The following is a 144179-nucleotide window of genomic DNA, read 5'->3' as shown; positions in this document are numbered from 1 at the left end:
ACAGTTACAAGGAGTACATTGTTGATCATACTAGGAGTACAGTACCAAGCATACCAGGGATACATCGTCGTTTATCAGACATTTCTTTCATTTGACCAAAACTATGTTCAGTATAGAGTCCATTGTATTTTTTCGTCATGAATTGGCGTGGTTCTCACCATACTGAGATCATATGTTTCTATCGCCTCGATCGGCAAGTTCTCGAAACTTTCATCATTCGTATTGAAAGTCTGACCTGAATCAAAAATTTTATCTTTCGCATTCTAAACCCCCGAAGTACTCGTGCGAAGAGTACTTTGTCCTCCGAAGCCTAATCGTCAGATGTCCACAGTCCGTCATGAAATACCACTCGTCCAGCAGACCATGTTCGAGCACAGAGGCTATGGACGAATACAGCCCACCTAATATTATTTAGTATATACGCGAGGGTGGTATATGATTATGATTACACAGATTTAGTATGTGTGTTTTTGCCCTATCTCCTGTCCTCGTTGGGTTGTGGACCTGGGGCAGAGTCGCACATCCGACCGTCTTACTAACCCTAATTATATACGACTTGTATACACTAGGTAATGATAGATGGACCAAGTATGAATCCTATCAGGAACATTAGGGCAAAGTTGCCAGGTCTACGAGTGAGTATTCTACAAAGCAGAAGAGCTCAACCCCAGTAGTAATGTTAAGAATGCTAATTTCGGGACGAAATTCATTCTAACGGGGGGATGATGTGCCAACCCAAAAATTTCCATTCTGTACAACCATTCACTTCAACAGAAGTCAAAACTGTGTCGGCTAACTTTCAAGCTTTTTGGAATAAGTTTGAGTGTTTTAAAGTTAGTGCTTCAGAAGATATAAGGAGAAAACATACCCTAAGGTTTATTATGTAGCAATAAGTGCCCAAAACTTCAAGAGTTTGGAGTTTACGGTCCAAGATGGTATTGGGACCGTAAACCCTCAAGACTATCTAAGTAAGACTTAGCCATTTTGGTTCATTTCTTCCATTTCAACTAGAGAAAACCCGATTTCTCTCCCAAGGATCTTCAACCGTTCATCCCAAATTATAAGTACTTCAACCCTAGAGTGTATTAAAATGTATTACATGCCTAGATAACATGGAAATCATCAAAATATCCCAAGGAAAAGGTGTTCACGGCCCAAGATCCTCTTGGACCGTGAACACTAAAAATGAGGCCAAAGTATGCCCTATGTCCCTATAGACCTTGGAACCAAACATAGAAACTACCATTGACATGTTTAGACCTTAGGAGCATCAAGAAAACACCCAAAGATCACAAAGAACAAAGTGTTTATGGCCCAAGAATCGTCTTGGACCGTAAACCCTAAAAAAGGTGCTAAAGTGTCCCTATTCTCTTGCCAAACCTCGGAAACAAACCTAGAACCTTCCTTTGATGTGTTTAGCACATGAAAACCACCAAAATACCACATGTATATGTCTTTACGGTTTGGGAAACCTCCCAAAACTGTAAACACCTCAAATGCATGTTTTGATGCCCCAAACTCTTTCCTTAAGCCTAGAAACTAGCCTAGACCTTTACCTCGAAGTGTTTAAGACTTGAGAACATCATTTGACCATAAACCATTTGGGTTTACGACCGTAAACCCAAAGAGAAATGGTCCAAAAACCTTAAAACCCATAAAGGGGTGATATGTTTCTCTAATCACTTCCTAAGGCTAAGACTTGAAGTTAGGATGCTTCAAAATGACTTCTAGGACTTTAAATCACAAAATGGTCAAAGTACCATGAGGTTACGACCGTAAACTCATGGGTTTACAACCGTAAACTCAAGTGGAGTTGGTTACAAAACCGTAAACACCCTTAGATTCCATTTCACTTCCCTTTGTTGAATCACATGTGATTCCAACACTTAACCAAGGCGTTTCCTAGTCCCGGAAGGTGTTTCCTTTCATATAGTTGTTTATAAACACTATATTGATGTCAATATGTGTCCTTATATGTCATTTAGGACTTGTTGTGTCTCAGGACTTCATTCGTGGAACTTCTCATCCGTACGCGCATACCCGTTTGAATCACCCACATCAGGTGAGTTAATACCCCATAATGAATCTTTTAACTATTTTAACTTTTTTAAGAGGGAGGTACAAGTTGAACACAATGATAATTGTGTAAATTTTTGTTATAAACATCTTTCAAAATGTTACTTATGTTATTTATAAGTTGTCAAAACATTTCAAAACTCTTTTAAAGGTTATGTTACTTTATAGTTGTACAAAACTCCATTTTTAAAGTACATGCATAACTTAGTAGAGAATCGAGTCTTTTCAGTAACAGTCCAAGTAGAGCATTAGTAAAATATTATAGTTATAGTTTAGGAGAATGCTATTCATTACTTCTAGTACAATGAAGCACACAAAGAGTCAGTCTAGTTCAAGAGTCTATACTAACGCAATACGTTTACAATGATACCCTTACATGATTACGCTTACATAGATACGATATCAATATACGATAACAGAACAGAACATAGTAAGGTGCTATAGCATGGAACATTTTCAGGATCTAACTATACCAATGAATCACAACGCATTGTGATAGTTATATTGGGTATACATGATCATAGTAATGTGGATGTTCGCGGCTTGCACTCATGCAGGGGTCACGTGTAGTTCCTAGAATCTCTTGACAAGGGAGCATTTAGCATAGGATCTAGCCATCACATTATGCCTTAACCCTCAATTAAGGCAAAATGGTACTAAAAGTAGTCACTTATTACAAATACTACAGTACTTAAACTCTCAATACGACAATTACAGAAGGATATAAAATTCCAGTGTCAATGTTATTAATAGTCGTACAGTCGGGTCTTGGTAGAACGCTACTTTCAAAACAGTCGAGTCTTGGTAGAAGGCTACTTTTAAAAGTTAGGACCATAATGCTAATCTTATGATTCCTTTATGTATACACTATAGGATACATATATACTAATAGATTCTGACAGCTAATAGGATGTGTGCTCATCGCTTCATTTCCTATTCTCATTGGATTGTGGGCCTGGAACGAGTTCACCCAATCTATTATCTACTCGAATCTATATATTTCTATGCTTAGTATACATTAAGTCATCATAAGGGTACCAGGTATGGATCAGGTTATAGGACACAGAACAAACACACAACTTTTCTAGTACAAAGCATACTTTTCAAAGTCAGTACTTTTGGTATACAAAACTAGAAATTTCCTGAATAAGGGCTTAACCCATTTTATTAAGCCAGTATACACTTAAAGACTTTAGGTTATTAACTCTATAACACGTTAGTTTATACACCATGTTTATATATAAAACTAATACCCAATAGATATTTAAATGTGTGTTTTCTGCCTTACTTCCTGTCCTCGTTGGGTTGTGGGTTTAGGGCAGATTCACCCAGTTAACTATTCTATCCGATATCTGATTATATATAGCAGTATAAAAAAAGCTATTATAAAAGTAGTCACTGTCGTCAATATTTTACTATAAGAAATATAGGTTTTCTTAAAAGGACATTTTGTTAGATATAAAGGAACCATTACAAATAACTCCATGAGTAACAAGTGGTTACGTCAGGGTTATATATGACAACGATCTAACAACCAATAGAATGTGTGCTATCCGCCTTACTTTCTGTTACCCGTTGGGTTGTGAGCTTAGGGCAGATGCGCACAATCGATTGTTTGTTTACTCTGAGTATATATGGCTTGTACTCACTTAGTACCTATAGAAGGGCTTGTAGTGTCATTTTACTTAACTTTCATTCAAGTAGGAAATATAGGATTTTCTATAGGAACAGGTGATCCTTTCAAAACAGAACTTACAGCTTACATCACTTTTACATATACATTTTCCACAAACGCTTTATAGCTTACTCACATCACTTAAATCTTATGAACTCACCAGCTTAATCGCTGATAAACTCTTTCAAATAACTTGTATTCTCAGGAGACTATTAGACAGGTGCTCGTGCTGGGGATTCAGAAGATGGAGCATTATAGCTTCAAGTTTTGTTTTGTTATTTGTTTATGACTTCTATGTTTTGTGAACACATAAATTGTAAACACTTTCTTTCTAAATGAAATGGTTGTTCATTACTTGCTTACCATATACATATCTCGTGATACTAAACATGACATGCTCCGCCCCAAACGTTTCCGCCGTTCCGATTTTGAGGTGTGACATATATTCATTAAAGAAAGCTTCAAGTAATCATCATAGTTCACTACAAGTAAGTTTTCACTTTTTAGATACAATCAACATTTCCAATTTTAATTAGGCTTCTAAGTTGTATTTATTTATCCAAGCTACTTCTTTGGTCATATATCCAAGGGAAATTGGAGATTAACACTCTAAAAAGGAGCTACAAGAATTGTATTGGCTTCATGAAGCAACTCTTGCTGAACTTGAGTTAGTGAAAACACAACATAAAAGTTTATTATTAGGGAAGGTAAAAAAAATGTGAAAAAAATGATGCATGTTTACAACAAAAATTACTCACCATTTTATTGATTTGGCATCTTAACTATTCTATTTTCAGGGTTACCCCGTTTTGTAAAATGACAAAAATGTAGAACGAGACAATATATTTTCACTATTTTATCGATTAGCCACATAATTATTGATACTTTATCATTGAAATTATTGTTCGATAGCTAAATCGATGAAAAATAGTAGTACTATAATGGTGATAATACTTTATAATTTTCTATATTTTGCTCTTGTATGGTCAAACCAATTTTTTTCAACAATAAAAAAGTATGTTGGCTTAATTAGTAAGAAATTTAGTCCCTCTATCAATTTAAAAAATAAATGGACCAGGACTTGCTACTGAGTTAATTTATAATCTACCATGTTATAAGAACTTCTTAGCAAGTTTGTATCGGAGGAAACATTGCATACAATCGAAAATAGAAAGATTTGATTTCCTTTTTTGGTAAGGAGGGAGTGTTTAGTATACTTATGGAAAGAATATTGTTTGAGTTTCTTTATTTTATAATATTTATCATGTTTCTTGCAAAAATGATTGTCATGAAGCAAGTTGTGAGTAGCACAAAACATAAGATTGACAATGGTGATAAGGAGGAAAACACTATGAAAGAACAACACAACTCCTCACAATAGAAAAAGTTTTAATTTTTTGATGATCGATTAATTTTTAGATAAAGTTTGTGTTGGAATATGAACTCTGGTGTATGTTTGTAGGGTTAAGTGTTTATTTATGCAAAAAAAATTTATTTTTTCAGTTTATGTGATAAATCTTATTTTTAGACGAAATAAGCAATCACGTGTCATTCTAGGACCAAACTTTGCAAAAGTTTACATGTAATCGATTTGTCAGCTTGAAACATGATTGCATTATTAGTGTAAATTGCATAAATTTCTAAAAAAAGTGAGGCTTTGTTGCATAAATGGTAAAAAGGAGAAACATTATTGCTGCTACAACTATGTCATTGTTTGAATGGAGTTCTTAATAGATGTTAAGAATTTTGAAGACAAAGAACATGGATAACTTTCTAGATGATGAGGAAAAAGTAGAGGTGGCTGGAATTTTCTTCACAGCTATGAAGAGGAATACTATGGGACTAAGGATATTGGAGAGTGTATATGTATGTTTGTATTTGTGTATCTATCACTCTGAAAAATCGAAAATACCATAAAAAACAATAACTCACAATGTTTATTTCATTTTTAAGCATCGTACTTCACATTCAACCAATTATAGCATCCTACTTTCGGGACCCACCAAACATCAACAAAAGAAAACCTGACCCGTGCAACGCACAGGCTTTGTCACTATATATATATATATATATATATATATATATATATATATATATATATATATATATATATATATATATATATATATATATATATATAATGTGCTATAAAACTATTTTCATTTAATAAGTCGTGTTTTAAAAACATTTTATAATTCAGTAAATATTATTAGTTGATATTCATATTTAAATAATTAAAAAGTCTTATGATACAATAATTCAAAAAGAAATATATTATGCGACTAATATTATAAAAATCATAAATTTTTAATACTTAATTAGAAAAAGCCCTAATATTTTTTTTTCTTATTGTTATGGTCACAACTTTCTCACATAATTATTGTTTTAACCTACTTAACGAGTTTCTTGGTTAACTTGGTTAATTTTTTTGCTAAATCAGTCTTAAAAAGTTCAAATTTAGTCCGTAAGGTTTGCAAAAAATTACACCACATGGTTTTTAAACATTAATTTTCGTTTTTTGTATATTTTATTTATTTTCGGATTTTTTTATAAATATATATACATTTTTTATTTTCTTTTTTATTTATATTTTATTTATTTTTATTTTTTAACTTTATTTCTCAACAATTTGACCATTTTTTTTTTTGTTTTTACCTTTTTACATTTTGTTTTCTATATATATTTTTTCTATTTTAGTTTATTATATTTTTTCTAATGTTTTTATTTATTTAGATTCAAGAACTTGAATTCAATTTAAATTACTATAACAATTTTTTTATAGAGACCGATTATTATTATATTTTTTGTTCTTTCTTTTAGTGTATTATCAAAGTGAAAAATATTATCTTCAATTTAAACTGTTGATATCACATATAAAAATATGATTTAATTTGCAAGTTATATAACACATTGCAACACTAATTCTTTTTAACAATCTTTTTTTTTTTTAATTTTCATTTTGTCGTAACATAAATATAATAGCACTAAAGAAAAAAAGAATAAAAAGAAAAGAAGTTTGAATGAAATTACAAATATAAACATAACTATTTTATTTACTTGAAAAAAATAAAGAATTACAAAAACTATAAATTATCAAAATTCTAATATACTAATATATTTTACATTTTTTGTAAAAATTCAATAAAAACCTAAAAATACAAAAAACTAAAAATAAATAATTGAAATACAAATAAGAAAAAAAAAATAAATAAAAAATAGAACGGCTAAAAATATAATATGAAAAAAAAACTATAAAAAAGAAAAAAACTCTAATATACTCTATATATACACTAAAAAAAGGAAAAAAAATAAAATTGTTGAAAAATAAAGTTAAAAAAATGAAAATAAATAAAATATATATAAAAAAGAAAATAAAAAATGTATATATATTTTCAATAAAATCCGAAAATATACAAAAAATGAAAAATAATGTTAAAAAACTATGTGATGTAATTTTTTGCAAACCTCAGGGATAAAATTTGAACTTTTTAGGACTGATTTTGCAAAACAATTTAACCAAGTTAACCATTAAACTCGTTAAGTGGGTTACAACAATAATTTTGAAAGAAAGTTGTGGCCATAGCAATAATAAAAAATATTAAACATTTTTCCAGTAATGCGTTAAAAATTTAGGGTTTTTATAATATTAGTCCATATATTATGTTATATTTATAAAAATAAAAATAAAAAATATTGAAAATATTTGATAATCATTTTGAAAGTTATCTTATATGTGAAATGTCATTAAATATTAATAATTAATTAGTAAATAAAGTATTACATTAAAATATTATTAATAAGATAGTATAAAATATGATTAAAACACAAAGGTTTAATTAAATACAGAAAACATAAAAAGTATATATTAACCAATTAATATATATTAACTGGTTAATAATATATATATATATATATATATATATATATATATATATATATATATATATATATATATATATATATATATATGAATGAGTTCTATGGAAAACAAATAACTAGGACAATATCTACCGGAACTAATAATCAAATGACACGTGTCCATTTTTTTCTTCACAAGTAATGTATTGTGGAAGTTATTATGGAAGTGATGTGTTGTCGTGTTTTTATTGGTTCAAATATGTGTTGCCATAATCATTCATTTTCCATTTAACTCTTCTCTCTCTCTCTCTCTCTCTCTATATATATATATATATATATATATATATATATATATATAATATATATATATATATATATATATATATATATATATATATCTATATATATATATATATATATATATATATATATATATATAATATATATATATATATATATATATATATATATATCTATATATATATATATATATATATATATATATATATATATATATATATATATATATAATGCCACTAAATGATCAATAAATAAAATAACCAACAATAAAAATAACCTTTTCACTTTCACCTTCTTTTTTTTTTTTTTTTTTTTTTTTTTTTTTTTTTTTTGTAATATTTAAACACAAATGATAATTACTGAGTTTAAAAAACATTGAACTCATTAAATTTAGATAAATATACCAATAAGATATATATATATATATATATATATATATATATATATATATATATATATATATATATATATATATATCATTAATTTAAATTAAAAATCTAAAAATTAGAATATAATAATAACAATAATTACATCGATAAAAAGTAAAAACAATTTATTTTTATTTTTAACTTTATAGTCGCTAAAAATCCAACTCTACAGTCAATAAAAGGATGAGTTGGTTTAGATAATTGGTATTCATCGTTAAGATTTTAAAATCTTCAACCTCGCATGCTTGATTTTGTGCGCATATGTTTCCGTTCTTGCGTTTTATTTTTGTACGACCTTTGTCCAACTTATCCACTAATCGATCTATTTTTTCATCCATATTGGGGCCTTGAGAATGAACTCTTTTTCCCTTCATCGCTCTCAAACTGTCTTCAAAGTTCTTCCGGCTCAATTGCATCATCCTAAGTTATTGTGATTCCATTGTAGGTGATTTTGTAAATATCTAGAATCGTGTACTAATAAGAGTCAAATATATAAATATTCTGAAAATATGCTGTCTTAAATGAGTATTTATATGGCTTAAATATATTAAATTTCCAATATTTTTAACTCCAACGGTAAAAAATAAATGAGGCAATAAAAAGGGGAGCAAGGATGCACTCTGGTGGATCTCCCATGTGCGTGGACGCTAAAGCGGACATGGTGTTCCCAATAGGTCCATATGTGCCATGTTGGACCCTATTTACGGCGAGAAAGGTATAACGAAACAAGCTTAAACATATTGACATTTACAAGTAGTTCATAGTTTATTCATAAGCTATCAAACGGATTGACACCACATTCGATGACATCAAAGATTTGAAATTGTAACATCTGGAGAATTCAGGTATTTCTAAATTCATCTATTTGTTTTTAATATATGTTATTTTGACATTTGCATTAGACGGAAGTAGTTATGGGAAGCCTTAGTGGCAAGTTTGTAATGTTGGGGTCAGGAGGAGTACGCTGGGCGTACATGTGGGTACACTAAGCGTACTAGGGCGCGCCCTAGTACGCTGGGCATACTCGTGTCTGAAGGAAACCCTAAGTTTTAGGTTTTGTGGGGGTATTTAAGCATCCTTATGGCTCATTTCTCCCCACCTTTTTAGCCTCCGAAGTCTTAGAGTCGTTATTGCAAAATCCTAGCCTCCGAGAGTGAGATTGAGAGCCCTAAAGTGTATTATTGGTGTTTTAGAGGAAGGAGAATGGCATCAAGAAGCTTAGAAACCTGAAGCAAGGATTGGATGTGGAAGTTTAGCTCTAAATGTATAGAGTTCATACATTTATGGTTTATTTGATAGATCTCATATTTAGGTCTTTTTATGTTTCTTTTTGGTCCCAAATGCTCCATCTTGGGCGTGGCATTTCCTTGATGTTTTGAGTCATCCTTTCAGACACTTGGAGGGGTCCTTAGTCATAAAAATGAGGTCCCAATAGCTAGAATTGTCCCATGCATTTGGAAAAGGGGTCTTAATGGATTAAGACCTTGTATTAAGAACTTTTGGACGTGTAAAGTCATAAAGTTGGAGACTTTAGGACTCTTTGGTGCATTTGGACTACGAATCTATAGTTTGGGTTTAAGTGCTTAAGCCATTAAGCACATAATGAGACTTTTGGATCTACGAGGGTACGCCCCGCGTAAGGGGGGGGGGTATGTACTAGGTAAGCTACCTCGATGTGGGTCAATGCGAGGCTCAATGTACACCCCACGTACCGTAGGAGTACGCACCTCGTACGACTGTTTGTTGGATTTTGGAAATTAGGCTTCAAGTTTTGGGCCACCTTTTGGGCTTGAATACTTGGGCCCTTCTTGGACTATCTGAGTATGAGTGTGTGGGCCAAGTGAAGGGTTGGACCTTAGGATAAGGCCAAAAAAGAGTTTGGGCCGAATTTGGAAAATTGGCCCAATTATGGGTCTTGAATAATTTTGGGCTTATTGGATCAAGCATTGGGCCTAGGTCTTGGTCCAATTAGGGAAAGAGTAAAGTGGCCATTTACCCTAAGTATAGGTTATTATTCAAGGATAGTGATCCATTTATTAACTGGATGCTTATTTGTTATGATAGTTCTGGGATTTTAGTGAGCTAGCAGCCAGAGGATTTAGTGTGATTCGTCAGTGTTAGGTGAGTTGTCCTCACTATACTCTCGGGTCGAAGACACCAATGTCGGTCCTTTGGATTGTTATCCTGGTTTATTGTATGCTTGCTATGTTATAGTGATCTATTTGATCGGCATCCTGGTAGATAGGGTGTGATATGCTATAGTGATCCACTAGACCTGTGTGACAACCTTTATATGCTAGCTATGTTTTATTAGGTTATATATAGATATGTGATGGTTAGTTGGGTTGAGGCGTTCTTGCTATGTGCAGAAGGCCAACAGACCCAGGGAGGCTCGGATAAAGTGAAGGCCTGTGAGGCGGACCAGTCAGGCCGAAGGCCCGGAGAACGGTCCAAACAGGTTGAAGGCCCAGTGCGGCGGTCCAGACATGCTGAAGGTTCTGTATGCATGATGTTGCTGTGATAGATATGATTATGTGTTGTGGTGGTATTTTGGGGAAACTCACTAAGCATTGGGCTTACAGTTTTGGGTTACGTTTCAGGTACCTCAAATGATCGCGGGAAGGCAAAGGCTTGATCGTGAACCTCCTGATTTTTTGTTTCATGATTTTGGGATTACTTTGATATTAAACCTATTTGAAAACTATTTGTAACAATTATGATTTTTGGAGTGTTTTAAAAAGTTTAAATTTTTCATGAATTTTATGGATGTTACAAGTTGGTATCAAAGCCTTGGTTTGAGTAAATTGAAGGAACACTCGTGCGAATCCAGTCTCAAACTATGGAAAAGGATTTTTTTAAATAATTTTCAAATGGTTTTTAAAATAATAGAGGAGGATGCAAAGTGAACGATCATCTAGAGCTAGTAAGTGACCCTAAATTACTACACAAGTTATTTGAGATTATGTTATGTTATGAATAGAACAACATGCTAGTGACAGGAGAGGGATCCTCAGGAATCGTATGATAGAATTGCCTAATATTTGATACCTTATGCCTTATAGAGTACCCTGTTGATTGTTGTATGACTCTTTCGTGTGTGAACTAACTATGGAATGAATGCACTAAGTCGCATACTACATGGGTTAAATGGTCTTGGGTAGGGGAATTGGTCCTGTTGTGTAGCTCTTGTTTGAGTCCAACAATTGTGGGATTGAATCGTTTAGCCTAAGCTTGTTTAAGTCATGTAGTATGTGATAGTATTCATGCTGATAAGTTAATGACTAACTTGAAGATCGATTAGATCTATAAAACAGGTGAATTAACAAACGAGTAAACAGCAAGAACACAAGAATGGATCAAAGATGTCGAATGATTAATAAACAGTCCTCAGAAGAGCTCGATAAAGAACTTCTACTGTAGAGGATTTAGGGTTTACAAGAACGATGAAGGAAATCTGTAAAGCTATCAATCGTTACTCTATCAATCGATTACCTAATATGCATGCAAGCACATTAATATATACTAAACCCTATCAGCTCACAGTTGGACAGGCCCAAAACCGGAGTACAAAACATGGACTATTAACCGAGCCCAATAGACGCAATATACAATAATGCTATGCTACCCAACAATCTCCCCCTTTGCGTCAATTGGAGCGAGATCACTTTGTCTTCTTACTTGGGCCAGCGGCAGCAGGAACCTTCTTCTTTACAGTCTCAAACAGACGAGAGATGAGTGCGAGGATTGTCTGTCTGAATCGGATATACAATTGTATCATATCATCAAAATATTTGATATCATCCGCTGTATTTTCTTTGCACCTGTGGATGATCCCCAGCACATGCTCAAGACAAGCAGTGGTATAAAGATGTTTATCAGCTAAGGCAAAGAGACATTTCTGTCCTTCACTCCTAGTGAACATGACCGAGTTTCGCCTTGGGTCAATTTTTCCCATCTTCATCTGGTTCAGATCACTGGCCGAGCCAACAGGAGAGATCTTCGGTTTCTTCTTGAAGATAGTTGCAATCTCCTGATCCATCAGGGCTACCTCCATGATATAGCACACCAACATCCTTTTGAGATGGTCAATGATCGGACCATATTCAGCTTCATTAGTCAATAGGATGTTGTGCAGAACGATCCAGTCATGGGGGTTGAGGTTCGGTAGATCTGCTAAAGATATGGCATGTTTGGTTTTTGCAGACCCTCTGAGCACTTTGAACCGAACGTTGATAAATCTCCCTTCGGTGTATGGCTTCAGAACCCGAACGTTTATGATCTTCTGAGCGCTCCAGGTTTGGTACTGGGGTTGAGCAGCCTTCAGATAGAACTCGATCAATTCCCGATCAACCTCCGGATGAGGATGAGGGAACTCAGCAACGTTGGCGAAGGCGTAAAAGATGAACGCCTTTCGGGTTAAGGGCATGTCGAACTGAGAGTCGACGGAGTTGAAGCAGTCAAAGGAGATTACCGGTTCAAGCCATAAGATGCTCGGAGTATCGATTCCCTCCTTTATCATCCTCTCGAGAGTCCAAGCAGGGAAAAGAGTCTTCCTGCTCTCGAGAAGGTCGTGGGCTTCTTTCTGCTTGCGTTCAGCTTCTTTAGCTTCTCTCGCCACACGAACATTATCATCTTCAACATTGCGACGACTTTTGCGTTTCAGCAAGTCAGCAATGGTTTCTTGATCATCTTCCTCTTCATCCTCTGCAAGTTTCTTGCCTTTTTCCTTCACACCCGAACCAGAGGCTTGGCCTGTAGGAGGAGGTTCGGTTGTGTGATTTGCCTTCGAGGAATGAGGTGGTTGCGATCCGGACTCCTTTTCTCCCCCTTGTTTCAGATTGGACACGAAACTAGGTAGCCCTTCAATTTTACTAAGCAGATCCAGGGCAGGAGCGAGTTTCTCTGCAAGGGTACGCCTCACAGAGTGGTTCAGGATCGGATCGTGCGCTTCGAGGATGTTGGATATAGCGGAGTGTACATCCGAAACACACGTCTTGATGACCTCCCGTTCGGATCACAGAGCGTCAATTTGTTGTTGAGAATTGAAAAGTTGAGCACTCTTGACCTTTAGGGCGGTGGTCTTGCTTGCAAGAACGTCCATCAACGAGTTCTCAGTGGCCAGATCCTCTTGGAGTTTAGAGAGGCGCTCGTCAATAGATGCACGGAAGGCAGAGTTGTCGTCAGTCAGAGATTGACGAAGGGTGGCAAATGACTTCAACTCTATAGAGACGAACGTGGCCAACTGTTGAACAATTGGTTCCAACGTTGTCTTGGTAGCAGTGGCACTCTCCTGTAAAGATTGTAACAAGGTAGAGGCGTCAGAGAATAGTTTATCGACTTTTTCGGTCGCAGCCTCACAAGCTTTCGTCGAGGCGTCTATGGCGGCGGTGGCAGAAGCGACTGAATCTTGCTGAGCCCTAGAGAAGGCATCAACAATCTTCGGAAGAGCAGCTTCAGAGAGAGATGCTTGTGAGTTGGAGGAAGAAGTGATGAGCAAGTCGACCTTCTCATGTAGCTCCTTAAGGTGCTTCTTTGTTACCGGAGCATCCTCATCATCGTCGCTTTGCACTTGAAACGGACTGTAATAGACCGAATCAAATGTCATATTTTCCCCGCCAAGGAAAGGGTTATCTCCGTCAGAGGCATGACCGGGAGATGGTGGTGGTGGTGAAGCTGGGGGTGTAGTGGTATGGGTGGGTTCAGGTTGAGTTTGGGTAGAGGTAGGTTCGGTTGTGTGTATGGGTTCGGTTGCTGGTGGTGGTTCGGTTACATCGGTATGAACCCTCGTATTAGATATGTTGGTTGTAACCTTTGCTGTGGATGTTGTGGTTGCATCAGTGAATATGGGTGGTGGCATTGGGAATGAGGTTTTTGGGATGTGGGTAAAAGGGTTTATGGTGGGAATGGAAGTAGGAATTGTTTGAGTAGGAGAGGGAATTGGAGAGGTATGGATTTCCATTTCAGGAGTAGGTGATCTGGGTGGGGTGTTGCCTCTTGGAGGTGTGTTGCCTCTTGGAGAGTCATCCAAATCCGAACTCTCACCTTCCGACTCACTGGAAGAAGAAGTGATAATGAGCTTTCGCTTGGGTTGAATCTTTCGCCTCTTCTGCTGCGGGGACTGAGCAGCTTTTGTTGATTTCCTCTTCTTGGGAGAAGGGCCTTTAGCCCTTTTCGCCACTTATTTGCCTTTATCTACCTTTTTACCTCTCGAAGCAGGCTTATCGGCATCGTGAATGGACTTTAGCATCTCCGGCGTGAGATCCCTCGGACCAGATTTCTTGAACTCCTTGTAGGTCCTGATGATCCTGCTGTCAGCTGGAACATCAGCGCACATGGTCTCCGGAATGGAACCATTGAAAGGGAATTTCGATGCATCGGAGACGATGATCTTCGTGGTATGGAAAGTACCAATCGAAGACATCGGTGCGCCGGCGGCAATGGGAATGCTGTACTTCTCCATAACCCACTTCGTTATGATGGTCCAAAACCTTGCGTACGACACCTCAGAATGTCGTGAAGAAGAAGATAAGCTTTGGATGAGTTGTTGCCAAAGAACCAACCCATAGTCGACGTTGACGCCGTTGTAAACTCTATACAGAATGGACAGGAATAGTCGACTGGAGCCATCTGAACCTGAGCTCCGTTCTGAGAGACCCTTGAAAAGCACAGTGAACATTCCGTTCCACTGTGGCGGTAAACATGATTTTTTTGAACTTTGCGACGGAGGTGAGCGCCTCCATGTACCCCATATTATAGAACATATTGAAGAGATGCCCCATCGGAATAGTCTCTGGATTAACCCTTGAAGGGTCAGCTTCAAACCCCAGCAGTGAGCCAAATCGTTGCTTGGAGATAGAGGCTTTATGATGAGCAACTTCGAAAAAGATCCTGTTGACGACTTTGTCATAATGCGCCGTCACGTAGATCTGTGAGAGGAACTCCATTAGCACCGATTCTGCCCTTGAAAGTGCAGGTGCGATTGGCGAATACTTCAAACATTCGATGACTGGGACCATGTAGGAGTCATATGCGTAAGGGGTTAAGTCAATGATGAGACATTGCTGAGGGCGAATAGGCAGGATATGAGAAGTAGCGTGGACGGAGGATGAATCTGCCATTGTTGAAGAGAGGGAAGAAGATGATGAACAGTTAGGGTTTAGGGAATTCTTTTGCTCTGGGAATTTTGATTGCAGTAAAGAGGTAAATGGTAGATGCTAACGCCTTTTTATACTGGGGTTTAAGGAGAGAGAAGGATCTTCCCAAATCTTCTATCGAAATACCAAGAGTTTTTCGGAGTGACTGATGTGTGACAGTTGTGGAACCGATGATCACGCATGAGAGAGAGTGTCAGATTCCGAAGAACACGCCTCCCATCAAGCGCCGTTTCTGCTAAACCGTTTCAAATTCACACGTGCATTTCTGTGCCAGAGAGAAACTGTTTCAAATTCGCACACGCGTCTGCGACGCCAATTAGAGATTAGACGCTTCAAATTCGCACGCTTTTCCTCTTCCGCCGTTTGAAATCAAATCAATTAATCTCCCGCCTGAGTCAGCAACGCTTCATCTTATCCCTTTAATGTGTAACGACATCTTTTGAATAACACGCCCACATGGATTAATTTTGACCACATCTTAGAATTAATTACCAATCCAAAGAAAAAGCCTGTAACTATTAGTACCAAAATTATTGAAAAATCAACGATTTTCGTGCTAAGGGTGTAAAAAGAAAAGAAATAAAGCAAATCTTTTTAGGAATAATTGTGATGTCAATAAAGACACGAAACAAATGATCCCGGGCACGAATCTCTTCCTTCAAAGTCAAGAGAGACCTTAAAGTGTTAGTGTGGTTTCCCGTTGAATAACGATCAAACACTTATTAAGAAGTGTTGAAAGGCTTCTTTTAATTAGGCTTCTTAGGGTGGCTTTAGCTTTGATTCAATAGTCCTAATCTTGAAATAAGATAGAAAGTGAACAAAGTACTTGTGAGACCGGTGTAGTCTGTTGAACAAGTAGGTAGGAAATAATTTAAAAGAGGCTAGGAAAGTATAAAATCTCAACAAAAATTAAAAACTGGATCCCAAGGGAAGAAATGTTATGGTGTTTAACAATTTCATAGGAATCACACAAAATAAAAATTTGAGATTTCATGAAGATACATTCGTCAATTCATTGGTGAAAGCTTGAGCAAATTAATTGCTCACCGTCAATTCAGATTTGGTATTGAATTTTGGGTTTCACTCAGCACGTAGTGGCACGAAACTAAGATCATAAACACAGTTTTTGAGTAACCATAAACCTCAGTGGTAATTTCTGAGAGTCTCAAGGGTTACGTTGGTGAAACGAATTTAATGGAAAAATGTATTAGAGATGGAGAAAGAAATCAAAGTACCTCTGCTGCGAAAAGTAGGACCAAGCAGAAAACTCTTATCTCATGTGAGAAGGGAGTTAGGTAGCTCACGATTAGAATAAGTGTGGTAGCCTAATTGGGAAGACAAGGTTTGTGTATACCAAGTCATTAAGGCTATTATTCAGAATCTGATGAGGCTTTGGGCACATACAACAACATGCTTCTAGGGACACTTAACTAATTCTACAAATCCCCATAAACGAACGAACACACAAATAAAAATTAATAAAAAATAAATAGAGAACGAGCGTTCGGTTGGTTTCGGTTTTGAAAAATTTTGGAAAACCGAACCCGAGCGTTCGGTTGGTTTCGGTTTTGAAAATTTTTGGAAAACCGAACCCGAGCGTTCGATTGGTTTCAGTTTTGAAAAATTTTGGAAAACCGAACCCGAGCGTTCGGTTGGTTTCGGTTTTGAGAAATTTTGGAAAACCAAACCCGAGAGTTCGGTTGGTTTTGGTTTTGAAAATTTTTGGAAAACCGAACCCGAGCGTTTGGTTGGTTTCGGTTTTGAAAAATTTTGGAAAACCGAACCTGAGCGTTCGGTTGGTTTCGGTTTTGAAAAATTTTGGAAAACCGAACCTGAACGTTCGGTGTATTTCGGATACCGAAGAAATTAGATTTTCAAAAAGGAAATACTTTTGACAAAAAGGAATAAAATAGAAACATTTATACATGAAATTTACAACCAAGAAAACCACCTTTAATTGAGGAGCGAAGTGTAGATTATCCAGCCGAACCGGAGCGTTCGGTTCATTTCGGTACTTGTGAGATTGAGAGGTAGTTTGTGGTACTGATTCTGATTCCATGATACCTAGCCCTTGTAGAATTTTGTTGAATGACGCTTCAGGAAGAGCTTTGGTAAAGACGTCAGCCAAATAATCAGTGGTTCTAACAAAGTGTACTTCAACGTTTCCATCTTCCACATGATCTTTGATGAAGTGATACCTCAGTGCTATGTGCTTGGTCTTTCAGTGTTGCACTGGGTTATGACAGATCCTAATTGCACTTTCAAAGTCACAATATACTGGGATCTTTTTCATATTGAGTCCATAGTCTCGAAGTTGACTCTGAATCCAAATCACTTGAGAGGTGCAGGATGCAGCTGCAATGTATTCTGCTTCAGCTGTAGACAAAGACACACACGTTTGTTTCTTTGATTGCCAGCTAACCAACTTCCCGTCAAGGAATTGGCAGCCACCAGTGGTGCTTTTCCTGTCTAGTCCACATCCTCCAAGGTCTGTATCTGAGTAGGCTTGAACGAAGAAGCCTGAGTTGGATGGATACCATTGACCTAAAGATGTAGTTCGCTTGAGATATCGTAGAATGTTCTTCACTGCAAGCATGTGAGGTTCGCGTGGGTTGGCCTGAAATCTAGCACAATAACAAACGGAGAACATAATGTCAGGCCTGCTAGCAGTAAGATACATCAGAGAACCTATCATTTGGTGATAAAGCGTTATATCAACAGCCGGTTTATCTAGGGATGGAGTGAGCTTCGTGCCAAACGCCATGGGAACTTTGACTTTTGAGTCTCCCATCATGCCAAATTTTGCAAGGAGAGTCTTCGTGTAAGCTTCCTAATTAATAAAGATGCCTTCGGGTCCCTGTCTAATGTTTAAACCAAGGAAAAAGTTAATAGGACCCATTGAGCTCATTTCGAATTTAGTCTCCATCAGCTTTCTGAATTCAGCTGTTAGGCTAGGATTCGTTGAGCCAAAGATGATATCATCGATGTAAATTTGAACAATCATAAGGTGGTTACCTTCCTTCTTACGAAAGAAGGTTGGGTCAACCGAACCTTGTTTGAACTTGGACATCTTTAAAAATTTAGTCAGCGTTTCATACCAGGCTCTCGGAGCTTGTTTCAGTCCATACATGTCTTTATCCAAAATGTAACAATGATTAGGATACTTTTCGTTCATGAATACAGGAGGTTGCTCCACGTACACAGTTTCTTCGAGTTCTTCATTGAGAAATGCACATTTGACGTCCATTTGGTAGACCTCAAAGTTTTTGTGGGCAGCATAGGCTAGAAATATTCTAACTGATTCAAGCCTAGCTACAGGAGCGAAAGTCTCTTCGTAGTCAATGCCTTCCTCCTGACAGTATCCTTTCACTACCAGACGTGCTTTGTTTCGAATCACGTTTCCTTCCTTGTCCATTTTATTCCTGAAGACCCATTTGAGACCAACAACAGAGGCATCTGGAGGAGTTGGTATAAGTCTCCAGACTTTGTTCCTTTCGAATTCATTCAGTTCGTCTTGCATAGCTTGAACCCAATCGGAGTGATCAAGAGCAGTGTTAACTGTCTTTGGTTCAACTTTTGATAAGAATGAGTTAAACATGCATAATTCAACTTTTGAAAACAATGAAGTCTGTTTTGCCTTGAGTTGTGATCGGGTCAGAACTTTTTCAGATACATCACCAACAACCTGAGAGACAGGATGATCTCTGGTCCATTTGGTGAGAGGAGGGTAGTTTGGATCAAAGGTTGGATCTAATTCAGCGTTTATCATTTCTTCTGGTTCGGACTGACTTTCATAGTCGTAAGACATATCGGCTTGCTCCCCCTCGATAGATGATCTTACAGGAATATCTTGAGAATCTTGAGGTACAGACGTTCCTTGTGGTGCTGAGCTTTCGGGCGTTGATGGACCTTCGGATGGTGAGGCACTTTCGGTTGGTGAAGTGCTTTCGGGAGCAGTTTGAGACCTTAGCTCCCCCTCAACTTATGAGCTCGGCTGGGATGATGATGGCGGATTCTACCCCTTGACTGAAGCATTGGGTGATGGAGGGTCGTTAGAGCTTGATCCTCCTTCATTCATTCTCCTTGCAGCGTCTTCAACAATTTGCTTCATATGATCGACCTTATTGTCTGCTGCACTGGCTTCAGAGAGAGTGGCCTTCTCTGGTTCATCAAATAGCTCCATGAACTTCTCGAATAGATTGGCGATCGAGGCTGTGACTTGGCCAGTTTGAGGAAAGATTTCTCCAGCTGTGTCTTCGACGACCTTTAGCTTTTAGACATAGCTATCATCAAAAGTCACGTAGTAAGTTTCTTCTATTTTCCTCGAACGCTTGTTTAATACCCTGTACGCTTTAGAAGTTAGAGAATAGCCCAGAAATATTCCTTCGTCGGCTTTGACATCGAACTTGTTGCGGTGTTCTTTAGAATTAAAGATGAAACACCGTGAACCGAACACATGGAAAAACTTCACATTTGGCTTCCTGTTGTTGAGTATCTCATAAGGAGTGAGAGTGAAGCGCTTGTTGAGATATGAACTGTTCTGTGTAAAACAAGCAGCAGAAATAGCATCAACCCAAAATATAAAGGTAAGGAAGCGAAACTTAGCATGGTTCGGGCTGCTTCATACAAAGATCGGTTTCGTCTTTCGATAATTCCGTTCTGTTGAGGTGTGTAGGGAGCTGAGAAGTTGTGACTAATACCCTTTTCCGCCAGGAATTCTTCGAATTCTCTATTTTTGAACTCCAATCCATTGTCGCTCCTGATGTTGCGAACGACCTTCTTCAGCTGTACTTCAATCTGCCTGATGAACACTTTTAGCTTGTGAGTCGCTTCAGATTTAAGCTTCAAAAAGAACACCCATGTAAAATGGGAAAAGTCATCAACAATAACAAGAATGTACTTGCTACCACCGATGCTTTCGATAGATGATGGACCACACAAATCAATATGAAGTAATTCTAGTGGTTCAACAACTTTAGTGTTTATTATAGATGGATGACTTTGACGACTCTGCTTCCCCATTTCACATGCAGCACACAAATGATCTCTATCGTACTTGAGTAATGGAAGACATGACCTCCAGTTACGAGTTTGTTGATGTCCTTAAAGTTAAGATGAGAGAGCCTTCGGTGCCACAACCAGCTTTCGTCAGATTGTGCTTTGGATAACAGGCAGATAGCTGGGTTTCCTTTGATGGGTTTGAGATTTAAGGGAAACATTTCACCTTTACGCTCGGATTTGAGAATAACTCTTTTCGTCTTCTTCTCAATTATTTCAGAACCCTCATCGTCGAATGAGACTTTAAGACCGGTACCTCCACCAAGCTGAGATACACTGATGAGGTTGTGTTGTAGTACTTCCACGTACGCAACCTTCCTTATCGTGAAATCATCGTTTGTAATCATTCCATATCCCTTGAAGGAATTGTTCCCGAACTTGACGTTTCCACCATTTGAAAGAGACCTGTATTCTCTTAGCTCTTCCTTCCTTCCTGTCATTAGACGCGAGCAGCCACTGTCAATGTATCGTTCTTCGTCAAACTGCTCGTCACTGATGACCTGCAAAAATTAAGCAGATTTAGGAACCCAAAGTTTCTTGGGTCCACGTGAGCCTTTCACAGGAACAGGAATAGTTAGAGAGATGTCAACAAGATATGTTCGTTTTATTAGTGTCGTTTCGTCTTTCTTTTTGATGGTAAAAACTTTAATTTTATTGGGATTCGATGCTTTCGGTTTAGACTCTGGTTTAGCCGCTGAAACCTTCTGTTTTCCATTTTGTTCAGTTGATGTTTGAGATTTTTGACAAGGAACAGAATGGAATTTGGAACGAGGTGGACAAGAATTGGAAGAATTAGAAGAATTAGAGGAGTTAGAATGAGAGGGCTTAGATTGGGATGACTTCTTGGTTGAAGACTCTAGGTGATCCTTTTGCTTTTGATCGTTGGTGGGACCGACCTTAGAGTTTTGATCTCTTTTGTTCTCAGAACCGAACCTTTGCTTTCGGTTGATGTAGTTCTCTGAACCGAACTTCTGCTTTCGGTTGGAGTCATTCTCAGAACCGAACCTTTGCTTTCGGTTGGAATCATTCTCTGAACCGAACCTTTGCTTTCGGTTGATGTTTTTCTCCGAACCGAACCTCTACTTTCGGTAGTTGTTGCTCTCTTGCGATTCAACAGGATTTTTCTCGGACTTTAAGTTCCTGTCTTGATGTGAGAAATAGGCGTTCTGAGATTACCAAAACTGTTTTCTTTCAGAGAGATTCTTCTTGTATCTCTGATTCCTTTTCCGTTTTTGATTTCTCATATGCTTCGGTTGATGATGGATATTAGCTTTCGATTTCTAGTTTTCTTTGGCTGGTTCACTCTGAACTGATGAAGTTTCACTAGAAGGAGTATCTTCTTTTGCAGGAATTCCTTTTTCTTGAGGAATGTCTTTCGTACCGCTAGTACTTGGCACATCAAAGCTATCGGGTTTATTCAAAGGTTCTGGCACATATCTGCCTTTGCTTTTCCATGAGGTCCTTTCAGACAAACCTACCGTTTCATCAGCGTTATCGATTGGAGCTGAACAGAAGAACTCGTCGCAGCCATCAGCATTGTCCTCATTTACAATAGCTGTGAGTTCAGCAGTCTGATGTTCGGTTATGCCTGTGACCTTGTATACTTGATTTGGAGTGGTTCTAACTTTTTGATATACTACTGCCTTCTCTACAAGAATCGGGGACTTTTGTTGGGACATACGAGCGAACTCCATTGAATTTTATGAAATTAGATTCTTGTGGTTTTCAGGTTCGCTCTTGACAAATTCTGGACAGTCAACTGTGTCCTCTACATAAGTTTCACTCATATTGTCGTCCTCATTAAGCTCAGATGAATTTTCAACATCAATTTTATTTTCTGAGCTTAAGTTGGCGTTTAAAGAGTCAAATTTTTGTATGGTTTCGGTTCTCAGTTTCAGTTTATCATTTTCATCCAAAAGGTTTTTAAGCATGTCCTTATGGTCCTTGGACTTAATGAAAGATTCGATTTTGTCTATTCCATACATGTACGTCGGATTCACATCCTCAGATGAGATAACACTTTCACAATTATACGCTTCAGCATCAATTTCATCCTCTTTAAACTCAAGGAAAGGTAGAATCATGCGATGAATCTTTTGTCCTATTTCACAATCCAAATAAAGCTGAGTAATATTAGTGTAAAGACGTTTAGCAATCAGACAAAAAACATTTCGCTGTTTCAAAAGCTTTAAATTTTCTCTTTGTAAATAAATGTTTTCATCTTTTGTTTTGATTAACTCTGACTCCTTCAGTTCTATCCACATGCGCCGTTCCCCACTCTTCGAAGACACCCTGCTTAATTGGTTAGTTAGGTTAGAATTGGTGACTCGAGTTTGAGTTAAACTACTATCTAGATGAGAGATTCTTGAATTAACACTTTTTAATTCTTTTTCATATGAGCATTGTGGGACTTTAAATGAGACAAAAACTGATTGTACCTTATTGATCAGTTCATCAAGCTCGTTGAACTGCACGCTGAGCGGTTTAGCTGTAAAGCACAAGTTCTGCTGCTCCTTCATGTCATCATTCCCACCATCAGTGTTGTATCCCCTCATCTGAGATACGTCGGACACCATCAAGCATCTTCCTCTACTGCTCTCTTCTTTCGCCACATAAGCCTTTCCATGAGAAGGCTTCCTCACTTCATCATCTTCAGAGTCGGTTGACCAGACCTCCACGCCACCGAACTCATCATCATCTACCGAACCCTGCACAATTAACGCATTCATAGAAGGGTTAGCAGTAGATTTCTTCTTCCTGATTTCATCTAGCTTTTTCTGCAACAAAGCTTCTTCATCCTTTTCCTCATCCTTTTCTGCCATCTTTTTGAGGACACAATCCTTTGCATAGTGGTTCTTTCCTCCACAATAATAGCAGCTGACTCCCGAATCTCCTTCAGCCTTCGGTTCCTTCTTTGATTCTTCAGCCTTCGGTTCTTCTTTGACCTTTTCTGAGCTATAACTCCCCTGCCAGTTTCGGTTCTTGTTAGTGGGGAATCACTTCTTGATGAACCTCTTGGGGTTCGACACCACCATAGCAAAGTCCTCAGAAGTGAGGTCATAGTCCTCCATGTTGAGGTCTTCTTCATCCATCACAGCTTTACTTTTGGACAGGAGGGCCAACGAACCTAGGCTTGAAACCACACTTTTCTCCTGTAGCACGATCTTTTCTTGAGATTTTAGGATGCCCACCAGTTTCGCCAAAGAATAGGATTTAAATTGCTCGTGGGCTTTAACTGTGGACACAACTGCTCTCCACTCTGATCTGAGACCGTTCAAAAATGTAACCTTCTGCTCAATAAGCTTCCTTTCGATGTCGTGTTTGATCATCTTGCTAAGAAGATGATTGAAGCAATCGAACGTTTGAGTCACAGTTTCTTCTGCTCCTTGCTTGAATTCACCAAACTCGGACAAGAGTAAGGTTTGAATGGAGTGTTCAAGATCTTCATCTGTAGAGTACAATTCTCGTAACCTGTCCCATATTTCTTTTGCCGTCGTGCATGAACTCACCAGCCTGAAAGTATCGGAATGAAGGGCGAATCTGATCAATCTTAACATTTTGATATTGCACTGAAATTTATCTTTTTCATCTTGCGCAATATCTTTAACATCTTTCAGAAGATCATTATACTCCTTTTGAGTTTTAATAATCCTTGAAGTTGCTGAATGAGAAAAGGGTCCATAAACGATTGCTTCCCAGAAAAGGTATCCATTATCCTAAGATCCTATAACATAATCTTCAAAGTGATGCGCCCAGACTTCATAATCATGGGTGTACAGGATGGGAATCTTCGTTGTTGATCCAATGTTGTTCGAAATATTAATAGGATTGGATTGCGACTCGTCCATAATTGATCGAATAACCTGTTCAAAGATCAGACTTGTAATATATCAAATTAGGGCAAAACAATAAATATCAAGATACGTCAATTATGAGATGACGGCTCAATAAATATCAATAAATGCGGAATAACCCTAATCGAAACCTTTTTCATAGAAAAGAAGTGTATCGATTACACAGCCTCCTGCTCTAATACCAATTGATAAGTTGATGACTAACTTGAAGATCGATTAGATCTATAAAACAGGTGAATTAACAAACGAGTAAACAACAAGAACACAAGAATGGATCAAAGATGTCGAATGATTAATAAACAATCCTCAGAAGAGCTCGATAAAGAACTTCTACTGTAGAGGACTTAGGGTTTACAAGAACGATGAAGGAAATCTGTAAAGCTATCAATCGTTACTCTATCAATCGATTACCTAATATGCATGCAAGCACATTAATATATACTAAACCCTATCAGCTCACGGTTGGACAGGCCCAAAACCGGAGTACAAAACATGTACTATTAACCAAGCCCAATAGACGCAATATACAATAATGCTACGCTACCCAACACATGCAATAGTTATCTTGCACTAATGGAAGGTCGTGTGGCAGTTGGTGGTAGGATGAGTTATGTGGGGGTAATTCGACTAGTTGCGATATGTGTAGCTTTCCTCTAGGAAGTGAGGATAAAGAGCATGAGTATGCTAGAGTGCAGTATATTGTTAGAGTTGTTGTGATGATCATTTGGGACAACTACGGGTAGGTGTGGAAGTTAGTATGGGCCCGTAATACTGTAACAACCTAATTTTACAAAGAAAATTTTTCACTTTTGAGTTAATCAAAACAATCTCGTAAGCCACAAATTCCCAAACATATGTTTTCAAATTAATATTCATTACATCTTTGTTTTCCTTTTTAAAACATCAGAGAGTCCCAAATACATAAAAAAAGAGATAGAGTGCGCGCCACGTCATCACGCCGGGCCCTTGCCCTTGGGCTCAGAAGTACCTGAAACAAATCAACAACCTATAAGCAAAATGCTTAGTGAGTTTCCCATAGCATACCACACACAAACACATACACACATCCTGATAGCTAATCAAAGCTACAAACAAGCCACATAAACCATGCAATACAATCAACAAGAATGTCATAGGCTACCCCACATGGTCTTTACCTAGGACTGCCATGGGCTGCCCCACATGACCTTACATCTAATGCCATGGGCTACCCCACATGGCCTTTACCTAGGAATGCCATGGGCTACCCCATATGGTCTTATATCCAATGCCACAGGCTCTCCCTGGGGTCTTCCATACCAGCATAATATCACCTAACATAACAATTCATAAATGAATAACACACATACAACACGTACACATAATGGGCCGGCCTTAGTGCCGTAGACCCATAGGTATGGTGAGAAGACTCACCTCCGTCCGATGAATACAAATACTGACCTCCTAGTAATTTGCAGCCTCCCGAGCTGAATAGCAACAATCATAATACAATCAATAATAGGGCCTTCAATTACCCAAATAGAGGCCCAAACTTCAAAATCTACCCCGAGGCCCAATTACCCTTTTCTTGCAAATTGGCCCCAAAGTCCAAGTCCAATATCCTTAATGGACCCCTTGGCCCAATAAGGCCCAATCAATAAGTCCATGGCCTAATGAGGTAAAAAGGCATATAACTCACAAAATCCAGTCAAGCCCAACAACCAAATGAAGCCCAAAGGCCCAAAACAACTTAGGGCCCAACTGAGCTACGTACGCCCAACATACCACCCTGATACGCATAGCGTACTGAAGGTTTGGGCACTACGTGCCGCGTACAGCTGGTTATGCCCAACGTACAAACAACTAAAGCACTTTTTCCATTAAGTGCTTAATACTCGAATCCATCACGACCAAAAGTTAGATCTAAGTCTGAAAAGATGTACTAAGGCATAAAGTTGGCAACTTTATGCCCTTGCATGTCTCATACACACCCAACCACTCCATTAAGACCTTTCTAAGGTCTTTTACCCATGCGTAAGGTCAAATCTCTCATCAAGCTTCCATTTCTATGCCCCTAAATGACTAGGGGACCTCAGATCCGACTTTCATATCAAAAGGGAAGGCTTAACTCAACAAAAGAGATCCAAAGTTCATAAAAGGGACAAACCACCAAAACCCTAGCTAGATCTAAAGATTAGAAAGGAAAGATGCAAGCTTTTTACCTCCAAAAGCCTTGCAAGATGCTTTTAATAAAGGATCTTGAAGCACCCACATGATGCAAGATTGCTTGACCACCCCTTGTTCTTGAAATACACACAAAGAGGCCACAAATGCACACTTTAAGGCTGAAGAATGATTACACAAGGTTTCCAGGAGTATATGGACATTCTAAGGCTGTGGAGGCTCTCTAGTGTTTAGTCCAAGGAACATAAGGTTGCTTAAATAGGCCTCAAGTCCAGATAATTAGGGTTTTGCAAACCTGGGGTGTACACGTCGCGTAAGTCAAGGTACGCCCAGTGTACCTTGATTCCTCCGCGACAACATCCATGTAGTACGCTAAGTGTACACTTAAGTAGGTCCAACGCACTTAAGGGACCATTTATGCAAATAATATAATCCTTAGGGTTTTAAGACTTACTAGAATTTTGGATGTTACAACTCTCCCCCACTTGGACTAGACTTCGCGCTCGAAATCCGTGGCTAGAAACAGATCAGGGTAATGCTTCCGCATCTCCTCCTCTTGCTCCCATGGCAATTCAAACCCCCTTTGATGCTGCCATTACACCTTTACGAACTTCACTTCCATATTCCGAAGTCACTTCGTCTTGCTGTCAAGAATGGCAACCGACTTCTCGACATATTTCAGGCCCCCATCCACCTGAATATCATCCAAGGATATAAACGCGGACTCGTCAGCAACACACTTCCGAAGTTGAGACATGTGGAAGGTGTTGTGGATCCAACTAAGCTCCTCTGGAAGCTCTAAATGATAGGCTACCTTGCCCACTCGGGCTATGATCCAAAACGGGCCTATAAATCAAGGCCCTGGCTTGCCTCTCTTACGAAACCTGATAATCCCCTTCCAGGGTGACACTTTCAGTAACACAAAATGCCCCACATGAAACTCAAGATCTGATCGCCTTCGATTAGCATAACTCTTTTGGCGGCTCTGCGCGACCTGCAACCGGTTGCGCACCTGCTGGATCAATCCGGTGGTGTTGAGTACCACCTCTGTGCTCCCCATCACCCGATGTCCAACCTCGTCCCAGCAAACTGGGGTCCTGCACCTCCGACCATACAACATCTCGAATGGAGCTCGCTCGATACTGGAATGATAATTGTTGTGATACGAGAACTCTGCCAGTAGAAGGTACGTATCCCAACTTCCTCCAAAATCCAGCACGCATGCTCGCAGCATGTCCTCTAATGTCTGGATCGTCCTCTCCCTCTGACCGTCAGACTGAGGGTGATATGCTGTATCAAAGTGTAGTTGAGTACCCAGTTCCTCGTGGAACTTTTTCCAAAACCTAGATTTAAACCGAACATCCCTATCTGAAACCACTAACACCGGCACCCTGTGCCTTGCCACCACTTCTCAAACATAGAGGTCTACCAACTTTTCTGCGGATATACTCTCGGAGATCTGAATGAAGTGGGCACTCTTCGTCAGTCTGTCCACAATAAACCATATGTCATCTACTCTCTTCACCGTCCTCGGTAGCTTCATAATGAAGTCCATAGTGATCTCTTCCCACTTCCACGTGGGAATGGGTAACGACTGAACCTTGCCATGAGGTTGCTGGTGCTCGGCCTTGACCTTCCTGCAAGTCAAGCACCGTTCCACAAACTAGGCGATCTCCCGCTTCATGCAGGGCCACCAATAACTCAGTCTCAAGTATAGAAAACTTGGACTTATGCACCTCCTCTAACAATCTCTTCCTCACTCCCCCTGCAAATGGTACCCACACTCGGCCACACTGAGTCAAAAGGTCGTGGCTATCCTTGACAAACAAAGGATACTAACCCCGAATTTTATCTATCTTCCAGTTCTCCTTCTTTACCCCCTCAACCTGAGCCCCCTTGATCATTTCCAATAAAGGCGAAACCACTGTCATCCTCATACAGATGTCCCTAATCGGGGACCCCGTTGCCTTGTGACTCAAAGCATCGGCCACCACATTAGCCTTCCCTGGATGGTATAGGATCTCACGGTCATAATCCTTCTGTACATCCAACCATCTCCTCTGCCGCATGTTGAGGTTCTGCTGATCCATCAAATACTTTAGACTCTTGTGGTCGGTATAAATAATGAACCGCACTCCATACAAATTGTGCGTCCAAATCTTGAGGGTAAACACCACCGCCCTAGCTCCAAGTCATGCGTGGGGTAATTTTCCTTGTGAGGCTTCAACTGCCTTGAGGCGTAAGCAATCACATGACCCCTCTACATCAACACTGCACCCACCCCTGATATCGATGCGTCACAATATACCACTAAATCATCCAGCCCCTTAGGCAGTACCAAGACCAGAGCCTCGCATAACCTCCTCCTCAGGGTCTCAAAAGCCCTCTGCTGATCCTCACCCCACTGGAAAGTCACATTCTTCTTGGTCAAACGGGTCAATGACGCGACAATCTTGGAGAAATCCTGGATAAACCTCCAATAATAACCCGCTAAACCCAAGAAGCTACGAATCTCCAAGGCATTCCTCGGTACCTCCCATCGCATCATAGCCTCCACATTTGGCTGGGTCAACAGAAATACCCTCTTGATTGATGACATGCCCCAAAACCTGCAATTCCTGCAGCCAGAAATCACATTTGGAGAACTTTGCATAAAGCTTCTCCACCCTTAAGGTCTCCAGCACTTCTCTCAAGTGCTGCTCGTGCCGCTCTCTGGTTTTGGAGTAAACCAGGAGATCATCAATAAAAACGATCACTGACTGATCCAACATTGGCCTGCACACCCGGTTCATGAGATCCATGGACGCTGTCGGGGCATTGGTGAGCTCAAATGGCATCACCACAAACTCGTAATGCCCATAACGAGTCATGAAGGCTGTCTTTGGTATATCCTCATCTCTAATCCTCCTCTGATGATACCCAGACCGAAGATATATCTTGGAGAACCAAGATGCATCCTGAAGCTAATCAAATAAATCGTTCATCCGTGGCAAAGGATAACGGTTCTTCACTGTCAGCTTGTTTAGTTCCCTGTAATCAATGCACATCCTGTGCGATCCGTCCTTCTTTTCCACGAAAAGGATCAGTGCTCCCCATGGAGAACTTCTCTTACGGATGAACCCTCGGTCTAGCAGCTCTTGAAGCTACGTAGATAACTCCTGCATCTCAGGTGGTGCCAACCAATACAGTGCCTTGGCTATCAGAGCAGCACCCGATACTAAATCGATGTGAAACTTCACCTGCCTCTCCGGAAGCACCCTAGGAAATTCTTAGGGAAAATGTCCCGAAAGTCCTGCACTATAAACACTCTGCCAATATCCACCACCGCCTCTATCCGCGTATCCAATACATAAGCCAAAAATCCCATCCAACCCTGCTACAAAAGCCCCTGGCCCTCGCGACTGAAAAGAGGGTCAGACCCTACGAGGCCCTCTCGCCCTGAATGACCAACTCTCCCACCTTTGGGGTTCGAACCCGGACCAACTGTCGCTCGCAATCGATCATGGCCCCATTGGCCCCCAGCCAGTCCATACCAATGATTACCTTACATCCTCACAATAGTATGGGAACTAAATCGACGCGAAACCTCTTGCCATGCACATTCCGGACACAGTCCTGATATACGCTCGCAGCACTCACAGTGCGATCATCTGTAATCTCCACCTCGAATGGGGTATCCAAAGTCCCCGGCACGCCTCGGAACTTGTTGCTAAGCGCAAGAGACACGAACGATCAGATAGCACCCGAATCAAACAGAACATGAGTTGACATACCATTGACCAAAAAGATCCCTATGCAAAACATAATACACACATGTAAGCAATTATCAACACAAGATAGAGAAGAATAAAAACATACCAGCCACGACGTCTGGTGCTGCCCGAGCCTCCTCGGTAGTCAGTTGAAAAGAGCAGCTTTTCATCGCTGGAGCCTTCGCCTTGACATGACAGCCGTTAGTAATCCTCATAGTGGCGGGCACGAGTGCCGCCACTGATCCTCCTCCTCCTCCTCCCTGCAACCTCGGACAATCGGTGTTTTTATCGCCTGTCTGTTTGCAATGAAAACATATCATGCCCTTCTTGGGGCAATCCTTACTCATGTGGCCCTGCTAGCCACAAGAGTAACATCCTGATATCCCGACTTTCCGAAAAGCCCCGCAATGAAACCTCCCACACTTGGCACACCGACCCCGACCTTGCTGGCCCTACCCGAAGAATCAGAGGTCTTAGGCTTTTTAGCCTGAGCCCCTGCAGCATGTACCTTCTCAGTCTTCCGCTTCGTGTGGGACTCCAAATCCATCTCCCTCTCACGAGCCTTCTTCACCATCTTGTTCAGATTTTTGCACCCTATAAAGCTCACAAACTCCCGAATATCATCCCTCAACATAGCATGATATCGGGTCCGCCTCATCTCCTCATCCGCAACATACTGAGGAATCAACAAAGCTCGCTCACGAAACTTGGTGGTGATCTCCGCCACCGTCTCAGTGGTCTGCTGCAGCCCATGAATCTCCCTCACCAACTGTTGCACCTCAATAGGTGGTGCAAACTCCGTATCAAAACGTCGAACAAACTCAGCCCACGACATCTCAGCCACACCAGCTGCTCCCACCTGGCTAGTTACCTCACCCCACTAATCTCTGGCCATGTCCCTCAGCATACAGGAAGCAATTCCAACCTTTGCCTCCTCTGGGCAAGAACTCATGCGCTGGGCATTCTCAATGTCCACTATCCAACGTCTGCTCACGATGGGGTCTATGACCCCAGAGAACTTTGGAGCTCCACATGCCTTCAACTCCCTAAACGAGGGAGTTCGGGCTCCGCCCTGACCCATAGATACATCTGCCCTGAATGCCCTAAGTCTCTCCTCCATGATCTCCATCATACCATCCTTGACTGCCCCAAAGATGACTGGGGTAGCGTCAAGGATGCCCTTCGTAACCTTGGCTGCAATCAACTCACGCAACCTCTCATCAATACCATCAGTAGGACCGCCTGACCCAGCCTCGGATCCAGATCCCGATCCTGATCCGCCTGGTCCCAACCGTGTCATCACCATGCTGAACTGAAATATCATAAATTATAAATGATCAGGATTCCCAGATAAGGGATCTTCCCACTCTGGTCCTCCTTGAGGTCATCTGATCTAGCAATGCTTTGGGTACAGGTCCTGTTCTTCCAGTAGTATGGGCCTAAAACTACCTTCCACACCTACCTGTACCTTTCCCCACTGCTCTACCTGATAACTTCAATTCATCCCACAACCTAGCCATACCCCACAATACCGGGTACATAAGCCTCAGGCTGTCCTAAGATTCGCTCTATTCACATCAACTAAACCAATCAGGACAGGCTGCTCTATGCATGCAAACTATACACAGAACGGATCAAATAGACTTTCGAATAATAGATTCTACCTTAAGACTACATCCAACGAGGAAAAGATCATAAGGCCAAATCAATCATTCTGGGGCTATAAGCTCCTAACAATATACAATTTTAAAACATACAGTTAGCAAGTTCCATATAATCAACGAAGCTCAATATTAGTATAACATGGTTATTTCGATTGGGAAACTACTTACTTGGCTCGGCTGATCACGTGCATCGCACTCTCATCCTTTGGGTTTCTTTTAGATTCCTTTTTGGTTACTTTTGAAAACATTTTATCACCTCCTTAGTTTGAGTCCTTTCACACTTGAGGATGTGCCCGGATCCCTCAAGCCAAGGCTCTGATACCAACTTGTAACAACCCAATTTTACAAAGAAAATTTTTCACTTTTGAGTTAATCAAAACAATCTCGTAAACCACAGATTCCCAAACATATATTTTTTTTTTAAAATTAATATTCATTACATCTTTGTTTTCCTTTTTAAAACATCATAGGGTCCCAAATACATAAAAAAAAGAGAGAGAGTGCACGCCACGTCATAACACCGGGCCCTTGCCCTTGGGCTTAGAAGTACCTGAAACAAATCAACACCCTGTAAGCGAAATGCTTAGTGAGTTTCCCAGAGCATACCACACACAAACACATACACATATCTTGATAGCTAATTAAAGCTACAAACATGCCACAGAAACCATGCATTACAATTAGCAAGAACGCCATAGGCTTCCCCACATGGTCTTTCCCTAGGACTACCATGGGCTACCCCACATGGTCTTTACCTAGGAATTCCATGGGCTACCCTACATGGTCTTATATCTAATGCCACGGGCTCCCCCGGGGTCTTCCATACCAGCATAATATCACAAAACATAACAATTCATAAATGAATAACACACATACAACACGTACACATAATGGGCCGGCCTTGGTGCCGTAGACCAATAGGTATGGTGAGAAGACTCACCTCCGTCCGATGAATACGAATACTGCCCTGCTAGTAATTCGCAGCCTCCCGAGCTAAATAACAAAAATCATAATACAATCAATAATAGGGCCTTAAATTACCAAAATAGAAGCCCAATCTTCGAAGTCTCCCCCCAAGGCCCAATTACCATTTTCTTGCAAATGGGCCCCAATGTCCAAGTCCAATATCCTTAAGGGGCCCTTTGGCCCCAAAAGGCCCAATCAATAAGTCCATGGCCCGGTCAGGTAAAAAGGCCTATAACTCATAGAATCCAGTCAAGCCCAACAACCAAATGAGGCCCAATGGGCCAAAGGCCCAAAACAGCTTAGGGCCTAACTGAGCTGCATATGCCCAACATACCACCCTGATACGCGCAGTGTACTGAAGGTTTGGGCACTACGAGCTGCATACAGCTGGTTACGGCTAGCATACAAACAACTTAAGCACTTTTTCCATTAATTTCTTAATACTCGAATCCGTCATGACCAAAAGTTAGATCTATGTCTGAAAAGATGTCCTAAGGCATAAAGTTGGAAAATTTATGCCCTTGCATGTCTCAGACACACCCAATCACTCCATTAAGACCTTTCTAAGGTCTTTTACCCATGCATGAGGTCAAATCTCTCATTAAGCTTCCCTTTTTATGCTCCTAAATGACTAGGGGACCTCAAATCTGACTTTCATATCAAAAGGGAAGGCTTAACTCAACAAAAGAGATCCAAAGTTCATAAAAGGGACAAACCATTAAAACCTTAGGTAGATCTAAATATTAGAAAGGAAAGATGCAAGCTTTTTACCTGTAGAAGCTTTGCATGATGCTTTTAATGAAGGATCTTGAAGCACCCACTTGATCCAAGCTTGCTTGACCACCCCATCTTCTTGAAATACACACAAAATGGCCATAAATGCACATTTTATGGCTTAGGAATGATCTCACAAGGTTTCCAGGAGTATATGGACGTTCTAAGGTTGTGAAGGCTCTCTAGGGTTTAGTCCAAGGAACATAAGGTTCCTTAATTAGGCCTCAAGTCGGGATAATTAGGGTTTTGCAACCTTGGCGCGTACGCCCCGCGTAACTCAAGGTACACCCAGCGTACCTTGATTCCTCCGCGACCACATCCATGCAGTACGCTAAGCGTACACTTAAGTACGCCCAACGTACTTAAGGGAACATTTATGCAAATAATATAATCCTTTAGGGTTATAAGACTTACCAGAATTTTGGATGTTACAAGTACTGAAAGCACAGGACCTGCACGTGTAGCAAGGAAGTCAGAACCCGTACGGATTTGTTGGGAGTTGGTTCCCCGTTTTGATATGCATATTATCTGATATCTCCCTGGTGTATTTTCAGTATGGTGACTACGAGGCGATTTGAGACAGGATCCGGATCGGGATCTAAAGCTGGCAGGCTGATTGGATAAGATGAGTTGGATGCCAAGATTATGGATATTCTCTATGGGGAGGTTGTGTCCATCGTCTGGGATCTGATACCGGAGTTATTTGGGTCTATTAATACCGTGATGATGGAGTTCTTTGATGAAAGATGCGCTGTCATTGCTAAGACTGCTGCTGCTGCAGCCTCCGCAGCTGCAGGTGTTGGACCGGGTTTGGTTTATCAGTAGCAGAACTTCTCGATAATATGAAGCCCCCGACATTCGATGGAGTTTAGGAGCTGATCGTAGATATGAGGTGGCTATCTGATGTTGAGGGATGCTTTTTCACCTGCTCTTGCCCTGCTGACCTGAAGGTCAGGTGCGCTCTAAACTTCTTGAGGTCTGGAGTGAAGGATTGGTGGAGACTTGTTATGGGATCGTATTCTGCTGAGCAGAGGTCTATAGTATCTTGGAAGCAGTTCATGGAGATGTTCTGTACTCGATATGTTCCATGGGTAGAGTGCGAGAGGTTAGCCCAAGAGTTTTTGGATCTAAGGCAAGGTACGGAGTCAGTGACGGAGATCACTAGGATGTTTACTGAGAGGGAAATGTTTTGCCCTGAGTTTTCTTCGGAGTAGACTCAGATGACTCATTACTTGAGCATGCTTAAGACAGATATCAGGTAGTTTGTTTCCACCCAACGGTATTATTCCTTTATGGAGTTGCAGGAGGCCGCCTGTTGGCGTGAGCTTAAGATAAATCTTATGTTGGGAGAGTAGAAACCATCCCCAACACAGTTACAGCCGACACTAAAGCTGTTCAAGGCCGCTGAGTCTAGACCTAGGGGACACTGAGGCATCACTTATGGGAAGTGAAGTATGGTTCATGATGGAGCATGTCGATCTAGTACTTTGCACCACAAGTGTGGTATGTAGGGGCATTACGCGAGGGATTGCCGCCAGTTAGCCCCAGTTTAGAGTATGAGGATTTTCTATCATTGTGATAAGGTTGGCCATGTGAAGGTCAACTACCCCTTGTTCACCACCAAGTTAGTGTAGGCCCTGGTGCCATCCACGTTGAGGATCATTGATGGATGTAAGGGGAGGGTGGAGCCCCTGAGGGCTCAATGTCATTTTTTTAGCTCACTGTCGAGGAGGCTAGAGCAGCACCAGATGTGGTAAATGGTATGTTTCTATCCCTTATCTAGATAATTATGTTTTATATTATGCTTATTTGTGTGCCTTTATTAGGTACGATCCTAGTGAACTCTTTGCCTGCTCTAATGTTGTTTGACTCGATTGCGAGTTAGTCTTTTGTATCTCAATCATTCAGTAGGGAGTTTGACATGCCCATTGGGAATTTAAAGTGTCCGTTGTGAGTCTCTATCACCAACAAACATGACATTTCAGCATCATCAGTATATCAGGGTTGTATTCTGGAGATCTTTGGGGTGCCATATCCGATCGATTTGATCCCTAACCCCATGGGGGATATCTGCGTGATTGTGGGTATGGATTGGCTAAGCCGTTTGGTCGCTATGATTGATTGTGAGGCCAGTGCATGGTAGTTCGAACCCTAAGTGGGGGAGAACTGTTTATCTATGGCGAGGTGTAAAGTCCCGAAAAACAGATCTACCAATGATCAAAGATAATAACAGATGCAAACACGAATTAATAAACGAACATAGAGCAAAAGACCAAGCTTGCATACGCTTCAATGCTATAAAATGTCTGATACAACTTGGGAGTATACGAAAGCATCAACAACCAACAATGACTGACACAACTCGCTATTTATAGACTTGACTAAGGACCGTAAGGTGTTTACGGCCGTAAACCCATGCTGACTGTAAACACATGACAAAACACAAATAATTACATATCTACTGCCATCAACGACTACGCCTAGACCAAACCACTATACAGGGTCTTTCAATCTCCCCCTTGGTTTGGACTAGCTCGACCCCATTCCTTTTTTTACTAGGATGACATCCATTTGGCCCATAGCGCCATTCCACATCTGCTTGCTCAAGATCTCAGCAACCATCCTGGTATACGCCTTGGCTCCCTGCTCATAGACATCTTCAACCACTTTGATCTGAAAATTGCTCAGATAATGAATATCCCACCTCCTGAACTGCAGTAGGTCTCTTCGATCATACAACTGTATACACCCATTCTTGAGCTTAATGACTGCACCACAAGTACTCTCATCGTAAACCCAGCACTCCATAGAACCGAGTGATCCATCTTGATAACCTTGAACAATAGGAAATTGTTTAACTTGAGTCGTGGGTGGCCACATAACCAATTGCAGAGGTTTATCAGAAGAAGCTTCAAACACATCTGGATGTTCTAGAATAACTGACTCAGCAGTTGGCATTGTAGGAAATCCCTTCTTTACTTGCTCATCTAGAAAGAATTTGAACTGCGAAACCTGAGGATTGTTTAATAGATTGATAAAAGGAGCTTGTGATAACTCCGCAAGATCAACCCTTGTCAATGAACTAAAGGCACGAACATCTTTATACAACTCTGAATTACCACTCTTGCGAATAATAATCCAAAGTCGAAGAGGATCGTGAAATCCCCAAGCAGCCACACCCGACCGATCTCCAAAAGTATCTCTGAATCGAACAATTTCAAGATCAGTGACAGTGATCAAGGGTCCTCCTTTAGAAGTACTCTGAGTAACATTTCTCTTGAATAACAACTGCCCCTTTTCAGTATCATCTTCTTGATTTTTCCGAATGATCTCTTGAATATAAGAAGCCATAGGAGGAACAGCTGCAATACGTTCAGCCGAACCAGATGATTGACCAGCTGGCACATCTACTGGATATGCTTGCACATGTAGATTTATTCTTTGCTCTTCTATGCTTGTTTTATACTTCTCACCAAAATCATCCTCTAGTTTCTTTTTCAATTCGAAGTAGCTTGAAGTTAGCAGATTGAAATGTTCTTGAAGGTCAGAAATCTGCTTATTTTTTACTTTCTTATCCCTTTTAACTTCTGCAAGCTGTCCGCCAAGATAAGTTCTATCCGACTGAAGTTTAGACACTTGAGTACGAAGCTCAATGTTCTGAGCACGAAGTTCAGCTACTTGAATGTCAATCTCTATGTTCTTCTTGTTGGATTAATGTCTAAGTCCATAACTATATTTGGTAAGACTTGACCCGACCCGGCATGGTCCATTTGGGTTGCATACCATCATGCACTTGAATGAGAGAAATAAGACACTTATGGTTATTAATATATTATAAGTTCTAGTATATTAATAATAAGAATAATAAGATTATTTAATTAGTATTGATCAAGAATTAATCTAGGATTAATTAAGTGATCAAAAGAAGACTAATTAAATATATGGGTTGATTGTGTAAATCATCCATACTTGTATAGTGGGCTAATGCTCCATGGATAATCAAGTTGGGCTAAAACCCATAGGATGGTCCATGGATGCTCCATGGTGTATTTGTACCCATGGATCCAAGGAAATGGAAAGCCATGACAATTAAGAGTTTACCCTAATTGTGTAACTATATAAGCATCTTATTATTGAGGAAAAATCGGCCACTAGAGATAGTGAAGAGAGGGCTAGCCGATTTCAAGAAGTGTAGAATTCTCTCAAGCTATTCTAAGTGTTCAATTGGACCGGAACTTGGAATCATGCAAGTTGTATAGCATGATGAATGAGAACTTTCAAGTTTTGGAAAATTAAGACTAATTACTTGTTCACATGGATGTGTGAATCAAGTAAAGGACTAAGGGATCGAGTACACAGTCTTGTGCACTGGTCAAGTCCACCACAAAAGTTTGATAAGACTATTCGTCATGATTTACTTAAGTTCAGTAAATATGATTATACTTACAAGCTTAAGTGTAACTCTAAGACATTGGAAAAAGGTTCCAATGTATGGCAGAGCGAATAAGAAGAATCAAAATGGCAGAAGGATAAAAGTTTCTCAAATCTGAAAAGATGGGAGAGTACTTTAGTATCAGTTTTTGTGATCATCTTAATGATTAAGAAACCATAGCACAATTAGTTCTCTAAGGAAATCTTAGTGCATTCTTATGACTAAGAAGAGGGATCTTGAATTGTTGAAGTGGTTAAATCAAGAAGATGAGTCATACTTCGTTCCAATACAAGTCTTAGAGTCATACTCCAAGATTGTAATTTGAGTGACATGTCTCAAAAGAAGGTTAAAACACTTGTCAAATGTAAGAGTAAAAGTTTTTTCTACTCTTGTACATTTGAAATTGGTAAGTTGTGATGTTTTGGATAAAACAAAGACCAACTTAGGCCAATTGTGTGAAGTGTTTGTCTTGATTAGAATCCTCACTATCTCTTGGATATTTGACAAGGGAGTCTTATATGTCAAGAGGACAGTGGGAGTCTTAAAGGTCTTGAAAGTCTCAAGAAATAATCAAGAATAAAACCTGAAGTTCTTCACTAGCACACGACTTGAGGTTTCTAACCTATCGTGTTGACATATCTGTGCCCATTCCAGTTAAAGTTGGCTTTGCATATGAGTTCTTAGAGTTCTCAGTTTGTTGCATAACAACTTGGAAGCAATGGCAGGCCCTTGAGCTGCCAGGTGGCAAGAAGTTAAGATTGAGTTCGGTCCATATGAGTTTGGATTTGTCATTATCTTTGTCTTGTGATTATGGTTTTGACAATTCACATGGATAAGAACACATACACCATTAAATCTAAGTGTCATAAGGTTTCTCTCCGATTCATGAAAATGATGGTGAGGAAACACTTTCACTAAGTAGATTTTAGCTAGATAGCAATTGTGATATTTGCATTCTCAAAGTCGTTAGTGGAGCGCGTGTGGTTAACCGGCACACTAACATGGACTTGTGAGAAGTGGCAAAAAGGTCTAACCATTATGATTACGGCATACCTCTTCATAATTGTTTAGACTCACAAGTGTGCTATCTAAGGGAAGGTGTATGATTTTGATAAAGTCTTATCAAAACAATCTAGCATCAGAAATCTGAACTTTGGTAAGAAAGTCAATGAAGTATTGATTTCTAGAAGTCCAGCTGATTTCTGGGTACATGTCAAAGCTAGTGGGAGCATAAGTGTTATGCTAATAATCATCATGTTAGTGGGAGCATGATAATTAAGATAAGTATTGCAAGCTAGCAATGTTAATTATAGAAAACAAAAGTCTCAATTGGGAAAAGTTGTTTTGCTATAATTAAGGGAGAGGAAATTATACTTCATCTCAAATCTATAAGCTTAGATTGTGAGGTTTTAATCATTTAGTCAAGGATATATATATGAATTTCATGTTGGAATGGCTCAACATAAGGAAATTCTGTATATGGGTCCATTATTTGCGTTCTAAAATTCGATTATGATTACGACATCCCTTTTCATAATCTGAATTATGAGAACTTGGCAAATTGAAATGGAAATGTTATAGCAAAAGACTGGTTTAGTCTTTATGTGAGACATCATGAATCGTGTCCCATATGCTTCGGATATAGGATCGATTACATGTGCTATAATCATCCGTTCTAAAATTTTCCAAATGCCTGGGGCATTAAGAAGGGAAAAGGTTTAGAACTGGATATGACTAAAAGAATTAAACAATTGTCGAGGACAATCTAAGGTTTTCCAAAGATTGGTTACTCAAGGACAATTGGAAGTATAGTGATAATTCTGGAAGGACCATATTGACATAATCTGTAAGGAGGCAACTCTTGTTCAGAAGTGATAGTCAAAATGGAATCTGGAAATGTTTCAAAGTTAGAATTTTCAATCTGTGTAAGATTAAGGAAACTTAATGCAAGAAGGATGTTTCCAAGGAGTTGATCTCCTTTGGAATGCTCTGTAATGTTTGTTGTCAAGTCTTTCTGACTTTGTGCATAATCATTACAAGAAGATCAATGCATATAAGTTTAGAATCTAACAGATTACAGTAAATGGCATGAATTTGGAATTCTTGCATTTGCAGTAAGGGTTTGGGAGTGTGAAAAGAGAATCATTGAGGTAATGTTCAATTGATCTAGTTCACAAAGTAAAGATCATAGACAAACATAGTATGCATACTTGGTGTATGGCATGACTAGTGTTTAGAAAACATAGTGTACATGCTTGGAGCATGGGACAACTATTGTTTCAAATTCAAGAATAAAGTTGATAGCTAAAACAGTATACAATGAATAATGTGTAATCATATGGTGATAAATAAAAGGTGTTTTATTTATATTCATAAGTTCTGAGACCATATTGGATTCAATTATTCTTGTGTTTCATTTTGCATGTTTTGACTTCCCGAATAAACTAGGTTATTCTTTCGGAATGACTAAGTTATTCAAACCATCCACAGTCGGTCATATGTTGGAAGTAGATATGAATTAAGACTGTCATAGGTTGGCTTGTAGAGGTCTAAGGTGTTGGACAAAGGGCTACAACACTCATGAGTGCTCATAAGTTCTGAGTATTGGATTCAACCCGCGCTCATTGGAATCACTTCATGGATTTTATCACGAGTGATCATGAGACGATAATATCTTATATTCTTCAAACCTAGAGATATGAGTTGTTACTATGAGTTGATAGTACATTGATTGCACGAAACCGCATTTGGTAACTCGGTGCTATAAAACGTGCTTTTGTGTATGATTCAACAAGTAGTAGAATAGGCCATATGAGTCGAAGTTTATCCATTCCTTTTACCTTCGGGATAAAAGTGATATCTGTGGGCCCCTCGATGATTTGATGATGACAAATGGAAGTGCTCGGCCGGGCCAGGACTGATTTGATTTGTTCAATTAGTCAGTCGTCATAAATCGGAAATCGAGAAACAACAAATGGACAGAGAGAATGATCATAATCCATGTCTCAGTCCATATGATATCTAGAATGGAGGAATATATGATCCCTTATCTAATGGACAAGTCACTGACAAAGGTCAGAGTTTATCTACAAGGTCAGAGTTCGACAGAAGCTTTTGAGAGCTACGATTGCCGGTTGGTTCCTGAAGTCATACGCAATAATAGTTCTAGACTTATCCAAGTGGGAGACTGTTGGATTAATGTCTAAGTCCATAACTATATTTGGTAAGACTTGACCCGACCCGGCATGGTCCATTTGGGTTGCATACCATCATGCACTTGAATGAGAGAAATAAGACACTTATGGTTATTAATATATTATAAGTTCTAGTATATTAATAATAAGAATAATAAGATTATTTAATTAGTATTGATCAAGAATTAATCTAGGATTAATTAAGTGATCAAAAGAAGACTAATTAAATATATGGGTTGATTGTGTAAATCATCCATACTTGTATAGTGGGCTAATGCTCCATGGATAATCAAGTTGGGCTAAAACCCATAGGATGGTCCATAGATGCTCCATGGTGTATTTGTACCCATGGATCCAAGGAAATGGAAAGCCATGACAATTAAGAGTTTACCCTAATTGTGTAACTATATAAGCATCTTATTATTGAGGAAAAATCGGCCACTAGAGATAGTGAAGAGAGGGGTAGCCGATTTCAAGAAGTGTAGAATTCTCTCAAGCTATTCTAAGTGTTTGATGATTGTGATTCCATTTGAGGTGTCACACTTGGGGCACTAGGCACTCAAGCTTCATGATGACATTCTACACCAAAGAGGTATGTATTCTATCTTGCTATAGTTATTGTTTTGTATGCTAGATTAGGATAATACCTTGGAAGTTCTTATTTGCATGTATAATAGAGAAAACATAGATCCAAGGTATTTAGGGTTGCATGTACACTTAGGAGTGTTAGAATGCTCAAAACCCAACACTTCTGACTTAGCACAGAGATCTCCTTTCGTAAACTATCAAGAGATGGATCATCATCTGGAGCACCCCCTTTGTTCATAGAAATGTTCTTTCCTTGAGGACTAGGCGAACAAAGCTGTTCTTCTGCCATGTGCAAAGCTAGCCTCTCAGAAGCGGCATCTCTATTGAATCTTGGAACAGGAAAACCGGGCGGAGCTGAAGGGCCGCCAACATCAAAAACTGAACTAGGGCCAGTTGCAAACATCTTTGTTGCAGAAAGTCGTGTAGTAGCAGTAGTAATTGGTGGTGTAGGAAGACCACTGACCAAACTAGTAATTAGCTCGGATTGTCTTTCATCAAGTCTTCTCCTCTTTGATTGAGGTTGGACAGCCTGTGGAGGTATTACACTAGCAAATGGTTCAATTTGTAGGAGAAATAGACACGGGAGGGGAACATCCCACAACTACCTCGATTGGAATTGAAGTTGACACCATCTGATCAGAAGTTGGAGTAAGAGTTTCGCTCGAATTCCTCATCTCAGTTGACGGCAAAACACCATCATCGACATTTTGAAAAATTGTGTCAAGAATCTCATTGGACACAACATTGGCACTACTAGCTAAGGAAGCCGCAATATCGTCATTATCAAATCCCGTAAGATCAAGATCTTCAAATGAGTCATGTCCATCATCACCGGTACCTATTTCCCTTTCATCTTGTCTTTCATTCGACTCATGTTCATGACTAGAAGCACTTTGATCTCTCGGAGTTGGTGAATCTTCATCATCTTCAGTCACATCTATCACTATGTTTGCCGGAGTCGAACCCTCAGTAGATGTTTTCTCAGAAGAAGTCGGTTCTGACGATTCGTATGACACTGGCGTCTCGTCTAATTCTATAAACTTTCCAAATTTCTCCAATGGATAACGCCCTCGAAAGACAACTTTTCCTCTTCTGTTTTGCTTAATGAGTCCCACAGTGTGTGGACCCAAACATTTCATATCCAAAGTGTCTCCCGCCTTTCTAACCTCAGGAAACTGCATCTCGACAAACACTTGAATGAAGCGGGGTTATTGGAGAAAGGTATCCCTCGTAGAAGCCCGGATGTTTATTACAAATTCCTCTAGGATGAACTTCGAGAAATTGAAATGAATTCCAGCAGCCAAAGACACCAACGCACCAGTTGTGCGTTGAGAAATTTCATCAGCCCCACTCCTTCTACCCGATATGCAACTTACGAACACATGAGCTAGAAATCTCCAATACGGATGGAGCAACTTTTTCAACGTTGGTGGGTAGGTTCCCTCATAACTCATCCGTCATAGTATTCTCTGAACATCTTCTATGCCAATTTCCGTCGGATAGTTAGGTTGATCATCAATCAGCAACGCGTTTCGAACAAAGCTTTCATTGATTACGATATCTCGTCCTTGCACCTTCGCCGCAACCGTGAAATTTCCATCATCATCCATTTGCGTCCTTGCTGTCTCCCAAAATTCACGAACAATGTTCTAATATATCACCGGATTGACTGTTAATGCTGATGCAACACAACATTCACGCAACCTGTGAACCATTGATAGCATATCGGAATGTACGACAGGCGGATCAGCAAGAACGATTGCCAGATTGTGCATGTCTGCAAACTTGAGATTTGCCATTTTCTGCACTCAAACACAATTGTAAGAAACTGACACCAACAATAAAATTTATTTTGACCAAGAATATGACAATAAAAATATGATCAAAATAAAATCTATTTATTAATGATGTATGTTTACTGCCCTCCATTTAAAAAAAAAAAACAAGACCTTTTGGCAATTTGGTTCTTGGGCCGTAAACTCTAGTTTACGGCCTAAGGAACACCTCTTAAAAAACTTTTTAGTTCACGTTCTAAGCGAAAGAAACACGTAATCGTTACCCAACCAAAAATAGCTTGAATCAACAATTTGTTCTTGGGCCGTAAACTCTAGTTTACGGCCTAGAAATTACTTCGAAAACACGATGCACAGTTATCATTAAAATCTTTTAAACAATCCAGGGCAGTTACACTCGAATTCACGGGCCGTAAATTGGGAGTTTACGGCCTATGAATGTTTACTCCGAAAAGTGGCTAAAAATCGATCTTTCTCTTTGAAATAACAAACGAAAAGCATATATTCGTGAACATAAAGATAAATAGCATCATAATAAAATAACTTCGAATCAAAATCATCAATTTTCAGAGTTTACGGCCTATGCTTACGATCGTAAACTCCTCGACTCGTTTTTTTTAATTTTGAAACACAATGCGATGGAGAACTGTGAAACAAAATATATATTCGAGATCTACACGATGCTACCTTCACGATGATGTAATCGTTTTTCTGAAAATCGAAGATAAAATTTTCGACACTTTGAGAGCTTTTGGGAGTAGTTTGCGGCCGGAAACTGTTGAGTGGGGAGATTCCGGCCGTGAACCCCCCTTTTTTACCCTTTTACCTTTCCACCTTTCTTACCCTCCTGCCTGATAGCTACCCAGTCTTTCCAATTTTTCGCCAATTAATTAAAAAAACTTTTGAGGATAAATTTAATTTAAAAAAAACTTTTAAAATAAAAACTAACACACCATAATTTTAAATGCTAGAAAAATAAAAGTAAAATAAAATTAACATAAAATTTGAAGTTGTAAAAATTAAATAAAAATAAAAATAAAATAGAATAAAAATTAACGTCAAAGAAATTAAGAAACACTTTAACTACCACTTCTTTTGTGATACTTGAATCAAAGTTATTGGACGGCCTTATTCTACTTATCGGTACCCTTATCTTCACATCTTCGTCTAACCGATTGCCAGTATTGTGGTCCACTTAAGCGCGAAGGATTTGTGACATTTTTGGACCTTTTACCAATGACATGATTCGGGCATATACCTAATTGTAAATTTATGGTAATTATGATAACTCCTAAATCTTACGTGAAATTACCTTATGACCATATAATTGACTACAACCAGGGATATTGTTGTCCACCTAAATTGAGCAGCGAGATCTACAGACAATCTGTATGAGTTCAATTTTTAGGTGTACTGGAACATGTTTCCTGCTTCCTGATATGCCCCAACCATCAAGAACTTCCAGAGTACTCCTTACACCGGGTGAGCAGACAATCATTCAGAGAGAGAAGGGATACAAAATTCTATTGCTAACTACTTTAGAGGGGTTGAGAAGAAGAAGGTTGCATATGCTGTGTACCAGGTCGGATTAGAAGTCGCGCAAAGGAGACAACATATGGCTAACATATGAGAAGTTTTTCACACATATATTTCACACACATATATATTTCCTACAGAGAAATGCAGTTGCATATGTTGTGTACCAGGTCGGATTAGAAGTCGCGCAAAGGAGACAACATATGACTAACAGAAAGAAAGAAAGAAAACGATTTTCTACAGACCTAATTTATCGGAATTTACCAGTCGCCCCATCCAACCGAAATTAAGGACAGAATCCGCACATCAAGGAAAAGTTAAGCCACGGTTCCAAGTACGGGTTCAATTAATGTGACGAGTAGATTCTCATGTTTATCTCCCTGCTCAACCTATCCGAGCGTCGTGATGTCAGATTAAACGGATCTAACTAGGTCAAAATTTGTCGAGTCCTTAAATTCATTAGGTTCAACTTTCCTAGTCAAGTCCCTTTTTAAAATCTTTCGCGCCTACCAGCACATCGAGCACAGAGCGTAGACGATTCAACTTAGGTACGTTACGCCGATTCAGGTCGTCCTTTATCAGTTATTAATATCATTTCCCATCACAGTACTTACAACGAAGGCTGTTAACAAATTTTATTTTTTTAAAATGCTAAATTGAAATGACACAATTTTTGGATTTTTGTGTAATTTTTGTTGTTTTTGGATTTTCTTTCTCCCCCTAAATTTGTGCATGGTTGAGAATTTAAACAAGAGAAAAATGCGCAAATTTAAACAAACCTAACAAAAATTGAAAAGAAACTTAGTAAAATTTGAAAGTAGACTAACAACACCAAAAAAATAAAAAAAAATAAAAATAAAAGCAAACAAAGAAAAAGAAAAAAACTTAATCCTCAAAACGTATCATTTTCAGAAGTCCCACAAGCACATCAAAACGAGCTTTGTTAAAAGGCTTTGTGAACAAGTCAGCCACATTGTTATCAGTGTGAACTTGTTCGATTCGAATTAAAGATCGTTCATAACAGTCTCTGATAAAGTGAATTTTAATATCGATGTGCTTGGTTTTAGAGTGTTGGACTGGGTTCTTAGCAATTTGTTTGGCAGCCTCATTATCACAATAGATAGGGGTTTCTGAGTAATTCAAACCGTAGTCCAACAGTTGATGTTGGATCCAAATAACTTGAGAACAACAAGCTGATGCTGCAACATACTCCGCCTCTGCTGTCGAAGTCGAGACAATGTGCTGCTTCTTGCATTGCCATGAAACTAGTCTGTCACCTAGGTATTGACATCCTCCTGAAGTTGATTTCCTGTCAAGCTCACAACCTCCATAATTACTGTCAGTAAAAGCATAAAGATTAAATTCAGAATTCTTCGGATACCAAAGACCCAATTTAGGGCTTCCTTTGATATATCGAAAAATTCTTTTAACAGCAATAAGATGAGAGAGTTTAGGATTAGCCTGATAGCGTGCGCATTGACAAACTGCGAACATAATGTCTGGTCGACTTGCAGTAAGATACATTAGGGATCCGATCATCGATCGATAAAGAGTTTGATCTACGGGTTCGCCTTCTGGATCTGGAGTCAGGAGGGGTCGTTCAGCCATCGGTGTTGAAGCAGATTTAGCATCATGAAGTGCGAACTTCTCAAGAATATCATCCACATACTTGGCCTGATGAAGAAGGATGCCGGTTGAATTCTGTTTAACTTGAAGCCCCAAAAACATGGTCATTTCTCCCAAAGAGCTCATTTCAAATCTTTTCTTCATTACACTTTCGAACTCCTTGCAAAGTTGTTGGCTGGTTGATCCAAAAATTATGTCGTCGACGTATATTTGAACAAGTATCTGGTCCTTGTCGATATGCTTTATAAACAATGTTTGATCGATAGTACCACGTGTATAACCATGTTCGAGCAAATGCTTTGTTAGAGTTGCATACCATGCTCTAGGAGCTTGATGCAGCCCATACAACGCTTTGTCCAACTTGTAAACATGATTAGGAAACTTCGGGTCGACAAACCCTGGAGGTTGATCAACGTAGATTTCTTCCTTCACCTTGCCATACAAGAAGGCAGTCTTTACATCCATTTGAAAAACAGTAAAGTTCATATACGAAGCATACGCTAAGAAGATACGAATAGCCTCCAAGCGAGCTACGGGAGCATAAACCTCAGTGTAGTCAAGACCCTCGACTTGTCGAAACCCGCGAACTACCAGTCTAGCTTTGTTTCGCACAATGACCCCTGAATCGTCCTGCTTGTTACGATAGACCCACCATGTGTCAAGAGACTTTTTGCCCTTTGGTAACTTAACTAACTTCCAAACATCGAGTTTTTCAAATCGATGCAATTCTTCATGCATTGCATCTACCCAGCTAGGTTCATTTAGATCCATTTCTACATTCTTGGGCTCAATTTGAGAGATAAAGCAAGAATACAGACATGTATTCACGTATCCACTTTGACTTCTAGTTTTAACACCACTATCTAGCTGGCCGATAACATTCTCGATCGGATGATCTCGTTGAATCGTAGAGGGTATTTCTTGGCTGATGTCATTGATAGAGACAGGTAGAGTGTGAATGTTAAGACCTCCTTCATTTTCTTGTTGAGTAGAACCAAATAGTTCTACAACATACTCATCTGCAATAAGGTCAGGAAAGAGTAATTCTATCAGGGTTGAAGAGACAGCGGAATCATCATTTGGAATGAACTCTTTCTCTAATGATGTGAATGGTCTTGATTCAGCAGCAGAAGAAGCAGTGTGGTCTGATTGAGGATTGTCATGTTCCAAGAACGACCTCCCCTGAGAGGTAGCAGAGAACTTTTCGGAAGATGTTGCAGAAGACTCCCCCTCAATTTCAGCAGAAGGCTCCCCCTCAGATGAAGCAGAAGGCTCCCCCTCAATTGCAGCAGAAGGCTCCCCTTCGGATGAAGCAGAAGGTTCTCCCTTGTGTGAGTCAGAGGATTTCCATTCGGTTGAAGCTTTAGACTTTCCTTTCAATGAATTAGAAGGTTTATATACAACTTCTTCGTCTTCATCTTCAGAGATACTTTTCCAATGTGAATCAGTTCTTGATACATCATTTGAATACGCGTTTAAGGATTTGAAAAGTGACGTGTAATCAAACAACCAGTCTGGACCCACTCTTGCGTCTGTCTCATTCTCTTCCAACCAACGCATGTCATAGGATTCCACAATCTGTTTGGTTTTCTTGTTATAGACTCTATAGGCGGTGCGTGCAGCATACCCAACAAAATAGCAGTCGTCAGCTTTGGCATTGAACATCGGATTGGCATCTAGGTGAAGAAGGGTGCAAGGACAGCCAAATACTCGAAAATGACTAACAGACGGTTTGTGACCATAGTAAATTTCATATGGAGTTTTCATTTGAGCTTTGTTGATGAGTACTCGATTCTGAACATAACAGGCAGTGTTTATTGCCTCTGCCCAAAAGAAAACAGGAAGCTTGGAGTCACACAACATCGTCCTTGCAGCATCCTTAAGTGTTCTGTTTCGCCTCTCAGCAACACCATTTTGTTGAGGTGTGTGAGCGGAACTAAATTGACGCATGATCCCCTTCTCAAAGCAGAAGTGATTGAGAACATAATTCTTGAATTCCGTTCCATTATCAGTGCGAAGTGCCTTCACTCTTTAATTGGTCTGATTCTCAACAAGTATGATGAACCTCTTGATCAATTCAGCGACGCTGCTTTGTTGGATAGAAAGAAAACCCACGTAAAGCGAGAAAAATCATCAATCACAACTAGACAGTAGGAACTCCTATTGATGCTTAGCACGTTCACTGGACCAAATAAGTCCATGTGAAGAAGTTGTAGAACCTGACTTATTGAGTTAACTCGCTTCGGCAAATATGGCTTACGATGATGCTTTCCTTGAGCACAAGACACACATTTCTCAAACGTGATAAAGTCTTTGACAGGTAATCCACGGACCATCTCATTCTTTGCAAGACGATTGAGATTTTTGGCGTTGGCGTGACCTAATCTTCGGTGCCACAACATTGCAGTTTGCTCAGAGATCTTTGAGAACAAACAAGTAACTTGCTCTGGGAGATTGCTATTCATATCGATAATATAAGCATTTCCATCCCTTTTTGACTTTACGAGAATCCATTCTTCAGGGATGACAAAGCCTGGCTTTAAGATCATGCATTCCTTGTCAGTGAAATGCGTAGAATAGCCCTTGTCACAGATCTGCGAGACACTTAGCAGGCTGTGTTTTAGCTTTGGAGCGAAATTCACATTATCAAAACTCAAAACTCCATTTGATACCGTGCCCTTTTGTGTAATTTTTCCTCCATCTCCACCCGCAAAAGAGACGTATCCCCCATTAAATGATTTAATGTTGTTCAATTGGGTGATGTCTCCTGTCATGTGCCGGGAACAGCCGCAGTCGACGAACCATGGTATGACGACATTTCCCCGCAACTGCCCCTACAAAATGTGCGGGTTTAATTAGATTTGGGCACCCAGGTCATGATCTTCCTGGGTGATCCCGATACCTTTTCATATTTATTGCACATGAACTTCTCTGAGGATACAGATGATATATTGGGAGTAGATTTGGGCTTCCATTTATAATTAGGTTTTTTAAAAAATTCAGTCAACTTTGTCATTTTATGTTTAACAATCTGCTTAAAGCATGTGTTACTTCTACCAGAATTGGTTGAAGATCCACTATTGCTTTGGGATGAGCTTGACCTTGGCGTGGCTATGCTCCTTTTTGGCAGACTGTTCCGGACAAGGTGATTAAAAAACCTTTTATGATTGTGAAAAATACCCCTTTTTCTATTTCTTTTATCTACCCAATAATCATTTCGAGAACGACTTCTAGAGGAATTTCTATTTAAAGATCTTCCTCTGAACTCATTCTCTCCTCTTAGAAGATTATAACTCACATACATTCGATTAAGACAATTTCTAGCAATATGACCCTTAGTACCACAATTAAAACAAATCTTCAAGTGTTTATGGCCGTATACACTTCTTGTGGCTGTGAACCCTTCTGAATATCTTGATATGGCCGTGAACCCTCATTCCTTGGCCGTGGACTCTTCATAGGATCAAGCATGGGGTCGTAAATACTTCATGTGTGGCGGTAAACTCTTTTATGGTCGTAAACACTTATAGTGTGGCCGTGAACACCCTTTTATAGAATCACATGTGATTGTAACAATTCATTTCAAGTGCTTCCTAGACCCTAAGGTTGTTCTGTTACATGATTAATTGTTATATACACTAATTATATACATACATGTGTCATTATATGCTTAATAGGATCTGTATGTGCGTAAGACTTCATTTGGCATACTTAGCATCCTATATCGATCTTTCATTTGAATCACTCGCTACAGGTGAGTTCATACCCCTATAACTACGCTTTTAAATACTTTTAAATGATTTGGTGGGAGGGGGGATACAAGTATAACACAATGTTACTGTGTTAATCATTTACATGTGAAAACATCATTCAAAAGGATTTCTTATACTCTAAAATGTTGAAAACTCTTTTAAAGCTTTTATAAACTTCGTTTATATGAAATCATGTTCATCTATCTATTTACGTATAAGTATGCTTTATTAGACTAGGACTACTGCTAGATACCTTGACTCCTGTTCCTTGTTTGGTTGTGGGCTCGGGGTAGGATCACAAGTCCAAATGTTGGCTAAATGATAGTTATATTTATTGAATAGATTTGTGAATAATAAGCCCATTTTAAGGATTATACTTAACTTAGTTGCTTGGTAAGTAATTGAGTCTTTTCTATACATCAGTAACAGTCAAACAATTATACTAGTAAACTATAATATGTATAGTTTAGTGGATTACTACTTACTATTTCTAGAACAATGAATCTTACAAGAGTCAGTTCATGCATGAGTCAGTTCAAACATACTAATACTAGAACAAGAAGGAACATAGTAATACTAGAACTACTAGGAACATACTATATACTAGAACAGGAAGGAACAAACATACTAATACAAGAACAAGATAACATTAATGTGAGCCACTACTCCATAGCATGACATTTTACTGATGTGTCACGCTTTGTAACCAGAGTCTCCTGGAGGGAGAGCGTGAGTTTGTGTACAGATCTATATGGGATTGACCATCCTACACCTTTTTGCTAGCTACAGTGGGACCTGCAGGTCTATGGGTGACAAATGTCATACGATTTCGATGTCTTTGGAACGTCGTGTTTTATACTACTCAAGCAAGCATGGTTATAACCTCATCACATTTTACCTTAATTAAACAAATTGGTTTTAAGGTAGTTAGCACTCCATTAGTTAATGTAAACTATTTTCTGGTAATGCTAGTCACACTTGGGAAAAAGACTCACTTGTATAAAAGAACAAACATACAACACAGTTGGGTCTGGGTAGAAGACTACTTTTCGTTTTAGTAGAAAATATAGGATTTTCTAGGAAGTATGTAAACATTTTACATCAAAACACTTACAAACTTTCATCAAACTTATACAAAAATTTGACACTAAAATACTTATGAACTCACCAGCATTGGATGATGTTGTTGCTTGTTTTACTATTGTGCGTTGTTATGATACTGAACATGACATCCTCCGCCCCCGAACGTTTCTGCCGTTTTGGTTTGGGGGTGTGACAGATTGGTATAAGAGCTTTGTTTATAGTGAATTGAGTATATCAACCCATAAAAAATATACAACTATAAACACATCGGGATTAAAATACTATGACCAAGAGTTTATACTTTTTAAATAATAAAATATTTAACTAAAGTATACGTACATGCATTCATACTAGGATCAGTGTCAAACTAGAACAGAACACAAGTATTGCAGTTGTTGGACAACACAAGTAGGCTTGGGGACATATGGTCAGATCTAGAACTGATATAGCCTTATCAACTATATCTTTCCAAGAAGGGATTAGTATGTTCCTAGGAATTGTTGTGGTGTTGTAGCAAGTCTAAAAACTTACCAACACTACTACAATGAGCACTTTAGAACAAAACATAAACTTAAAATTCTGTAGGAGTATTTTGTGATACTATAAATACATATTTGAGAAATAAAAGGTCTTTATTAGTAGGTCAATAGTTGTTGAGTGGATACGCTAAGGTTATCTGTGAATAGGGAATCATAGACTTAGAATATGTGATCATTGCTTTACTTTCTGTTCCTTGTTTGGTTGTAGACTTAGAGTTAGGGTAACCTTTTCGAAGGTCTATTCCATCTCGGTTACATATGATTGGTATGCACTACGCAAGTATTGAAGTAACTGGTAAGGATCATCCTATAATTATCTTAAGTAGTAAGTCTATTATATGATTCTTACATCCCTTTTCTCACTTAGATATCATCGCTGGATTCCATCTCCCTGGCGACCCTTACTTTTCCGAGAAAGGAGTCAGTGGATGGCTCGATTCTAAGCTAGAGGAGAATTATTAAATTCCCTTAGACGATGATTTTGCAGAAAATTTTCCAGACGATTCTGACTCTGAGCTAGAAGTCAATGATCTACCCCTGTTGGCTCCAATCCCAAATCCTAACCCTCGTCCGGCTTTTCATGGCCCGACGCCTTTGTGGGCTGAGAACTTAGGTAGGTGGAGCCGTGAGTAAGGACAACCCTTACCTTACCACGGAGACCGAACCTTTTACAACCTAAGCGAGGGAGGCTCAGCAGACAGAATTCTTCCCATCTTGGTTCGCCGAGTGGCTCGAAATGTTGAGCTAGGAATGACAGCCATTCAACAAACCGTGGAGCTTGATGCGGACATGAACGCCAATACGGATCGTATTCACAATATTGAATTTGATCATGGGAGAGATATGAGAGACAATGAGAGACACCTTCTTGAGGTGGAGCATCAACTGGCCGAATTAAGGGTTTATCCAAAGGGTGCCTGTCGCCAGTAGGAGATGCTCTACTCATCCTTTGTTTTGGTTTAAGGAATAGCCTTCTTATATATGCTCTAAGTAGCACTTTTCCCTGTAAATATTCCTGTTTTGCAAGTACTGTTTCGCTAGGTCTTTATGATGTCAAAATTTTATCATTTCTGGTTTGATGTAAGATCTACTTTAAGGTCACTTTTCCCGAACTTGTTACAACATTAATGCCATTGTTATTGACAGACATCTGATATCATGGGAAATATTTATCCAAATGCTTTCATCCTTCTATCGATTAGAATCTCTATTTCAATCATACTCTCATCTAATTGTTGAACTATGGCAAGTTAGCTCATGGATCACTCTCATTATTCTTACTATCATCTTCATCTTTGTAAAATTTTAGTTGAAAGATGCCTCCACGTCGTTCTCCGAGAAATAACCCTCCAATAACTCCAACTCAAGCACCACCTCCTCCACAATACGATCCTGTAGCTCTCCAAGCTGTGGTGACTGCGGCTATTACGACAGCCTTAGCTCAATTCAACGCTAGCGGTACTAGCGGGTGTGGAACAACGGTACATTCTACTCAAGGTGATGCTCCAGTACTCTCTAAAGAGTGTTCATATAACGACTTCACCTACTGAAAACCTAGATCCTTCAATGGCAGCGATAGGATCATTGCTCTCTCGTAATGGTTCGAAAAGACTGAGTCGATCTTTGAGATTTGCTCCTGTCCGGAAGGAATCAAAGTAAAATTTGCTTTCTGCACCTTCTCGGACAGAGCCCTGACATGGTGGAATAGATGTCAAGTCGCTTACCTTGATAGTGGCTAATGCAATGGGATGGGAAGCTTTGAAGGACTTATAATTGAGGAGCACTGCTCGAGGGGCGAGGTTCAGAAACTTGAACAAGAACTCTAGAGCCTAACCATGAAGGGCTCCGATATAGTTTCCTATACCACCAGGTTCAATGATCTGGTGGCTCTATGTCCAGGAATGGTCCCTACTGAAGGAAAGAAGGTCTAGAGGTATATTTGGGGGCTGGTGCCTCCATTCTAAGGGAATGTCTTAGCTTCAAACCCCACTATCTTCGAAAGTGCCAAGCGATTGGCACATCAACTCATCGATCACGGAGTCTGCACACTGACAACAACAACCCTCGCTATCCCAGAACCATCAAAATCCGTTGACAACAAGCGGAATTTCTAGGAAAGAAGAAAGGCAACGCGACGTAGAACTCCGCCAAGAAGAAGCAGGTCGTGGCTGTTCATGCTGCGATAGCACCAATTTCCACTGCGCCGATGAAGCAGTATGCGGGAAGCTTGCCAAAGTGCAAGAAGTGCAGCTTCCACCACAACGGACCCTGTCGGGAAATGCAATGCGCTAACTGCAACAGGAAGGGGCACACTTCCCGTTTCTACAATTTTTCGGCTAGGCCAATCACCCAAGTCCCCGACATTGGAGTAGGCCAGGCTTGCTACAGATGTGGCGAGGTGGGTCAATACAAGAGGAAATGCCCGAAGGCAACGAACACTTGTGGAGTGGGAAGAGGTTTGGCGATAGGCCACGGGGAAGCGGTAGCAGACCCTACAGTGGTCACTGGTACATTTCTCCTCAATAACTCTTATGCATGCATCCTGTTTGATAGTGGAGCGGAGAGGAGTTTCATGAACCCGAAATTTGCACACTTACTTAAACAAATATCACGTACACTGAAAAAACCAATCACTGTAGAAAGGGCTAGCGGAAAGACTGAGAGCACTAGCAGTTTATACATAGGATGTACCCTATCTCTAGATTGCCATTCATTTCCAATCAACCTCATGCCTGTCTCAATTAAAAGTTTCGACGTCATTATCGGCATGGATTGGTTGAGTCTTCATCCTTCTGACATCATGTGTTATGAGAAGGCCGTTCGTCTTAATCTACCATCTAACGAAACCCTAGTTATCTATGGCGACTAACCCGACACGAACCTTCGTATCATCTCAAGTATACAAGCCTATAAGTACTTACGAAAAGAATGCCATGCATTCCTTGCTTATGTAGTTGATATGAGCCAGGAGACGAAAGATATAAATGTTGGATAAGGTGTCTAAGTCCATAACTATTTCTGGTAAATACTTGACCCGACCCGGCATGGTCCATTTGGGTTGCATGGCACCATGCAATTGGATAAACTAAATGAGAGAAATAACACATATGGTTTATTAATATATTATAAGTTCTAATATATTAATAATATTATTTAATTAGTTTTGATCAAGAATTAATTTAGAATTAATTAAGTGATCAAAAGAATAACTAATTAAATATATGGGTAGATTATGTAAATCTTCAATATCTTATATAGTGGGCTAAAAGGCTCCATGGATTGTGAAGTTGGGTTCCACCCATAGGTTGCTCCATGGAGTTAACCCATGGATTGAGAAATGAAGAGTCATGTTACATTAGGGTTTTACCTAATGCACCACACTATATAAGGACCATGTCTCTCCCCAAAATGGGCTACACTAGTGATACACAAGAGAAACAAGAGGGCTTGCCGATTTTGAGTGTGTTAAAGCATTCTCTCAAGTTTATACTTTGAATTTGGTGTTGTGTGAAACATTTGAGGCATCACACTTGAGGTGCTAGGCTCACAAGGTTTCAAGGAACACTTACAACAACAAGGTATGTAGTTCTATCTTTTATACAAAGAAAATTGTACCCCATGTTTGCTAGATAGGTTCATAACCTTGGAAAACAACTTTGCATGATTATTAGACAAACATAGATCCAAGGTTATTAGGGTTTCATGTACACTTAGGAAGTGTTAGAATCGCCCTATCGTGTGGCACCAGCTGTTATGCAGGAGCTATCCGGTCAACTAAATGAACTACTCAGCAAGGGCTTTATTAGACAAAGCTTCTCACCATGGGGAGCACCAGTCTTGTTCGTGAAGAAGAAGGACGGATCATTCCGTATGTGCATCAAATATAGAGAACTAAACAAGCTTATTGTCAAGAATCGATACCCTCTACCTCACATAGATGACTTGTTCGACCAAATGCAAGGGGCAAATTACTTTTTAAAGATTGATATGAGATCCAGCTATCACCAATTACGAGTGTTAGAGGAAGATGTTCCCAAGACAGCCTTCCGAACTCGTTATGGACACTACGAGTTTGTAGTGATGCCATTCAGATTAACTAATGCACCCACAATATTCATGGACTTAATGAATAGGGGGTATCGTCCTTACTTGGATCAGTTCGTCATTGTATTCATCGATGACATACTTATCTACTCTCGTAACAAGGAGGAGCATAGTCAACATCTACGACATGTCTTAGAAACACTACGATCGGAGAAACTCTATGCGAAGTTCTCTAAGTGCAAATTTTGGAATCGAAGAGTTGAATTTTTGGTTCATTTGGTTAGCAAGGAGGGATTTCACGTGGACCCTTCCAAAATCAAGGCCACTGAGAAGTGGTCAGCTCCGAAGATGCCTACATAAATTCGTCAATTTCTAGGTCTCGCTGGCTACTATCGCATGTTTATTCAGAACTTCTCTAGGATTGCGAAACCACTTACTACATTGACCTAGAAAGGCGTGACCTTTGAATGGGAAGAGAAACAAGAGAAGGCGTTCTAAACACTAAACCGAGCCTTATGCAGCGCACCGATACTATCCCTCCCAGAAGGGATAGAAGACTTTGTGGTTTATTCTGATGCATCCAACCAAGAGCTTGGCTGTGTTCTTATGCAACGAGGAAAGGTCCGTGCCTATGCCTCAAGACAGCTAAAGACACACGAAGTCAACTACACCACACATGATCTTGAGTTAGGAGCAATAGTATTTGCTTTGAAGATCTGGAAACACTACATGTATGGTACAAAAAGCACTATCTTTACAGACCACAAAATCCTTCAATATATATTCGACCAGAAGGAGCTCAAAATGAGTCAATGACGGTGGGTCGAGCTACTGAATAACTATGAATTCGAAATTCATTATCATATAAGTAAAGCCAACGTAGTAGCTGACACCCTAAGTTGAAAAGAAAACTATGGTCATAGAGTCAAATCATTGACTATGACTATCCATTCAAATCTGTCCACACAAATTAAGCAGGCTCAGCTAGAAGCCTTGAAGCCTGAAAATGTGGCAGGTGAATCCCTGATAGGGATGGATAAAAACTTGGAAGTCAAGGGTGGTGGAACCTTGTATCTCATGGATCGGATCTGGACACTGAGGCTCGGTGGTTTCAGAGACTTAGTCATGAGCGAAGCACATAATACTCGATATTCCGTCCATCCAGGTTCAGATAAGATGTATCTGGATCTAAAAAATTTATACTGGTGGCTTAACATGAAAGCAGAGATTGCTACCTTCGTGAGTAAGTGTCTTACTTGCGCCAAGGTTAAGGTCAAATGCCAAAAACCCTCAGGATTGCTACAACAACCGTACATACCTGAGTGGAAGTGGGAGCGGATCATAATGGACTTCATAACCAAGCTGCCCAAGACAACGGGTGGCCTCAATACCATATGGGTGATCGTAGACAGGTTAACCAAGTCCGCACACTTCCTGCCTATCAAAGAAACATACAAGATGGAGAAACTAATGAGAACCTGCATTAGGGATAGTGTACGACTAGGTTGGACATGAGTACAACCTATTATCCGCAAACTGATGGACAAAGTGAGAGGAATATTCATACTCTGGAAGATATGTTGCAAGCCAGTTTGATAGGCTTTGTAAAGGCATGGGATACTCATTTACCCCTTGTCGAGTTCTCCTACAATAACAGTTATCACACGAGCATAAAGGCTACTGCATTTGAAGCCCTCTATGGTCGGAAGTGCAGATCCCCTCTGTGTTGGGCTGAAGCGGGTGATACACAGTTAGCTACAACGCAAGCTCCTGACAGCACTCTCACAGGTCCGAAAATCATTCGGGAAATGACAGAGAAGATCGTTCAAATTCTTGAACGATTGAAAGTGTCTAGAGACCGACAGAAGAACTACGCAGACAAGGGAAGGAAACCATTGGAATTCCAGGTGGGTGACCGTGTTCTATTAAAGGTCTCACCCTGGAAGGGCTTGATACGCTTCGGAAAGCGTGGGAAGCTAAATCCAAGGTACATAGGGCCTTTTGAGATTCTTTCTAGAATCAACCCTATCGCTTACAAACTCAAACTACCTCAAGAACTTAGTAACGCACACCCTACTTTCCAAGCTTCGAATCTGAAAAAGTGCCTATCCGATGAGGCTCTTGTTATCCCACTCGATGAAATCGAGATCAATGAGAGCCTAAATTTTGTGGAAGAACCTATAGAGATCATGGACCGTGAGTTCAAGCAAATGAAGCAAAGCCGTATCCCGATAGTGAAGGCTCGCTGGAATGCAAAGCAGGGACCTAAATTCACTTGGGACCGGGAGGATCAAATGAAGCTGAAATATCCTCATCTTTCCCCTTAGTTATCTATATTTGCTTAAACTCTAGTTTCGAGACGAAATTCCCTTTAACAGGGGGATGATGTGGCAACCCGAAATTTCTATCTTGTAAAGTCAATCAAGTCAATCACAAGTCAGACCTGTTTCTGTTACCTTTTAGCCTTGCTAAGGGTTATTTTAGGAGTTTATAAGCCTTGTACACTTAGGATGTAATTCTATAAATTGTGAGTAAGGAATCTATGATTTTCAAATTGAGCCAAGATCATCCATCAAGGGATGTTTACGGCCCAAAGTGGGTTTACGGCCATAAACCCCTTTCTATTAGTATATATTTCCTTCATTATTCTTACTTTCTCACATATTCAAATCAAGAACAATCAAACTCTCTCAAGTATCATCAAGGAAATCATCCCTTCTCTTCTAAAAACGTAAGTGATTCATCCCTTTTTCTAGTTAATCTTCTTGATCATATGAATCACATCAACGAATTCCACCCTTTTGGTTTAGATCTTCAAGATCATCATCCTTTCACCAAGAACACAAGAACACACACTTGTTCTTGGGCCGTAAACTCCCTAAAAGCTTCCAAAACATAAGTATCCTTTCCATATACTTTTTATCCATTTGAAGCTCTGGAATCCCCATGAAAAAAACACCCTTTAAGCATGAATCACGATAAAAAATGTAAGATCTTCAAGTGTTTACGGCCGTATACACTTCTTGTGGCCGTGAACAATTCTGAATATCTTGATATGGTCGTGAACCCTCATTCCTTGGCCGTGGACTCTTCATAGGATCAAGCCTTGGGTCGTAAATACTTCATGTGTGGCTGTAAACTCTTTTATGGTCGTAAACACTTATAGTGTGGTCGTGAACCCCCTTTTATACAATCACATGTGACTGTAGCACTTCATTTCAAGTGCTTCCTAGTCCCTAAGGTTGTTCCCTTACATGATTAGTTTTTATATACACTAATTATGTACATATATGTGTCATTATATGCTTGATTGGATCAATTTGTGCACAATAATTCATTTGGCATAATTAGCATCCTATATCAATCTTTCATTTGAATCACTCACTACAGGTGAGTTCATACCCTTACAAATACGATTTAAAATACTTTTAAATGATATTAGGGGGGAGGATACAAGTTTAACACAATGTTATTGTGTTAATCATTTACATGTGAAAACATCATTCAAAAGGATTTCTTATACTCTAAAATGTTGAGAACTCTTTTAAATCTTTTATAAACTTCTTTTATATCAAATAATATTCATCTATCTATTTATGTATAAGTATGCTTTATTAGACTTAGGACTACTGCTAGATACCTTGACTCCTGTTCCTTGTTTGGTTGTGGGCTCGGGGTAGGATCACAAGTCCAAATGTTGGCTAAATGATAGTTATATTTATTGAATAGATATGTGAATAATAAGCCCATTTTAAGGATTATACTTAACTTAGTTGCTTGGTATGTAATTGAGTCTTTTCTATACATCAGTAACAGTCAAACAATTATACTAGTAAACTATAATATGTATAGTTTAGTGGATTACTACTTACTATTTCTAGAACAATGAATCTTACAAGAGTCAGTTCATGCATGAGTCAGTTCAAACATACTAATACTAGAACAAGAAGGAACATACTAATACTAGAAAAAGAAGGAACATACTATACAGTAGAACAGGAAGGAACAAACATACTAATACAAGAACAAGATAACATTAATATGAGCCACTACTCCATGGCATGACATTTTACTGATGTGTCACGCTTTGTAACCAGAGTCTCCTGGAGAGAGAGCATGATTTTGTGTATAGATCTATATGGGATTGACCATCCTACACCTTGTTGCTAGCTACAGTGGGACCTGCAGGTCTACAGGTGACAAATGTCATACCATTTCGATGTCTTTGGAACGTCGAGTTTTATACTACTCAAGCAAGCATGGTTATAACCTCATCACATTTTACCTTAATTAAACAAATTGGTTTAAGGTAGTTAGCCATTAGTTACTACATATAATATTACTGTACATCTTTATTTTCCCATTACATTCATATAGTGATGTTCTCACATAAAAGGTAATGTAAACTATTTTCTGGTAATGCTAGTCACACTTGGGAAAAAGACTCACTTTTATAAAAGAACAAACATACAGAACAGTTGGGTCTTGGTACAAGACTACTTTCTGTTTTAGTAGAAAATATAGCATTTTCTAGGAAGTATATAAACATTTACATCAAAAAACTTACAAAATTTCATCAAACTTATAAACTCTCCAGCTTAAATGCTGATCTACTCTTTCAAAATAACTTGTATTTTCAGGTCACCTATAGACAGGTACAGATGGCCAGGTTTTGAGATGACAGAGTACTTTCAAGACTCATCTTTTATTTTATATATATATATATATATATATATATATATATATATATATATATATATGTATATATATATATATATAATATTTCGGTGTCTTACAAATATATTCAGAACAAACATGTGTAACTTATACTATTAATGCAATGGATGATGTTGCTTGTTTTACTGTTGTGCATTGTTATGATACTGAACATGATGTCCTCCGCCCCTGAACGTTTCCGCCGTTCTGGTTTGTGGGTGTGACAGAGGGCACCATGATTGGTTCAAGGTTTTGTTCTGCAGCCAAGGCTCGACAATATATTTAGCATGGGTGTGCAGGCTACTTGGATTATGTGGTGGAGACCCATGTTAGGGGTCAGGTTTTACTTATTGATGTCCCGGTTGTCAGGGAGTTTGCAGATGTATTCCTGGAGGTGTTAGCCGGTGTGCCTCCCAAGTGGCACGTCGAGTTGATGATCGTCCTTGTGCCAGGTGCAGCCCTGATCGCCAAGGTGTTGTACCGCTTGGCACTAACTGAGATGCAGGAGCTGTCATCTCAGCTGCAGGAGCTGCTAGGCAAGCAGTTAATGAGACTGAGTAGTTCTTCGTGGAGAGCGCCAATTTTATTCATCAAGAAGAAGGATGGTTCACACTGGATGTGTATTGATTACCGGGAGTTGAACAAGCTAACGGTGAAGATCCATCATCCTACTCCGTAGATTGATGATATCTTTGATTAGTTGGAGGGTGTATCTTGGTTCTCTAAGATATATCTAAGGTCTGGGTATCATCAGGTCAGGGTGAGAGATGAGGACGTGGAGAGGATCGTGTTCCGGACTCGTTATGGACATTATGAGTTTGTGGTGATGCCATTTGGGCTCACCAATGTGCCTGCGGTATTTATGGTTTTGATGAATCAAGTGTGCAGGCCGATGCTTAATCGTTATGTTATCGTATTTATTGATGATATCTTAGTATATTCCAAGACCATAGAGTAACATGAGGGGCATATTCGCGAGCTTCTGAGGGGTTTGAGGCGAAAATGGATTCATGCTAAGTTCTCGAAGTGTGATTTTTGGTTACAAGAGGTTCGGTTCCTTGGAAACCTCGTTAATAAGGTTGGGATATTGGTCGATCCGGCCAAGATCAAGTGTGACATCCCCAATTTCACGGCTAGAAAAGACCGATTTGTTTTATAAATCAGAGTGATCGTTTAAAGAAAATAGTTGCGGAATTCGTTCCCAAAATAAAATATGATAACCATTTATCAAAACATTTCTCGAAAGAATGTATCTTCATTAAATAATAAAACCTCGGGATGTCATGTTCGTTACAGACCAAAAGCATAAACAATATAAAATAGATCTTATAATAGTTATTTATAACTACTGATCTATAATCCCAAAATCTCTCGTCAAGTCCACCAACTTATACCCTTGTGCCATTACCTGTAATGAAAAGAAAACTTAGTGGGTCAGGCTTGGGAGCCTGGTGAGCATATAGGGTTTTCAACCCACAATAATATAATTATTATATTTAATCAGCAAACAATCAACCCAATTACCTATCCCCATTATCTTCTTAGGGTTTTACCCTAAGAACCAAATATCCTTCATTCATTTATTTGTAAGGAATTTGGCACGAATTCCATTGCTGCCAAAGCTTATTTATCAAGTACTGAATCCATAGTTATCTGGCGCTAACTCCATAGTCGCCAAGGTCTACTCAACAAGCGCTAACTCCATAGTCGCCAAGGTTTACTCAATAAGCGCTAACTCCATAGTCGCCAAAGTTTACTCAACATGCGCTAACTCCATAGTCGCCAAGATTCATCAAATAGGCACGAAGTCACATCGTTGCCAAGGTTTATACAATAGGCGCTAACTCCATAGTAACCAACTATTCCATCTACCTATGTTCTACCCAACAATTTTGTAGATATAAATACTTACACAGTTTAAATCATTTAACACCTGTATAAAACTCCAATTTCCATGCCCATCTCAAATAGACAAATAACATATAAACACATAACACGTATTTCATAGCAAATACTTCATATTTATGTGTTAGAAGAAAGTAACTACACACTCACACATATAAACAACAATATACTTAATACACTCAAACCATACTTGTATTATTATCGTGTTTACGAAAGGTAGTATACACTCACCTGATCAGAAGATGATCGGACAGCACTACGACTTGCAGAAGTAGTATTCTTTGGTAGATCTGGAAGATCTCCACAAAAATCGAACTTCTCGCGGGCAGAGCTTCGGCTCGGGAACCGCACTTCTTGGGATCTTCAGGATCTCGGGACTTGCTTCGAGGCTCGAGAATAATACCGGGGCTTCGGGGTATTTCTGGCATGCAAATCGATGCAAAACGAGAGAGAGAAGAGGGAAAATTAACAAAAGAACCGGCTGCCCTCGCATCCTATTTATAGGAGACTGGAGCCTCAGAGTACGCAGGGCGTACAGGCGTACGCAGGGCGTAAGCGTCCGAATTCGTCACTGCGTGCGTCATCCGAAGAACTCAAGTGCGAAGGTCGTCATGCTTCGCTGTACGCGGGGCGTACTTCGGATGAGTCCGATGACTCGCCTTCGGATAATACCGGGATTTAATAATTAAATTTAATTATTAATTAATTAATAAACTTTGAAAATTCATATCTTCTTCATACGAACTCCGTTTTCAACGTTCTTTATATCCACGCGTAGGTGAGACTACGCTCTACGACTTTTGTTTAGACTCCGTCGGCTAATTTTGACTTTTATTTTTATTATTTATTTTTAATAGGTCGGGACAGAAAATTTCATTATAAATTCATAACTTCTTTGTCTGATGTCCGTTCTCACCTAACTTTTTATTGCTTCGATACCAACAACAAGATCCTCGATTCACGTTTAGATTGCTAAGGCTAAATATTGCTCTAACGTAAATTCACTTTTTACGTCGCGCTGTGTCGTGCCGGTTTTGTCGCGAAATTTCGACAGGTCATAACTTCTTTGTTATAACTCGGATTTTGGCGTTCTTTATATGCACGGAAACCTTGTAACATATACTACAACTTAGTTAGGATTATTCATCTTAAATAATCTTCAATCAAAAAGTCATTTTTGACGCTTATTGTCTCTAAATTGACTAACCCTGATCTACGGGCGTTATTATTATCTCCCCCTTAGGATGATTACGTCCCGGAATCATCAACGAAATAGGATTCGTATACTGACTCCATAAGTTAATACTCCATTCTAAGTAATAACCTTGATGCTCAATCCTGCATCTGCTCTTCGTACTACGTTGGACTTTAGATCAACATCTTTAAGTTACAAAATAAATCCTTATGGTGGACTCCTTCTTCTTCTAAGGATAAATACATTCATTTATCTATTGTAACTAACCGATGGGTCGTGTCCCGATGACCTCTCATCGTAGTCGGACTCAATTGATATGACCCTTAGGGTCGGAATAACAACTATCTTACTAGACTGATGAGATTAAAACTTAATCTTGAAGTTCGATTAGATCTTAAACAGGTAAATAAATATTTAAACAGCAAGAACGAAAGCAAAAGTATGAACAACTCAACGATGAATCAAACGAGTCGAATGATTATAAACAAAACCCTCAGAAGAGCTCGATCAAGAACATCAACTGTAGAGGGTTGGAGGTTTACAAGAACGATAAAATAAATAAGCAATCCTATCGTAATCGTTACTTCTCTATCGTTAACCTAATATGCATGCAAGCATATCTTTATATAATGAACTGTGACAACCCGATATTTCGAGACAAAGTAATGTAAAACCAATCAAATTTAGGTCAAAATATAACTTTCCTAAAATCTTATTTGGGTTAATTAAAGTAGTAGGAACCGTATCAAGGTTTTCGTACATATAAAGAACCCTAAAATCCGAGTTATAATGAAGAAGTTATGACCAACCGAAGATTCTCGGAAAAACCGGCATCAGCGATTAATCGTAAAACGCGAAATTTCGATGCAATAGTTTTTAGCCTTAAGTATCTAAATGGAAGTTATAGACAACCTCAATCTATGATCGTGCATAAAAAGAACGTCCAAATCTGACTTCGCATGAGGAAGTTATGATTTTTCAAAGAAATTCCTTAAAAACGATTAGTTATAAAATAAATAATAAAAATAATTTTGGAATTTGCCAACGGAGTCTAAACGAAAGTTGTAGATCGTAGTCTCACCTACGCGTGGATATAAAGACCATCGAAAACGGAGTTCGTATGAAGAAGATATGGATTTTTGAAGTTTATTAAATAAATTAATTAATTATTTAATTCAAAATTCGGATATTATCCGAAGAGGAGTCAGCGTCCTTCTCCGAAGTACGCGCTGCGTGCTCCTGTACGCCCCGCGTAACCGAGAGGATTGGCCTCGGATCGTCCACGTCGCCATATCCGAGGAAGCCGACCCGTCCGACCCGTCCGATCCGACGTCCCATCCGACCCGGCGTCCCATCCGACCCACCTCCCCAGCAACCCGTCCCATCCGACCCGATAACCCAAGAACCCGTCCCATCCGAACCGAGGCAGTCGAGGCTTCGGTCATGCATGACGTACGCGTACGCAGCGCGTACGAGCGTACGCCCCGCGTACCGAGGCAGACTTGCCTTCCTATAAATAGAATGCGAGGGTTTCCAAAGAAAGGGTTCATTTCTCTTCTCTCTCTCTCAGCATTTCCTCGTTTTCCGTGTCCGTTCAAACCCGAAGCTCAGGTCTTTTTGGCTCAAGTCCCGAAGGCCGATTCTACTCCCGAGATTCCCGAGAATCCCAAGAAAAATCGGTTTCCCGAGACGAAACTCTGCTCGGTTTTCCACCTCACAATCTTCAAACTATCAAGTGAGTTCATATCCCCTTTGAACACTCTTTAAATACATTTTAAATGTTTTATACTCTTTTCGGGGAGGAATACAAGTTAACACATGACTAAATTCGTGTGAAACATTAACCTTTTGATATACTTTTCATACTGTTGTTTTAACTATCTTGTGAAGTTATTATGATACAAAACCCCTCACAACACAGGTTTACCCTCTTTGGGATATAATATGTTTATAAATAGAAATATGTTTTATTTATACGTTTACATACAAACACATCATATCAAGGGTAACACTCTTTACTAAGTCATTTCATGCATTCAAAGAATTTATGATTATGCTTTGTCAAACATTGTGAAAGAGGTTAAACTTTGCATACAAACTACTACCTTACTACGGACTTAGTTGAGAATCCATGAGTCGTGTATATCTTCAAACGTTACTTTCTTTATTAGAAAATAATGCTGCAAGTCCTGTCTATAACCAGAGTCTCCCGTTCGGAGAACGTGTCAAATGTGTATAGATCTATACGGGAAGTCATGATCCCGCGCCCTGACTGTTAGCTACAGTCCGTCTTATGGGGTGACAGTTGTCATAACGCTACGACGCCTGAAGAACGTCGCTACAGGCATATTATGTTTAGTATGGTTATAAAACTCATCGGATATACAATTATTATGGTATTATGCTTTTATGAAAGAGTAGCTATTAAAACTATTCTTCATCTAACAAATGCGATCTTCGTATAGCTTCATTATATAAAACTATGCCACACCTTTCGAGCACGTCGCTTGCTTGCGATTTTCGGTCTTAGAGACTGCCAGTTATGTCAGGGAAATAAGGGTTTTTCCTGTATACAAACCAAACAACTAATAGGAAAATAAGGGATTTTCTCGGTACAATTAGTTGCAATTTACATCACGAACATTCATATGCATTGCATACTTTTATAAGAAAATAAGGGTTTTTCTGGAAAACAAGCAAACACTTTCGAATGGCATACATCTTCTCAAAACACTACTTATGAACTCACCAACTTCAATGTTGACACTTTTTCTTTGAAATAACTTGTATTCACAGGAAACCGCTAGCCAGGTAGCAACTACTTCTGAAGACTAACGCATTGGCGTTAGTAACATATTTTGGATCACCATTTTATATTTGATTTCTTTTGCAAACATGTAACACCTACAATCATGTAAACTTTTCAAACATATTTATATTATGGTGGTGTGTACTTTCCTTTCTATGAACTGTTATGATACTGAATATGATGTCCTCCGCCCCCGAACGATTCCGCCGTTCAGGTTTGGGGGTGTGACAGATTGGTATCAGAGCATTGTTTATAGTGAATTGAGTATATCAACCCATAAAAGATATACTAACTATAAATACAATGGGATTAAAAATACTCTGATTTAGAGTTTATACTTTAAAATAATAAAATATTTAAGTAAGTATACGTGCCTGCATTCATACTAAAATCAATGTCAGTAGGACAGTACAAAAGAATTACGATTGTTGGGCAACACAAGTGTGCTTAGAGACATATGGTCAAAACTGGGAAGATATAGCCTGATCGCCTATATTATCCGAGGGTTGACTAGCATGTGCCTAAGTTTAAGTGTGTGGTTGCAACAATGCTAAAATCTTACCAACCCTACCACAATGAGAACAATAGAACATAACATAAAAATTTAAAATACTATAGGAGTATTTGGTGTTACTATAAGTACTTTATACTTGAGAATTAAAACGGAATCCTCATTACTAAGTTGATAGTTGCTAAGTGGATACACTAAGGCTACATGTAATTAGGATGTTATAGACTTAGAATCAGTGGTAATTTTGCCTTACCCCTATTCTGTGTAAATTTGGAAATAAGGTCACTTATTCGAAGGTCTATCCTGTTTAGATTACACATAGCTGGTATGCACTTCACAATTAGCGATGTAACTAATGAAGGTTTTCTACATAATTATCTAGATAGTTCGTCTAATAATTATCCTCTTACCCTAAATTCTCGCATAAAAATCATAGCTGGACTCCATTCCCTTGACAACCAGTACCTTCCGAATGAAGTCATAGCTGGTTGGTTTGGAGAAGAACCAGAGAATGATCATCCTATCCCCTTGGATGATCACCGTAATGAAGACTTTTTGTACGATGCTAACCCCGAGCCAGAGGTTGAGAACCTACCCCGAGTAGCCCCCATTTCAAAATTCCTAACCCTCTTCCGGCTTTTCATAGCCTGACCCTGAGTGAGTGGAATGCTTGGAAACATGGAGCCAAGAACAAGATCAGCCCATGCCATTTATTGGCAACCGAAACTTTTACGACTTGAGCAATGAGGGCTTAGCAGATATAGTCTTGCCAATCTTGGTCCGCAGAGAGGCCATAAATGATATTCAAGACAGGACAACCCTACATCAGATTTCAGAAGAAGTCGCCTATGCTAGAACGCATACCCTCCACACCCTTCTTCTAGAGGATGCTCACGAGAGATCAGAGAGAAACCACGAAACCCTGCTGCAAGAACTGGCTGAATCACAAGCCGAGGTCATAGGACTCCGAGTACGCCAGATGGTGTGCGAAAGACACCTACTTGACAATGGAACGTCAATTGGTTGAACTAAGAGTGCACCAGAGGGATGACCGTCGCCCGTAGTAGACGCTTTACTTATTTCCCCTAAAAAGGAATCGTTTTCTGTCTATGCCCGATGTGGCATTTTCTATGAAATTATCTTGTTCAGTATGAGCTTTAGTTAGGTCTTTATGATGTCAGGAACTATCTTCTGGGGATATGATGTGAACCCTTTAAAAGGCTGTTTTCCAAAACCCTTACATCGTGAATATCAAAGATATTGACAGCCGGCTAACTGTTGCGTCATTTTTCATTTCAAGTACTTTTATCTTACTTTCATTTGAGTCTATTTAAATCATACTTTAGTCAAGACATTGGACTATAGTGATTTCTCTCCGGCGACACTCCCAAGTCTCTTTCAGTGGTTGGATCTTGTTATTCACCAACCCATGATACCTCATCTCGAACGACAAACGTCTTGTGACCATTCTACGATCATACTTCCATTCCGTACTAGGACTGCATCATAGGGATGTAGGTCAAACTTTAGAGATCATACACTTACTCTTTTCATGAACAATCTAAGTACATCAGGGTCAACCATAATCGCTTACAAATCTTTACTCTTTCATGTTACAGAATCATGGCGTCGTCCGGAAACAACCAGCCAAGCAACGAGACCTTTACTTTTCAGATGGACGCCGCCACCTTTCAAATGGCAGTTACAGCTGCCGTAGTGGCTGCCGTAACCACGGTCATGGCGCACCGTAGCGCTATCAGCATAGTCAATACTGCTTATGGGAATAAAGGTTCCAATCGCGATATCCATCCAGGAAGTCGTCCAACAGTAACATCCACAGGCTCGCAAAGCCAGAAAGCAGAGAACAAGAAAAGAAAATGTCAAGCCAAGGTGGAACGCAAACGGTTTCAGAAAATTGCCAGACAGCAGCCACAAACCCCTGCCATCCCAGTACCGAGCAGACCATATAAGGGAACACTCCCGAAGTGCGACCGGTGTAATTTCCACCACGAGGGAATGTGCCGCGTCTTGCAGTGCGTGAACTGCAACAAGAAAGGACACATCGCCCGTTTCTGTAAAGCTACCTCCACCACTAGGGCCAGCCTAAATTGCTATAACTGTGGTGAGTTTGGGCACTATAAAAGAGATTGCCCAAAGAAGGAGAACAAGGAAAGCACCCGTGTTCCCATAACTCCTACCCGACACTTCACTTCCTCCATTGATGTGGGTACTAGCCAGTCATGCCGCCAATGCGGTGAGTTAGGGCACTTCAAAAAGGATTGCCCGATATTGCAGAACCCTGGCGCAGACGGGAAGATTCCCAGGATCACAGCTGCAGGAGAGCCTGCTCAGGAACTACGTTAATGTATTTAAGGCGTTTCGTTGAAAGAGACTTATAAACTATCTAGAACTAGTGCAACTAGAGTCTTACCTTTTGCGAGATCCTGTCTGTATAGGAATTCTCGTGTTGCGTATACTTGTCTTTTGTAGTATATCTTATTCGCAGCAATAGTCTAGTGGTAAATCTAAAGTACTGTAACTCTGTTCATGGTTGCACAGTTGTGTTTTGACTGTAATCGTCTATGTTTAATTCTAATGTCTTTAAAGTTTCTGTATGATTCCGACATTATCATACAATCAGATTCAATTTGATCGATGCGAAAACAGCTTCATGCGTACATCTCTTTCTTCTAGATCACTATTTCAGCGAAGCCGTCATATCAGAACACCGAAGTACTCATTCCAGGAGTACCCCTTAGTTATTTTTCTTGCCAAAGAAATCCCCGAAGTACCACTCGTGCAGTACGTCAAGTTCAATCCAAGGATTCATATGATTGATCTATCACTGAGAATGGTATACATAAGAGTGATATATAATCAAGCTTCTACAGGTTTAGAATTGATGATTCCACTTTAACTTCTTTTTCCCCGATGGGATGTGAGCTTAAAGAAGAATCAGTTATTCGACTACCTTTTCAACCTTAATTATATGCAACTCGTATACCCGAAATTGTGATGGTGATACCATGTATGAATTCTAATATGAACTTTAGGGCGGAGAAACTGCCTACGTATATGAGTAATCACAACGTCATGTGAACAAACTTAGAACCCAGTACAACTCCCGAAAACATATCGCCCTATAGTTTAAACACCCATGGAGATACCAGAACAGTGCAAACAACTAAGCGAACCACATAGAATTAGAATTAGAAGACTAGGTTTCTCACCCTAGAGAACCCCGGTCATATTCTTCCAGAGATCGACGAATCGCATCGTATGCGCCTCAGATATCGAGGACTTCGTCAAAACTTTCATAGAAATCATTATCTCTGCCTCACATAGAGAAAATGGTTGAGCAAACGTAAGGAAAGAATTTACTTCCAGGAATGGATCTGGAATCCGAATATCACCAGTTCGAGTGTTAGGGGAGGATGTCCGGAAGACTATCTCCTAAAACCGATACGGACACTTCGAGTTCGTAGTGATACCTTTCGGATAGGACCAATACGCCCATGGTTTTCATGAGTTAAATGAAGGGTTACGTCTTTCTTACTTGGATCAATTCGTCATTTTCCCCATGAGATGACTTACTTATCTACCCTCGTAGTAAGAAGAAAGCCCATGGTAACAATCCTACAGTGGAACTTTTAGCAAAGTTCTCTAGGCACGAGTTTTGAAATTGAAGAGTCAAATTTCTAGGACACACTGATAGTAGTGTGAGAAATTTTGAGTACTCTCTCAATTAGTCAAAACCGTTGAGCATTTATCAACACCAGAGACTCCGACAGTTCTTCGCCAGATTCTAGGTCTTACCGACCCACCGCATTAGTTCATTCGGAACTCCTCGCAAGCTACAGAAACTCGTACGAATTTGACCCAGCAAGGGGTGGCCTTTGACTGGGAAGTTACGTAAGAAAAGGAACCTTTGATATTCCAAGTGAGTGACCAAGTTCTTTAGGATAACTCACTCTGGGAATGGATTAATACGCTTCGTAAAGCGTGGGAATCTAAATCCAAGTTAGACAGGACCTCCGAGATTCTTATCAGAATCGGTCCTGTGCCTCACACAAACAAGACCTACTCCGCGAACTCAGTAACGTACCTTCTACTCTTCGCATCTCGATCGTGAAACCATACCTTTCCGTTAGGACTCTTGCAAGTCCACTCGTCGAGATCCTCGCCTTCGTATTAGAACCATAGTGACCCTCGACCGAGGGGTCAAGCGGACGAAGAAACGCCATCGCCAGTTAGTGAAGGTTCGTTGGAATGCCAACCGAGAACCCGTTATCACTTAGGTGCGTTAGAACCAATCGATTAGGAAGTTTCCTCCTCACGACTCGATTATTCGTGCATACTTCCTTGCTTAAAATTCTAATTTCGGGACGAAATTCCCTTTAACGGGGGGATGATGTGACAACCCGATATTTCGAGACAAAGTAATGTAAAACCAATCAAATTTAGGTCAAAATATAACTTTCCTAAAATCTTATTTGGGTTAATTAAAGTAGTAGGAACCGTATCAAGGTTTTCGTACATATAAAGAACCCTAAAATCCGAGTTATAATGAAGAAGTTATGACCAACCGAAGATTCTCGGAAAAACCGGCATCAGCGATTAATCGTAAAACGCGAAATTTCGATGCAATAGTTTTTAGCCTTAAGTATCTAAATGGAAGTTATAGACAACCTCAATCTATGATCGTGCATAAAAAGAACGTCCAAATCTGACTTCGCATGAGGAAGTTATGATTTTTCAAAGAAATTCCTTAAAAACGATTAGTTATAAAATAAATAATAAAAATAATTTTGGAATTTGCCAACGGAGTCTAAACGAAAGTTGTAGATCGTAGTCTCACCTACGCGTGGATATAAAGACCATCGAAAACGGAGTTCGTATGAAGAAGATATGGATTTTTGAAGTTTATTAAATAAATTAATTAATTATTTAATTCAAAATTCGGATATTATCCGAAGAGGAGTCAGCGTCCTTCTCCGAAGTACGCGCTGCGTACTCCTGTACGCCCCGCGTAACCGAGAGGATTGGCCTCGGATCGTCCACGTCGCCATATCCGAGGAAGCCGACCCGTCCGACCCGTCCGACCCGTCCGATCCGACGTCCCATCCGACCCGGCGTCCCATCCGACCCACCTCCCCAGCAACCCGTCCCATCCGACCCGATAACCCAAGAACCCGTCCCATCCGAACCGAGGCAGTCGAGGCTTCGGTCATGCATGACGTACGCGTACGCAGCGCGTACGAGCGTACGCCCCGCGTACCGAGGCAGACTTGCCTTCCTATAAATAGAATGCGAGGGTTTCCAAAGAAAGGGTTCATTTCTCTTCTCTCTCTCTCAGCATTTCCTCGTTTTCCGTGTCCGTTCAAACCCGAAGCTCAGGTCTTTTTGGCTCAAGTCCCGAAGGCCGATTCTACTCCCGAGATTCCCGAGAATCCCAAGAAAAATCGGTTTCCCGAGACGAAACTCTGCTCGGTTTTCCACCTCACAATCTTCAAACTATCAAGTGAGTTCATATCCCCTTTGAACACTCTTTAAATACATTTTAAATGTTTTATACTCTTTTCGGGGAGGAATACAAGTTAACACATGACTAAATTCGTGTGAAACATTAACCTTTTGATATACTTTTCATACTGTTGTTTTAACTATCTTGTGAAGTTATTATGATACAAAACCCCTCACAACACAGCTTTACCCTCTTTGGGATATAATATGTTTATAAATAGAAATATGTTTTATTTATACGTTTACATACAAACACATCATATCAAGGGTAACACTCTTTACTAAGTCATTTCATGCATTCAAAGAATTTATGATTATGCTTTGTCAAACATTGTGAAAGAGGTTAAACTTTGCATACAAACTACTACCTTACTACGGACTTAGTTGAGAATCCATGAGTCGTTTATATCTTCAAACGTTACTTTCTTTATTAGAAAATAATGCTGCAAGTCCTGTCTATAACCAGAGTCTCCCGTTCGGAGAACGTGTCAAATGTGTATAGATCTATACGGGAAGTCATGATCCCGCGCCCTGACTGTTAGCTACAGTCCGTCTTATGGGGTGACAGTTGTCATAACGCTACGACGCCTGAAGAACGTCGCTACAGGCATATTATGTTTAGTATGGTTATAAAACTCATCGGATATACAATTATTATGGTATTATGCTTTTATGAAAGAGTAGCTATTAAAACTATTCTTCATCTAACAAATGCGATCTTCGTATAGCTTTATTATAAAAAACTATGCCACACCTTTCGAGCACGTCGCTTGCTTGCGATTTTCGGTCTTAGAGACTGCCAGTTATGTCAGGGAAATAAGGGTTTTTCCTGTATACAAACCAAACAACTAATAGGAAAATAAGGGATTTTCTCGGTACAATTAGTTGCAATTTACATCACGAACATTCATATGCATTGCATACTTTTATAAGAAAATAAGGGTTTTTCTGGAAAACAAGCAAACACTTTCGAATGGCATACATCTTCTCAAAACACTACTTATGAACTCACCAACTTCAATGTTGACACTTTTTCTTTGAAATAACTTGTATTCACAGGAAACCGCTAGCCAGGTAGCAACTACTTCTGAAGACTAACGCATTGGCGTTAGTAACATATTTTGGATCACCATTTTATATTTGATTTCTTTTGCAAACATGTAACACCTACAATCATGTAAACTTTTCAAACATATTTATATTATGGTGGTGTGTACTTTCCTTTCTATGAACTGTTATGATACTGAATATGATGTCCTCCGCCCCCGAACGATTCCGCCGTTCAGGTTTGGGGGTGTGACATGAACCTAGCAAACTCACGGTTGGACAGGCCCAATACCGGAGTACAAAAATAGATGGACTATCAGCCGAGCCCAATGACGCAATCTTCAAACGAGTCTTCAACTCAACAATCTCCCCCTTTGCGTTAATTGGAGCGAGATCTTCACTTTTTACTAGGGCCAGCGGCAACACTGGGTACCTTCTTCTTCACGGTCTCAAATAGACGAGAGATCAGAGCAAGTATCGTTTGCCTGAATCTGATGTACCATTGGATCATGTCGTTGAAGTACTTGACATCATCTGCTACATTCTCCTTACACCTTCGGATGATTGACAAAACATGCTCAAGGCAAGTGTTGGTGTAAAGATTCTTATCCGCCAAAGCAAAGAGACATTTCTGTCCTTCTGCTCTAGTGAACATGACCGAATTACGTCTCGGATCGATCTTGCCCATATTCATTTGATTGAGATCACTGGCCGATCCCACAGGAGCTATCTTCGGTTTCTTCTTGAAGACTGTGGCAATCTCCTAATCCATAAGGGCAACCTCCATGATGTAACAAACAATCATCCTCTTGAGATGGTCTATAATGGGACCATATTCTGCTTTGTTCGTCAAAAGGATGTTGTGCAACACAATCCAATCATGAGGGTTTAAGTTCGGTAAATCTGCCAAAGATATAAGATGTTCGGTTTTGGCAGACCCTCTTATCACCCTGAACCGAACGTTGATGAATCTCCCTTCGGTATAAGGTTTTAAGACCCGAACGTTCACGATCTTCTGAGCGCTCCATGTCTGATATTGTGGTTGAGCAGCTTTCAGATAGAACTCGATAAGCTCCCTATCGACCTCAGCGTTCGGATGAGGGACTTCATAAATATTGGAGAAGGCGTGGAAGATAAACGCCTTTCGAGTTAACGACATATCGAACTGTGAATCGACAGAGTTATTGCAGTCGAACGATATCACCGGTTCGAGCCATAGGATGCTAGGAGTGTCTATGGCCTCCTTGATCATTCTCTCCCTAGTCCAGGCAGGAAAGAGAGTCTTCCTGCTCTCGAGGAGATCGTGGGCTTCCTTCTGCTTGCGTTCGGCTTCTTCAGCCTCTCGCGCCACACGAATGTTATCGTCTTCCACATTGCGACTGTTTTTGCGCTTTAACAGGTCCGCAATGGTTTCTTTATCTTCATCTTCATCTTCTTCCTCAACTATGTTTTTCCCTTTATCCTTCACACCCGAACCCGAAGCTTGACCACTTGGAGGTGGTTCGGTTGTGTGAGCAGCTGTTGAGGAAGGAGGTGGTTTCAATCCGGACTTCTTCCCTTCTCCCCCTTGTTTCGGATTAGACACGAAACTGGGTAAGCCTTCGATTTTGCTAAGATGGTCCATGGCAGGAGTAAGTTTCTCAGCAAGGGTTCGCCTCACCGAGTGATTGAGAATGGGATCGTGTGCTTCCAGGATGTTAGATAGGGCAGCGTGTACATCCGAAACACAAGTTTTTATAACCTCCCGTTTGGATCGAAGAGCTTCAAGCTGTTGCTGATAGTTTGAAATCTGAGTGCTCTTGACCTTAAGGGCAGTGGTTTTGCTCGCTAAAACGTCCATTAGTGAATTTTCAGCGACAAGATCCTCCTGAAGCTTAGCGAGGCGCTCGTCAATGGAGGCACGAAGGGCCGAGTTATCATCGCTGAGGGATTGGCATAAGGTAGCGAATGACTGTAACTCCGTTGAGACAAACTTGACCAATTGCTGAACGATTGGTTCCAAAGTTGTCTTGGTAGCGTCGGCACTCTCCTGTAAGGACTTCAACAGGGAAGAGGCATCTGAGAATAGTTTATCGACTTTTGCAGTCGCAGCCTCACAGGCTTTTGTGGAGGCGTCTATAGCGGCTGTGGCTGAAGCAACAGAATCATGCTAAGCCCTGGAGAAGGCGTCAACAATTTTCTGAAGAGCGGCTTCAGAGAGAGAGGACTGAGAGTTAGTGGATGACGCAAGAAGTAAGTCAACCTTCTCGTTTAGCTCCTTGAGATGCTTCTTTGTCACTGGAGCATCGTCCTCATCGTCACTAAGAACCTGAAACGGACTAAAGTAGACCGAATCGAAGGTCATGTTGTCTCCGCCAAGAAATGGGTTATCTCCATCAGAGGCATGATCTGGAGATGGTGGGGGGTTGAAGCTGGGGGTGTTGTGGTGTGGGTAGGTTCAGGTTGAGTGTTTGTGGGTGGGGTTTCGGGTGGTGGTTGAGAATGGGTAGGTTTGGTTGTATGCTGGGTTTCGGTTTGAGGTGGTTCAGTAATGGGTGGTGTTTCGGTTGCACTGGTATGAACCCCCGTATTAGATACGTTGGTTGTAACCTTAGCAGTTGTGGTAGTGGTATCTGTGAAAATGGGTGGTGGTATAGGGAAAGAAGTTTTAGGTACTGTGGTGGAGGGGTTTATGATGGGAATGGAAGTAGGGATGGTTGGAGGAGGTGAAGGAACTGGTGAGACATGAAGTTCCATGTCTGGGGTAGGTGATCGGGGTGGGGTGTTGCCTCTGGGAGGGGTTTCGCCTCTATGAGAGTCGTCCGAACCCGAACTCTCGTTTTCTGAATCACTCGAAGAGGAAGCGATTACAAGCTTTCGCTTCTGTTGAGTCTTCCTTCTCTTCGGTTGCGGGGACTGTGCCAGTTTGGTTTGTTTCCTCTTCCTGGGAGAAGGACCTTTAGGAGCCTTGGTCACTTGCTTCCCTTTTTCCGCCTTTTTACCCCTGTTGACAGGTTTGTCAGCGTCATGGATTGACTTGAGCATGTCCTGTGTAAGAACCCTAGGACCAGACGTCTTGAATTCCTTGATCGTCCGGATGATCCTGCTATCGGACGGAACATCGCCGTACATTGTCTCCGGAATAGAACCAATGAAGGAGAACTTAGATGCATCAGAGATGATGATCTTCGTGGTATGAAACGTACCGATCGAAGACATCGATGCACCTGCAGCAATGGGAATGTCGAATTTGTCCATCGCCCATTTTGAGACAATCGTCCAGAACCGGGCGTACGACACCTCAGAGTGTCGTGAAGAGGAAGAAAGGCTCTGGATGAGCTGTTGCCAGATGACCAACCCAAAGTCTAGATTGACTCCGTTGTAAACAACATACATGATCGACAGGAACAGTCGACTTGAACCATCGGATCCTGAGCTCCGTTCAGATAAGCCCTTGAAGAGGACTGTAAACAGACCGTTCCATTGTGGTGGCAGGCAAGACTTCTTAAACTTTGCGACGGAGGGGAGCGCCTCCGTGTACCCCATGTTGTAAAACATGTTGTAGAGATGCCCAAGCGGAATCGACTCCGGATGAACTCGTGAAGGATCAGCAGCCAACCCTAGCAGTGTACCAAATCGTTGGCGAGAAATGAAGGTCTTGTGATCAGCAACCTCGAAGAATACCCGCTCGACTGCTTTGTCGTAATGAGCAGTCGCATACACCTGCGAAAGAATCTCCATGGGCACAGATTCAACCCTAGTGAGTGCAGGAGAGATCTGAGAGTACTTCAAGCACTCGATGATCGGCGTCATGTAAGAGTCGTACAACGAAGGAGTGAGGTCGATCACCAAGCATTGTTGTGGACGGATGGGAAGGATGTGTGAAGTAGCATGGACTGAGGATGATTCTGCCACTGTTGAAGGTAGAAGAAGAAGATGAACAGTGAAGCTTTTGGGAGTGTTTGTTCTCCTGGAAATTCCGGATGCAGTAAAGAGGTAAATGAGAGTAGAGACTGCCTTTTATAGTGGGGAAAAGGAGAGAGAAAAATCGTTTCATATCTTCTATGCGTGACAGTTAAGGCATGCGATGATCACGTAGGAGAGAGAGTGTCAGATTCCTAGGATCACGCCGCCCAACAAGTGCCGTTTCAGAATAAACCGGTTCAAATCCTCACGCGCCTTTAAGTGCCAGAGAGGTGTCGCTTGAAATTCGCACACGCGTCCATGATGTCAATAAAAGTGTGGACGTTCCAAATTCACACGCGTTCCCTTTTTACCGTCATTTGAATTTCAATCCTTTTAACTCCCGCTTGAGTCAGCAACTTTTGTCTTATCCTTTAAATGGCATCTTTTGAATTAAATGCCCACGTGGATGATCTTTGACCACAGCTTGAAAATTAACCACCAAAGCAATAATTTAGCCTGTAATTATTAGTAACGGAATATTGGAAAATCAAAGATTTTCGTGCAAAGAGTGTAAAAAGAAAAGAAATAAAGCAACTCTTTTTAGGAATGACTGTGATGTCAAGAATGACACGAAACAAATGATCCCGGGCACGAATCTCTTCCTTCGAGATCAAGAGAGACCTCAAAGTGTTAATGTGGTTTCCCGTTGAATGACGATCAAACATTTATTAATAAATGTTGAAAGGTTTCTTTTAATAAGGCTACTTAAGGTGGCTTTCGCTTTATTCAACAATGCTAATCTTGAAATAAGAAAGAAAGTGAACAAAGTACTTGTGAGACCGGTGTAGTCTGTTGAACAAGTAGGTAGGAATGCATTTTAAATTGGCTTGGAAAATATAAAATCTCAGAAAAAAATTAAAAACTGGATCCCAAGGGTGGAAATGCTATGGTGTTTAACAATTTCATAGGAATCACACAAAAATAAAATTCGAGATTTTAGTAGGATACATCCGTCAATTCGTTGGTGAAAAGTTGAGCAAATTTATTGTTCACCGTCAATTCAGATTTGGTGTTGAATTTTGGGTTTCACTTAGCTCGTAGTGACACGAAACTGAGATCATAAACACAGTTGTTGGGTAACCATAAACCTCAGTGGTTATCTCTGAGAGTCTCAGGGGTTACGTTGATGAAACGAATGTAATGGAGAAATGTAATGGAGATGGTGTAAGAAATTAAGGTACCTTTGCTGCGAAAATAAGGACCAAGCAGAACAACTCTTATCTCATGTGAGAAGAGAGTGAGGTAGCTCACGATCAGAATAAATATGATAGCCTAATTTGGAAGACAAAGTTTATTTATACCACGTCATTAAAGCTATTATTCAAAATCTTACGAGGCTTGGGACACATACAACAACATGCTTCTAGGGACACTTAAGTAATCCAATAATTATATCTCCATAAACGAACGAACACACGAACAAAATTAAAAGAGAAAAATATTTTTGGTGTTTTTGATATATAAAAAAATAAAAAAAAATAATAAAAAAATAAGTAAGAAAAAAAATAAGACTTTGAAAGAGTAAGAAAAAAATAAAAACTTTGGAAAAATTTCAAAAACCGAACCCGAACGTTCGGCTGGTTTCGGTTGAAGAAAATTTTGAAAAACCGAACCCGAGCGTTCGGTTGGTTTCGGTTCAAGGAAATTTTGAAAAACCGAACCCGAGCGTTCGGTTGGTTTCGGTTTAAGAAAATTTTGAAAAACCGAACCCGAGCGTTCGGTTGGTTTCGGTTCAAGAAAATTTTGAAAAACCGAACCCGAACCTTCGGTAGGTTTCGGTTTTGGAAAATTTTGAGAAACCGAACCCGAACCTTCGGGAGGTTTCGGTTTTGGAAAATTTTAAAAAACTAAGGAACTTAGACATGCAATCAGAAAATACTTTTAGCAATAAGATAAAAAACTATGTACATGAAATATACAATCAAGAAAACTACCTTTGTGGGGATGAGCGAGTCAGATTGTTCAACCGAACCTGAACGTTCGGGCAATTTCGCTTCTTACGTTTGAGGTTGAGAGATAGTTTTAGGTACTGACTCTGATTCCATCATAGCTAGCCCTTGCAATATTTTGTTGAATGATGCTTCAGGAAGAGCTTTGGTAAAGACGTCAGCCAGTTGATCGGTGGTTCTTACAAATTGTACTTCGACGTTTCCATCTTCCACGTGATCTTTGATGAAGTGATACCTCAGTGCTATGTTTTTGGTTTTAGAGTGTTGCATTGGGTTATGACAAATCCTAATTGCACTTTTAGAGTCACAATATAGTGGGATCTTCTTCATATTGAGTCCATAGTCTCGAAGTTGACTCTGGATCCAAATCACTTGAGAGGTGCAAGATGCAGCGGCTATGTATTCTGCTTCGGCAGTAGACAACGACACGCACGTTTGTTTCTTGGATTGCCAGCTGACCAACTTCCCGTCAAGGAATTGACAGCCGCCAGTGGTGCTTTTTCTGTCGAGTCCACATCCTCCAAGGTCTGCATCTGAGTAGGCTTGAACGAAGAAGCCTGAGTTGGATGGATACCATAGACCTAAGGAGGCAGTTCGCTTGAGATAGCGTAGAATGTTCTTGACTGCAAGCATGTGAGGTTCGCGTGGGTTTGCCTGCAATCTAGCACAGTAACACACAGAAAACATGATGTCAGGCCTGCTAGCAGTAAGATACATTAGTGAGCCTATCATTTGACGATAGAGCGTGATATCGACAGCTGGTTTGTCTAGAGATGGAGTTAGCTTGGCGCCGAATGCCATTGGGACTTTGACTTTGGAGTCTCCCATCATACCAAACTTTGCTAGGAGAGTCGTTGTGTAAGCTTCCTGATTGATAAAGATGCCTTCGGGTCCCTGTCTAATGTTTAAACCAAGGAAAAAGTTAATAGGACCCATTGAGCTCATTTCAAATTTAGTCTCCATCAGCTTTCTGAATTCAGCTGTTAGGCTGGGATTCGTTGAGCCAAAGATGATGTCATCGACATAAATTTAAACTATCATAAGGTGGTTACCTTCCTTTTTGCGAAAGAAGGTTGGGTCAACCGAACCTTGTTTGAATTTGGACATCTTTAAGAATTTAGTAAGCGTTTCATACCAGGCTCTCGGAGCTTGTTTGAGTCCGTACACAGCTTTATCCAGAATGTAGCAGTGATTTGGATACTTTTCGTTCACAAACCCAGGAGGTTGCTCCACGTACACTGTTTCTTCTAGTTCTCCATTAAGAAATGCACACTTGACATCCATTTGGAAAACTTCGAAGTTTTTGTGAGCAGCATAAGCAAGAAAGATTCTTACAGATTCGAGCCTAGCTACAGGAGCGAAAGTCTCTTCATAATCAATACCTTCCTCCTGACAATATCCTTTCACTACCAGACGAGCTTTGTTCCTTATCACGTTCCCTTCCTTGTCCATTTTATTCCTAAAGACCCATTTGAGACCAACAACCGAGGCATCTGGAGGAGTTGGAATGAGGCGCCAGACTTTGTTTCTTTCAAATTCGTTCAGTTCGTCTTGCATTGCTTGAACCCAGTCGGAGTGATCGAGAGCAGTGTTAACTGTCTTCGGTTCAACTTTGGATATGAAAGAGTTAAACATGCAAAACTCAACTTTAGAAAACAAGGATGTCTGTTTTGCCTTCAGTTGTGATCGGGTCAGAACTTTTTCAGAGACATCACCAACCACTTGAGAGATAGGACGATCTCTGGTCCATTTGGTGAGAGGAGGATAGTTTGGATCAAAGGTTGGGTCTAGTTCATCATTGATCGTTTCTTCTGGCTCGGATTGGCTTTCGTAGTCGAGTGACATATCAGCATGCTCCCCCTCGATAGATGAGCTATGAGAAGCTTGAGGTTCAGAGGTTTCTTGTGGTGCTGGGCTTTCAGACATTGATGCACCTTCGGTTGGTGAACCACTTTCGGTTGGTAAAGTACTTTCGGTTGAAGTTTGACTTTCTGGAGCAGTTGGAGAACTTGGTTCCCCCTCAACATGTGAGCTTGGCTCCCCCTCAGCTGAAGCATCGTTGGGCGGAGGTTCATCAGAATTCGATCCTCCTTCATTCATTCTCCTGGCAGCTTCTTCGACAATTTGTTTCATATGGTCTACCTTGTTGTCTGCTGCACCTGCTTCTGAGAGAGTGGCTTTCTCTGGTTCGTCAAAGAGCTCCATAAACTTTTCGTATAGATTAGCGATCGAGACTGTGACTTGGCCAGTTTGAGGAAAGATTTCCCCAGATGTGTCTTCTTTGGCCTGTAGCTTTTTGACATAGCTATCATCAAAAGTCACATAATAGGTCTCTTCGATTTTCCTCGAACGCTTGTTTAGGACTCTATATGCTTTGGAAGTGAGAGAGTATCCCAGAAATATTCCCTCGTCGGCTTTGACATCGAACTTGTTGCGGTGTTCTTTAGAGTTAAAGCTGAAAAACCGTGAGCCGAACACGTGGAAAAATTTCACATTGGGCTTTCTGTTGTTGAGAATCTCGTAAGGTGTGAGCGTGAAGCGCTTGTTGAGATATGACCTGTTCTGTGTAAAACAAGCAGCAAAAATAGCATCAGCCCAAAAATAAAGAGGTAAGGAAGCGAAACTTAGCATAGTTCGGGCAGCTTCACACAAAGATCGGTTTCGTCTTTCGACAATTCCGTTCTGTTGAGGTGTGTAAGGAGCTGAGAAGTTGTGGCTTATTCCCTTTTCTGCTAGAAATTCTTCAAATTCCCGGTTCTTGAATTCCAGACCATTGTCGCTCCTGATGTTGCGAACGCCCTTCTTGAGTTGTACTTCAATTTGCTTGATAAACACTTTCAGCTTAGGAGTCGCTTCAGATTTGAGCTTTAGAAAGAACACCCATGTAAATCGTGAAAAGTCATCAACAATAACAAGAATATACTTGCTACCACCGATGCTTTCGATAGATGATGGACCACACAAATCAATATGAAGTAATTCGAGTGGTTCAACAACTTTAGTGTTAATTATAGATGGATGACTTTGACGACTCTGCTTCCCCATTTCGCATGCAGCACACAAATGATCTCTGTCGAACTTGAGTAATGGAAGACCTTGAACATGACCTCCAGTGATAAGTTTGTTGATATCTTTAAAGTTGAGATGAGAGAGTCTTCGGTGCCACAACCAGCTTTCGTCAGATTGTGCTTTTGAGAACAAGCATATAGTTGGGTTTCCTTTGATGGGTTTAAGGTTTAGAGGACACATTTCACCCTTACGCTCCGATTTGAGAATTACTTTCTTCGTCTTCTTCTCAATAATTTCAGAACCTTCATCATCGAATGAGACTTTGAGACCTGTACCTCCAACAAGCTGAGATACACTGATGAGGTTGTGTTGCAGTCCTTCCACATATGCCACCTTCCTTATAGTAAAATCACCATTAGTTATCATTCCGTATCCCTTTATGGTGTCGAAAGAGTTGTTTCCAAACTTGACGTTGCCACCATTTGAAAGAGACCTGTATTCCCTGAGCTCCTCTTTCCTCCCTGTCATGTGACGTGAGCAGCCACTATCGATGTACCATTCTTCGTCAAACTGCTCGTCACTTATAACCTGCAAAAATTAAGCAGATTTAGGAACCCAAAGTTTCTTGGGTCTACGTGAGCCTTTCACAGGAACAGGAATAGTAAGAGAGATGTTAACAAGATATGTTCGTTTTATGAGTGTTGTTTCATCTTTCTTTTTAATGATAAAGACTTTTATTTTATTAGGATTGGGTGCGTTCGGTTTAGACTCTGGTTTGGATGCAAAAACCTTTTGTTTGCTCTTTTGTTCAGCTGCCAAATGAGATTTTTGAGAATGAAAAGAATGAGCTTTAGAGCAAGATGGAGAATAATTGGAAGAATTAGAAGAGTTAGAAGAATTAGATGAATGGGAAGGAGTGGGCATAGATTGAGATGACTTCTTGGCTGGAGACTCTAGGTGACCCTTTTGCTTTTGACCATTGGTGGGACTGACCTTAGAGTTTTGATTTCCTTTGATTTCAGAACCGAACCTTTGCTTTCGGTTGAAGTCATTCTGTGAGCCGAACCTTGGCTTTCGGTTGTTGTGGCTCTCATGCCTTTTGACAGGATTATTCTCAACCTTCAGATTCTTGTCTTGATGTGAGAAATAAGCATTCTGGGATTGCCAGAATTGTTTCCTTTCAGAGAGGTTCTTCCTGTAGCTCTGGTTCCTTTCACGTTTCTTATTCCTCATCTGCTTCGGTTGATGATGGATATTGGCATTCGTTTTCGGCTTCTCCTTGGCCGGTTCACTTTGAACTGTGGGAGTTTCACTTTGAGCTGAGGAACTTGAGGGAATGTCTTCTTTTACCGAACTTCCATTCTCTTGAGGAATGTCTTTCGTACCACTAGTACTTGGCACATCGAAATTATCTGGCTTGTTTCATCTGCATTGTCGATTGGAGCTGACCAAAAGAACTCATCGCAACCATCAGCATTATCTTCATTTACAATGGCTGTGAGTTCAGCAGTCTGATGTTCGATTACTCCTGTGACCTTGTACACTTGATTTGGAGTGGTCCTAACCTTTTGATATACAACCGCTTTTTCTTCTAAGATCGGGGACTTTTGTTGGGACAATCGAGCGAACTCCACTGAATTTTTAGAAATTAGATTCTTGTGGTTTTCAGTTTCGCTTTTTACAAATTCTGAGAAGTCAACCGTGTCCTCTATAGAAATTTCACTCATGTTGTCATCCTCATTAAGCTCAGATGCATTTTCAACATCAATTTTATTTTCTGAGCTCAAGTTGGCGTTTAAAGAGTCAAATTTTTGTATGGTTTCGGTTCTCAGTTTAAGTCTACCATTTTCATCCAAAAGGTTTTTGAGCATGTCCTTGTGGTCCTTGGATTTAATGAAAGATTCAATTTTGTCCAGTCCATACATGTAGGTCGGATTGACGTCATCAGATGATATCACATTCTCACAATTATAGGCTTCAGCATCGATTTCATCCTCCTTAAACTCAAGGAAGGGCAAAATAATGCGATGGATCTTTTGTCCTATTTCACAATCCAAGTGAAGCTGAGTAATATTAGTGTAAAGACGTTTTGCAATCAAACAAAAAACATTACGCTGTTTTAATAATTTTAAATTGTCTCTCTGTAAATAAATGTTTTCGTCTTTTATTTTAACTAATTCAGACTCCTTCAACTCGATCCACATGCGCCGCTCCTCACTCTTCGAAGACACCCTGCTTAATTGATCAGTTAAGTTAGAATTGGTGACTCGAGTTTGAGTTAAACTACTGTCTAGATGTGAGATTCGTGAATTAACACTTTTTAGTTCTTTTTCATAGGAGCTTTGTGGTACTTTAAATGAAACAAAAACTGATTGTACCTTCTTGATCAGTTCATCGAGTTCGTTGAACTGCATGCTGAGCGGTTTGGCCGTAAATCACATATCAGGTTGCTCCTTCGGTTCATTGCTTCCTCCATCAGTGTTGTATCCCCTCATCTGAGATACTTCAGACACCATCAAGCACCTACCTCCATTACTCTCCTCTTTAGGCACATACACCTTTCCATGCGAAGGCTTCCTCACTTCATCATCTTCGGAGTCGGTTGACCAAACTTCAACTCCACCGAACTCGTCATCAGCAACCGAACCCTGCACAATTAGAGCATTCATGGAAGGGTTAGCGGTAGATTTCTTCTTTCTCATCTCATCAAGCTTCTTCTGTAGCAAAGCTTCCTCTTCCTTTTCCTCATCTTTTTCAGCCATCTTTTTGAGGACACAATCCTTAGCATAGTGGTTTTTCCCACCACAGTAGTAACAGCTCACTCCAGAATCACCATCTGCCTTCGGTTCCTTCTTGGGCTCTTCAACCTTCGGTTCATTGTTAACCTTTTCTGAACTATAACTCCCCTGCCAGTTTCGGTTTTTGTTGCTGGGGAATCTCTTCTTAACGAACCTCTTGGGGTTAGACACCATCATAGCATAATCCTCAGATGTGAGGTCATACTCCTCCAGGTTCAAGTCTTCATCCTCCATCACAGCTTTACTTTTTGACAGGAGGGCCAGCGAACCTAGGCTTGAAACAACGTTCTTTTCCTACAGCACAATCTTCTCCTGGGACTTGAGAATACCCACCAGTTTCGCCAAAGAGTAAGATTTAAACTGTTCATGGGCTTTAACCGTGGACACCACTGCTCTCCACTCTGACCTTAGACCATTTAGAAATGTAACCTTCTGCTCTATAAGCTTCCTTTCGATGTCATGTTTGATCATCTTGCTGAGAAGATGATTGAAGCGATTGAACGTCTGGGTCACAGCTTCTTCGGCTCCTTGCCTGAATTCTCCAAACTCAGATAAGAGCAAGGTTTGGATAGAGTGTTCAAGATCCTCGTCTGTAGAGTACAGTTCACGAAGTCTATCCCAAACTTCCTTTGCCGTCGTGCATGAGCTTACCAATCTGAAGGTGTCGGACTGAAGGGCGAATCTGATCAATCGTAACGCCTTAATATTGCACTGGAATTTGTCCTTTTCATCTTGCGCAATATCTTTAACATCCTTTAGCAGATCATTATACTCCTTTTGAGTTTTAATAATCCTCGACGTTGCAGCGTGAGAAAAAGGTCCATTAATGATTGCTTCCCATATGAGGTATCCATTATCCTCAGAACCTATAACATAGTCTTCAAAATGATGCGCCCAGACTTCATAATCATGGGTATATAGGATGGGAATCTTCGTGGTTGAACCGATGCTATTGGAAATATTGATGGGATTCGATTGCGACTCGTCCATTATGATCGAAAAAACCTGTTCAAAGATCAGACTTGTAATAACTCAGATTAGGGCAAAATAATAAATATCAAGATACGTCAATAATGAGATGACGGCTCAATAAATATCAGTAATTGCGGAAAAACCCTAATTGAAACCTTTTCACAGAAAAGAAGTGTATCGATTACACAGCCTCCTGCTCTGATACCAATTGATGAGATTAAAACTTAATCTTGAAGATCGATTAGATCTTAAACAGGTAAATAAATATTTAAACAGTAAGAACGAAAGCAAAAGTATGAACAACTCAACGATGAATTAAACGAGTCGAATGATTATAAACAAAACCCTCAGAAGAGCTCGATCAAGAACATCAACTGTAGACGGTTGGAGGTTTACAAGAACGATAAAATAAATATGCAATCCTATCGTAATCGTTACTTCTCTATCGTTAACCTAATATGCATGCAAGCATATCTTTATATAATTAACCTAGCAAACTCACGGTTGGACAGGCCCAATACCGGAGTACAAAAATAGATGGACTATCAGACGAGCCCAATGATGCAATCTTCAAACGAGTCTTCAAATCAACATAGACATTACCGAAACAATGGTAATGACATACTTGAATAAAACGGAATCAATTACAAGCTTCTTGATAACCTTGTGACTTCCCCTAATCCAAGCGTGAGTCCTGTGCTTCCGGTAGTATAGATCTCTACTACCATTCACACCTACTCATACTCTTCCCAAGTATTGTCTCGCAGTTAACCAAGTTACCATACATAAATCATATAATCGTTCAACACATCAGATAACAAAACCAGGGTTTATATTAATTCATGAAACTATGACACAAAAGTTCAAGTTCACCCTATACTATGCCTCTAACAGGCTATGCTTCCTGATACAGACTTTATATATTAATATGAAGTCTTCATCTTTTAATCCTCCCATCCTTTTCTGCTTCGTTGAGGAACATGTTGAATGCCCTTGGCTGTGGAGGTGTGTTTTTCTGTGGGCAGTCTTTAGAAATATGACCTTGTTCATTACACCTATAGCACACCTTCTTGGTAGGTGCGCACTTGTTTGCGTAGTGCCCTGTCTTCCCACATTTGTAGCAACTCATCTCCTCGCTACATTTCCCGAAGTGTTTCTTCTTACACTTCTCACACCACTTAGCTTCATCTCTTCCCCCAGATTTCGAGAATTTACTTTCTTTGTCGATTATTAGAGATCCTTCACGCTTCCTTTTCTCTCCAACTTCAGCTGTTTCCAGACCCTTTTCTTTTATTTGGGTCTCAACATTCTTGGCTGCCCAGATGGAGGCTTTCAGAGTGGTTGCTTGTTTGACTATCGGACCAAAGTCCGCTGGTAATCCATTGACAAACTTGTTGACCTTGGAAAGTTCAGTTGGAATTAGGTGTGGAATAAGCTTTATTTTCTCCGTAAAGCTCGTAGCGTATTCAGTAACGCTCAATTTTCCTTTCTTCAGATTCTGGAACTCATTGTTGATTTCCAGAAGATCTTGCTCAGAGCAGTATTGCAATTTCAGTTGCACCACGAATTCTTCCCAAGACATCTTGCTAGCTTCCCCCTTAGGCATCGAACCAGCCAGTAACTTCCACCAGCTCAATACTCCAGATTTTAATAGAGGGATTGCAAGAGCGGTCTTCTGTCTGTTGCTACACTCGCAACTTTCAAAACATTGTCTCCATTTCGGAGATCCAGTGCATGACTTGCACCGGTGTCGGGCTCCCAGAAAGACATGGTGGTTTGGATGCCATGAAATCCTTGTACTTGCATCCACGTCATCATTTCCACTATCCTGGTTGTTTTGGCGAACTATTGGTGGGTTGGATTGACCGACGGTCCCACTGTAGTTTCCTCCTTCAGACTGCCCTCCATTTACTTCGAGCTCTTCAACTTGAATTGACAATTCCTCGCAATTCTGCCTGATCAGACGTCTGGTTTCTTCCATCTGATTATTCAACATTGCCTGGATCAACACTTGAACTCCGGCCATTGTCATTGGTTCAGGCGCTGCTGCTACAATAGGTATTTGTTCAATTACTGGTATTTGATTCCTGTTTTCATCAACATTTCCAACTCCACTCCTCATTCTCACCATTTTTGATCCATACACCGAATAAGGTGAAATTAGATCCTTGGTCACGATAGATATTCAAATCATCCTTATCACTCCGAAACGTTTACATGTTAGTTCTAATATCGTAGACACACGCTTAGAATCCTAAACACATAAGGTTTCCAGATCCAGTCGGCAACAGACCATAGATCCGAACAATTAACATCATATATGGAAAACATATAACAATTAGCACATAATAGCATTTTAGGCAATTTTCCTAAAATAAAATAGAGCCTGTGTCAATTTAGGTGTACTACCTAAAATATAATGGACACACTCAGATCACAATCATTACTTAGCATTCTAAGTTTAAGTCTAGAAATAAATCCATATTCCTAGTTCGCTTAAACTAATGGTCTAATACCAACTGTGACATCCCCAATTTCACGGCCAGAAAAGACCGATTTGTTTATGCTTTGTTTTATAAATCAGAGTGATCGTTTAAAGAAAACGGTTGCGGAATTCGTTCCCAAAATAAAATATGATAACCATTTATCAAAACATTTCTCGAAAGAATGTATTTTCATTAAATAATAAAACCTCGGGATGTCATGTTCGTTACAGACCAAAAGCATAAACAATATAAAATAGATCTTACAATAGTAATTTATAACTACTGATCTATAATCCCAAAATCTCTCGTCAAGTCCACCAACTTATACCCTTGTGCCATTACCTGTAATGAAAAGAAAACTGAGTGGGTCAGGCTTAGGAGCCTGGTGAGCATATAGGGTTTTCAACCCACAATAATATAATTATTATATTTACTCAGCAAACAATCAACCCAATTACCCATCCCTATTATCTTCTTAAGGTTTTACCCTAAGAACCAACTATCCTTCATTCATTTATTCGTAAGGAATTTGGCACGAATTCCATTGCTGCCAAAGCTTATTTATCAAGTACTAAATCCGTAGTTATCTGGCGCTAACTCCATAGTCGCCAAGGTCTACTCAACAAGCGCTAACTCCATAGTCGCCAAGGTTTACTCAACAAGCGCTAACTCCATAGTCGCCAAAGTTTACTCAACGTGCGCTAACTCCATAGTCGCCAAGATTCATCAAATAGGCATGAAGTCACATCGTTGCCAAGCTTTATATAATAGGCGCTAACTCCATAGTCACCAACTATTCCATCTACCTATGTTCTACCAAACAATTTTGTAGATATAAATACTTACACAGTTTAAATCATTTAACACCTGTATAAAACTCCAATTTCCATGCCCATCTCAAATAGACAAATAACATATAAACACATAGCATGTATTTCATAGCAAATACTTCATATTTATGTTTTAAAAGAAAGTAACTACACACTCACACATATAAACAACAATATACTTAATACACTCAAACCATACTTGTATTATTATCGTGTTTATGAAAGGTAGTATACACTCACCTGATCAGAAGATGATCGGAGAGCACTACGACTTGCAGAAGTAGTATTCTTCGGTAGATCTGGAAGATCTCCACAAAAATCGAACTTCTCACGGGCAGAGCTTCGGCTCGGGAACCGCACTTCTCGGGATCTTCGGGATCTCGGGACTTGCTTCGCGGCTCGAGAATAATACCGGGGCTTCGGGGTATTTCTGGCACTCAAATCGATGCCAAATAGGAGAGAGAGATGGGAAAATGAACAAAAGAACCGGCTGCCCTCGCATCCTATTTATAGGAGGCTGGAGCCTCGGAGTATGCGGGGCGTACAGGCGTACGCGGGGCGTATGCGTCCGAATTCGTCGCTGAATGCGTCATCCAAAGAACTCGAGTGAGAAGGTCGTCATGCTTCGCTGTACGCGGGGCGTACTTCGGATGAGTCTGATGACTCGCCTTCGGATAATACCGGGATTTAATAATTAAATTTAATTATTAATTAATTAATAAACTTCGAATATGCATATATTCTTCATACGAACTCCGTTTTCGACGTTCTTTATATCCACGCGTAGGTGAGACTACGCTCTACGACTTTCGTTTAGACTCCGTTGGCTAATTTTAAATTTTATTTTTATTATTTATTTTTAATAGATCGGGACAGAAAATTTCGTTATAAATTCATAACTTCTTCGTCTGACGTCCGTTCTTGCCTAAATTTTTATCGCTTCGATACCAACAACGAGATCTTCGATTCTCGTTTAGATTGCTAAGGCTAAATATCGCTCTAACGTAAATTCACTTTTTACGTCGCGCTGTGTCGTGCCGGTTCTGTCGCGAAACTTCGACAGGTCATAACTTCTTTGTTATAACTCGGATTTTGGCGTTCTTTATATGCACGGAAACCTTGTAACATATACTACAACTTAGTTAGGATTATTCATCCTAAATAATCTGCTATTAAAAAGTCATTTTTGACGCTTATTGTCTCTAAATTGACTAGCCCTGATCTACGGGCGTTACATCAAGGCTGTAATGCAGTGGAAGATTCCAAAATCTCCCTAGGATATCAGGAGTTTCTTGGGATTGGCAGGGTACAATCGGAGATTCATTCTAGATTTCTCCAGGATTGCTGTACCCGTCGCTCGTCTGAAGAGGAAGAGCTGGATTTCCGACAGGGCCCTGAGCAGTAGACCGCATTTGAGACCCTTCGGAAAAGACTATTCATGGACCTGGTTTTGACCATCCCAGAGGGTATTAAGGATTTTGTGGATTTCTGTGATGCATCCATTGCTGGTTTGGGGGCGGTCCTCATGCAGACCGGGCGGACAATAGCTTATTCTTTGTGGTAGATGAAGCTACACGAGACGAGATATTTCACACATGATCTTGAGTTGGGGGCAGTGGATTTTTCCCTAAAGATTTGCAGGCAATATCTTTATGGGGTCCACTATACTATCTACACAGGTCACAAGAGTTTGAGACATATTATGGATCCACCGAACCTGAACATGAGGCGGAGTAGGTGGCTGGATGTAGTCAAGGATTATTACTATGAGATCCTTTACCATCCGGGTAAAGTGAATGTGGTAGCGGATCCTTTGAGCCGTAAGTGGAATGGGTGCTCAGATGGGGTATCGTGTATAAGGATATCAGTGGATTCTCTGCTCTTGGGATTGATTAGGGAGGCTCAGGCTAAGGGTGTCTCGGAAGAGAACTGGAAGATAGAGAGGATTAGGGGTAAGATCACTAGATTTGTTTCGAATAGACGTGGATTGATGACCGTTGTGGTCAGGTATGGGTTCCTATGTCTGGTGGGGTCAGACATATTGTGTTGGAGGAGGCTCATAAGTCTTAGTTTTCTATCCATCGGGGGCCGCCAAGATGTATCGAGATCTAAGATTGAGCTATTGGATGGTCAAGACTGAGCATGTTATGTGGAGAGGTGCATGACATGCAGGATGGTCAAGACTGAGCATCAGAGGCCGCATGGCAAGCTACATCCTCTAGAGGTTCCTATGTAGAAATGGGAGCAGATTTCAATAGACTTCATCACCTAGTTTCCGAAGACAACAAAGGGTTTTGATGATATTTGGGTCATCGTGGATTGATTGACCAAGAGTTCCCACTTCCTGGCGATTCGAGAGAATTCTTCGGCCGAGAAGTTGGCTGATGTGTATGTTCGCAAGGTCGTTTCTCGCCACGTTCATGAGGTCGTTGCTCGCCATAGGGTTCCGGTCTCCATTGTTTGATACTGTGACGTTTGGTTTACCTCTCATTTTTGGCAGAAGTTCCATGAGGAATTGGGCACGAGATTGGACTTCAACACAACTTATCATCCGCAGACCGACGGGTAGAGTGAGCGGATGATACAGAACCTTGTGGATATGTCGTTGTCCTTTGTCATCGATTTTGGTGGGAGTTGGGACTCCTACCCACCTCTTGCGGAGGTCACCTACAACAACAATTATCACTCCAGCGTTGGTTTTCCACCTTTTGAGCTCTTATACGGAGTCATAGGATGGACCGATGTGGTCCTTCAGATGACAGAGATGATTCAGCAGATCAGGCATCGATTGCAGACTGCTCAGAGTCAGCATAAGAGCTATGTCGACCAATACCAGTCCGATTTGGAGTTTCAGGTCGACGACATGGTATTGTTGAAGCTCTCACCTTGGAAATGTGTGATTTGCTTTAGGAAGAGGGGAAATTTGGTCCCCGATATATTGGTCCCTTTCGGGTTATTTCTAGGGTTAACAAGGCTGCTTACAGATTGGATCTTCCTGAGGAGCTCATTCGGATTTACACTACTTTCTATGTGTCACAACTATGAAAGTGCGTATTGGATAAGGATGCAGTAGTCCCCTTGGATGATATTCAGGTTGATGAGCGTTTGAACTATGTTGAGAGGCTGGTAGCTATTCTGGAAAGGAAGGTGAAGGTTTTGCACATCAAGGAAGTACCTTTGGTAAAAGTACAACGACAACATCGGAGGGGCTCCGAGTGCACCAGGGAACCGGAGGCTGAGATGCAAGAGCATGATCCGGATTTGTTCGATGCAGCAGAGTTTGAGGACGAAGTCTATTTCAACTAGGGGAGAGTTGTAACATCCCGAGAATTCAGGTAATTCGAAATTCATCCCTTGGTTTTTAATGTATGTTACTTTGGCATTTGCATTAGATGGAAGTAGTCATGGGAAGCCCTAGTGGCAAGTTTGAAATTTACTGTCCAGGAGGAGTATGCTAGGTGTACATGTGGGTACGCTGGTCGTACACGTATGTACGCTCGGCGTACTAGTGTCTGAAGGAAAACATTAGCTTTTGGGTTTGTGGGGTTATTTAAGCATCCTTATGGATAATTTATCCCCACCTTTGTAGCCTCCAAAGTATTAGAGTCGTTCTTAGAAAACCCTAGCCTCCTAGAGTGAGATTATGAGCCCTAGAGTGTGTTACTAGTGTTTTAGAGGAAGGAGAAGTACATCAAGAAGCTTAGAAGCTTGAAGCAAGGATTGGATCTAGAAGTTTAGGTCTCTTCTCCACCATCTAACGATATTAAGTTCATACCTTTGTGGTTTATTTGATAGATCTAATATTTGGGTGTTTTTATGTTTCTTTTTGGTCCCAAATGCTCCATCTTGAGCATGGCATGGCCCCGCGTACGACCGTCTGTTGGATTTTGGAAATTTTGCTTCAAGTTATGGGCCACCTTTTGGGCTTGAATGCTTGGGCCCCTGTTGGACTATCTGATTACGAGTGTTTCAGTCCAAGTGAAGGGTTGTACCTTAGGATAAGGCCCAAATAGGAGTTTGGGCCTAATTTGGAAAATTGGTCTAATTATGGGCCTTTAGTAATTTTGGGCTTGTTGGATCAAGATTTGGGCCTGAGTATTGGTGCAATTTGGGAATGGTTAAAGTGAGCATTTACCCTAAGTATGGTTTATTAGTCAAGGATGGTAATCCAATTATTAATTGGATGTTTATTTGTTGTGATAATTCGGGGATTTTAGTGAGCCAGCAGCTGGAGGTTTTTTGTGCGATTAGTCAGTGTGAGGTGAGTTGTCCTTGCTATACTCTCGGGTTGAAGACACCACTGTCGGCCCTTTGGATTGTTATCCTAGTTTATTGTATGCTTGATATGTTGTAGTGATCTGTTAAATCGGCAGTTTGGTAGATAAGGTGTGGTATGCTATAGCGATCCGCTAGACCTATTTGACCGCCTTTATATGTTAGCTACGTTTGATTATGTTATATTTGGATATGTCATGGTTGGTTAGGTTGAGGTGGTCCTTCTATGTGTAGAAGGCTAACAAACCCATGACGACCCGGATAGACTGAAGGCCTGTGAGGTGGACTAGTCAGGCCGAAGGCCCGGAGAACGGTCCAAACATGTTGAAGTCCCGATGCGGCAGTCCAAACATGCTGAAGGTTTTGTATGCATGATGTTGTTGTGATATATATGATTATATGTTGTGGTGGTTTTTTGGGGAAACTCACTAAGCATTGGGCTTAGAATTTCGGGTTATGTTTAAGGTACCTCAGATGATCGTGCGAAGGCAAAGGCTTGATCGTGCACCTCCTCATGTTTTGTTTCATGATTTTGGGATTACTCTGATATTGAACCTGTTTTGAAAACTATTTGTAACAATGATGATTTTTGGAGTGTTTTAAAATGTTCAATTTTTTCATGAATTTTATGGATGTTACTGACATATGGTGCCAGAAGCAAGCTAGCGCGAGGATTAGTCTATACGAATGAAAAAAATGACCCAAAAAGATTATTTAAACTATGCCAAATGCAATGATTCTCAAATGTTCGTCTTGAAGACATAATCCATTTGTAGGTCAAAACATTTGTATGTTGAATAAAAGGAATATATGGTTAAACAATTCAACTAGATACTTAGAGTAAGAAAGTTGTGACAAAAGGTAATGAAGTTCTTAGAACATTATTGAAGAAGTCTTTACTGCATAGCTTACTTTGGGGAGAAAGTTAATACTCAAAAGTGATCTCGAAACTGTATTATCTAATTTTTTAAACTGAAATTTTCATTTTCAGAATAGAGTATAAAGTCAAATGTTGTTCCTAAAGGTAATAAATAAAAATCATTTTTTGAATATTGTAAACATATATAGCTTCCAAAACAGTGTAATAACTTCAAAATAAGTGGAAAACTATAACAAAAATCAATATTGCTGCGTAAATGGTATAGTCAAGTTGGGCCCTCCCATCTGACAGTAGGACTATCAGAAATACATGCAATCCAAAACCGTGAGCATAAAACTTAGTGAGTTCCCCAAAATACCATATATCACAACACGTATATAATGCATACAAGTAATGGCTCGCTACCTCTCGTCGTTCCATTTATAACGTGTGTGTCTGGACTCACGACATATCGTCGTTCCATCGTCAACACGAGTCTATAGACTCATGTCCTGTCGTCATTCTGCCGATAATGTATGTATCTGGATTCATGGCCTATCTATGTTCTGTTGTCAATACGAGTATATATACTCACCGCTAATCGGCGTTCTACCGTCAAGTCATTACATAAACATTTAAACAAATCATATAACAAACATCCAATCATACAGAAGTATAGTGAGATAACTCACCTGATCAGTTACTAGAAAAATGAAAATGGTCCAAATAGCAAGCAGGTGCACCAAGCATAAATTATCCTATAAAATTATAATTGATCAATAACTATGGAAATCTAGTAACTAATAACTAAATCCTTCACTAATCCCATTAACATTGAAATGACTATCAAATAAGGATTTGCCGGTCAAGATAGCCGGGAGACAGGAACATTTTAGCATATAGCCTTTCTGAAATCTAACAACCAGGCCAACGTGTCTATCCTAGACACCACTCTCGTAAGTAGATCAATCAATATAATTGTTGGGTTAATGACTAATCTCATACTCAACTTCATAACAATTGTAAATGGGTTTACTCTAGATCAAGTTATACTTAGCCGAAAGTTTAACTTAACCTATTGACGAATGACTCGGAAAATGACAAATGTAACGTCGATGTATAATCTTTCAATTTTTGGTTCCTTCCAACGCTTCACGCTTCTCTAACAACAATTAATAACAAGAAATTAAATCATGAGGGACTAAAATATCGATAAGAGGAGAGAATTTTGAAAGAAAGTCGCATGGAAATTAGGAGGGGGGGGGCTTTATTTATAGCCTCAAAATATACCTACGCGTCGCGTATTGACATGGAAGAGGGCAACTTTCTTGCCTTGTACATGACCTCAGAATTCTGATGAATTATAACTTTTCACGTCGCGTAATTGATGACATTCGATGTTATCTTTGAAAAATAATAACTTCTTTATATGAGGTCCATTTTTGACGTTCTTTATATCCACAGGTTCGTATTCATCTCTACTACAACTTTCATTAAATTACTTTAGCTAAAAATTAATCAGTTTTCACCTTATGGTGCAAGGTATTTGTGTTTTTTTATCCAGAATTGCAACTACTATAACTCCCACCATGGGTAATCCAATTAAATTCCCTACAATACAACTAAAAACTAGGAATTCAATGGTGTAAACATCTAGAACCGGTTCTCTAAAACCAACGATCACTTCCTGATGTAAAATGTTGACTAATTCCTTCAACAAGGAATATTGAAAAAGCTACTAAGGAGTGAGTATCTAGAATAATCCATCCATAACAACTCAACAGAATCCACATTCTGGAACATGCCCAAATAGGGCTTCTGGAACATCGTCCTAACTCTATGTTAAGATAACACATTTCCAACAGGTTAATCAAAACTCTAGACTGTATCCTGCACAACATTGGGTCTAATAATAGCTTTCCTACAAGGCTTTAGCTACCTAAACTATATAAAAGCACAAATTGATGTCTATCAAGTCGTACATATGTGGGTTCATGATATCTCGTGACACCTTCAAACTATTAGGACTATAGACTCATAGCACATCACAATTCTTGTCATTATGACACATTGGGTCTGAAGACTCACGACCAACACCTTGATGGGCCTGAAGGAGCATGACCATCATCCCACTAACCTAAAGGAACCTAATCCTCATACCCTTTTGACAAATACCAATAACATTAGGCATTTGATACATTGCCTCTTGAGGCTACATTTGACCTGTGGCTTATAATCTGTATAGCAACGGATGCTAAAGTCTAACCATCATGCTATATCAACCAATGAAGTCTTTAGACCAACCCTAGTCTAACATAAACATATGAATGCTATTGTGAAACCATAGTCTTATATCCACACAAAAATGCTATGGGGAAACCATAGTCTTAAATCAACATACATCGCACGAATACCAAACAAAAGACCAGTCTAGCCATAACACAACTTGAACCTAGGAAACTTAGATAAACTTCATTAGGTGTTAGGACCGTGCCTCAAATCCCTAGAGAATTTATCAAACAAGAACATGCATAGAGATTCTTCTTACAGTCCTTGACCTAAGTGTAACCAACTATTTCTATGTGCTCGTCAAAACTGGCATCTTCAGTCCCTCTTGCAATGAAATTACCTGAGTTCTATTTAATGCCATCTTTAACAAGTTCAAAATAACTATCAAACACCAACCTGCTAGAAGAAACATAATGTATAACCAACAAATCGAAAGCATACAAACTCTGAAGTCTGAATAGATTTATGACGATACTTCATTGACATTGCTAACACTCCATGGAGTTTTTAGAACCTTTTATTGTATTGTCGAATGGACGTTGGATGGGTCATCTAAATGTGCATCCTGGTTGACAACATCCTAAGGCTAAGCCTCTTGCAACCATGGAACACTTGAAACATTGTCAAATAGTCGCTCCTTTACCAGAAACTTCACTGCTCCATGGTAGAGACCCTATAATAATCTTAGTTTTTCACGATAACATCATAACCAACTAGTCGAACATGGATCAAGGACTTGGTCCATCAATCCAATGTATACCACTAATACATTAGAAAATCCTGAAAGGAATTATCATATCTTTTAATGCACATAGTCCATCTTGGAAATCCTTTTCTAGGCGCCCCTTATTCTACCTATACACACATCTAACGATAACACAACAAGATCATGTGAAGAAAATGTGCTTCCCTCGGAAACTGGTCATATAATTGCCAATCCTTGGGTATATGACAACTTCATCGTTACTACGATCTAATCCAGCTCTCTAAAACCGAGGCACACCATGAGTGGTCCATCATTCTCCTTCATGAAAACACTCGACGTTTCCTATGGAGAACTGCTCGACATAGTGAACTCCTTGTATAGCGTCTTCTAACTTGTGACGACATTTTATGCATCCATGAAAGCACGACCTGAATTGTGCCTTGGCTTCGAAAGCTATACCCGAGATCTGGTCAAACCTTAATCCTTCTTGAAGTGGAGGATAGGGGAAGTGATCGACAACTCCTTAGGAGTCACCTTGGTAAAATCCTATACCTGAGGGTACTATGGTAGAAGACTTCTTTCTCTTCTCTTCTCGCATGACTAAAGGCATGAACTAGCAACCACACGCACTTGTGCCACAACTCTTCTGGCCCTAACATTGAAAACAAAAGTCGAGCTGCTCCACATACTACCATTCCAATAAACAGTTCTCCCCCACTTACGGTTCAAACTACCATCATATGTTCATCAAGTCACATAGTTATGAACTGGCTCCAACATTTTGCAAAGCCCTTGAATCGAAATACCTATGCATGATATGGAATTAAATTACCAGTCGAATAATCATCTCTGCTTTACAACCCTAATGAAACAAGAACATGAACAAGAGTTAAGCCAAGAATTCTATGTCTATGTAATTCTAACCTTACATGGCACTCTGACATATGAAAGAAACTCATGATCGCGTTAAGTACATCTTCAAGTAGCACTAAATCATTTTCCAACAATAAGTGATCTTCTCGCACGACTAAACCAAGAACCGGAAAAGATTATAACAAGCTAATAGTAATATAGAAACACACTAGCACATAGCTTAACAAAATGGTGCAAGAGGACATTATAAACATAATAGAAAAATATTACTTGCAACAATGACGATTATTGGATCCTATACCATTCTTCCTTCTCATCTAGGACAACCATCCTTAAATTACCCCAACTGATTGCAAAGAAAACATACCTATGTCTCCTACTTACAGCCCCACTTGTCATAACCCTCTTAACTACATTTGAAAACACCTAGATACTAACACACAATAAACATATGTGTGTGTCATCCCACAGTTTCTACAAACTTCATAGTTCCTATGACCTCCTGATCGAGTATCAAAAATCCTAGACCTCTAAATTGGGTGCCTGAACTTGCACATGTTCTTTCATCCACTACTGTAATTGTAATCCAAAGTCTGGAATCAAACGCTTGACTTTTACCGAAGACACCAGAACTTTTCCAAAATTGTTTCATAAACTCATCCAACGATGGTGTCCACCTCGGCTATACTAATAGACTACGTAATAATATACCAACAACCTATCGTTGTATGCAGTGATGAAGGTAGTAGGGGCAGACTGGTGCTTGGCCCCCGCCAACCATCTTATCAATGAATTATGGATGCAGCAACCCCACGACCAATAAACAAAAAATTTTAATCTCTTTTAAAATTATGAATGTCATCCCCCCCTCCCTCCCTTAAAATACAAGATCGGTCTACAATTATATAAAGATTAAGATTGTAATTTGTAAGCATAACTAAAAAAAATTGTAAATAAAGAATATTGACATTCCTAAATATAACATATCACCAAAAAGATTAAAACTATATTATATAGAGATTGCAAAGAAATTTCAGTACAAAAGCTAACTAATCAGAAAAAAAAAGTCACACGGTTTAAAGGCATTTAAACCGTGTAGACTACTATAACTATGAAGTATCAACATTTCTAAACAGATCTAAAAAAACTCTACAATTTTTCCTTTTTGAAACCCACCCTCGCCACTAATCTTCCATCCAAAAACTTCACCCTATGTAGTCTATGAGATGTGTACATCTGCATATTCGTTTTGCCTACACATATTGCCGACCTTCGATTGTGTTCCTCTGCTTCTCATTGAAAATAAAAACCTGCTCTCTCAAAACGTTGAGTTTATTTCTCCTAGTATTCTCCTTGAATATTATATGTTATCGAACTTTCTTACCAAGGTATTTACACTTTCTCTCAAAATTTTCTAGGCAACTTAAATGCCAATTAAAGCATTTATACTTTTCTGACATATAATAAAGCTATAAAGCATACCTACGAACTTGTATCCGAAAAATATTTAACTATTTATCTAATAATATATATTTGTTTCTTAAGGATACATGTCAATTTGAACTTGATGTCATAATTTGTAATTACTAATCATCTAAGTTGTTAATTATTTATAGCTATTTGACCTGATTTAGGTATTATAGAATGGTTATAAAAATTTATATATTTGATTGGAATTGATAGAATGATTATAAAAAGTATATAAGCCCCCTTATTGATAATTTTTGGCTTCGCCCCTGGTTGTATGATGCAAAAGGTCCATAGCGAACTAGACCTATACCTCTAGAACGCAGAAACTAGTGAGGAAGACAACCTCCATCTTCTCTATCCAAATCAAGCTAAGCACTTGATCCTCCTTCCCCTCGAGATTGAGAGGCCAATTCAAAACCAATTAAAAATGGGTAACATCTCTAGTCATTGGCTACCCAACCCCAATAACGGCTGCAATACTGATGTTTATCATCACGATCACCTCCTTCTTAAATTTTGCAATTTAAAGTTGGTTTTATATTAAAAAAAGGTCCCTAAGACTTCAGAGTCAACCAACCCATGCAATTCCACATCACTTCGGATTAAATCCATATGGTCGCTTGAACTTGAACCAGAACCATTCTCTCCCAGCCTAGACATCACCATACCACAAGAAATGACAGAAACAGGGAAAAACAAATTCATAGTGTTATCCATACTATCTACCTATCTACTAGTGCCTTAGTAACTCTATAACCCCTTATAATCCACGTATGTATTCTGTGGCTGGTAGTACAGGCACATACTACCTTCCACACCTATTTGTACTCATCCTAAAGTTTCCATAAATATTCCCAAGTCACCACACATGACCCCTACAAGATATTATATCATACATATAGGTTCCCCAAACGAGCACATACTACCACTATTCTTCATGGACTCTACATCTAGGATTCCAATCACCCTTTCTCTTGTACCGCTAGAAGTTTCTAATAATGTTGATAATGGCCTCGTGAATGCAAGTCGTACATAATGCAGGATAAGATAGACATTTGAGTAGATGTCTCTACCCTAAGGCCTTTATCAAACACGAACTATCAATAAAGAGGAATCAAGAATTCTATGACTATTTAATATTATTTATGTACAACTCTAAAGCATTCATTTACCAACTATCCAAAATTAACATAAACTTCAAATACCACATAGCAAGAAACGTCAAAGGCAATAAATTGTCCTAAAAATTTGGCAATTCTAACATGAAAATCTTCAAAAGATCCTCCGCCTACGTACTAGCTTTCATTTCTAACAGTTTACATATCAACACATCATGTGTGGATATATTGGAATCAGTCTCTTTTCTGAGCTTCGGCTGAGTGTACGCATCGCATCCATTCCCTTTATATAATTTTGTTTTTCAAAAGGATTTGTAAAAAAATTTCATCTCCTAGTTTGAGTTTGGAATCACATGAGTGTTCAATCCAAATCTCTCAAACCAAGGCTGTGATACCAACTTGTTACGTCCCATTTTTCAAACCAAAATTTTCATCTTCAAAATAGAGTATAAAGTCAAATCTTGTTTCTAAAAGTAATATATAAATCATTTGTTCAATATTGTAAAGACGTAGTTTCCAAAACAGAGTAATAACATAAAAATCAACGGAAGCCTATAATCAAAATCAGTAGCGATGCACGTGCGGTACAGTCAAGTTGGGTCGTTCCTTCTGACAGTAAGACTACCTAAAAACCATTCAATCCATAAATGTTAGCGTAAAGCTTAGTGAGTACCCCAAAATAGCATATATCACAAAACATATACAATACATACAAGCAATGGCTAACAATCTCACATTATTCCACCAATAACGCGTGTATCTGGACAAAAATCCTATCATCATTCCATCAGAAACATTAGTGTGTAGGCTCATAGCTTCTCTTCGTTCCACCATCAATTCCTCCCATAAACATTTAAACAAATCATATAACCAAACATCCAATCATACAGAAGCCTATAGTAGTCGCCACATATGACTCTACTCTAGCAGTCATTATATCATATCATGCAAGAATATACACTTTAACACATAGTATAGTGAGATAACTCCCTGAATAGTTATTTGAATGACGACAACGGTACAACTGCTAAGTAGGGGCGCCAAATATAAATTAACCTATAATAATATAACAATGGAAATATAGTAACTAATAAATAGATCCTTCACTAACCCCATTCACACTGAAACTGTTATCAAATAAGGATTACCCAGTCATGAAAGTTTGGAGGCATGATCATTTTGACATATAGTCTTTCTGAAATCCAACAACTAGACCAATATTTCTATCCTAAACACCGCTCATAAATGTAGATCAATCAATATAACAATAGGGATTATAATTTGTCTCATGCTCGGTTTCATGATAATGAAACAAGTTTATAGTCTAGATCAAGTTATAGTTAGTCGAAAATATAAGCTACCCAATTGACGAATGACTTGGAAAACGGAAAACTTAACTTCAACGCTTAATATTTCTCTTGATGGTTCCTTCCAACGCATTGCTAATGACACACAAGAACGAGAAATCAAATCACAAGGGACTGAAATCTCGTGAGGGAGAGAAAGAGGTTTGAGAGAAAGTGGAAAGGAAATGAGGAGGGGGAAGCCCTTTATTTATCGCCTTAAAATGACCTATGTACCTCGTAATTTGGCACCTACACTTTGCATATCGAACCGAATAGGGTAACTTTCTTCCTTGTACGCAATCTTAGAAATCTGACAAAATCTGATGAAATTCGATGTAATCCTCAAAAATCACAACTTCGTCATACGAGCTCTATTTTTATATTCTTTTCCACAAGTTTGTAGTTATGTCTACTATAACTTTTATTTAGGTTACTTTCGAAAAAAAGTAATTTATTTTAACTTTCACTTTTATAAAAAAGATATAGATTTTTATATCCTAAAAAGTAAAAACAGAGTGTTATAGAAGCTCTGAGGAAGACCAAAGGTTGAAGAAGAGAGAAGTTGTTGAATAGTGAAGATAAAGATAAGATCCTCAAATATGGGAAGACTTAATATTGTTGTGCCTTGGATCAAATTTGTACTTTGTTACTTTGCTTATAGGATAAAATCAATATAAATCTTATCTCAATGTATAGATCCAAAAGATAGTAATGTTCAGCCATACCTTTTATCATTTCTTTAATTTTTGCACAAGATATTCTATCTATTAATATGAGTGTGGGGATAAAATCAACAGTCTCAATTATCTAGTAATTTGGAAGTCTGCTAAACTTTGTCTCCTAGATATAATTAAAAACCTTATTTTTCGTATTCTCATTCATTTACATCCTTAGTTTATTGTTGTTGTTATATTATGTATTTTATAATCTCATACTTAAGTTAATGTTCTAGAAAATATATCCTAACTGAACATGACTAATTACTTAAATTGAACATGAATAATTACTTAAACTACAGTAATCTATAGATTACCACTAATCATCCAAAAATTTCTAAAAGAGAAGTAGCGCATCTACATTAGCAAGGTAACTTCATTACACAAGAACATGTGTCCCTATTATAATATACTTTGAATGCCTTTTTTTGTGAATTACTTTATTTATATACTATGTGAAATACAATATATAATGTGTCTATTCATGAAATGATATTTGTAAAGAGATTTTGAAATGGGGAAAAACCTTGATATTTTGGAAATGATCATGTTTATCAATGTAGGATGTGTTTTATACTTTTTCCAACCAGAAACTTTGGACTCCGGTCATTAAACATATGTTTAGGCAAGCCAATGCATTTATAACTTAGGATCATTAACCCTATGTTTTGGCAAGTTAATACTTGTATGATTGGGTTTTACGAACCTGTAACAGTGATGTCATTCTATACATGATTCACTTACATAAGGGAGTTGTGATATGTAAAATTTAATTTTAAATTTATAGATCGAATTCATTAATGTTATGGATTATTATAAAAATCGAAAAGTGAACCCAATCATTTAGTAGTGTAACTTTTGTAATATGAAGTTGTAGAACATTAGAGGAACAAAAGCCAAAGGGGAATTAGAAAAAAACACACAAAGAATTCAGAGAAGATCTTATTATCAATTAAACTAGAGACAACAAAACAAAGTAAAGGTGGAATTTAAATTTACACTAAAGTAAACTAAAAAGAAAAAAAAAACGAAACAAAGATGGAAAACTGATTTGGAAATAGATCAATCAAGGTGAGTTGATTAAGATTTTCTTTCCTCATTCAGATATGGTTGATTTCCATGTCTTTAATGGATATTAGTATTTATGCTCCGATTCCTCAGATGAATTGTTCGTTAGGTATGTTAAAAATTATAATGATTCCAAAGACTTTTAACTCAATGGTCATGATATTTGTTATCCTTATAACCAGTATTCAGTTTGTATCATGTAAGATTTAATAAAGTAATTGATCTCAATGGTCCTAATAATCAATTGGTGAACATAATGATCATCAAATGCAGTTCACACATGTTAAAATGCATTACCTTAGGATTTGGTCTATCTCTAGTCACAATTGTGAATGTCATGGTGAACTATGATTTAAGCAAACACAATCAGGATGGTCCTTTATATTATATTAACTAAGAAATAGTAAATGGAGGTATAAACTTTAAAACATATGGATCTTTGATTAAATTATCAAGATAGATTAAATAGAAATTAAACCAAAATTTTAGAGTTCATCTATATATAATAAAAAGCAAAATGGAAATAAAAAAAAAAGACCACAAATAATTCTGAGAAGTGTGCTAAACATAGAGAGTAAAGCAAAATAAACAAAAATCACCATTCTACTCATGATCCTTCAATTTCCTGCTCTATTTTATCCTTCCGACCTTTCAATCATCTTCTAGACTCTCAAAATGGCATCTATGTGGTTTCTTTTCTTTTATGATAGTATATATCTCATACAATCAAAGATAAAGGTCTATTTATACATTTTTTTTTCCGATCGTAATTACGCGACACATACTGTGGATTGATCTGTCATATATAAAAAAATTTCTTAAATGGTTTCAAAATGTATCGTCTCGAGGTGGTACATGTATGACATGTACGTGGCAGCATAGTGTTCCAAACTTTTTTTGCTTCTTCCGAATCCAATCCAGTTTTTAGTCCTTTTTGCTTCCTTTCTTCCAACAACTCTAAATATATGTTAAATAAGAATTCCAAGAATTATAACTTTCATTTATCTTTAAATGTATCAAAATAAGATATTGCACTAAATATATGTGTAAAATAAGTGATATCATTTTGCAACCTCTCGTGTGGCACTAGTGTGACGAATCATTGGTACCTATTTAGATTTTGGATTTGAACGAGCATTATAAGTGTATAGTATGTTATGTGGTATCTATACATTATCCCTAATTTTCAAACAACATTTTTTTGTTAATTGAATGATATTGACTTTAGGATTTGGAAAATATAATCTTATTGCATTGTATCTACTTTGAAGTTGTTGATTTTATCTTATTGAATCTTGATGATATTTGAGAAATCTTTTTATTTCTGAAAGTCTTATTTCCCTAAATTCATGAATACTTACTATTATTTTGAATTTGAAAAACCCTTTTAAAATTTGGAACTTGGGATTGGATAGTTGAATTCATCCAACACACTTAAGAGGTTTGACCTTGATAATGGTTACCATGCTTCCAAAGCCTAACTTACGTATTTTAACATGTGTTTAGGTTGGAAGAGTTAGTTGAAAAAAAGAAGATAGACATAGCATTTTGATATATATATATATATATATATATATATATATATATATATATGTGTGTGTGTGTGTGTGTGTGTGTGTGTGCGTGCGTGCGTGCGTGCATGTGTGTGTATGGGGGGGGGGGGTTAAGGACTTCACCTTACCTTTATCTCTCAATTAGTTTGTTACACTCTCATATGGCTTGACATTTTAATTTTTAAATACATGATTGTTTGGGACCTATTAACACAAATCGTTTTCTTAAAATGATTATTCTTTTTACAAATGATACAGAACTTCCATGTTAAAGGACTATTTCAAATAGCTCATATAGGGGTGTTTTAGAGGATCTTGGAGGCTAGAATGGTCCCAAATGGATATGTCATGACTATTCATGATATGTATTGTTGGTCTACGAATTGTGTTTAGACACTCTTGGCAACACTGAGTTGCTACTGGTAGAAATTGAGCTCCACCAGGGTTCCTTTCTTACCATGTATATCTTTATCTTAATCTTGGATAAGAGGTATTGTGAAATCCAGAAGATGTACCTTGGTGTATACTTTCTTCAGATGACAATGTGTTGGTGGTCGAGTTTATTCCTAATTTCAATGCTCGGTTAGTCACCTAGAGAATTACATTATAAGAGAATGAGCTAAGGATCAACACTATTAAGACATACTATATTTTGTGAAAATTTAGTTAGGAGATGAATGGTGAAGAAGTAGATGTTAGTGTATGGGAGAAAGATCTTAACTTAAATGAGCGCTTCTAGTATTTAGTGTCTATGATCCTCAAAAAGGGGTATGGAGGTACAATTCACACATCATACAATGACAGTTGGGTAAAATGGAGGGTTATCTTAGGAGTTTTGTGTGATAGGAAGGTCACACTAAAACTAAAAGGAAATGTTATATGGTAGTTGTTAGACATTTGATCATGATGTACGGATCTAAATATTAGTTTAGCTAGAAGTTGCACGGAAGAAAAATGGGAGTAACATAAATAATAATGCTAATTTTGTAACATCCCACTCTGGCACGTATCACAATATTTTCCGCTTTAGGCTCTCGACACGAAAACTTCCCAGGGGGTCACCCATCCTTGAATTGCTCCCGCCTGGGCACGCTTAATTGCATAGTTCTTATGGGATCTGCTGCCCTGGCGGCTTTAAAACGTGTTGTGATATGGAAGGTATCTGCACCCCTTCTAAAGAATGTTTCGTTCTCCTTCCCAGCCGATGCGGGATCAGGTGCAGCCCACCTTGGTGGGGTGCACCTGATTCCACATCGGCTGGGAAGTAGAACTAAGCATTCCTTACAATGGGTGTGGATACCTTCCTTGACACAATGCGTTTTAAATCCATGAGGGCAGCAGATCCCATAAGAACTATGCAGTTAACCGTGCCCAAGTGGGAGAAATTCAAGAATGGGTGACCCCCTTGGAAGTTTTCATGCCGAGAGCCCAAAGCGGAAAATGTTGTATGAATAGGCCTTAAGCAATAAGGATAGCAATTCAGGGAAGGGTGACCCCTTGGGAGGTTTTCACACCGGGAGCCCAAAGTGTAAAATGTTGTATTAATAGGCCTTAAGCAATGAAGATGAATCAAGATGCATTAATGGAAGAATGGAGCCAACGGTAGTTAGTCTTCACTAACTAACCATGTGAAGTATAGCTCTCACTCATTCCCTAGATAATGTTTTTATTCTTTATATTCTTTGTATGAAAATATTTCTATGATTTTATATTTAGAAGTATTGGCATAATATTGAATCTCTAGAGGTCAAGAAATGAAGATAGACTATCGTTATACGTTTAAAATCATACATCTGAGCATGTATGCATATCTAGAGTATGTATGAGATTACACGTTTAAAATCATGTATTTGAGCATGTACGTTTATTTAGAATGTGTGAGAGATTATATGTTTAAAAACATGTATAAGAGAATGTACGTATATTTAGAGCGTGTATGGGTTGTTAAAGATAGGGTACGTATGTATGCGTTGATGATAATGGTATTATGTAGCGTATTTATATGTATGAGATGAAGATAGAGATTAAGTACTTAATGAGCTAGTTATTAGAAAAGTAGTAGGAGGTCGCTTAATGCAATAAGGAGATAGAATGTCCATGGGATAAGTGTTATGTAAGACTAAGGTGAGACCATAACATGTGTAAATGATATTTTAAGAATAGTAGAAAGATGATTTCCTTCAAGAATAAGATTATGATTCCTTTGGGAATGTAGATAGATGATTCCTATAGGAATGAGATTGTGGTGGTTAGATGACGTAGAGGAAGGGTTCCATGAGTTGAACAAGATAAGAGAGTTTTTCAAAAAGAACATGGATGTCATCGATAAGGGATTAAGAGTAAGGAAGCCTTGAGGGATTGAAGAGAAGACGATTTTTTTAGGATCCACAAGAGATCAATGGAAAGTGATTAAGTCCTGGTGAGTGTCCCCGGTAATGATAGGATGATTTTGTTCTCTATATGATAGATAAATCTATCATATGAGATTGGATCGTTGGGTTTAGATGAGAATAGAATACTAAGGTATGAGAAATTGACAATAGAGAGGTAAGTGTAAGATGAGTAAGAGAAGGCATGCTAAGGGTATATGCAGGAGAAGAGCATGCATATAGTATGAGAAAAGAGATGAAGTGAGAAGAATACAATAAAGGTAAAGGTAGCTAAGGATAAAGCATGAGAAGGATGCGATATGAGATTATAAGAGGTGGAGGATAAAATACGAACATAATAGGAAACGAGCCTGATAATATGATAAGAAAGAGTATGAGATAAGAAGGAAAGTCAAGTATAAAAGAGTATGTTAAGAAAAAGAATAGTTGAGTAAACTAAGACAATGTAGAGAATAGATTTATAGAATATGAGAAAGAAGAGAAAAGAATGATAGAATATGTAAATAGAGAAAGATAAATAAGAAGAATATGATTACAAGAAAATAGATAGAATAAAACTCACCAGAACACATATGATCTTGAAGATATTTTTCTTGTTTTGTAGGTTCATGTTTTAGTCATTGTACAAGAGGAAGTAGGGGCACAAGGACTTGGAATAGAAGTAGGTTGTTATTTTAGTTGTATTTACTTTTTCCTTAAATTTATGTTTATAATTTTATTGTAAACCTGAATATTTTCTGGGATGTAAAGGTTTTTATGAATTAGAATGCTACATTTGTTTATTAAACTCTAATAATCCTTAGATAATTAGATGAGAAAAAACCAGGTCGTTTCAATTTGTTTGCTCATGGAACACAAAGTCCTTTGCAATAGTTATCATACTCTTATTCTCGCAGTGCAAAGTGTTGGGCTGAGAAATATGAAAAACCATATATGTAACAAGCCATCTTAACCTTACAATATCACAAGTAGCAGCAGCCGTAACTGGATACTCAAATATTGTAGACAATCGAGAGACAACATCTTGTTTCTTAATATTCCATTAAATCAACGAATCTCTATGAAAGATACAATACCCAGTAGTTGACTTGCGATCATAAACATCACTATCCCAATCAACATCACTATAAGCACACAGTTTAAGAGAGGGCGTGGAAGGAAACATAAGGATGCATAACTGAGTATCACGAAGATATCTCAAAATATGAAGAACAGCTCCCCAATGAATAGTGGAAGGAGAAGTGACAAACTAACAAGCCACACGAACTGCATGAGGAATATCTCGCCTAGTAACAGTAAGATAAACCAAAATCCCACCAATGGTGAGATAAAGTCTCGGATCCAATAAGGGGAAACTATTAGTTGGAGAATACTTTGTTTTGCTTTTTAGGGACGTATCAATTGTCTGGTTATCTGAGAGCCATGCACGTTCAAATAAGTCTGATATATACTTTGTATGAGATAAAAGATAGCCATTTAGAGATTGAACAACTTCAATCCCCAAGAAATAACATAGTAAGAACAAGTCTTTTACAGAAAGTCGATAAACCAAATCATGCTTCAAAGATTGTATACCATCATGATCATAACCAGTAATAATCATGACATCAATACATAAGGACAAAAGGATCTGACCTGCATCTGTACACCTAACAAACAGATCAAATCATAATTACTAGGACGAAAAAATCGAAGTAATTATCATAGAAAATTTCTAAAACCAAGCACTAGGGGCTTGTTTGAGACCTCATAATGCTTTACGAAGCCGAAAAACTTCACCTCGATGGTGAGCAATACCTGGGGTAGGAGACATGTATACCTCCTCATGAATATCACTATAACGCTGGTAAGTTAGAGCTAAATGTTTTAAGTGATTTTATTTATACTTATTCATTTTATTGAATAATATAAAACCATCGAATACGATAATTATTCGGTATCTGTGTTATGGGCTATATAAATATCCAGTAAATATATGCACGTTAAGTGAACAAATATTATAAGTATATAAAATTTGTAGAAAATCTTATTATAAAATTTATATTTGAAGTGATAAAATAAAGTTTATATATATATATATATATATATATATATATATATATATATATATATATATATATTTAGGATAAATAATCTTAACGAAAGTTGTAGTAGTCATGATGACGATTTCGTGAGTACTAAGAATGCCAAAATGTGACTTCGTGTGAGAAATTTATGAATTTTTCAAAGTTTCGCATTCAACCCTACACAACAATGTGTGTCATAAAAAAGTGAAATGGAGATCGGTTGCTTGTTATCCAAAACAATCTAAATGAAAGTTATCTTGCTCATAAATACGAATTCATCAATTTGCATAACATAGAGAAAAAAGTTCTTTTGAATCAGTTATGATATATATATATATATATATATATATATATATATATATATATACACACACACACATATAGATCATTAGAAAGGTATCGATGATGCATTCGATATAAGACTAATATTGAATACTTTTGTAATGCCTGGTTCCTGGTATGTATTTAACTGATAATTTATTCTGATTTATAGAGAAACTCGATGACTTGGGAGCCCTAAACTCGTTGAGTAGAGATCCGAAGGGCCACGTATTTTAAGTAACCTACTCGATGAGTTGGGAGGCCTCAACTCGACGAGTAGGCTGGCAGATATGAAACCCTAATTTCCAGGGTTTGCACCCTATTTAAACACCTTAACGCCAAGGTGTTGGCCTTATTTCTAGCCTCCAATTCCCTATCCTTAAATCTCGAAAGCCTAAAGCTATTGTGAGTGATTGTGAGCCATTCTAAGTGTTTTAGTATGTACTTGAAGCTATTTGAAGAAGGAAAAGTTTGAGGACTCAAGAAGGAGCTTATAGATCCTGAATCTTTGCCTCATCCACGACATTTTGCTGGTATAAAGCTTAAACATTGCCTTGTAGTTGTTTAGATCTTCTTTTAGGGTTGTTTTTCTTGGTTCTAGTCCAAATATCATGATCCTTGGGAGTTTGACGTACCAAATGGGTTAACATTTCATTTTAAGGTCTTGATGGGTTTTCATGGCATAAAGGTGCCAACTTTATAGCCATGGAAGTCCCATTCAACCTTTAGACCATCATTTTGGCCTTTTGGAGCTTATAATGGCCATGCATGTAGAGAAAATTGGGGCTTTACGTGATCTTTTTGTCCCTAGAGTCCAGATCTAGGACCTCACGGTCTATCTTGTAATTTTGGTGGTGTTTGGATTAAGACTTTGGCCTCTTTGGGTTAGGGTTTGAGGTTAATCCCTTTAGGAAAGGTATTAATGGGTAAAGGTGGAATCTTTACCCTTCTAGAGGCATTTCTAGTTTAGATCTATAGTATGGGTTGTAGATCTAAAGAATAAGGGCTTAACGCATTAAGAAGGGCTAACAAATTGAAGAATTCGACGAGTTCATAGAGGAACTCGGCGAGTTGGGTTGAAGTGTCTCAATTCTGTTAAAAAGGAACAAATCAGTGAGTTGTAGGAAAACTTGACGAGTTGGATCGCGATTTCACGATTTTCTAATTCATGGGAACTCGATGAGTTGAGTCAACTCGGAGCATTGACTTTGACTTTGACTATAGTTGACCCTAAAGGGTTATGAGTATGAAATGGTATCTAAGGGGTTGTTTTGGTTCAGGGAGTGAGTAGAGCTGATTTCGGGAAGAGACGTTTCAACTATCATCTTACATTTGAGGTGAGTTTCCTCTTGGATTGAACGAGTCAAAGGCACCAATGCCAGCCTTTGTAAATCTTGTGTACTGATTAGTAGCTAAGTGTGGGTAGGGCCAGTATCTTAACATTACTTGAGTATGGATATGGAATGGATTGGTAGATTTGGTTATACTTGTTGTATGTGTGATACTTGTATGTGTTTCTTAGTTAGTTGAGTGTGGGCAGGGCCCAAATCTCACAGTTAGTTGAGTGTGGGTGGGGCTCGTAACTCCTAGTTAGCCGAGTGTTGGAGGGGCCCATATCTCCTAGATAATTGAGTGTAGGCAGGGCCCGTCATCCGAGTGTGGCTGAGGCTCATATTTCCTTGAGTGTGGGTGGGCCCGTATCTCCTAGTTGCAGGTGTGTGGTAGTTTTAGGGAAACTCACTAAGCTTCGTGCTTATGGTTTTCAGTTTTGGTTTCAGGAACTTCTGGTAGCAAAGAGAAGAGCTCGGGATGACTACATTTCACACACCATGAAGTTTAGCCTGGGATGTTTAGTCTGATATATTTGACACATGTTTTGATATGGATGTACCGATTATGATGTTTGAGATACTATGACTTATGTTTTGAAAAGATGATTTTAATAACTATGGTTTATTTATGATTTAAAAATTAAATTTTTGGGACCGTATTTTATGAGTGTTACAAGTTGGTATCAGAGCCTTTGTTTGTGGGATTTAGGCACACTCTCAGGTGTATTCGAACTCAAAATGAGGACTTCGTATAAAATTTTTCTAAAGAAAACCATTTTTATAAAAGGATTTAGAACAGAGAAAAGGGTGTGGTGCATACAATCAGCCGAGCTCAACTAAGTTCTCCCAAATTACAAATACACGTTTATGCTTTGATATGAATTTTGAATATATGAACGACATGCTAGATTAGGGCTAAGGATCTAGGAAGGATGCCTTGTATGCCTATTGTATGAGCTTATTGAACTGCATGCTAGTACTTATTAGCTAGTGATATGATGGCCTTGGATATGACTGATTTTGCTTACTCAATGCTCAAATGCTGCTTCCTTTTTACTTTTCGGAGTTCTAGCTATCTTTAACTAAATAGTAAACAGATACGCTAAGTTACATATTATGAGGACTAAATAATTTCAGAAGGTTAGGTTTAGCTTTATTTCGCAACTCTTGTTTGAGTCCAACCGTTGTAGGAAAAGACCTATCATTCGAAGAATTATCTGGTCTTAGTAATATGTAATGATATTCACGAGCTAGTTAGGGAGAGATAGTTGGGACTTCATACGCAGCTGATGGCAAAGAGTGGGTCAGAGATTACCCTAGGGCAAACCTAGGATGAGATTAGCGCGGAAAACAGTAGCTATGAAAGGGACTTGGTGGAGTCAAGGAAATTCTTGAGGAAAGTACGGATAGATGTGGAAGGTAGTATGGGCTCGTAATACTAAAAGAAGGGGATCCATACTCGAGTCAAGGTAGGTTGAGATGAAACCAGGGAACTTGCAGTTTGTGATCCCTCGAGTTATGATGAGTATTTTGAAGATTGTTATGATGTATTTTTAGTATGGCGATGCTACACACTAGACCAGTTGGCAGTTCTGGTGCAGGCGAGTGATCAGGCTCAGGCTCTGGTGCCGGGTAGCTCAATAATCAGATGAGGGAGTTCATTTCATCTGATATCAAACATAGTATCACTAACCAGACTCTTGTGATCTTCAGTACGGTTAAGGAGAGCATATTGGAGATTCTTGATGAGAGGTTGGGTGCATTCCGTACCGATATGGCGGCCATGATGGGGGCGCATACGATGACATTCAGGGAGTTCCGATCTTATGGAGCTCTAGACTACCATGGGGCTATGGACCCCATTGCTTGCATCAGATGGTTGGCGGATGTCCCCAATGCCATTCGCACCAGCCGTTGTCCCGATGTGGACAAGGACTGACTTTCTTCCTGTTGCATGAAGGACAGGGTGCGGTATTGGTGGGAGGAGATTAGACATGCTATTGGTGATGCTGCCCTTGACACTATTGTTGGATTAGCTGTCTAAGACAATAACTATAATTGGTATGTACTTGACCCGAGAGCAGCATGGTCCTTTTTCGGGTTGCCTTCACCAGAACAATTTGACAGATGGATATTTGAGAAAGAGGTTATTTTTGATTTATTAATCTATTATAAGAATAATATATTAATTGAGTAATCATATTATTTAATTGGTATTGATCAAGAATTAATTTAGTATTAATTTAGTGATCAAAAGAGACTGATTATATTTACGGGGACTGATTAGGTAAATCAAAAATGCTTATAGTTTGGGCTAAAGATCCATGTTGATTAGGATTGAACTAAATCATTGTGAAAGTCGATGAAGAGTTGGACCAAAAGGCTAATGAATTATTGGATTAAAAGCCCAAGTGAATTAGGGTTTACAAGTTGAAACACTAGGAATTCAAAACTATAAAATGAACCCTTAGCTTGCTAAAATCGTCCCCTAAGACTCCTAAAGTGAATTCCTAGCTGATTTTTTGTCCTCTTAGCCTCTGTATCATTATCCTCCACTTGTTCATGGTGTTTGTGACTTGTTTGAGGCATCACACTTGAGGTTCTAAGCTCTTGAAAGGCTAACAACTACAAGATACAAATAAGAGGTATTCTTCTAAGTAGTTTTATCATTCATGTACCAAATATGTATGCTAAATAGGCTTCATGCTTTGGAAATTGTTTATTGCATGTATTACTAGAGAAAACTTAGTTCCAAAGAATTAGGGTTGTATGTGCACCATAGGAGTGTGATAGTATATAAAACCCTATAGTGGTATCAGAGCCAGGTTGTTTTCTGTTATATAGATGCAATTGTATTGTTTTCAAAGTTGAAAATTTATGATTTTTGTTGTCTGACTGCTGGACTCGACGAGTCTACTCATTTGACCATGAACTCGACGAGTCCATAGCCTGGCTCGACGAGTTGAATCATCGGTTGACAGATTTTTCAAATTTTTAGCCTATTTTGGATTTGGATCATTACCAAAAAAATGTTTTGGCTCATAAAATTTGATTTTACTGATATGGTAATGATTTCCCTATCCAATAACATGATGATTGTCAAATTCTAAGATAATTACTTGATTTTGTGAAAAAACTAATTATTTGTAGAATTTGAAATTATCTTGCCATATGAATTGAATTAGTTCAAATTAGTAAAAGATAAAATTATATGATTATTTTATTAGTTTAAAATTTGAACTAAATGGCTTTGAAGAGTTTCATAACTTGCCCTGAAGTTATGGAACTTGGAAAGTCTCTTTTATGACTAAAGAGAGTGATAAAACTTCCCATCAAGTTTTGGAACTCAAAAGTTTTTTTAAATGAGTTACAAAACTTGCCACCAAGTTTGGAATTCAAGAGTTTTTGAATTAAGTTTTGGAATTTGAAAAGTTTAATTAAAATGTTTTAATTTGAAATACTGAATTCTAAAACATCTAGTCATTTAAAGGTTTCAAAAAGGTTTAACTTTTGGGTTCGTAACTTAAAAATTAAATAAATAGTTTTTAATTTTGAATTTTTATAACCTTGATGCTTTGAATAGTTCAATTACACCTTATGAACTTTATTAAATTGATTAAAGTGTTTAAGTAAAAGAGAATTAATAAATCCATAATCATATAGTTTAAAGTTAATTAAATTAAGAGTATAGTTTATTAATAGAATAAACCACCAAGTATTTTAAATATGTAAAATACACCCTTATACTATATAACATTAAAAGTTTAATATATTATATATGTATAACTAAAAGGTCAGTCTTACCGTTAGTAAGCCTCATTCACGAAGCTAGTTTATAAGGGGGTATAAGGAAATTGCCTATGAAATGGCGATTGAATGGGTGTCCACTCTCACCCACCGCTTCCTTGACTAGTGGAGGGTCGTTAGCCGAACGGTTAGGATAGGACAGTAAATCCTCATTGAAAGTATGATGAAATATTAAGTAACTAAACCTTTTATAAATTCCCAATCTTAGTTACTTAGGAAAAATGTGAATTTGATGCTAACCCATGAAATTGCACATTGCACCTTATTGGTCAGTTAGTTGAGCGTGTGTGGTTAACTGACACACTAATGTGGACCAAGGTTCTAAATGGCGTGAGGCGTGGCATGGCGGCATGGTCAAGCCTCAAGCTTAACGAGCCATGGCGAGCCATGACGTTTTTCAAGGCGTGATGTAAGGCGGCGATTTTGTATTAATTTAAAATTATATTACCACATAAATATAAATTTATATTAAATATAACTACTTTTTATAAGTGTTAAATCAATAACTAGTAACAAAAATTTAACGAAAACCACAATACCTGTATCTCCGATTAGAAAAGACATAACAAAGAACAAAAAAACATGTCTCAAACGAAAAAACACGCGCCATGGCGCGCCCTATCACGCCTTGCCACGCGCCACGCCTAACAGCAACGTTATGAGGCTTTTCGTAATGGCGGAGACACGCCTCACGCCATGGCGCGCCTTTTAGAACACTGATGTGGACTAATGAAGGATGGCAATGGGTTTCTCATAGTTTGTCATAAAGATTGGAGTGTGTGCGGTTAACCGACACATTGTGTAACAACCCGAAGTTTTCCATCGCCAAAAACCCATTCTACCCGTATAACTCGCCGTATATCGAAACGTTTCGATGTCGTTTTTGGGTTTAGTTAATTAAATTTATATGTTTATTATGATCCTATGAGTGTCCAAACCCCTTAGGAACTCAAGAAATTAGCCCAAAACATTTATTTCAAAAAGTTTAGAAATGTCCCCGCCGGGTGACGGAAACCTAATCGGGTGCGACCTAAATCCTCGTTTAAGGCCGGTATCGGGTAGAATTCCATCGTGTTCAAGTTTTAGGACCTATTTAAAAGTGTTTAAACATTCATTTGAAGCTTTTTCTTTCTCTCACTACTCTCTCTCTAACCTCTCTCCTAAATCCAAAGTTTAAGGGTCCAAAACTCAATTTTAAGGCCTCAAATCCCTAAGGTACCTTCCTAACCTAAATGTATAGCATATTTGGCTTCCAAATTCGGGATATAATCATGATTTAAGGCCTTGAATGTGAGTTTACAGCCATGGTTGAAGCTTAGGCCGTAAACACATAGTTAAGGGGTTTTTAAGCCCTAAAACCCTTCTAAACCACAACTAGACTTTAGATATGGCTAAATGACTTAATAGAATGGACTTAGAACATTTTAAACATGGATTTTGATGGATTTGAAGGAGTTTACGGCCAAGGCACATGCTTGGGCCGTAAACTCATATATATGGGGTTTTTGTGACCTTAAACCCTTCCAAAACACTAACAAGGCATGGATATGACTTATAGAATAATGGCTTTAGCCTTGGAACACTTTAAACATAATTTTTGGAGGATTATTGTGATTTTACGGCCAAGGCATGTTCTTGGGCCGTAAACTCCTTGAAACATGGTGTAAATTCATTTTAAGGTGTTAGAAAGCCACTTTAACACCCCTAAAGCCTTGGAATAATTTCTAGAAGTGCATACAAACAAGTTTTTGGCCTTAAAACATAATAAAACCCTCTCTAGGAGAGTTTACGGCCATGAGGGGGGTCTCATGGGCCGTAAACTCCAAAAACTCCTCAAAAGTCCCATAAAATTTCATGTTAGGCCTTGAAACAATTTTTGCAATCACATGTGATTTGTTTGGAATACAAAAACACAATTTTTCATGGGTTTATAGGAGTTTACGGCCTTGAGTCCTATGCTAGGCCGTAAACTCCCTTAAATGTGTCTATTTGGTGTTTAAAAATTATTCCATGTCCCTAAAACAAAGTCTAACATTTAACCCTAAGTGTTTCAAGCCAAATTGTGCGATAAACCACCCCACCATGAGTTTACGGCCGTAAACTCATGGGGAGAGGGTCATTAGGGCCGTAAACTCCCTAAGGAGTGTTCTTTTGGAGTACCAATTCAATATCCTAAATATATGTGTCCCTAAATGTCACTCGGGTCCCTCCAAACACTTGTATCGGGGTGTTTTCGCAACTAGAAGCAATTGTCCATATCAAATAATCAATCTAAGTGCTAATTGGATACAAATGTGTATCTTTACATTATACTTAGGAACCTCGTGTGTTTGCAAGCCCCGGACCAACACTTAGCATCCGAATCGTCACATTTCTCGTCCGGTGAGTTCATACCCCTACGCCTTTTTTTTGTGTTTTTCAATGTTTTCAGGGGGGGATACAAGCAAACTGTAACTGTTTTCTAATTATAACATTGATTTATTTCAAATAATATCTGGCAAATTTATAAACACTTTTACTCCTTATGTATTATGCTGAGCATAAGGAATGATTTATCAATTACAACTAAGTGGATTTTAGTTAAGAAAATAACCAAACTAATCAAATTATTATGGGAATAATTTGGGGATTTTTTAGTGTTCATTTTATCATGTACTGATATCTGTATAAAGTTATTAGATAAACTATGTCTGATTCAGTTTATCTCCGTATCATTTGAATGTATTGCCAGATAGTTTCTTTATATGTATCTATTTTCACTGTATTATGTTTCATAATCTTTGTATGTTTGATATCGTATGAGATTCCTGTGAATAGTTTAGTACTAGTTTGTGAGTAGTCACTACCCTTTATGGATGATCAGTAAATCCTCCCCGGAAGTGTAACTAGAGTCTCCTGGAGGGAGAGCGAAGAATTTGTGAATAGATCTATTCGGGACTGACAATCCCACACCTTAACTGCTAGCTACAGTTAGGCGGGCACGCCTGGGGTGACAAATTCTGGATATTGTCCGACGTCTGACAAACGTCAAGGAGGTCTCGTTGTCGTATCAGCATGGTTACCCGACTCACAATACGTATTAACATAAGTTTATTCACAGCTTTGGTTTTAGAATCTATATCTAGTTCGGGATAGTGATCCCATGGTTTTATCAAATTATTATGTATCTAGTCCGGGATGGTAGTCCCATGATTTTCAGTCTATCGAACTTGTATCTGGTACGGGATGTTATTCCCATGGTTTTCAGTATGTATAAATCTTATATCTAGTACGGGATGATATTCCCATGATTTCAATCTATATCTTGTACGGGATGGTAATCCCATGGTTTTGAAACTATATCTAGTACGAGATAATAATCCCATGGCTTTATCCAACTATCTTATATCTAGTTCGGGATAGTGATCCCATGGTTTTATCAAACAATCTTATATCTAATTCGGGATAGTAGTCCCATGGTTTTCAACCTATGTTTCCTAGCATATCAAACTATCTTGTAACTAGTTCGGGATGTTAGTCCCAAGGTTTTCAAACTACTTTCTATCTATAGTTCGTGTATATTACGGTATTTCATATCTAATTCGGGATAGTAATCCTATGATTTTCAATATATAGTTTTGTGTATTAAACTATACTCTGTGTTATTCAATCAATCTTGCATTTAGGAAAATATGGGATTTTCCTGGGGTTAACTTATAACGCGTAATTGAACTGTAATGAAAGATAACGAAACTATTTAACATAAGAAAATATGGCATTTTCTTGGATAACAAAGCTTTTCGGAAAACTAAAGTAAATCGATACATTTTCATAAAACAAAACCGCTTATGAACTCACCAGCTTTATGTTGATTTTCAAACTGCTTGTATTCTCAGGTCCAAGTTAGACAGGTACCCGACAATATCTTTTGGTGAAGACGGAGTGCTCAGAAGTCTCATCTCAACTTTTGTTCATATGATATATGTATAAAACTTGTACAATTTAATTTTGAACCAAATGTAAACTTTCAAATATATGTAATGTAATGGTTGTTTACTCTGATTACTATGTACATTGGATTTGATACTCAACTTGGAGTCAACCCCGGAAATGTTTCCGCCTTTGATTTTCGGGGTGTGACAGATTGATTAGGGGATAATTGACTTTGAGAGTACCAAGCTAATTTGCATGGTTATTCACACCTAGTTTGTGATCCTTGGTATCCCAGTCACAAACTTGAAGGGCATAATCGAGATTAAACATGCCATTGAAAAGTTCAATGAATCTCAAAAGATCTAGGAATTTCAAATCATTTAAAACCTAATATTCATTTTCATTTTTCATGGTGTAAATTGGTAAATCTTTATTTACCTACCTTCAAATATTTTGCAATTGGATTACGGCATCCCTCTTCCGAATTGTAGAATATTATGTTGGATTCTAGCCTTAATATTTCATTTTCTTGTTATATTAAGGACTTAAATCAACTAAAACTGAATATCTCCCTTGTAGATGTCTAGTTCTGACAACTATGGTCTTCTCGAATCTTTTGGAAAAAGATTTCCTCATGAAGATGATGTTCCCAGAAATCATACTTCACTTCCTCCACCTCCTCCAATAATTCTCCCTGACCCACATGATCGTTGACTTGAAAAGGTCAAGGTCACTCAAACCCTATTGGCAAGAAAACATGAAGATGAAAGTCTGTATGTGCTCACGTCTTGGAGACGAAGTTACATATTGACAGGCTGGGAATGTTCGACGTCGTTTTCCTGAGGGAGTTGGCTGATGACTGGTTTCTTCAGTCACTTCCCGAGTCGTATGGTCAGTTTGTTAAAGACTACTATATGACAGATCACGATGTGATCCTTATTGATCTTATTTATTTTCTAATTGATGCAAAATCAACAACGATTTGGAGCACTGGTCAAGCAAATATGACTGGAAGATCAATCTCCCGAACTTCCATGGACATTGATAGAAACATTGGAAGTCCAGAAAATTCTTCTCACTCCAATGGAAAGGGTTCAGCCACGGTTAAACCGTTTGAACAAATGGAAAAGAGAAAGGCTAAGTTTGAGATTGTCCCGTGTGCCATTCTGAAAGAGTCTATTTGGTTCTACTGCCAAGAGAAGGGGCATTGGATGCGAAGCTACCGTATCTACCTGAAGAATCACAAGGATGGTAAATTCAAAGTGTTTGACTCTGCTCCAGGTAAGTCCACTATCTAATTCTATTAAGTTGCTACTTATAGATTCTTAATAACATGATATGATAAGATTACATTATGTTTTGTAGGATCGAAGAAGAGAAAGGAAGCATAAAGAAAAAGCACGTTGCTGCTTAGGAGTTATGATAAATTTCTTAGAAATATGTAGTAACATAGTTTTCATTTGTGATTGAATGGTAACGACAAGTTTATCCGCACTTTATAAATAAAGTAAAATTTTGATTTTATCTGATTTTTAATTTCCTTGCAATGGCATTTGTGAAAATTGATCTTTGTATGTTTCTATTTTCAGCAATATGGATTTGATTTTTCTGTTTTTTGGTAGTGTCTAAAATTTACCAAATAAGGAACGATTCTCATCACTAAGTTCAATTGGACAGAAACATGGAATCATGCATCTTGTATTGTATGATGAATGAGAACCTTCATCTTTAGGAAATAAAGACTAATTCTGTTTTCACGTAAAGATGTGAGTCAAGTGAAGGACTAGGGGATCTACTACACATTGTTGTGCACTGGTCAGGTCCACCACAAAGAATAATAAAGGCTATTCATCATGATTTACTAAAATCTTAGTAAATATGTTTATACTAACAAGATTATGTATAATTCTAAATCATTGGAAAAGTTTCAATGTATAACAGAATGAATAAGAAGAATCAAATTAGAAAGAAAGATAAAAGTTTCTCCAATCTTAAAGGAAATGAGAGTACTTTAGTATCATGTTTTATGATCATCTTATTGATTATGAAATTCATATCACAGTTGATCCTCTAAGGACACCTTAGTACACTTATCCTGTTGAATGGTTAAATCAAGAAGATTAGTCGTACTTCGTTCCAAGATCAAGTCTTAGAGTCATACTCCAATATTGTGTCTTGAGTGACACATTCCAAGTAGGTTTATAACACATCATAAAATGTGGAGTAGAAAAGTTTTCTTGCTCATGCGCATTTGTAATTGGTAGTTGTGATGTCTTGGATAAGACAAAGACCAATTGAGACCAATTATATGATGTGTTAGTGTTGATCAGAATCCACACTAACTCTTGGATATTTGTTTGTCAAGGAATGGTTCTTGACATGAGAATCTCATATGTCAAGACGTTAGTGGGAGTCTTAAAGACCTTGAAAAGTTTCAAAAATAAACCAATCGTTTATCACTAGCACACGCCTTGACGTTTGTAACCTATTGTGTTGGCATATTCTTGTTTCTGTGCCCATTTACAGTTAAGCTCTCAATTGTTTGCATAAGGCAAAGGACCTTGATCGGTGAAATCTCATTGATCTATATAGGTGAGCTGCTTAACAACTTGGAAGACATGGTAGGATATTGTGCTGCCAAGTGACAAGAAATTAAGATTGAACAAGTTCAGTCCATGTAAGGTAGAGTTTGTCAGCGACCTTATCTTATGGTAATGGTTGGAAAATACAGATTCACATGGATAGGAACAGATACACCATAAAATCTAATTGTCATAAGGTTTCTCTTAAATTCATGAAAATGATTATGAGGAAACGCTTTCACTAAGTAGATTTTAAGGAGATAGCAATTGTGTTAATTGCATTCTCAAATTCGATTATGATTACCGCATCCCTCTTCATAGTTCGAATTGTGAGAAATGGCAAATAAGTTTGAACATTAAGAACTTATTGCTATAAGTTCTGAAATAGTTTAGACACACATATGGGATTTCTAATAAAAGGTGTATGAGCTTAGATAAAGGCTTATCGAAGTATCTCGTCTCAAAAATCTGAACTTTGGTAACAAAGTTAATAAAGTATTGATTTCTAGAAGTCCAGCTGATTTTGGATACATGTGAAAGCTAGTGGAGCATAAATGTTATGCTAGTAACAAAATAATTTTTATGGTAATGGGAGCATAATTATTATGATAAGTGTTGCGAGTTAGCCATACTATTGATAGGAAACCAAGTGCTAATATGTAAAGTTGCAATGGCTGAAAAGTTATTTCGCTATATTCAGGGAGAGGATACTTACTTTTTATTTCGAATATAAAAGTTTAGATTGAAGTATTAATCAAACTTAGACACGGATATATATGAATACCATGTGGAAATATTTCAACATTTGAAATTCTATATATGAAAATATGATAGCAAAAGACTAGTCAAGTATCATGTCTTTATGTAAGACATTATGAATCGTGTCCAATATGCTTCGGATATAGGATCGATTGCATATGCTATAATATTCACATGTTCTAATTTTCCAAATGCCTAGGGAATTAAGAGGGAAAATGGACAAGAACTAGATATGATTAAAGTTATTAAACAACCTTCAAGGACAATCTGAAGTTTACTAAGGATTGGTTGCTTGTGGATAGTTGGAAGTATAGGAATGAATGGACCATATTGATATAATTCTGAATAGATAGGATTCTATTAAGAATGGATAGTCATATGGAAATTATGGAAAAGTTTCCATAATGGGAGTTGGATATCAAGAATCTATGGGTAAGTTAGAAACTTTTATGCAAGAAGGGTGTTCAAAGGAATGTGCTTTGAATATGAGACTTTGTATCTATGGAATTGTTTTGTAACAATATCCAACGGAAAGTTTTGTAATTGGCAAAGTCTTTGTGAGTTGTGTACATAGTCGGTACAAAAGGAACACTGCATACAAGCTTAGTATCAAACAGATTATAGTAAGTGGAAAAGACTTGGTATTCTTACACTTACGATAAGGATTTGGAATTGTGAAATGATTGTCATTGGAAATGTTTACAATTGATCTATTTCGCAAATTTAGGACCATAGGTAAAGATTTTCGAGCTTGGGATGACTATTTTTTTAATTCAAGTATTAATTTGATCAGTCAAAACATTATACAATGAATAATGTGTAATCGATATGATGATTAAATAAAAAGTGTTTTGTTTATATTCAAAAGTTTTGAGACCATATTGGATTTAATTATTCTTGTGTTTCACACTACTAGAAAAACATCCTTTTACGATGCTCATTGCGTGTCGTAAAACGCTTAGACGACACGGAAATGCGCGTCAAGGAAGGCCCTGTCATAAATAGAGACGACGCGCTTTTGCGCGTCGTCTATAGACGACGCGCATTTACGACGCACGGTTATGACACGCTATGGGTATCAAGGAAGGCCCTGTCATAAAGGAAGACGACACGCATTTGCGTATCGTAACCTTACGACGCGCGTGGTTATGACACATAATGCGTATCAAGGAAGCCCCTATCAAGAAAGGTCATGTCATAAATGAAGACGACACACATTTTTACGTATCGTAATTTTAATTTTTTTTTTTTAAATTATTTATAGATTTACTGATTTTCAAATGAAATTTGCGTTTAATGTCTCATAATAGAAAATAAAATACCATATACAAAAAATACAATACATTGCACAAAAGTTAATGTCATACAAATAATCATTCCAATAGTAGACAAATCTAATACATCAAATAATCATTCCAATAGTAGACAAATGTAACATTTCAACATTTTTTATATAATTAACTAAATTATTTGCCAAATTTCCTAAAATACCAACATACTTTTCTATGAAGAGCATGAACACTATTCTTTTCCATCAAAAACTTCAAAACCTGCATAATTAGATTAATGTTTAATCAGCTACAGGTCAATAAGGTAGGTTTAAGCAAAAGAGTTTCATAATAGTAAGATTTTAACATAAGTTGCTTAAAATAGTTAATAAAATTTTACAAGAATAATTGCATAAGTGATGTAAAACTGAAAACCATACATAAGTGATCTAATTAAATTAATTGATAGAAAGCGTTTGGGTACCTTTTGTAGACGTGAGAAGTTTTGTACATCAACAACAGTTTTAGAGGTTTTGACAGATTCATCTTTAGATATAACCTGTAAAAATCATTAAAAATAAATAAATAAATAAATCTTCTTATTAAACTAAAAACCATATAAAGCTTTTATGCTTATCCCAAGACCACTACAAGGAGCATCCAACAAAACCATGTCTGCTATGTTATGTCCCAATACATTAGGGAGCTGAAATCAAATAAAAAAAGCAAATTACAAATATCCCATAAACAGAAACTCAATATTATATAAAACTGAAGAGTATTTCTACAACAATTCAGTGAGGATGAGGGCATTCGTGTCTTTTTCACAAACGAGAGATTGTAACCTTTTTGGTTAAGACAAATGAGGAAGATATAAAGTTTTAGAATAAGTAAGTTTCTAAATTCATGAAAAAATACTTGTTGTCTTTTTGCAAGCTGCCATCTTACAACACGGTGGATAATATCCTTCCGAATGGGAAGATCAAAAACATCACATGCCAACACCATCAATCCTTTGTCTTCTTTTTGAAAGTTTGTAACTGGCATCACCAGGTCCTATAGTTGACCTATGTCAAAGTCTTCATTCAGAAGTTAACCGAAATTGAAAAATATTATAAATGGTGTAATTGTGTAAACTTACCAACAACTACTTTTGTCAAACCAGAATGCATTTCAAGGCTTCGTAAAAATAGTTTGTTTTCTTAACAGATCACTCTTCAAGTCAACACAACACAGATTGAAATGTTCACTGTTGACAGCTTTAAGAGGATGTTCTACAGCCCACAAGCACTTGGGGTCATCAAAATGCTCACAAAAGGGAGAGAGATGCAGCCAAACCTGAGTAATTTAATTAAACATCATTATTCTATGGATTTACCTACTGGAAATGTAGAACATCTTTTCCACCAAACAAAATGTATTTCCCATCCGAACTGATTAATTAAATTAAATAAAGATTTTTCTTCACTTGATAAAAGATTATGTAAGAATGACTTTTGTAATTTTATTACCTCCAGGCACAACATAGAACGGCACCATAGTAACTTTTTCCACCGCATATCAGTCGTTCATTTAAAAAATAAAACACATGTAAATAACCTATATTAAAAAAATGGAATCAAGATTAAAAAATGTAGGAAATGAGTTAGAATGTTACAGAGGAATGACCTCATATCGTTGAAGTGGAGGGTGGAGGGTATCCCTATACTCTCAGATGAGTTGGTGAAGGGTGTCACAATTAGGGACCCACTCAATTAACCCACTGTTTGGAGAGAAAGGAATCACCCCATATCGTTGACATGCCCAACTGACCGTTCTGCCCTTCCATTTGCATCAATAGGTGCCCGCTCACATGCATCAGCTTGTGCTCTTTGAACAACAACCCTTTCAAACCTCAAATGAGATTCAGCAGCTGATCTGTCATGTGCTTCATTTGCTGCTCTTTCACGAGCTTTAGAAGTTTCCTTTGTGTTACCAGTTGATGTTGGCACTGACTCTAAATTTGAACTGTGAGAAAAGTATGATATTCTACATTAGAATTTTCATCTCGTTCTATGTTCACCATCTGATCAACACATTTAAAAAATCAGATTGGCATTCTTCTTGTAGCCAATATTCAGAAGCATAAAGGAACAGAAACAAGAAATCAAGAGCTTCTGCATCTATTTATGCACTCATTATAATCCCGGATAACAGCAGGAAATTATAAAAAGAAAATACCTATGAAGTAAAATGTGGCATATTCAGCTTTAAAAACACCAGAAGTAGTTGAATCCTTGAACAGCTACACATTCCCCTGACTTATTGGAGTTTTCATATCACTAGACTCCTATCATTAATTATATTACCATGCAATTCTTCAAGTGTATCAGCCTGCATTTAAAAGAAACATGAATTCTCTACATCATATCATTTTCAAAAAGAATACATGTTATGTTTAAGTAGAAAAAAGATGAGCAAATTACCTCCCACATTTCTCTACGCCCACAGAGTAAATAATCCAACCCACTTGGAGAAAATATTTGTAAACTTGAAACATCAAAAACCTGATACTAATAAGATAAAATATTAGCTTAAAAAATTATTTTGTATATTTTCTAATTCAATAAACAATTTAGCATATTAGAATGTTGGAAAAGCATGATGACCTAATTAAAGCCAGCTCTAAATGCTTCCAACTGCCTTGTGATACCAGTCTTGACAGTAGCATCAACCACCAGTGAAATGTACTCTTCCAAATTATTCAAATTGACCTGTGAATTTGGAAGCCACAAGTTTATCAACAAATTAATCGCTAGATAAACATAACCCCATAAACAATAAAGATGAAAGAAGATCAAAGTACATTCAATCAAAAAACCATTTCTCCTTCTATTAACACTTGATCTAGAACAGGAAAACATGTGAAAAGTATCAACCTAACTTCAACTGGCCAATTTGTTAAAGCTTCTTTCTTTCAAGTTTCATCAACTAATGTAACCCTAATCATGGATGCGAAAAAGAACTTAAACCATGTTGCCAACAAGTTGTTCTCGTAGTAAAGATTCACAAACAACTAAATATTAATTCATTATAAGCTAATCATACACAATATCCACGGTTAAATCACCAAAATGAAGTCTACAGAGAATCAAACTTACTTCTAGAAGTTTGATTGAAGGTAATATTTCCATATCCATTATAGTTCAAAGTTGTTGAAGGTAATTTTTCCATATCCACTATTTTTTATTGTTTCAATTTAGATAGACCACTGAGTTCCATGTTATTGTTATTGACCTCATCTTATTCTCAATCAAAATAGTTTTTGCAGTTGAACATGGATCAGATGAGGGTACTAATTAATTTGGAACAAACAATAGATGAGAAAGTTGTCAAAAGTTTGAAAAGAAAAAATGGAGTTACCCTACTCATATACACGTAGATGACACGAGAAAGAGATGCACATGTGTTTGAAAATGTTCATTTCTTAAAACTCATTTGCAAAGACTAAATTTTTAACACTGTAAGATAAACCAACTTTCTTTTGAGCAACTTGGGAACAATTTCATTAAAAAAAACATACCCCTAGCCATGAGCTCAGAGTGAAAGGCAATACAGGGACAATACAAGGATAAACAAAAAGAAGACAAAAGAATTAAACGCCCACCCACCAAGCAGAATCTGGAAGGAATATGCTTAAAAATGGCAAAACTACTAACAAAAAAAACTGACCATTACCGCCCCTGCAACAAGATACTCGTAGAAATCAACACCACAAGCATAAGCGCACAGACTTACAAAGATACCAAGATAAACCCAAGGCAGTAACATATTCCTATTATATTATCTTGTTTCCAAGTTGAGAAACCTTTTTATTAATCCATCGATTCATCTTCCACTAATACATTAGTTGCAAATATATTTCAATAAGATGCAACCATCACTCCTCTTCAGTTTCTTTATTTCTCAATCGAAATTTTGAAGCTACCCATGATGTTACCACTTACCTTACATAAAAAATACAAAATATCAAACAATTACGCTGAAATTAGGTAACCCCAAATTCCATAGTCCAAGAGCTCGTAACCCTAGCCAATCAAAGAGAATAAGGATTGCAAGCAGAGTAGACATGATGCAATGATAAAGAAGATGAAGATGAAATACAATGGCAAACTATTCATAGATCGTGCAAAGACAGGATGTAGAAGACACAAACCTGCAACTTCAATTTCAAGGAGACGAAATACATCATTAGGAACGTCGAAGGTTGCACTCGCTGTAAAAAAACTGACGTGTAATTTAGTAAATGTGGAATTTCAAGTAATTAATGTAAAGGGAAAAAATGACAGATGATTGATAGAGAACCCTATACATGTGAGCTCAGATTAGCTGAATCGATTGCAGATGGCCATGTGCTTCCAGATAAAGAACCCTATACCTAAAAAATCGACTTATTTGGGGTTTTTAAATTGCATATTGTCGAGGTTACCCCAGAGCAGGAACCACCATTGTTAGAAGAAGTAGAAGAAGACGAAGTGGAAGAAGAAAAGTCTGTTGAGATCGAGAGTATTGAACTAGAAAAGAACGGGTCCCATTCCAATTTCAAAAGTGAACAAAACCAGAAAAGGAATCTGAAAAAATACCCGATGATCCAGAGTTGAAAGAAGTTGAAATGGAAGATTGATTATTTGAATTCGCTCAGTTATTCCGAACCCTCGCACGTACTGGGTTGAGAGAAAACGATAGAAGCGGAAGCTTGAAAGAAAATAAAACCCTAACACGTGCTAGAGAGAAGGGAGGTGGCAATGGCTTAGGGTTTACAGAGAGACAGGAGGTAGAGAATGAAGGGAGATCTAGAGGAGAGAGTATCAGAGAGGGGAGAGTGGATTGCAAGGATGAAAGATAGATAGATGATAGAAAAAACGAGGCGGGTTTTCAAAATTTTGGGGATTTCGTTTCCCCCCCTCGTCTACTAAATGTGCGTTTCATTAAAATTATAAAGCGACAGGTACAAAAGACACGCGTTTAAGATAAAGTGCCCTCCGTGTTTTTATTTTTTTTCTTGAGACACTAAATTAAGGGCACGCAATAATGTGTGACATAAATGCTTAAATTTTTTGGAGAGATAACACTATTTTAAGGGCACGTCCTTTTACGTATCATTAATTAGTGCACGTCATAAAAAGCGCGTCATTGAAGGTCTGTTTTCTAGTAGTGTCACTTTGCACGTTTTGACTTCCCAAATAATAAGATTATTAAAACCATCCACAGTCGATCATACTTTGGAAGTAGGTATTGAGGCAAGACTATCATGAATTCGTCTGTAGATTGTCTAAGTGTTAGAGATAGCACAAGTTTGTTGCAGTATTCATGAGTACTCCTGTACTAAGATTTGAATATTGGATTAAACCCACGCTCATCTGAATCACTTCATGGATTTTATCATAGCTGATTGTGAGACGATAATATATTATGTTCTTGAAACAAATACATATAAGTTGTAGTTTACAAGTCAGTTACACATTGATGATGGGTAAACGTACCAGTAAATTAGTGTTATAAAACGTACTATTGTGTGTGATTTGATGGGTAAATAGAGAAATCATATGAGTCTAATTTTATTCGTTCCTTTTACCCGAAGAGGGATAAAAGTGATATATGTGGACCCCTCGATGATTTAGTGATGACAACCCTAAGCGCTTGGCCAAGCCTGGACTAATTTGATATGTTCAATTAGTCGGTCATCATCAATCGGAAATCGGGAAACAACACATGGACAGAGAGAATGATTATAATCCATGCCTCGTGTCCTTAAGATATCCAGAATGGAGGAATATATAATCGCTTATCTAATGGATGTGACATTGACTATGTCAGAGCTCGACATCGGCTTTTAAGAGCTACGATGTCTAGTCGGTTTTTGAAGTCGTACTTGCAGTTATAGTTATTAGACTTATAAAATTGGGAGAGTGTTGGAATAGGTTTCTAAGCGCATAACTATGATTGATATGTACTTGACCTGTGAGTACCATGGTCCATTTCGGGTTGCCTTCACCAGAACAAATTGATAGGATAGATATTTGAGAAAGATGTTATTTTTTATTTATTAATATATTATAAGAATAATATATTAGTTGAGAAATCATATTATTTAATTGGTATTGATCAAGAATTAATTCGGAATTAATTTAGTGATCAAAGAGACTGATTAAATTTACGGGGGCTAATTAGGAAAATCAGTAATGCTTATAGTTTGGGTTACAGATCCATGTTGATTAGGATTGGACTAAATCTTTGTGAGACTCCATTAAGAGTTGGTCCAAAAGGCTAATGAGTTATTAGATTAAAAGCCCAAGTGAATTAAGGTTTACAAGTTGAAACCCTAGGAATTCCAAACTATAAAATGAACCCTTAGCATGCTAAAATCGGCCCCTAAGACTCCTGCGGTGAATGCCTAGCCGATTTTTTGTGCTCCTAGCCTCTGTCTCCTTATCCTCCACTTGTTCATGGTATTTGTCACTTGTTTGAGGCATCAAACTTGAGGTGCTAAGCTCTTGAAAGGCCAACAACTACAAGCTACAAATAAGAGGTATTCTTCTAACTAGTTTTATGATTCATGTGCCAAATTTGTATGCTAGATAGGCTTCATGCATTATAAATTTTTTATTGCATGTATAACTAGAGAAAACTTAGATCCAAAGCATTAGGGTTGTATGTGCACCATAGGAGTATTATAGTACATAAAACCCAGCAACTATGACATGGAGCGACTTCACGACCAGGTTTAGGGCCGAGTTCGCACTTGTGATCAAGGTGTAGCAGCTTGTGCGGGAGTTTCAAGATCTCCAACAGACGAGTGAAATGGTGGCCAAGATCACTACCAAGTTCAGCGAGAGGGCCCTTCTTGGCGAACGAGGAAATGAAAAATACCTTGTACCATGAGATATTGAGGAGCGACATTCGACAGTTGGTAAGCTGATCCAGCTGCAAGACGCTGGAGGTTATGATAGTGAGGGTTCGGGAGAGGGAGATTGATTTAGAGATGGAGAGGAAGAGGAAGCCAGATGCGGTATCTGGTGTGGAGAGTTTGGGCTAGAAGCCCATGGTGGATTCCCGAGGGAAGATCCAGCAGGGCCGAGGCCGCTGCGACAAGTGTGGTAGTCGCCTGTTGCGAAGAGTAGATCCTTCCAGCTAACCGCAAAGGAGACACATGCAACTCCCGATGTTATGACGAGTATGTATCTTCTCCTTGTCTCTATATTTATATTGATTTGTTGCTTATGTTTATGTGTTTCATTATAGGATCATTCTTAGTGAACGCCATATCTGCTCTAGTATTATTCGATTCGGGGGCTACCCGATCTTTTGTATCGCTCGCGCTTAGCAAGTGATTTTTTGGAGCTCCGGGTGAGCTGGACTGTCCCCTTGATGTAGAGATTGTGGATAATAGGACCGTTGTTTGGGTCACGAGGGTTCACCGGTGATGTACACTGCAGTTGTTCATTGAGCAGTGTGGAACAACTTTGTGTTCGGCAACAAGGGTGAGACGCTACCTTCAGCAGGGTTGTGTAGGGTACATCACCTATATTATGGATAGCTGTGATAAGGGTAAGGTGACTGTGCATGATGTACCGATCGTACGGGAGTACCAGGACGTGTTCCCAGAGGATTTTTTGGAGTACCTTCGGAGAGACAGGTAGAGTTCAGGATTGACCTAGTTCCTAGTGTTGGCTCAAATAGCCAAGGCACCATATCATTTGGCTCCTCCTGAGATGCAGGAGTTGTCTACACATCTGCAGGAGCTATTACACAAGGGATCTATTAGACCGAGCAGGTCACCACAGTGAGCCCCAATTCTGTTTGTGAAGAAGAACGGGTTACATCGAATATGTATACATTACCAGGAGTTGAATAAGGTAACGTGAAGAACCATTATCCCCTCCTGAGGATTGATGACTTATTTGATCAGCTTCAGGGTGCATCTTGGTTCTCCAAGATAGATCTGCGATCAGGTTATCGCCAGATGCGAGTCAGGGACGATGATGTACAGAAGACAACCTTTGGGACTCGCTATGGTTACTATGAGTTTGTAGTGATGCCGTTTGGGCTCACCAATGCTCTTGTCACGTTCATGGATATCATGAACCACGTGTGAAGACCGATGCTGGACCGGTCTGCGATAGTCTTCATTGATGATATCTTGGTTTACTCCAAGACTCAAGATCATCATGAGGAGCACCTGAGGGAGGTGTTGGATACGTTGAGGAGGGAGATACATTACGAAAAGTTCTCCAAGTGTGAGTTCTACTTGAACGAGGTACAATTTATGGCGTACCTTGTCAACCAGAAGGGTATTCTGGTCGATCCAGCCGAGGTAGATGTCGTGATGTAGTGGTAGGTTCTGAGGTCTCCATCCAAGATTCGGAGTTTTCTTGGTCTGGCGGGTTATTATCAGAGGTCTCCATCCAAGATTCGGAGTTCTCTTGTTCTATTGACCCGACTGACCAAGAAGTCGATGACATTTCGCTGGGGGATTGAGCAGCATGCAACTTTCGAGAATCTCATATAGCGGTTGTGCGAGGCACCAATTCTAACTTTTCTTGAGGGCATCGACAATTTCTTAGTCTACTATGATGCCTCGATCACGGGTATGGGTGTTGTGTTGATACAGCGGTCTCGTGATAGCATACGCTTCGAGCCAGTTGAAGCCTCATGAGGCGAATTACCTGACACACGATTTGGAGCTGGGGGCTATAGTTTTCGCCCTCAAGATTTTGTGACACTGCCTCATGGGGTTCGTTGTACCATTTACACAGACCACAAGAGCTTGAGGTACCTAATGGATCAGTCGAATCTGAACATGAGGCAATGTTGTTGGTTGGACGAGGTGAAGGATTATGACTGTGAGATCCTTTATCACCCGGGGAAGGCCAAGGTGGTGGTCGATGCTCTTAGCCGCAAGGTGGTCTCGGCTCCGATTCGGGATATATGCCTGAGGATGATGGTGATTACTCCGTTGCTGGACCAGATTCGGGAGGCTTAGGTCGAGCGTATGAAGGAGGAGAATCGGAAGTGTGAGAGGATCATAGGTTAGGCGGTTTCATTTGATTATGACAGTCGTGGGTTGTTGACCCTGCATCGGAGGGTTTGTGTTCCTTATCGGGGTGGTGTACACCATGTTCTGATGGAGGAGGCTCATAAGTCGAAATTCTCCATTCATCCCGGGGCGACGAAGTTGTATCTGGGTCTTCGCCCTGATTATTAGTGGCCCTGCATGAAGCAGGATATAACATGGTATGTAGAGCGGTGCTTGACTTGCATGAAACTCAAGTCTGAGTACCAGTGAACTCATGGCAAGATGCAGCCGTTAGAGATTCCCATGTGGAAATGGGAAGACATCACCACGGATTTCATCACAAAGCTTCCTAGGACAGCACGTTGAGTAGATTCGATTTGGTTCATTATGGATCGATTGACCAAGACTGCACATTTCATCCCGATCCAAGAGAGTATATCGGCTGAGAAGGTAGCCGAGATCCATGGCCTTGAGGTGGTGGCATATTATGGGGTATCGGTTTCGGTTGTGTTGGACCGAGATGTTCGCTTCACTTCCAGATTCTGGAAGCGGTTTAACGAGGAGATGGGTACTCGTCTTCATTTCAGTACAACTTTTCACCCATAGACGGATGGACAGAGTGAGAGGAGGATTCAGACTCTAGAGGATATGTTACATACATGTGTATTAGATTTTGGTAGGAGTTGGGATACTTATCTTCCGTTAGTGGAATTTTCGTATAACAATAGTTATGACGCTAGCATATACCGACGTCCCTTTGAGATGCTATATTGGAGGAAATGCAGGGCCCCAATCTATTAGGGCGAGGTCGGTCAGAGAGGCATCAGGAGTACCAAAATGGTACTTAAGACTACTGAGAAGATCCAGCAGGTCCAAAACAGAATTCAAACAGCTCAGATTCGGCAGAATAGTTATGCTGACAGGAGCCTATTGGACCTAGATTTTAGGTAGGAGATATGGTTCTCCTGAAGGTGTCACCTTGGAAGGGTGTCATCCGATTCAGGAAGCAAGGAAAGTTGGGTCCCAGGTACATCCATTCGTTCAGGGTATTAGCTGAGGAGAGCTGGGTTGTGTATCGACTGGATCTGCCAACTGAGCTTAGTCAGATCCACAATACTTTTCATGTCTCCCATCCGCGAAAGTGCTTAGTGGACGATTGCACAGTTGTGCCTTTGGAGGATATTCAGGTGGACGATTACATGAACTACATTGAGAGGCCAGCGGCGATTATGGATCGGAAGATGATAACCTTGAGTAACAAGGTTGTACAGTTGGTGAAGTTGCAGTGGATGCACCGCAAGGCATCAGAGTGGACTTGGGAGCCAGAGGAGGGGATGAAAGAGCATTATCTAGAATTATTTAAGATAGTAGACTTCGAGGATGAAGTCTGAGACAAGTGAGGGAGTACTATAACGCCTGGTTCATGGTGTATTTAACTTATAATTAATTCTATTTTATAGAGTAACTCGACAAAGTTGGGAGCCCCAAACTCGTCGAGTAGAGACCAGATCGGCCACGTATTTTAAGTAACCTAGTCAACGAGTTGGGGGGCGTCAACTCGACGAGTAGGGTGGCAGATATGAAACCCTTGTTGCTGGGGTTTGCACCATATTTAAACACTTTAACCCTAGGGTTTTGGCTTCATTTCCAGCCTCCAAGTCCAAAACCCTAAATCTCGAAACCCTATAGCTATTGTGAGTGATTATGAGGCATTCTAAGTGCTTTAGTGTGTACTTGAAGCCATTGGAATAAGGAAAAGCTTGAGGACTCAAGAACGAGCTTATTGATCTAGAATCCTTGCCTCATGCATTACATTTTGCTGGTATAAATCTTGAACCTTTCCTTGTAGTTGCTTAGACCTTAATTTACGGTTGTTTTGCTTGCTTCGAGTCCAAATATCATGCTCCTTGGGATTTGGACGTCCCAAATGGGTAAACATTTCAGATCTAAGGTCTTCAGTGGTTTTCATGGAATAAAGGTGCCAACTTTATGGCCATGGAAGTCCCATGCAACCTTTAGACCGTCATTTTAGCCTTTTGGAGCTTCTATTGGCCATGCATGTAAAAAAAGTTGGACTCACGTGATCATTTTGTCCCTAGAGTCCAGATCTAGGACCTCATGGTCTATCTTGTAGTTTTGGTGGTATTTTGATTAAGACTATGGCCTTTTGGGTTAGGGTTTGAGCTTAATGCCTTTAGGAAAGGTATTAATGCATAAAGTTGGAAACTTTAGCCTTATAGAGGCATTTGCAGTTTAGATCTAAAGTATGGGGTGTAGATCTGAAGAATAAGGGCTTAATGCCTTTAAAAGGGCTAACAGACTGAAGAACTCGATGAGTTAGGTCGAAGTGTCCTGATTCAGTTAAAAAGGAAGAACTCGGTGAGATGGAGGAAAACTCGACGAATTGGATCGCGATTTTACGATTCATGGGAACTCAGCGAGTTGAAGCGCAAACTCAACGAGTTGAATCAACTCAAAGAGTTGACTTTGACTTTGAACTAGACTTGACTTTGACCATAGTTGATCCTAAAGGGTTATGAATATAAAATGGTATCTAAGGGGTTTTTTGGTTCAGGGAGTGATTAGAGCTGATTCTGGGCAAAGAATCATCCGACATTTGAGGTGAGTTTCCTCCTGGATTAAACAGGTCGAAGGCACCAATGTCGGACCGTGTATATTGTCACAACTAGAAATTTTGTGTCTTGTAATCACTACATTCAGGTAAAAGTGTAGAATCAAAAACTTAAAGAGCATGTATGATACTTACTCTATGACAACAAAATTTCAATCCAATACACCATACAAATATTACTAATAGTCAATAAGCAATTGGAAACCCTAGAAGTTCTTGTTAGGTCCATTTTGGACTAGGACTTCCTTATTGGACTCATTGGGCCAATAAGCTTCCAATTTGACTATCATTGGATTAGAACCTTTAAATGGGCTCTAATTGGACCCAATCCCATATAATCCAATATTTTGGGCCATAATAGGCCTAGAATGAAATATAACACCCTAATGGACCTTATTGGGTCACAACAAATTCATATAGACCTAATGGATCATAATAATCATACCATGATGTAATAGGGCCGAAAAATTTCATAATTGAGCCATAAAATGGGCTTAAACAAAAGAAGCCCAAATATTCTCCCTTTCCTTCTTCACTTCTCAGCCCAAACAACCCAACATTGAAGAGGGTTGACTTTCAAGTGACACCTCACTATTACCTCTTGGTTATCCATGCAACATATCTCATATTCCCATGCATATATATCACCTCAAGGTCTACCTCTATCTCTCTCTCCCATTCTCGGCCGATTTCAAACACACACACACACACACAATTCTCTCACAACTCTCTCAAGAAAACTCCCTCCACTCTTCATCAAGATCTCGAAATTTAGAAGGTTTTTCAAGAAGATATTTCCACAAATTCTTCATCTAAGGTAAGATTATGCTTGGATCTATGATCTAGATTCTTTGTTTTATCAAAAATCTCTTCCTAATCCATGCAAAAATCATGATCTTACATCCTAGAATCACCTCAAAGCCGAGATCTTCATCAAAGTGTGCTAGGGTCGAAAATCACCAAACTTTCTTCCATTTCTCCTCCAAAACCGAAACCACACCCTAAGGTGAGCTTCATACCCCCTTATTTTCGGTTTTTATAAGTTTTGTGGCGGGGGGGGGGGGGAATACAAGCAAATGTGTAGATCTATCATTATGTGTATGCCTTGTATGATTTCTATGTTTATTTACATACTTTTGTGTGTTTATGGTGTTGAAACTAGTCAAAAGGACCTAAAAATTGAGATTTGTGTTATGATGCATGAAAAAAGTGCTAAAACATATCATTATACATAAGCCATTACAAGAAAAATAACCAAGTTGGTTTAGATGAACATCTTGGGCTAAAAATCACATTTTTGGACTTAAAATGCTAAGAATATGAAGTTTAAGGGCCCAAAATGTAAAAATACAAATTCTGGAGGTTAAGAAGTGTCAAAACAGTTTCACAAAGGAATTTGTCCAGAAATATACACTTTAGAATGTTTAAAATGTAAATTTCTAAACTTAATGGGCTAAAAATGAACTTTTAGGCCCAATAGGGCCCACTATGCGAAATTTTCCAATTTGAGGGGCTGAAACTGTGTTTTTCCATAAAACAGTGGACTACTAGTGTTCCAAGTCCTTTTCAAAGGTTAAAAATGCTTTTCATAATTAAAAAGGACCAAAGTTGCAAAAATTTTCCAATTTGGGCCAAAAGTGTAAAAATTGCGAAAAAGAGAGGTTACAGCTGATAAAACTGTATTTTGAGGGACTAAAGCTGTTTTCAACTAAAAATGTGCTGAAAAATATCAATTTCAATAAGTTTTGGTGTTAGAATGCCAAGAAAAATGGTTTATGGACTAAACCGGAATTTAATTTATTCAAAGGGTTGAAAAAGTAAATTTACAAAATAAAGAGGGACTGTAAATAGAAAAATTCCAATGTTAATTCAATACATCCGTTGTGATCAAATATTGACACTGCGACTACCGACGAATTTCAACACACAACAACACCAAAAATAGTTATCAAACGAATTGATTCGGTCTCGAATCAATAACAAATCTGAAACTACTAACACGACGACAACTCGATTCATACACGGAAAATTTGGGAATTCAATACACACGTGAGAGTGCACAGACGTCGATACACCATCTTTGGGCCCAAAAGTGTAAAATCTTGTTTGTTGGGCCTAGCTAGCCCAATGACCTGATCTTTAGGCCCGAAGACATCAACCTTATGAGTTGTTGGGTCTTACATGATCCAACACAGCGTAAAAGGACTTTCAATGGCAACGTGCTGCTGGTCCCCAAGGGTCCTTCGGTACTGCTAGCAAAGTCGAGAATTCACCAATGCGAGTTGGGCTAAGGGCCCTTCGCATTCACTATAGCCTTGAACGACGTAGGGAATTACCTGAGGCTTCACACTCACTTTTCCCCTCGGTCGTGGGGCTACATGAGTCCGGGTGGTTGGGTTAAGTGAATAGTGTGAGCGACGCCTAAGGGAATCGTTTGTACGGTTGTCAATGAGTCATTTTCATTAATGTACGTTTACAACAATTCACAATCCACAATTAATCCAACGTCCCCGGAGCTCAACGAATACACCTGTCGTAACGAAATAACGAAACATGAAATTATTTAATGCAAAGTAATGGGAAAACGTCGGGTTTTCCTAGGATTTTCAATTATTACACCTGCGAATTACATACCGAGTTTTACAAATCGTATTCTTACATTTATAGAAACAAACAAGCATACTTTCGGATCTTCACACCTTTTATACTATAAAATTTTCAGAAAATATCGGATTTTCTGGTGGTTTTCAAAACGATACAAAACATTGGATTTCAAACATTACTTATGAACTCACCAACGTTTCATATTTTGACATTTTTCAAAATACTTGTATTATCAGGTAACAGATAAAGTGAAGGAAGAATTGTACTCTATGACGTTTTGTTGTTGTTTAATTAATATCGAACAATTTACTTTTGGGAATGTAATATTTTGAAACAATGTACTGAATGTAAATGCTACCAGTTGTAATATTCCAATGCTTGGTATTGTATGATGTTATGTTTCATGTATATTCATTGTGATGGTATTCAATTGAGTCACGACAGCCCCCGGACGTTTCTGCCGTCTGGTTCGGGGGTGTGACATATATCATGTGTGCTGATTAGTAGCTAAGTGTGGGCAGGGCACATATCTAAGCATTACTTGGGTATCGATATGGAATGGATTGGTAGAATTGGTTATACTTGTTGTCTATGTGATACTTGTATGTTTTTCTTAGTTAGCTGAGTGTGGGTAGGGCCCGAATCTCACTATTAGTTGAGTGTGGGTGTAACATCCCAAAATTCGAGACCAAAAATTTTTGTTTTAATTATATTGCTTATAAAATTTGTTTGAGGAAAACATTACTGATATCATATTAATTCATAAACCATAGTTACATATCTCAAAAACCATATCGTTAAATAGTAATAATGTCAAAGTACAATCCCAGAAATCTCAAATGGTGAATCATGTGTTGTCACACCCCAAAACCACGAACGGCGGAAACGTTCAGGGGTGGAGGACGTCATGTATAGTATCACGACAGTGTAATATAATAAACAAGCAACAACATCATCCATTGCATTATAAGTAAAGTTTTATACATGTGTGTTCTTTATATGTAATAAGACACCAAAAATATACAATCAAAATAAAAGACGAGACTTGACTGCTCCGTCTTCTCAAAACCTGGCCTCCGTACCTGTCTACTGGCGACCTGAGAATACAAGTTATTTTGAAAGCGAGTATCAGCTTTAAAGCTGGTGAGTTCATAAGTATATAAGTGTCATTGCTTTGTTTGTGAAAACCTGCTATGAATGCCATGAAAAACCTTTAAGTGAAAATGTTGAGGTAAGTATGAAATTCCTAGAAAAACCATTATTTTCTATAAGTATGAAGTGTAGTCTTCTACCAAGACTCGAATGTTTTGTATGAATGAAGTGTAGTCTTCTACCAAGACTCGAATGTTTTGTATATATGAAGTGTAGTCTTCTACCAAGACCCGAATGTTTTGTAAGCATGAAGTGCAGTCTTCTACCAAGACTCGAATGTTTTGTATGTATGATGTGTAGTCTTCTACCAAGACCCGAATGTTTTGTAAGTCTGAATTGTATTCTTCTACCAAGACCCGAATGTTTTGTATATATGAAGTGTAGTCTTCTACCAAGACCCGAATGTTTTGTAAGCATGAAGTGCAGTCTTCTACCAAGACTCGAATGTTTTGTATGTATGATGTGTAGTCTTCTACCAAGACCCGAATGTTTTGTAAGTATGAATTGTAGTCTTCTACCAAGACCCGAATGTTTTGTATGTATGATGTGTAGTCTTCTACCAAGACCCGAATGTTTTGTATGTATGAAGTGTAGTCTTCTACCAAGACCCGAATGTTTTGTAAGTATGAATTGTAGTCTTCTACCAAGACCCGAATGTTCTGTTTGTAAAATGATAGTTTTTCCTTTGTGTAGACTAGTACTTAAAGTGCTTAGTCTAACTCATCGATTATGTGAATGTGTCACAGAATAAAGTGAACAGGAAAAATATAATATGGTAAGTGTTGTCACTGGGTACTAGGACCAACACTACATCGCATGAAGCGAAAGATAGACCCTAAGGAACATCCGAAGAGTGTCCCCTCATCCTCTGTAGCAGCAGCAGGATGGAAGGAGGGTTAGTCCCTGCATCGATCTCTTGACGTAGATCGTCAACCTAATGATCCTCCGAAGATTCACATCTCGTCCACTGTTGCAACAGCGGGCGGAGGGATAGTTAGTCCCGTCACTGACCACAAATCAAGTGACTACCTTAGACATTCGTAGACGTCATCGATCACTGGTGCTAATCAGTGCGATTCGGAATGGTAAGTCCCACCGAAACATCCCATTGAACGGGGATAGGAAAGACAATTTATACAGTAAATACTAATAAATCATCCTCTTAGATCTAAGTTCAAGTATCCAAGGTAAGTAAGTACAGAATAATGTACCTATGAAGAAGTTTCCCTGTATAGAATTCATGTAGGTGTGTTCATGTAACAAGTAAGTAGATGTAAACATATTCATGTATCATATAATCCTAAGTACGTGTACTCATGTATCATGTAAGGCATTAGTATAGACTCATGAATGAACTGACTCTTGTTTGATATCTTCTAACTATCCCTATGATAGCTAACTGGAAAGTATGTGATTGATCAAGTAGGTTTATGAAAGATATATAAGAGTTTTGAACAATAATTTAAAGTGACTTGAAGTCATTTATACAATTCAAAACTAATACTTCTGTTGTCCAAGTATTTTAAGATAGAAAACCATTTCACGTGACTCCTTTTGAAATATGTGAAATCTACTGAGTGAAAACACAGTTATAAAATACATGAAACTGATTTACTAACATGTTTGTTTCTACTTGTATCCCCCCCCCCCCATTAAAGCATTTAAAATCCTTTAAAACATTGATTACGGGGTATGAACTCACCTGCAGTTGGTGATTGGAATGAACTTAACGGTATCGGATTGCTAGGTGTCAAGCGAGGACTTGTGCACACACTACGATCCTAATGAACATATAATCACACATATATGCACTCAATTAGACACAAAAGACTAATTGATAATGTTTAAGACATCCTAGACATAGATAACACTTTATGTAAGTGTTTTAAGCCGTAAGGACTTCATCTAAGCTATTATGGGACAGGGTACTTGAGTTTAGGGTTTCCAAAGGAACCTACAAGAGAGTTTACTCTCCCTAATCCATCACACATGGAGTTTACGGTTGTAAACTCTTGAGTTTACGGCCGTAAACTCCCAAACATGTGTGTTTGGTGTGTTTTGAAGTCCAATATGCTTTCTAGAATTATTCTAACCTAGTGGCTATGTTCTTGGAAGGGTTTAAGGCCTAGAGGTACTCCAAATAGGAGTTTACGGCCTCAAGGACATTTCCCCTTGGAGTTTACGGCCGTAAACTCCCTTGGGGTGATTCCTTGGTTGCTTTCAAGCCTCTTGTACTAGTGGGATGTGTTCTAGACGTTTAATCCTAGCATATGAAGGCATTAGGCACCACTTAGTGCCCTTTTTAGGAGTTTACGGCCCAAGAACCATGTCTTGGCCGTAAACTCACTTGTTTAAGTGATTTTGGTGTGGTTTGGTCCTTCCATTTAGTGGGTACAATTTCTTGTAAAGGGCTAGGGCCTTAGGTGTTATGAAAACACCCTTTGTGACCATTTACATGGAGTTTACGGCCTAGGCGAGTTCTGGGCCGTAAACTGACTTTTATTTGAGTCATTTGATGTGTTTAAGACCTTAAGCTACTTGGGGAAATAACCTAGATGCAAGCCTTAAAGTCCTTAAGTCCAAAAACCACCATTTAGGCCTTTGAAATGGAGTTTACGGCCTAAGAGAGTTCTGGGCCGTAAACTCCCAATCTTGGGTGGTTTTGTGTGTGTTTTCATGTCTCTAACATGTATCCCTAATGTTCTAAGGCCTTATCCTAGCACCAATGTCAGTTTTGGCTTTGTTTCGGGAGTTTACCGCCCAAGAACACCTTGGGGAGTAAACTCCTAGATCTCATGATTTAGCCCACTAAATCATGTTATAAGCATTTAATATGTATTCTAACACTACTAGAAAGAGTTACTCACAATCTGGGATAAAAACCCGAAGATCTGTCAGAGAGAAAATGGCTTTTCTCTAGCTGGAATTGTGAATAATGAATTAAATAAATTCTAAAAACTATTTATAGTCCTGAAATATTTTGACAGAAAATATTTTTATTCTTGAACTTGGGCTGTAACTTTATGAAACTTGAAATGTTCAAATTTCACAAACCCAGGAGCATCCACTCTCCTGATATTTCCTAAAGTGTAAACCCTAATGTACACTAACTTGTTCGGAAAAGTCTGAAAATCACTGAAATTGGACTGACTTCTATTGAATAGATATTGTTCGTACAAATGGAAATTTCGGGTTGTCACATCATCCCCCCATTAGAAGGAATTTCGTCCTGAAATTAGAATGTAAGCAAATAAGAAATTACAAATAACTAAGCAAAAAGGTGAGGGTATTTCAGTTTCATCTGATCCTCACGTTCCCAAGTGAATTCCGGTCCACGCTTTGCGTTCCAGCGCACCTTCACTATCGGGATACGGCTTTGCTTTGTTTGCTTGACCTCTCGGTCCATGATTTCTACTGGTTCCTCCACGAAGTTGAGGCTCTCGTTGATCTCGATCTCGTCGAGTGGAATGACAAGAGTCTCGTCAGATAGGCACTTTTTCAAGTTCGACACGTGGAAGGTAGAATGTATGTTACTGAGTTCTTTCGGTAGATTGAGCTTGTAAGCCACAGGGCCGATTCTTGCGAGAATCTCGAAAGGCCCTATGTATCTTGGATTGAGCTTCCCACGCTTCCCAAAGCATAGTAAGCCCTTCCAGGGTGAGACTTTCAGTAAGACTCGATCGCCCACCTGGAACTCCAATGGTTTCCTACGATTGTCAGCGTAGCTTTTCTGTCGGTCTCTAGAGGCTTTTAATCGTTCACGAATTTGAACGATCTTCTCTGTCGTTTCCCGAATGATCTCCGGACCCGTGAGAGTGCTTTCGGGAACTCGTCCCTTAGCTAACTGGGTATCACCCACTTCAGCCCAGCACATAGGGGATCTGCACTTCCGGCCATAGAGGGCCTCGAATGGAGCTGCCTTTATGCTCGTGTGATAACTGTTGTTGTAGGAGAATTCGACAAGGGGTAAATGAGTATCCCAAGCTTTTCCAAAGTCAATCACACAGGCACGCAACATATCTT

The sequence above is a fragment of the Lactuca serriola genome, chromosome 4 (genome assembly GCF_051521515.1).
Source record: "Lactuca serriola cultivar US96UC23 chromosome 4, Lser_US96UC23_V15, whole genome shotgun sequence".
Lineage (NCBI taxonomy): Eukaryota > Viridiplantae > Streptophyta > Magnoliopsida > Asterales > Asteraceae > Lactuca > Lactuca serriola.
Note: the sequence above shows the minus strand (reverse complement) of the source record.